We start from the raw sequence: 142,062 nt of genomic DNA on the forward strand, positions 1-142,062 counted from the left end.
GAATAAATTTACATAAATGAATATATTAAAGATGAACTTATATGAATGAATGAAGGTCTTGCAATAGCTCAAGGCTTATAAAAGGCCTTGCACAAAGCAAGGCTGGCCTTTCCCTTGTTGCCTCATCATATGCATGAAATAACAAGCATTGGCGGGAGCCCTCATCCCACAGCTCACACAAGAGGTCAAACAGTCTCCCTCACACTGAGAGCAGTTGCATCGGGCCAGTGTGGGCGCCAATAAATCTCCGGAGGGCCAGAGGCTCATTGGAGACTAGGGGCTCCCTGAGGGCCGCATTGAGATGCTTCAAGGGCCGCAAGTGGCCCCAGGGCCGGGGTTTGGGCACCCCTGGTATAATCCATCCTACAGCCTCAGAAGTCTTGCCTCCACCTATTGCATGTGTAGATCCCCCCACTAAATGTGTAGATTTAAACCAGGGGTGGGCAAACCCCAACCTAGGGGCCATTTGCAGCTCTTGGGGTCCCCCAGTTCAGTCCACAGGGAGCCCCCAGTTGCCAATGAACTTCTGGCCAATCAGAGACTGTCGTGACCGACGGAAGCAAGATGAGGGCCAAGTTAGAGCAAGGCCTTTTATAGTCTCCATGTGTTTTCTGCTTTACCCTGGGCATTATTTTACTCCCCCCCCCCCAACCTTGCCTCTGAACAACTTATGTCTCCATGTGTTTCTGGTTTGGTCTGTATGTTTTCACTGTGCAAGAGGTGTGTGGCAAACAGTTCATAGATTTCATGCGGTTTGATATGCCTGTATTCTAGTTCTCATGTGCTTATAAATGTTCAGTAAAATTCATTCATATAAGTTCTATCTCTAATATATTCATTTATGTAAATTTATTCCAATTTGAAATGTAAACTCTTTTTTCTGGCCCCTGACACAGTGTCAGAGAGATGATGCAGCACTCCTGCCAAAATGTTTGCCCACCCCTGATCTAAACAAAGACCATTTGAAAAATAAACAGGCCGAAAGCATAATGCATACATCTTGCCATAATGCATACATAATGCCAACCGTTGTACAGTCCGTCCTCAAAAGTCATCTAAAACTATCAAGCCAACATAAAGGATGATGTCTGTTTCTTTAGCTTTACATGTTGGGAAGATCAAGAAGAAAAGGGGAGAGATGGCATCCCACAGAGACACATCAACCTGAACCAGATTCTCTTGCTAGCTTATCAACCTGTGATGTTCCTGCAAGAAGGTAAGGATTAAGTTGAATCCTTACCTTCTATTATTACTAACAACCATGTTTTCCATCAGCTGAATGGTCCACACGTTCTAGCTGTCAAAAGGGAGGTTACACGTGCTTTACATTTTTTTTGTCAAAACCATCTTTATTAAAGAAGAGTGTCACAATAGGCTTGAGAACATGTGTGTATGAAACCAGCTCAGATGAAAAGTGCTTTGAATTGAAACCATGATTACTATAAATGCACACGTTGGCCAAATCGGTAACACCTGGCTTCTAACTGCAGAGACCACTGGCCCACAAAGTAACATTCTGAAAGGACACTGGCTGAATAGCAGGTCTGGACTTATATAATGCAGTTTGCCTTATAATTTAAAATCAGAAAATGAGTACAGTAGATTTCAGAGCTACTCAAATATAATTTTCTAATGATTAGCCCCAAAGTATATATTTTTCACTATGGATACTAACAATAGAAATTTAGTTTACATGTTAACATTGCAGTAGTAAATTCCTTACTACTGTCTGTACAACTGATTCATGCAGTCTTCAGTTACATAATTCTGCTTTCTGATTTACACAAAGAAAAATATAAAAAATAGGTTTATTTCTCTTCCACTTTTGAATCAGCTATGACACCCCTCTATTAAGAGCCATATTACAGCAAGTACACGTCACCCTGTAAACTGAAGACTCATTCATTACGTCCATAGACCAGAAAAAAGGTGCAAACGTCTTAGTTTGTTTCTACAAAACAAAAGCAAATACCTGTTACCTACAGAAAGGGGAAGGTCAATCCCTTTGATTTTATTAGAATGGCACAAATGTGAGAAGTTGTACAATAGCACACTGATTGTTTCCAATCTTCTAAAGCCCGAACAACAGTGTTTATGAACAGTGACGTGTGAGTTACCACAGGCAGACAACTCATGCGTTGAGCAATTCATGTTCTTTATCTGTTTTCCCCACGGCATCTGGGTTAGACAAGGGGTCCAGATCAGCAAAGAGGCTAAACCAAGCGGTTAGATCTTTAGATGTACTTGCAGCTTCTGCAAAAAAAGAAACAATACCACCAAGTCAGGATTTTTGCATGACAGCTGTCTAAAACAATACTCATACTAACACAAAAGGCTAGCATGCCATGGATTTAAAACATGGTGTGGAAGAAAGGATAAATTCCATTTCAAAGATATTCCAAGGAGATCTATTTATTGTACTGATAGAAAAAGCAAAGCATAGGAAAGTTCAAGACACTTCTAGAAATATGTACCCCGCTTCTCATCAAGATGGTGTCAAGGTGACTCACAATATAAAAATGAAAACAAAGTACTTCAGGAGAAAAACCCACAGAACTAGCAAATAGATTCCAAGATTTAAATATAGCAGGTTAAAAGGCAACTTAAACGTATCTCAAACACCATTAAAAGCATGAGAGAACAATATGATGCTTAAAAGATACCATTGATGGTGCCTAGCCAACATGCCTGGTAATGAAGCACCATAAATTTGTGTGCCACCACAGAAGAGGTCCTTTCTCCAATAACTTGTAGCTATGGCAAAGTGGTTTTACACAGTTTTAGTTTGTGTACCAGTTGCACGCATCCTTTCCTGAAGAAAGGTGATCTGGCCATTGTCACATATTCCTTCATCATATCCAGGTTAGACCATATTGGGCTGAGTAAATGGCAGCTAGTACAGAATGCTGTGGCCCAGTGGTTCTCACACATTTAGCACCAGCACCCACTTTTTAGAATGAGAATCTGTCAGGACTCACTAGATGTGATGTCATGACCAGAAGTGACATCATCAAGCAGGAAAATTTTTTAACAATCCTAGGCTACAATCCTACCCACACTTACGCAGGAGTAAGTCTCATTAACTATCAAACTTTTCCGAGTGGTGAAGACCAGAAGTTTGTGAGGAGCTCCAGAAGGATCTCTCCAGTCTGGCAGAATGGGCAGCAAAATGGCAGATGCGCTTCAATGTCAGTAAGTGTAAAGTCATGCACATTGGGGCAAAAAATCAAAACTTCACATATAGGCTAATGGGTTCTGAGCTGCCTGTGACAGATCAGGAGAGAGATCTTGGGGTGGTGGTGGACAGGTTGATGAAACTGTCGACCCAATGTGCGGCGGCAGTGAAGAAGGCCAATTCTATGCTTGGGATCATTAGAAAAGGTATTGAGAACAAAATGGCTAATATTATAATGCTGTTGTACAAATCGATGGTAAGGCCACACCTGGAGTATTGTGTCCAGTTCTGGTCGCCACATCTCAAAAAAGACATAGTGGAAATGGAAAAGGTGCAAAAGATAGCGACTAAGATGATTATGGGGCTGGGGCACCTTCCTTATGAGGAAAGGCTATGGTGTTTGGGCCTCTTCAGCCTAGAAAAGAGACGCCTGAGGGGGGACATGATTGAGACATACAAAATTATGCACGGGAAGGAAAGAGTGGATAGAGAGATGTTCTTTACACTCTCACATAACACCAGAACCAGGGGACATCCACTAAAATTGAGTGTCGGGAGAGTTAGAACAGACAAAAGAAAATATTTCTTTACTCAGCGTGTGGTTGGTCTGTGGAACACCTTGCCACAGGATGTGGTGATGGCGTCTGGCCTGAGCGCCTTTAAAAGGGGATTGGACAAGTTTCTGGAGGAAAAATCCATTATGGGCTACAAGCCATGATGTGTATGTACAACCTCCTGATTTTAGAAATGAGTTATGTCAGAATGCCAGATGCAAGGGAGGGCACCAGAATGAGGTCTCTTGTTATCTGGTACGCTCCCTGGGGCGTTTGGTGGGCCGCTGTGAGATACAGGAAGCTAGACTAGATGGGCCTATGGCCTGATTCAGTAGGGCTGTTCTTATCATTGTTAAAAGCATCTTCACCTACTGTAGCTTGCTAGAAGTACAGGTCGGTAACATTTCCCCAAATGCAGTCATATACCATGGGAGCATCAAGTCTAATATATTTAAAAAAATATTGAAATGAATGGGGACCCACCTGAACTTGGCTCATGACCCACCTAGTGGGTCCTGACCCATAGATTGAGAAACACTGCTGTAGCCTAAGTGCTGAGGCCCACTTTACTCCAATAATATTTAATCTGCATTGGCTCCCTGTTCATGAGTACAACTCAGAGTCTAGCCATCACCTTGAAAGCCAGACTCTTTGTTCCCACACACAGCTCTGCTCTGTGCCACACCACCGTATGAAGTATGACTGGTGACTTCGTGGAACAGGATCTCTTGGTTGCAGTGCTCAGACTCAGGAAACCTCCTTCCTATGAAACCCATGTAGCCCCTTCTCTGGTAAACTTAAGGACCTTATTCCACTGACTCTTCTAGTTTCTCACCTTATACTGCCAAGTCTTGTAAGTTCAACTTCTTCCCCCTAACTCAGTGTTATTCAAACTGTGAGGCGCGGCTCTTTAGGGAGGCGCCAGGAATTCAAAGGGGAGGCGCGGGATGTCCTCTCGCTACGAGCCCGTCTTCTGCGCTTTTTTAAAGCAGAAGAAACGGGAGTTGCTCAGCTGCGAGAGTGGCTGCTGCCGCCCCGCCCTCTTCTCCCTCCACTTCAAGGCTGCCGCCTTCTGTGTTCGCTGCATGTTGTTTCCAAAGCTCTTCGACTCCAACCCCCATCTGGCAAGACCAAGCATGCTCATTTTGCAGTCCTTGCCCTTGCTGACCATCAGAAAGAAACCTTCCTTGATCCTTGTCCGGTTGGTTCCTAGTTCCCAGCCTGGGATCGCTTCTCATCAAAGTGAAATCTCTCTTTTCGACCCCCTCCCTCTTTCACTCCCCCCTTTCAATTTCCAAACCTTCCTGCTTCCCCTCCCCAAATAAAACACTTCCCAGGGGTCTTAAAGTTGTTTCCATGCAATTGGCAAAGGGGGGGGGGGGGAGAGAGAGAGAGAAGCACACACTTTACTTGGCCAGGAGCAGAAAAGGGTACTGTTTTTAAAGTGATTTATTAATCTTGTTGTTTGACTGAAGAGGAGAGGCTGTATTTTTAAAGTGATGAATCTTGCTATTTGAAGGGAATACTTATCAGCCATTGATGAAGTGATTGCAGCCCAATCCTATCCACACTTTCCTGGGAGTAAGCCCCATTGACTCTAATGGGACTTACCACAGGATGTGGTGCAGGCGTCTAGCCTAGACGCCTTTAAAAGGGGATTGGACAAGTTTCTGGAGGAAAAATCCATTACGGGGTACAAGCCATGATGTGTATGTGCAACCTCCTGATTTCAGAAATGGGCTATGTCAGAATGACAGATGCAAGGGAGGGCACCAGGATGAGGTCTCTTGTTATCTGGTGTGCTCCCTGGGGCATTTGGTGGGCCGCTGTGAGATACAGGAAGATGGACTAGATGGGCCTATGGCCTGATCCAGTGGGCCTGTTCTTATGTTCTTATATTCTTATGACTTACTTCTGAGTAGACATACATAGGCTTGAGCTGTGCATCTCCTAGTATAGGAGACAAATCAGCTTCCTAACGAACCCCTTATCAGCTCTGATATAATTTCATGGTCTATTTTTGTTTTTTCCACCAGCTGCTGGAAAAATTTAATTTCATTAAATTAATAAAGGGTTCAATCCTATCCAAGGAGAATGGGAGAAATGACTAGTTGGATTGGGGTCCACAGGGGCGTGTGTGTAGGTGTAATGTTGGTCAGACTGGTTGTTCACAAAGTTCATTTGATAAAACAATTCTATTGGTATGCTTACAAAGTTAAAAAAAAAAAAAAGAGTTCTCCTGAACCAGACAAAACCTACCTACTCTAGCATCCTGTCTCCAACAGTAATCAGCAGCTGATCATTTATAAAGCATGTATATTGCTGTGTATTATTGCTGTGTAAACCGCTTTGTGAACTTTTAGTTGAAAAGCGGTATATAAATACTGTTAATAATAATTAGTAGTAGTAGTAGTAGTAGTAGTAGTTTTTAAGATCTGCATTTAATTAATGATATGATTAATATAATTAATATTAATATAGTTAATATTTCTGGCCACTTCCTGTTTAATGAAGTCACTTCCAGCTGTCAGAAACATGATGGGGAGTCATGGCCAACAGCCACGAGGGTCAAGGGAGCCACTGGCCGGAAAAGTTTGAGTACCACTGCCCTAACCAGATTGCTGTTTGACTCTGCAATTCAAATCTTTTATTACGTTTAATTATCTTCACTGAATGTGTATTAAGTGTGTATTTTTCCTTGTTATATAGTGGGCCCTCGGTATCCATGGGGGATCCGTTCTAGGGCCCCCCCCCATGGATACCAAAATCTGTCAGGGAGAGGCTGTGCAGGGCTGCAATTTCTTAAGTGGGGGCTATGCCCAGCCCTCTGGAGGCTATGTAGGGCTCCCCAGCCTCCCAGTCATGACTGGTTTTTCCAGCAAACTGGAAGTGCCTTCTAGTTGCATCTAGGAGGACTTCTGAGAACCTCCAGTCATGTGCTCAGCATCTGCAGATATTCAAATCCACAGATGCTGAGGCTGCAGATAAGGAGGGACCACTGTATGCTGTTTTGGCAGCCTTTGGGCCAACCCTGGTCCACACATTTTAATACACCATACACACTCATGTATAAGTCAGTCTCATGGATAAGGTGAGGGCATGGTTAAAGCCAAAATAAATGGAATTTGCTTTGACCTGTGGACACGTTGAGAGTAAAACTTAGGGGTACATGAAATTCTTTGAATCAGACAATTTTGGGCGCAATCCTAACCAACTTTCCAGCACTGACCTAGCTGCAATGCAGCGCCAAGGTAAGTTAACAAACATGTTCTTGACTGCAGAATCCCCACTGCAGAATGCAGTGCACGCCACATTGGCACAGCTTTGTCAGTGCTGGAAAGTTGGTTAGGATTTCGCCCTTTGTCGGATTTTCCCAAGGCCAGATCCTGAAAAATTGCCTACCAGTAATTGTTACTAGGAACTATACAGTCTACAGCAGAGGTGTCAAACATAAGGCCTGGGGGCCGGATGTGGCCCGAGGAAGCTTTTTATCCAGCCCTCAGGCTCTCAGCTGCTGAGCAGTGCTGAGGTGTTACTGCTAAAAGGCCAGCCCCCATGAAAATTGGGCTCTCCCATATCTTGAAATATGATAAAAATTCACGTTTTCTCTTCTGTCATTTGAAGTTAATGAATTCCTAATTGAGAAAGAGTGTCAATTTTTGGTTATGAGTTGTTTAATGACATCACTTCCTGCCTAATGACATTACTTCTGGGCCCTCAGAAAGTATCATGAATACCATTTGGCCCTCGGCATGAAACGAGTTTGACACCCCTGGTCTACATTTTCCTTGCAGGAAAGATTTTTCAAAGTGCTCTGAGCAATGGGCAGAAGATAAGTGGGTATAGAAGGTTAGCCCTTCTCAACCCCGCCCCTCCCCCACAAGAAAGAGAACAAGGAAAGTAGGTACACAACACACTTCTTCTCCTCTTTTACAGGCCACCCTGTAAAAATGTTTTTCCTCCACCACTTGCGTGGATGAGACGGTGGTGTAGGGAGGAGGGGTTTAGATTCGTTAGGCACTGGGGAACGTTTTGGGACAAGCGGGGCCTGTACAAGAGGGACGGGCTCCATTTGAACCAGAATGGAACCAGACTGCTGGCGCATAACATTAAAAAGGTGGCAGAGCAGCTTTTAAACTGATCCCTGGGGGAAGGCCGACAGGAGCCGAGGGGCATCCGGTTCGGGACTCCTCATCCCTATGGGATGAGGATGGGGAGGTTAGAGAACAACAAGACAAAGGCAGGGTAGGAGAAGAAATTGGGAAAGGTAGGGTGATGGGATGTGATAGACGGTTTGGCACAATGAGAGGATGCGGGGACAAAGGAGCGAATAAGCAGCCCATCCTGGGGCATTCTGTGTATAAATGCTTTTATGCGAATGCCCGAAGTCTACGAGCAAAGGTGGGAGAACTGGAATGTCTGGTGACAAGGGAAAATATTGACATAGTGGGCATAACGGAAACCTGGTGGAATGCGGAGAATCAGTGGGATACTGCAATCCCGGGCTATAAACTCTACAGGAGGGACAGGCAGGGACGTGTTGGAGGTGGGGTGGCCCTTTATGTTAAGGAAGGGATAGAATCCAGCAAAGTAGAGATTGAAGGTGGGTCCGACTCCACCGTAGAATCTCTGTGGGTTAAATTACCAGGCTTGTGCAGCAATGTAATACTGGGGGCGTGCTATCGTCCTCCAGACCAGAAATCTGATGGGGACCTTGAAATGAGGAAACAGATCAGGAAGGTGACAAGGAAGGACAGGGTTGTAATCATGGGGGACTTCAATTATCCTCATATTGACTGGGTCAATTTGTGTTCTGGTCACGATAAGGAAACCGGATTTCTTGACGTGCTAAATGACTGTGGCTTAGATCAGCTAGTCACGGAGCCCACCAGAGGACAGGTGACTCTGGATTTAATTTTGTGCGGTACGCAGGACCTGGTTAGAGATGTAAACGTTACTGAGCCATTGGGGAACAGTGATCATGCTGCGATCCGTTTTGACGTGCACGTTGGGGGAAGAATACCAGGCAAATCTCTAACAAAAACCCTTGACTTCCGACGGGCGGACTTCCCTCAAATGAGGAGGCTGGTTAGAAGGAGGTTGAAAGGGAGGGTAAAAAGAGTCCAATCTCTCCAGATTGCATGGAGGCTGCTTAAAACAACAGTAATAGAGGCCCAGCAGAGGTGTATACCTCAAAGAAAGAAGGGTTCCGCTAAATCCAGGAGAGTGCCCGCATGGCTAACCAGCCAAGTTAGAGAGGCTGTGAAGGGCAAGGAAGCTTCCTTCCGTAAATGGAAGTCTTGCCCTAATGAAGAGAATAAAAAGGAACATAAACTGTGGCAAAAGAAATGTAAGAAGGTGATAGGGGAGGCCAAGCGAGACTATGAGGAACGCATGGCCAGCAACATTAAGGGGAATAATAAAAGCTTCTTCAAATATGTTAGAAGCAGGAAACCCGCCAGAGAAGCGGTTGGCCCTCTGGATGGTGAGGGAGGGAAAGGGGAGATAAAAGGAGACTTAGAGATGGCAGAGAAATTAAATGAGTTCTTTGCATCTGTCTTCACGGCAGAAGACCTCGGGCAGATACCGCTGCCCGAACGGCCCCTCCTGACCGAGGAGTTAAGTCAGATAGAGGTTAAAAGAGAAGATGTTTCAGACCTCATTGATAAATTAAAGATCAATAAGTCACCGGGCCCTGATGGCATCCACCCAAGGGTTATTAAGGAATTGAAGAATGAAGTTGCAGATCTCTTGGCTAAGGTATGCAACTTGTCCCTCAAAACGGCCACGGTGCCAGAAGATTGGAGGATAGCAAATGTCACGCCTATTTTTAAAAAGGGAAAGAGGGGGGACCCGGGAAACTATAGGCCGGTCAGCCTAACATCCATACCGGGTAAGATGGTGGAATGCCTCATCAAAGATAGGATCTCAAAACACATAGACGAACAGGCCTTGCTGAGGGAGAGTCAGCATGGCTTCTGTAAGGGTAAGTCTTGCCTCACGAACCTTATAGAATTCTTTGAAAAGGTCAACAGGCATGTGGATGCGGGAGAACCCGTGGACATTATATATCTGGACTTTCAGAAGGTGTTTGACACGGTCCCTCACCAAAGGCTACTGAAAAAACTCCACAGTCAGGGAATTAGAGGACAGGTCCTCTCGTGGATTGAGAACTGGTTGGAGGCCAGGAAGCAGAGAGTGGGTGTCAATGGGCAATTTTCACAATGGAGAGAGGTGAAAAGCGGTGTCCCCCAAGGATCTGTCCTGGGACCGGTGCTTTTCAACCTCTTCATAAATGACCTGGAGACAGGGTTGAGCAGTGAAGTGGCTAAGTTTGCAGACGACACCAAACTTTTCCGAGTGGTAAAGACCAGAAGTGATTGTGAGGAGCTCCAGAAGGATCTCTCCAGACTGGCAGAATGGGCAGCAAAATGGCAGATGCACTTCAATGTCAGTAAGTGTAAAGTCATGCACATTGGGGCAAAAAATCAAAACTTCACATATAGGCTGATGGGTTCTGAGCTGTCTGTGACAGATCAGGAGCGAGATCTTGGGGTGGTGGTGGACAGGTCGATGAAAGTGTCGACCCAATGTGCGGCGGCAGTGAAGAAGGCCAATTCTATGCTTGGGATCATTAGGAAGGGTATTGAGAACAAAACGGTTAGTATTATAATGCCGTTGTACAAATCGATGGTAAGGCCACACCTGGAGTATTGTGTCCAGTTCTGGTCGCCGCATCTCAAAAAAGACATAGTGGAAATGGAAAAGGTGCAAAAGAGAGCGACTAAGATGATTACGGGGCTGGGGCACCTTCCTTATGAGGAAAGGCTACGGCGTTTGGGCCTCTTCAGCCTAGAAAAGAGACGCTTGAGGGGGGACATGATTGAGACATACAAAATTATGCAGGGGATGGACAGAGTGGATAGGGAGATGCTCTTTACACTCTCACATAATACCAGAACCAGGGGACATCCACTAAAATTGAGTGTTGGGCGGGTTAGGACAGACAAAAGAAAATATTTCTTGACTCAGCGAGTGGTCGGTCTGTGGAACTCCTTGCCACAGGATGTGGTGCTGGCGTCTAGCCTAGACGCCTTTAAAAGGGGATTGGACGAGTTTCTGGAGGAAAAATCCATTATGGGGTACAAGCCATGATGTGTATGCGCAACCTCCTGATTTTAGGAATGGGTTAAGTCAGAATGCCAGATGTAGGGGAGAGCACCAGGATGAGGTCTCTTGTTATCTGGTGTGCTCCCTGGGGCATTTGGTGGGCCGCTGTGAGATACAGGAAGCTGGACTAGATGGGCCTATGGCCTGATCCAGTGGGGCTGTTCTTATGTTCTTATGTTCACTTCTCAGCCAATCCCTCCCCCTGACTAACCAAGCAGCTCCTCTTTGAAGCTAAGGAGTCCTTACTGGCTCTGAGAATGCAAGGCCTTTTTGATAGATTGGGCAGCCCCCATCTGCAGCGCCCCTCATCCTGTTTCTGGTTTTGTTTGGCAGTATAGGGTAAAGCAGACCCTACAGCAGAAGTGGTGGGGTGCCAAGCCTGTTCAGCCTTGCTTTGCTTTTTACTTTTACCCACCATCCAACTCAATGCAGTCACCATATTAACCTGTGTATAAGTTGAGTCAGGTTTTCTGGGTCAATTTTATGCCATAATTTTTTTTTTTTTTTACTTATACATTTCTACAGTAAGCAAAACACTATTCTTTTGAGACTAAGTGAGGGTCCTGGGACCTCCCCTACAGCCGGGTATGTTTGAATTGAGAGAATATCAACTGGAAAGGCGAATCTCGCCCAAACAAAGAAAAGCCCAGTCATATTCCAGAAAGGGTCTGTGACCTGTGACTTTCATAGCTGCAGTGGTGCTGTTCTATCATTATTCAAGTCTCAGCGGCATTAATGTCAACAAACAAACAAAGCATAGGCATTTCAGCACTGATTACGTAAATTACATTCTGATTAAAGTATAATTCCTGAAAGTAAACTGTTCTATGCAAATAGATCTGAAAGGGTACAAGCAACTGGAAAACTGTGAGCCTTAATGACTGTGTCAGTGAAACACACACACACACACACCCCCTCTAAAGAGTAACAGATTTCTCACCTTTCACAGGCGTCTTGTTGATGTTCATATTGAGGCTGCCAGATTTCTGAGCTGTCTGTGGTGCAGGCAAAGGGCTAACGCTGCTGGCTGCCCAACCTAAAATTCAATAACAGAGTTGCAATTATGTCAATCCAGTAACGACTTAATGAGCTCATATCACTCATGGCTGCAATACTTGAAGCAGTTGCTAGAGCTGAACTCTCTCCCTTCCTCACTCCATGCAGGCCACTGCAGTTTATTTTAGGTGCTATTTATCCACGATGGCAAACAGGAGGGCTTTTTTTCGGGTTGCACTCACTGCCTTGCTCTCTTGAGTAAAATCAATCAATTTAACCTACCGAAACAAACAGCACAATGAACAGACAGTTGGCAATTCTGAAAATACTAACAGAGAGCTAACACGAGTCGATCTGCTTAAGGGATGCGGGCATTCTGCTTCCATGCAACTAAGATGGTCAACACCTGCCCCATTTGCCATATGGATGGGCAGGATCTGCCAAACAGTGTCAACCCAATGTGCAGCGGCAGTAAAGAAAGCCAACTCTGTGCTTGGGATCATTAGAAAAGGTATTGAGAACAAAGCAGCTCATATTATAATGCCGTTGTACAAATCGATGGTAAGGCCACACCTGGAGTATTGTGTCCAGTTCTGGTCGCTGCATCTCAAAAAAGACATAGTGGAAAAGGAAAAGGTGCAAAAGAGAGCGACTAAGATGATTATGGGGCTGGGGCACCTTCCTTACGAGGAAAGGCTACGGCGTTTGGGCCTCTTCAGCCTAGAAAAGAGGTGCCTGAGGGGGGACATGATTGAGACATACAAAATTATGCAGGGGATGGACAAAGTGGATAGAGAGATGCTCTTTAGACTCTCACACAACACCAGAAACAGGGGACATCCACTAAAACTGAGTGTGGGGACAGACAAAAGAAAATATTTCTTTACTTAGCGTGTGGTTGGTCTGTGGAACTCCTTGCCACAGGATGTGGTGACGGCATCTGGCCTGGATGCCTTTAAAAGGGGATTGGACAAGTTTCTGGAGGAAAAATCCATTATGGGTTACAAGCCATGATGTGTATGTGCAACCTCCTGATTTTAGAAATGGGCTATGTCAGAATGCCAGATGCAAGGGAGGGCACCAGGATGTAGGTCTCTTGTTATCTGGTGTGCGTGCTCCCTGGGCTCTTTGGTGGGCCGCTGTGAGATACAGGAAGCTGGACTAGATGGGCCTATGGCCTGATCCAGCAGGGCTCTTCTTATGTTCTTATGATGTGTCTTTCAGTCCAATCCTCTCCTAGTGGAATGCCATTGCGGCAGCCTCTCTGTCGATCTGCAGAGTGCTGGTGCAAAGGCTTGAAGGCCGTGCACTGCCAGTGGTGCTGTGCAGATGATCACAGGTGGGTTTCTGCCAGAGGTGACGGTGGACTAGGGCTGGATCACAGTGGCACCAGCATCCAACCCCACTACTATCCAGAGCAGCCTGGTTCCCTGCTGGCACACAGGGTAAGTGGTTGCTGTACTGGTGGCCCTTGTGTACTTGTGTGGGATAGGACTGGGGCTATTAACATATGAAGCTGCCTTACATGAGCCAGGCCATTGATCGATCTAGCCCAGGATTGGCTGTGCTCCCCAAGGCCTTGAAGTACTGCTGCAGCCACTTTCCCAGCCCCTCTACCAAAGATCCTTTTAAGTTGGGGATGGGAACTGGGAGCATCTGAATGCAAATCATGTGTTTGCCACCAACTCTTGGCTTCTGCCCAAAGGAGCCCTCTGCATTCTATTTCCACTACTTACATACAGTGCTGTCAAAGAGAGAAATTTCCCTTTGCAGGAGAAAAATAGACTGTGTCAGCTTTGAAAGGTTTGCTGGCTGCAACCCTATGCCGGTTTGCCACACAGAGCAGCTCATGATATGACTGGATGTGAGATTATCAGCGAGGCATTAAGGAAACCAAGCCTCCTACTCTTCTGCCAGCAACTGTATAAATGTGGAAAGTTGAGACAAACAAACAAAAGCATCACCCTCTCAGCCCCAATTAAATAGAAAAATGGAAGAAGCTTGAATGTTTGTTCTAGTCTGAAAGCACAGTTCCTACATAAGTAAATTAAATAGGATCCCTTTATTATTAACAAAACGTATAGTGGGAGGGGGGGAGGAAAAAGCTAATGCCTTTTTATTAAAGCAGTCTGCACATTGGGAAATGCAGCCAGATGAGTAAAATATTCCACTAAGGAAGCAGCTTAACACATATCACCAGATCATTCTTATATTTCCCCTCAATGAAGCTGAGCTTTCTTTCCCTTCGACAGTAACCATTTATTGAACTATAATAGTACCTGGAGGTCCCAGTCTGGGGATAAATGGGCTCAGGAAAAATTTAATTTTGCAGATGAGAAAAAACATCCATGGAATCAACTTAGTGTCATGTACATGCTTCACTTGGGGGACTCAGGTCTGAAATACAGCCAGCCTGTATTTCAGGCGTCTGCCTGCATGTTCAGCCAATGTGATTAACAGATATGATCAACTGAGTAATGGCTTGGTTGAAGATTAAGGCTGAGATCCTGCAGTTAGACTGTGATCCTGCAGTTAGACAGTTAGACTGTGACATCCCATACAAACAAGTGACATTCAAGCAGTCTACCTGTACTTAGGACTGCAGTGTGGAAAAATTTGATCGATCTGAGCAATAAAAACCAGCCTCATCAGCTTCCTGGCCAGCGTCACAACCCATCTTAACTCTTGTTTTCCATACAGGTTGAGTCATTCTGTTCCCAGAACTCATGAGGATTTTAAAAATCACATTAAAGCAAATCTATTTAAAAAACAATGTCCCTTGCTAGGCACTTTAAAAACAGCCCTGCTGACCTTGTCAAGCAGACAATCTGTTTCTCTTCAGGCGCTTAGAAAGGCTTCACCCTGAGGCAGCAATCTCTCCCTTCACAAGGAGCCGCAGTGTGGAGGAAAGAATGGAGGAGGTGATAATCACTGCCCTTTAGCATTCTTTCACGTGCTCAGGGGGAAGGAGGGGGTTGCTTGCCTTGGAGTGAAGCTGTTCTAAGTGCCTGGAGAGAGAACGATTGATGGATTGTCAGCCAGCTGCCCTCTCCACATTAATGAGGCTATTGTTAAACAACTTTTTTCCTTTAATTTAAAGGGCCCCTCTTATCGCATTGCGATAAAACCGCAGGTGAAAAATCTGTGGATAATTAGGTTATACCTTTGTTTTTCTCAATTTTTCCATATTGATGGAAGCATCTAATATGGTGAATGGAATGGAGAGGCACACAATGGAAAGAATGAGAAAAGAAATTTCAGCAGAAAGATGCTCCTTGGCTACCTGACAAGATTATTTTGGGTGACAGAGTAGGGCAGTTGAATGGTGACAGAATGTGCCAGAAGCTAAGGGCCAAAGTATGAGACAGCACCTCTCTAGACTAGACGGCCCTGCAGCTCCAATGCCTTGAGGTTGGTTTGCTTCTAAGCTACTGACCATGGCAGTGAGCAGCAGCACAATTCTAGAGAGGCCAGTGGAGTGACAAGGCAACAACCAAGGGCCATCAATGCTGTAGGTTCTTTGCAATCAAGGTAACTCCAATGCTCACATGGTGCTCTAATGCAATCAAAATGATGTCGTCTTGGCTGCACTCCCTTTGCATTATTATTGCCTGTGCAACAGAAGCACACAGAGAAACACAGTACTCCTCTAGAGCTTTTTACTGAATCCTCAGTGCATATAGCCAAGTAATGCCCTAGGCAAACCATACTGATAGCAGCACAAGTTTAGGCATTTTTCCATGCATGATCTTATAATTTTTTTTCATTAGTAAGGTGGGAATGAACTTCAAGAGTCTTTTCCCCCACTCTCTCCACACTGCAGTGATGAGATGCTCAGCAGTTACATATCTCCAAGAAGATTTCACAATGTTTCTCAAACTTCCCTTGACAACCATTACCCATGTGTTCTTAGACAGTTAATCTAAACCGGGATATGCACCTGTTTACCCTAATTCCCATCTGCCAAATATTTATTTACAGCAATACCCCCAATAGCACGGGAGATATGTTCTCTGAAAGTTGAGCACTAGTGAAACAGCACTATAGGATACACTAACAGCCCAATCCACAGCTGCAATGCAGCCCAGAGGTAAGGGAACAAATGTTCTCTTATGTTGAGAGGATGCCTCCATGACTGAACACCCCACCACAGAATGCAGCATGTGCCCCGTTGGCACAGCTGCACTGGCGCTGGAAATTTGGTTAGGATTGGGCTGTTAATCTAACAGGCAGGAAACAAGTGCTAATTGGCTCAGAATGAACTGCTCCCATGGGCTAGAAAGGCTCTTAGGCTGGGACAAAGAGTATTGTAACTCAGCACTAACAGAAGCTGTGACATCACAGGTGTGACCATATAATTAGAAGACTGCTTTATTTCACACCTTTCCCACCAATTCAGTTTACAATGCAATTCATCAATAAAAAATAATTCAGCGAAACCAGAGAACAAATGAAAAAGGGGGGATAAGAGCCAATCAATATTCATAACAACAATGCAAAGACCTGACAAAAAAGGCAGGTCTTCAACTGGTGATCCAGCAATAACATTGAGGGTGGTATATTCAGTCTTACAGGGCTGGCGTTCCACATGACAAGGTCAACTAGTAAGAAGGCTCTTGCTCATGGCCACTAACCAGACTTCAGAATATCTTCTGTCTACTTTAGAACATTTCTAAAGCTGTAGTCATACGCACTCCTATATATGTTCCACTAAACTCAATGGGGTTTACTTCTGAGTAGACATGTACAGGACTGCCTTGCATTTTTATTCAGCTTCCATACATTCCAAGCCCTCTGTCAACCTGCTCTGGGTACTCAACCCTTTGATTCCTTTAAAAAATGAGACGGGCCTAATCAGATGCAGCTCAGGCCAACCTATCGGAGCAAAGCCTATTAATTCCTTTAATTTTGAGTACAATGCTTTTGTTAACACAGTTCAAAATGCAGAAACAGCAGTTGTGTTAAAAGCATATACTCAGATTTTACCATTCATAAGCATTTCGGCAGCAAGCTTGTTCTCCCCCATCCCCAGCCAGCTGGGCAAGCCCAGTTTTCTTTTGAATGTTTTAATACAGTATGGCGGCTTTCTTGCCATTTTGATGTCTGTAGCACACGTTTGGTGTGCCAAATGCAATTGTCTCATTCAGTCTCTCAGAGCCTTGTGAAGCAGGACATTAAACACACCCATAGAACAGGCTGAGAGCCCTGGATAAAAGAGCGAGACTTGCCCAAGGCCAATAAGCAAGTTCAGGGCTGAGAAGAGATTTGGGACTTAAGTTTTCCTGGTCCAAAGCCAACACACTACCCTTTTGATAGAACACACTAGCTGGTGCGGTCAGCTCAGCTGTTTTGCAGTTTGTATTGTTTGTCTATGCATGCCAGCACAGTATTGAGAAAGCTTGTTTTTCTTACAAGTTACCAGTAAAAGCTGTGCCCTGTTAAATAATTGAGAGTGTATTATAAATGCAAATAACCACTCATTTGCATGGCTGAAGTGGCAACTGTTTTTCAAAGTTGCCATTCATTGTAATGTAAGTGGCTTGCTTGTAAAGTGCATTAACACAGGGCTTTGCTTGTTAATTGAAAATGTCTTTCTGTTAGGATTATTTTTCAGTGATCCATTGAACGTCTGACTGGCAGAGAACAGTATCCTGCTCTTACATGTGTCACAGCCTTAATCCACAATGCCAGTTAAGCAGAAAAGGGAGCCATGGCAGTCCAGTATCGAACTGGGGACCAAGAAGGGCTGGGTTCAAATCCGTGTCTGATTTTGCACAACCTTCTGCCTCAATTTCTCATCTTACCTGTGAAAAATGGAAGCCTCTGTCATAGGGTTGCTATGAAGCCAAAATAAATATTGTAAAGTAGCCTGAACAGCAGTGCCTTACTTTATGGCACTGCATTTTGCAGCACTTTTCAATTACATTCATTTTTATTACTTTTGGTGCTTGCCTTCCTTTCATGGTGGTGACACGCACATCAGCTGAGTCGGAGCTGAACTGAACAAGTCAACCAGCGTCGTTTTGTTATCTGTGCTCAGTCTGTTCATAGCATTTGTTCCACTTGTGTCTCAGTGTTGTATTCTGGCAAATTTTAAATGTGTCGTTGTATTATTATTGAAATTATTAATTAGGCAAAGTCATCTCCTGAGGCTGCAAGCACAGCATCCCCACTGTTCCTCATGCACCTAACCTGGGTTAAAATTTTATAAGCACTAGAAGTGAAAAAAAACAAAAACCTGTAAAAATTCTCTTTACAGAGATATTCACTTTATGGCAGTGGTCTGGAACCTAACCTATACTAGCTAGGTATGCTTGTACATTGTAGATTGGTATGTTTTAGCATGAGGCCAAAATTGCACATTCCATATAACATTCTCCCTATGTTTGTTTCATACACACACAGGCACACGCACGCACACATGCACACACACTCACACTCTGCTGGAGGTTACACAGAAGAGGTGAGTGCAAAGTTGTGCTTCGCTTTCTCCCCCCCCCACTTTTTCTTGAAAAATTGCTCCCCCACATGCGATTCCCCCCCACAGTGCAAAAGATAAGATCCCTGCATCTTTCTCCTGTGAGGAAACTGCAGCTCAAGGGACGTGATTCTGAGGCTGTTTTCAATTACAGCCTTCAGTGCTGCTTTTTGAAAAAAGAAAACAGCATCAAAGTTACAATGAACTCTGTGTTAACATGTAGTTTGGCCTCAAATCGGCTTCCCACGAGACAGGGTACAGCTCAGCAGCAAGAGCTGTACACAATAGGCAAAAACTCATCTAGCATCTCTGGATAAAATATTTCAGGGGGTAAGGCTGGCAAAGCTCTCTGCCAGGCACCAGTATTAGGCCTGATGGCTCCATAGTCTAGTTCTGTATAAGGAAGTATCCTTAATAATGATATATACTGTTTTGATCACCCAAAATGCCTCACTTACATTATTCCAATCCTCCTTACAAACAGCCAGAGAAACACAGCAGTACCATTTTCTTCTATTGTAAAAATGTGTGTGTGTGTGTGTGGAGTAGAGGGACAGCGGCCTGCAGTGCACAGCAGAAGCAAGATTTAAACTGGAGGCTTCTCAGTTCACAGCTTGTTCTATGGCCCTAAAAGACCATGTGAGGCAACAAACCCAGGCATAATATCACCTGCAGACTTTTGAGAGCTTTCCCCCCTTTCTTCTCTAATTTAAAAACAGGTCCTAGATTTTGAAAGGATGGGTTCTAGCTCGGATTGTGGCTATAGCTTAGGAGAAAGCGGATATCTGGTTAGAATAGGCTGGCCTAGAAATTAGGCTTACTGGTCGCTGTTTTGAGCACTGTTGGGAAGGAGCAATGAGCAGCAACAAGAAGTACACTGCACCTTGCACCTGCCCACTACGCCCTCTAGCCTGCCACCCACCAAGCCACTTCCGTCCTCCAATTCTCTTTCCACTCACTGAGATCGAGTGAGAATCAGCTCAGGGCAGCAGCTGCCCACCTCTTCCTCTAGCACCACTGGAGGAAAGGAAAAAAAAGAGCTGCAGCTGCCTTTTCCTCTTCACCCAGTTGGCTACTTAGGAAAGTAGTGGAGTGGGCAAGGAGGGGTGGCACACAGTGATACAGAGTCTGCCCTTTAACGAGTTCTGGCACCACATTCTTTCTCCAGGAAATGATGGTTGAATCAAATAGGATGAGCAGAGCATATTGGGAGCATGTAGCAGAACTCAAGGTAAGGGGGATGCTCCAGGCTCTGGACTGCTGTACTCTGCCATATGTCTCCTCTCCTTGCCCACGCAGTTGCTTTCCTAAGCACCAAGGTGGGCAAGGTAGCAGTGGTAGCAAGAGCACTAATGTAGCTGAGGGGGGGGGGGTCAGCGGGTACAGGGCCTTGAATGGCATGCCTAGAGGGCATCATCAACTGCCCCCTGCCGCATGAAGGCACCGCTGCACACATATACACTCTTGTGGGCACTCAGAGGCCTGCAGGCGCCCGCTTACACTTTTTTCCACTTGGAAAAAAAGCAACAGAAGTGGGCAGTGTTCAGGGCATCTTACGGTTCCTCTGAGCGGTGCAAGGAGGGGTGCAGTAGAAGGAGAAGTCCTTGCTGTCACAGTACCTTCTCTTGTTGTCCCCCCCATCACAGCCACTCTGAGCGGCTGAATGCTTTTTTTTTCCCCAAGTGGAAAAAAGTGAGCAGCTGCTCAGAGTTGTTCACATTTGCTCTGAGCATACCAGAAGTAACTGCGGTGACATCATCACATCACTGCAACTACTTCCGGGTCAGGCATGAGGGGGCAGCATCTTGAGGCACACCCCCAGGTTCCAGAGGGGCTACATACACCTGTGAATAAGAGTGATAGTGGAGTGCACATCTTAAGTTTCGGTGGACCAATGGGGTACCTAGCTGCATGGGTGGTACTCCACTTGAGCCCCTGGGTAAGACCTTTCTCTCCATGCCATGGCTTCCAATTAAAATCGCCCATTGAAAATGCTAAACTGCTCTGCAAGGGAAAACATAACCACACAGGCAATGTTACGAATCCCCCTCCCCTTGCCTGATCCTTGCCGCACTTTTAAAGAAAATACTCCAGTGCTAGAGTTCACAGATCTCTGCATTGTGCTTCTTTTGCCCCTTAGACAAGGGGCCCCTTTTGCCCCTTAGGATATATCTGTAACAAGCCAGATATATCCTAAAAAAAATTAAAGAACTTCAGCTTATTTAAGCAAACTAGACTGAAAAGTCCATTATATCCCTATCCTCAAGCCTATTAAGCCAAAATACTTTGATTCAAGACACTGAAGTCCCATTGATGACACACTCCTGTCTTAGCCGTGCCCGTCTTGACAAGGTCCCTTTAACAACAGTCTTTTCATTGCTGCTTCCAGCTCTACTATTTTCCTCTACCTGAGAGATGTCAGAGGAGTAATTTTCCCATCAGCAAATGACAAGCAAACCAGCCCACATTAACACCCTGGAGGAGTTAAGAACCCTTCACACACGTCATCCCTTCACTATAAAAATGAGACAATTTTTCCTTTCACCCTTTACGCCTCCCTCCCACAACCACCATCTGCCCAAGAAGCAAGCAGATTAGCATAGAATATTGGCAGTAAGGAGGCTGGGCTGCATATGAAGCACTGAAGCAACCAGTGTGGCAATTTAAGACAGCCGCTTCGTCTTGAGCTCCTTGTAGAGATGAATATCTTTTACAACACAAGTAGCCAGCTGCTTCTTAGAGCGGATAAAAATAAGGAGGACAGTGGGGGAAGGGAATGTGACCCCCACTAATATGAGCAACCTGAGGCACACACTGTGGAAGATATACATGCATACGTCCTCGGAGCAGTGGCATACCTAAGGGCAAGGGCACCTGTGTACCACACATTTCAGAGGTGTCTCAGAGGCCTCCTGAAAGGCACTACCAGTTTTTGGCAAAAACTGGCTTTCAAAGGCTTCTAAGACATCCTATGGGAGGGGGTGTTAAAAAAATTTTGTGCCCTGGACGCCAGATGCCTTAGCTACAATACTGCCCAGGATCCAAAAGGCAGAGAGCATTGCCCAGTTCAGATGATGATAATGGACTATGCACCATTTGCCTCTGAAAGGAAAACACCGCAGGTACCCGCCTATAAGTCAAGGGCAGGTTTTCAGCCAAAAATCATGGAATGTTCCATGACCCCCTCGGATAAGTCCGGAGCTAAAGCCTAGGAAATGGTGCGTGTAAGGAAGAGCTGTAGCTTGCCCTGGAACCTGATTGAAAGAGGGGAAAGAATGTGAGCCAGGCCACTGTTTTTGAAGACATTAACAAGGTGCTTATGTAGTTCAGTGTGCCATTTCCCCCCCCCCCTAAAGCAAAAGAACATTGCATTGAATTGCTTAAAAATAAAGCACTCCAGGTTTGAAACTGAAGAAAAGCATTTGCACTTTTAAAAACTTTCCAAAACAAATGCACACTAATGTAAAGCAAAACAAACAGCTTACCTCAGCACAACACCTTGTCTCCTTTTCTGCCAGACAACTTTTTATACTGTTCATTGTCATTTTAAATGCACTTCTGGGTTTGGAGTTAATGCTACAACGGAGCTCCCTGCCTCCGACAATTGTAAACAAAGCTGCAAGTTTCTAAGCTGTCTATAACCACTCAAAATGTTCCGAAGACACTTCACAGATCCCCCGCAGGCAATTTTTAAAGCTCCTCCGGGCTTCTGTGACATGCCTGAACAGCTCTGACCCCAAGTGACATGCAGAAAAGACGAGGAGACAATCAATGCTTGATTTATTGGTAGAAATTTTTTGCCTTATAGGTAAGTATCTATACGGTAGCTAATCTTTACTAATCTTGAGGTGCTGAACATGAAAATGACAATGAAATCTGTTAACTGGCTCTAGTTTAGAAGATACGCAGTACATTGTGTACATATGTGGTGGGAAAGAAATGGACATTTACCAGTACACATATATGGAACTGTCTGTTGTGGATCTCTCACAAACCATAACCAATTTTGAAATTTCATTGTCATATTCATGTTCAGCACCTTAATAACTTCTCAATAAGAAGTGACTAATTTAATCTTGGGGTCATGGCCTTTGTAAAAACATAGAGTCCAATGTAATCTAAAACATGGTTGAGGATCAGGGATTCTCTGATGTGGCACACCCAATCATTGACCTCCTAAACCACTGCCGCTGCCACCCTCTTCTTCCTGCTTCCCTGCCCTGATCCACAGAGGTTAGGAAGTACAGAGAGCACGAGACTGGAGGAGAGTAAGGTGCAGCCTATTTATCCATGGATTTTTTAATCTGCGGATTTGTCTCAACACAAATGGGGTGGGGGAACCGAAAGTTACACACACCTTTGCCTCCTTTGCCCTGCTCTGGCATCTAGCTCCATTTCCAGGTAGCCCAAAACACTGCAAAAAGTATCTGTCTTGCCCAGGAAGGGAAATAGCCCTGGAGCCCTGGAAGAGGTTCCCTTTGCAAAGGAACAGTAACACTCCTGGAGCCCCTGAACCAGCAAAGAGGCTGAAGAGGGGAAGGGGGGGTGAAAATCTCTGTAGCCAGAACACATGGAGCAAGGTGGAGCTCTCTCTCCCTCTCTTCCTCACTCACACAGGGGCAGGTATGGTAGCAACAGAGGGGATTACTTAAAAAAAAACCCAGGGAATGTTTGCCAAATTCCCCCCCCCTCCACTGAGATGGTGCAGGCAATCACCGACACAAGCAAACCCCCCCCCCCCATGGTGCAGGCTATCACCAACACAAGCAAGCCTTCCCACCAAGCAAAGCATGAGATATAGCCTACAATCCTCTCCACACTTTCTTGGGAGTAAGCCCCATTGACTGGAATGAAGCTTACTTCTGAGTAGAAATGCATAGGACTGGACTCTTAAAAGATCAGCATCCCAACTGTGAAAGAAGCCGGGTCGCTGGCAACGGGGAGGGCTGAGCATGGAGCGGAGGGGCAGGGATTGAGAACAGCTGCCTTAGTTTCCTTCCATCCGGAAGTGTCAGGTTGCAGCATATTTGCGTAACTTTATGGAATTTAGCACAGCGCATTTTTTGTTAATCACGCTGAGTCACGGAATGGAACTAACATGGATAAATAGCCTTCACCTGTACCTCTATCACACTACTACTACTCTCTCATACCACTACTTTTGCTTCTTTCTTCTAATGGATGGGGAGGTGACCTGGAAATGATGGGAAAAGGTGGCAGAAATAGCAGCAGCTTAAGAGAGGATGGTTGGAGATTGCTGGTTTGGACAGCAATTCCTGGTTTAGATGTTCATTAAAATGCCATGCCGAACTTTAAGCACTTGTGCTCAGTTCTTTCTTGTGGTTTAAGAGATCACTTGAATCAGGAATTTGTACATGCACAGGCATACACACATATGTATAATCAATCAATCACAGTAATCAATGTTAGAATGGTAATTTGGCTAAACCTGTTGCCAACCACAGGTGGAAAGGATAAGTTTGCTGAACAACAGGTTTGCTCAAAAGTTTCCAACATTAGCAATAAAACAAATTACCTTGAAGGGAGGACTGTAAATCATTCATATTTTGATCTAAAAGCTGAGAAGGAAGAAAGCCTGAGGAAGAAGACGATGACTGATTGGTCTCCATTTCTCCTACGGAGGAGTTTGTGGCCATGTCAGCAATTGGATCCTCTCCAAAGACAGCTGTCCATTCCCTGCTGAATTCACCATCATCCAAAGATGATGCATTGAGAATTTCATTCAGCAATACCATATCGTCCTTATCAGTAGCTTCAGGTTTCAGTGAGTCTGCGAGTGGGTCCTTTGATGCTGCTGAAAAAGTAGGACCACCAAAAATATAAGTATAAGTAAAAAAAAAAAAGGAAACAAAGTAACAGATCTTATTTAAAGAATGAGATATCCACCAGGATTGATGTAGGAGTAATAAGTTCCATGAATGGGGAGCAGCTGAACTAGGTAACTTTTTAAATGCTCCTTCCACCTCACACATTTTGAGATTCATTTTAGTTTTCTGTCTGGACAGTTAGGACTTCTCACCTCTCAAACTAACCACAATCAATGCCAGAGTTCATGCAACAAAGCTTTGACAGTTGCTGAAATGCAGGCACTTTCACTATGATACTCCCCTTATTTTTGCAAACAAACATCATATGAGGAACTTATAAACAAAAGAACATTTTGACCAATGACATTTCTTGTTATAGCAAGAAAGTTTATGATGGATCACCAAGCAAGCAGAGAGCTTCTTTAATGGATATGCTGCTTCTAGTGGACAGAGCATTTGCTTTATTGGGGCAGGGGGAGAACTCATGCTGCTGGATCAGAGTTCGATGAGATGAAAAAACAAATATATATCTATATATACTGTGACCGTATGTCCATACAGTGGAGGGAATTGGATAAGATGGTCAATGGCAAGCCACAGTGCCTGGCCAGCCACAGTCATGCATGACAGCATTACAGATATCTACCCTAAGCAAAGTAATGGCATCCCCACCAGTGGAGGAACATATCATAAAAGAATACTACTAGATCTAAGGGGAACTACTAACAAGGGGAGTACTCCATTGGGACCACCGCACAGCAAAGCCACCAAGTTACTGAAGCATATCATTTGTCCATCATTTTACTTTCCCCCTCCCTTCTAGGAAAGAGTCTAAATGCAAGTGGGCTTGCATAGTGAAAACACGTAGTGGAAACAGGGAAACAAGGAAGCAGACACTCTATGGGAAGAGATTGTCCAACATTGCCCTGAGAACTTGCTCAACCACAGTGCATCCCTTACCCTTTTTCTCTAGGAAGCATGCCTCCTGCAAGAGCTGCTGGCACGATAGCATGATAGCATGCTGTAGAAGAGCTAACAGCAATGGTTCTAGTTTCCTAGTTGAACCCAATGATCAAGTGTCAGTTAAGTTGAAAGGTAAAAATAGAATGGCAAAAAGTGATGGCATCGTGTCTGCAGTACAGTTCTGAACAGTCTCCAAGAGGGAGTTCTCTTAGGACAAGGTTCAACAGATTAGGGGACTAGGAAATGCACAGCAACTAGACAGTAAAACAAGAACAGTAAAACAAAGATTGAGGCTCCGATTACAATTGACCTCTTGGAGCCCCTATGGAGCCGAGCACCATCTGCCCAAGGAAGGAAGTTGAACCATATTGGAGCAACACTGAGAAATAAAGTATCTTCTACTTCAAACAGATCCATCATCCAATTTCACAGCTTGTAGGTTCACACCAGTTTGCACCTCTGACCTGGCCAATCTTGATTCCACTTCCTCATAAGGAAGCATATTGTAGAAGAGTGAGCCATGTATGGGTCCCCCCTAGGAAATACTGATGCTCTTATCAATAAAATTATGAATTGCACATCTGAAAATGACAACACGATCCTAAAATGGATCCTCGCATTTGCAGTGACAACAGTGTGCCTTTCCTGCCCTACACCCTCTCTTTCAGCATGTGTCACGGAGGGTTGCACATCCAATTTCAATGCAACAGCCCAGGATCCCAACCGGTCTTTTCCTAGTTTTACTGCTCTTTGCGAGTCCAGTTTCATTTTCTGGAGCAAGAAATGCAGTAGGAGGACAGGAGCAAACACTGGAGTCCCAACAAACAGCACAGGGGATTGTGTACAGTCTGGCATATTTTGTCCAGCCAGGCCTGAAAGCACTTCCATCTTGTGCTCTACAGCTGCCCCAACTAATGTAACAGTAGGTATTGTTGGAAGTTTTTGTATTAGGTTTCCTTTCATTGTTGCATCACTGTGCTATCAGTGACTTACAACAAATAAGTGTTAACACACACATTACAGACAGCTTTACTTAGTAAAGCTTCAATTGGGCAGGTGGTCTAGTGTGAACAGGAAATTCACCACTCATGAAACAGCAGAGATCATAAACATTTGCAATGAGCTGGGCATATTGGAAATAAAGTACAGAAATGAAAGAATCTTTTGAAACTCACATCTTTTGAAGGTCACTATACTCACAACAGCAGGTTTTCCTTAAAAGCGACTGTCCTCTGTGAAAAGCTCTCTTTTAAAAGAGCAGAACAACACAGAGTAAAGCAACTGGGGGTGTGAAGGAGGAGAGGCAGGGACAGAGTTGACTTTTAAACAAGCTTATGAGTCAACACTACGGACTATGAACAGAACCACCTCGGGTAAAAGGAGGTAGCAACTTAAAGCTTTTACCAAATAACCACATGGAGACTCAAGATGATCTAAGGCTTGAATTTAGACAGGTTATGTCTTTGAACCTCCCCTACAGTTTGCACACTTGTTCCAGAATGGCCAACTACTTAGAGCCAAATCCTATGCATGTCTACTCAGAAGCAAGTCCCATAGTCAATGGGGCTTACTCCCAGGAAAGTGTGGATAGGATTGTAGCCTTAAAGAGTCAACAGTACTGGGATTGCCACAACCACAACATTTCACCTCTGCCAACTTATTTGGTGGCCTTAGACCAGCCACTCTCTTGTAGCTTCGCACCTGTAAACTTGGGATAATAGTCTAAACCACAGTCTAATCCAATTTTACTTCCTCCCCTGCTGATGCAGCCATGCCAATGGCATGTCGCCAGCATCCTGCATGGGGGTTTTGAGCCCAAGAGGATTCCTTGAGGTAAGAGAACATTTGTTCCCTTGCCCCAGGGGAAGCCTCCACTGCCCCGATGAGTCTACCTTGATCTGCTTCCACTGTCTTGCTGGTACCTTGATCTGCTTCCACTGTCTTGCTGGTACAAGGCTGAGGAGACCTAGGTAGGTGGATCAAGGCCAGGAATGGGGATAGGATATCGGCAAAGCTGCTGCCCCAATAACCACCCCCTTCCTGCCCTTAACATACACCCCTCTGCACCCCAGTCTCTGCCTTCCAACCACCTATGCCCAGTGCCACCTTACCTTGTGCCAGCAGATGATGGCCTGGCCTCCAGCCCATGCGTGTGGCTGCCAGCAATAGAGCTGGTGGCTTCACAGCACTGGCTGGAGGTTCCAGAGCACATGACAATGTTGTGCAACACCCGGCAGAAGCCAGGCACTTCCAAGTAGGGTCCTGCTGGCGCTGTCAGAGGAGGATTTTTGTTGGGCTGGGTTAAAGAAATAGTTCACAGGTGCTATGCATTTTAATAGCATTAAGAATTATTATTTATTTGCAATATGCCAAACGTTCTATGAATTGGGCATTTACAAAAGCATGGATGGATGGATGGATGGAGGTAGGTGGGTGGATGGATGGAATTATTATATATATTTAATTTATAATAATTTGTGTGTGTGTGTGTGTGTGTGTGTATGTGTATGTATATATATTCTCTGGTTCATGATGTTTTGTTTATTACATTCTTATAGTGTCCTTCCTTCCAAGAACTCAGAACCACAAACATGTTCCCCCCCCCCCACATTTTATCTTCACAAACATTTTTTAGAATAGGCCGTGAGAGATAGCAACTGGCCCAAGGTCACCTAGCAAGCCACGTCTGGCATCCTAACCACTACCTCACTCTGCGGTTAGCAGTTCATCACAGCCAGAAAAATCACAATGCAGGGACAGTAAGCCATGGCCAGTCACAGCAAAGTGCATGCCGTGAATAGGTGGCATCACAGATGGCTCACTTCACAGGCGACTCACTTCACAAGGCGACCCACAGTTCTCAAACTAAGAGCAACTGTCTTAGAAAACTCTCTTGTTGACCGCCAAACTACATGACATTCAAGACGACAATGGTATGAAACGCTGCAACTCTGTTGTCAGCTCAAATCCATACAGCACCTCTTATCCTGCCCCCCTGGCCTGAAAATATCGCACAGGGTTTTAATGCTGTAGGCAGAGCCTGCTTCACTTCCAGGAAATTTCACGTCTGGCAGGGAATAATGAAGTGACAACAGATATTAAGAGCATCGACATGCCACCAGTTTTCTGCTATGCTGCAAAGTTACTTTTATCACAATAGGGGAAAAATTTCTGGCCCTAATACATCAAAGAGCAAGCCTACCATATACAGTTATTTTATATTGCCTTTGCTGCATGAAGATGCAAGATACAGTGGTATAAGATATGCAAACTATTTCTCTGAATCCTAAAACTGCAGCTATGTGTAAATACAAGAGCTCCTTACCAAGTGCCAATGTGTTTATTCTTGCCAATAAGCTCATATATTTTGCTGTAATGCTCCCTTCCTTTCTGTTTGCTCTTTGTTTTGGTTAGACATTTCCTTACCATTCCCTTTTCCAACAGAAAATCAATCCTTTATCATAAACCATTCTTGGCTCTCATAATCTTTCAACAAGAGAATATTATTCACCACCACTTTCTCTTGATGTACACCTATGCCAAAGTTGTTTGCAAACTAATAATAAAACATGTTATCTGAATAGTTAACTTTATTTGTCACATTCTTGTGCTGCCGTTTGTCCAAGGAGCTCAGGATGGCATACATAGTTCCATCCCTCTTTTTGTCCTCACAACAACCCTGTGAAGTAGGCGAGGCTAAAAGATAATGAGTGACCCAAAGTCACCTAGGAAGCTTTGTGGCCGAGTAGGGATTTTGAACCTGTCATGTCAAAAAGCTGGAGAGCCAAAGGGTTCCCATACATGGTAAATCTCCAAGAGTGGTGATTGTGCAATAAGTATGAGGGGAACAGCAGAAATACTGAATTACTTCTCTGTGTCACAATCAAACATGGGGCCCTTGGACAGGTACCAGCAACATAGCACAAAGATGGACGTAAGAAATCTCACATTAACCCCCCAAAACTGTCAGCACTAGTTCACTGCCAAACACCCATAAACACACACTTACAAAGGATTACTGAAGTATAGTTGGCAAAGTATGCTTGGTTAAAAGCTCAGTCGAAGAACACCTGCTGCCTATAATCATGGTTGACATCAAGGAAGCTGACAAACTCTATTAGCATCACTAACAGTTCAGAAAGGGATACTTTTCTAACCTGATTATCATATTGAAAGCCCACAGGCAGAGGTGACTGTTCTTTTAGATCCCCATAGCAAGTAATGAACACATTGAAAATAGCTAGCTTTTATTATATAAAGCAGTGTTCTTCAGACTTGGGGTCCGGCCCAAACGGGGTCATGAAGACTTAATTGAGGGGTTGCGGCAATGTACGGGAATGAAAAAGTTTGAAGACCCCTGGACTAGAGCACCACCAGATAAAGAGGGGATGCATCTGGTATACCCTTTCAGGAACCAGGAGATTGTGCCCTAGTCCTGCACAATCCTTCTTAAGTCCAGTGCTAAAATAGCTGTTAAATAGTGTCAGGCTTCATGGTAACTTTTTCTGTTCTCGCTAATAAGAATATTTGGTTACAGTGAACAGTACTAGGAGGGCAGTGCTGGAAGGGCATTATGGGGGCAGGGAGTGGGAGGTTACAGTGGCAGTGGTGGCAGGATAAGGTCCTGGGATGGAGGCAGATCGACAGTGCATTCCCAGTCTCATGATTAATTTATTTATAGGGATTGTGGCATGAAAAAGGTTGAAGACCGCTGATATAAAGATTAAATTATACTATATTTGGTGACTCTGCAAAATTGTTAAAAGCAGTCAGGCAAAAAAATTACATACCATTTTCCTCTGGCTTCAAGTCTAATAAGTCGTCTACAGCTCCTAAAAAGTAAGGAAAACGTATAAAGAATGTAATTGATTGGTTGCCTCTTCTATATATTTAATACTTACAATGATGCAATTATCTTTAGTCTAAGAAACACACCTGAATTCTCTCTGTGGTTGATGTCCTCTCCAAACGTACTCAGGATGTCCTTTGTATCTTCTGCCCAAATATTCACTAGGTCAAATCAAATCCAGAAGAAACATAGCTTTAAATATAGAATGCACATCAAAGTCTGATCACCTGCACTATCAAACTGTCTTACTTAAGCTGAAACCACACCAGACAAGCAATTAACCAGGGGCCTCATAAAACTCTCTAGCAAAAGAAGATTTCATGGTATAATTATCCATGTGATATAATCATCACCACCACCACCACCACAGTATAACATGTTCCACAATTAGAAACACTGTGCCAATAAGCAGTGCTGGCAATAGGTTAAGAACATAAGAACAGCCCCACTGGATCAGGCCATACGCCCATCTAGTCCAGCTTCCTGTATCTCACAGCGGCCCACCAAATGCCCCAGGGAGCACACCAGATAACAAGAGACCTCATCCTGGTGCCCTCCCTTGCATCTGGCATGCTGACATAACCCATTTCTAAAATCAGGAGGTTGCGCATACACATCATGGCTTGTACCCCGTATGGTTGCCCTATATTGGACCCTGATGATATACCCATCCTGCACTAGAGCTATTACTTAACCAACAGCATCTTCAGTTAGAAGATTGCAATTGCTAATACTTGGCATTAGTATCATGCTTTCAGAGTATGCAAAATGCTTCACATTTACTATACTGACATTATCAGTACAAAAACCCTGTAAGATTATTTATAGGCCAATTCAATCTGGAATGGGCTTTTGGGAATAGAGTGTTATGACTGTGGAAGAGTCTTCTGCAGTTGCAAAATGGCTACCGACAGAGTGTGCAATGTTTCCGAGGCCATCTGTAAGTTCACGGCAGAGGCAACACTTTGCAATGCGATGGTTACTGCACCATTGAGCAGTGACCCAACACTTAAATCGAGTCACTACTCAATTTAAATGTGCTAAATCAGTAGTTCTCAAACTTTAGTGTCAGGACCCACTTTTTAGAATGAGAATCTGTCATGACCCACTGGAAGTGATGCCATGATCAGAAGCAATATCATCAAGCAGAAAATTTTTTAACAATCCTAGGCTGCAATCCTATCCACACATACCCAGGAGTAAGCCCCACTGATATCATTGTTAAAAGCATATACATAGTAGCCTGCTAAAAGTACAGATCTGAAAGATTTCCCCAAATGCAGTCACATACCAGTCTAATACATATATTACATATATAATACATATAAATTGTATATTAAAAATAAAATATTGAAATGAATGGGGACCCATCTGAAATTAGCTCATGACTCACCAAGTGGGTCCCAATCCAGAGTTTGAGAAACACTGTTCTAAATAAATAAATCAAGCAGTAGTAGCAGGAAAAAGGATATACAGAGTGAGTGGATACCAATTCATAATAATTTATTTTTATTTAGCTACTAACTAATTTCACATGTTTAGATTTCTAGAGCTGGTGTGAAAATACCCTCAGCAAGACAATGCAATACGAACCAAAGTAGCTTGCAAGAGTTACTTTGGTTTATATTACATTGTCTCATTGAGAATGCTGCAAGTACAAAAATAGATGCACAGTGCAAATATTAAGATAGCTGAGAAATATAAATCACCCTTGGCATCTGAAAGACACAATATAAAATTACCTGAGTTGGCCAATTCCTTGGTGTGGCTTTCATCATCCAATGAAATCAACCTTAAATGGAGAAAAAAAAATGCCAGTTTAATTTTTATGTTGTGGTATATCATAGTGTGGGGGAGGGGAAGAACAATGTTATGGATGTCTTCCTCCCTTTTCAACCTTGTGGGATCCATCCATATATTCTGACATTCCAAGGATACTGGACTTGGGGTTTTCCTAAACAAACTACAGACCAAAATGTGCGAATTGGTGCATTTGATAATACTGGAGGTTGGATCCCTTTCTGCACAAATCCCAGGTCAAATATTAAGTCTTTATGCTCCAGTTATTTAACACCTAATGCGGCACTTACCAAGTGTCATAGCAAAGCAACATCACAAACCACAACAAGCTACAGCAATGAGTGGAAGGGCACTGCTTAGACATGTTGCTCAGAGGAGCAGGGTGGGTTGAAGGGTAGGATGGTTGGTCTCTTTATCTAGGCAGATTTGCCTGAAATCTGAGTTTCTCTGAAACAGGATTGTGCTAAAGAGAGTTTGGGGACTCCGTCCAAGTAAAAAGTCTCTCTATTTCCACCATTACTTTTGTGAATCTGGCAATTACACACAGTTGCAGATTGCTGCTGTTTTACTGTTTGTAAGCCACCTAGATTATTTTCTAGAAAGGCAGGGTAAAAAAAAAATCATAGAATTAAACAAGTAAAATGCTGCATAAATTTCAACTGAACTCAAAACATCTGTAAGTGCCTTCCCTGAGACAGTCCAGATATCGGAGAACTCTTTTTGCTTTTCTTCTGAGCATCAGAGGAGAGATTATTTCATTTTCTGTTTGGAGGAAGAGAGGAACTCCTCTCTCTGACCTTGTGCAAAGTGGCCTGCAGAGCCACTGAATAAGCACAAGGATTGATTACATGGCAAGGGAATGTACTGGCTTGGCAGGGATCACTGCTATACTACACTTGCTGTCACACTATGATCTTATCTGATCAGCTGTCCTTTAGATCTAGAAGGGGAACACTGATTGAAGTGTTTAGAAAGAAACTCTGAAGCAAGACAGAAGGAAGGAAAAACTGAAGAAAAAAAACAAACAGGCTCAGGAACAGTACTGCTTTACTAAATCCATTTATGCATGTGGGAGTAGGGGGAAAAGAGTTCATCCACATTTTGAGCAACTTAATAAGCCAGGTCAAAATAAATGTTGGAATTAGTAAATTTGTTCCTGTTCTTGGTTGGGGCTCCTTATGGCTGTCAGAAGTGTCTTCATTGCTGAAACTAGGAAGAAACTTTGCTACTAAACTAGCTACTAGCTACTAGAAACTAGCTACTAGAAACTAGGAAGAAACATTGCTGAAACTATCTAGGAAGAGGCTCCATGTAGGGACTATGTAGAAGCACTGAGAATTCCTTTTATGCAGCCAGTGGTGTATCATCCCTGGGGCAAAACAGGGTGCATGCCCCGGGTGTCAGCTGGAAGGTAGCATCAGAGCATGCACTCCAATTGCTTTACCAGTCAGCGGAATGATGTTATGATGCTGCGTGGCATTATGGCATTGCTACCCTGGGTGCCAAAAGCCCAGGTTACAGCTCTGTATGCAGCTAATTAAATACTGTTCTCTTGCTCCATACTGCCTTCAGAGGCAGTAAGTTGCTGAATTTGCAGGGGAGCAATGGTGGAAGAGGGGTGCGCTGTCATCTCTTTTTGGTGGGCTTCCCAGAAACAACTGGTTGGTCACTCTGGGAAAGGATGCTCGACCAGATAGGTCTCTGGTCTGATACAGCAGGGATCTTCATACTTTCTTATGCACATGAACAGATCCTGATAAAATTCCACTAGCATCTAAAAAATGACAAATTCAGTGCGGTTGCGAAAATGGCTATCTACAAAAATTAGCATTAGCAACACAGGCAGCTGCCTTATATAGAGTCAGTTCATTGGTCCATTCAGTTCAGGATAGTTGACACTGACAAGCAGAGGTTTCAATAGGAAATTCTATTCTACATGGAGATGATGGGGATTGAACCTGGGATGCAAAACATGAACCTTCTGCATGCAAAACAGGTGCTCTTCCACCAAGGTATAGGCTGGTGTTATCTCTGCCTCCTCCTCCCACAGGGACAGCTCCACTCCTAGGGAATTTGCTATCTCAAGGTACATACCAGACAGTACACCAGACATTCTTTACAGCTTCTTTTATCATGTCTGCCAAGTCGCTAACAATTAGAAACTAGGGGGAATCCGCTCCTGCCCCTAAACTAGACCTGAAACAGAGTGAAGATGGGCAGAACAGCCCTAAAAATGTGCCTTATGTGCCACAGTACATACAGAAAAAAACCCTGTATCGTATTCCTAGCAAGTGGGCAGACATGTTCTGCAGTGCTTAATGTGTAACTGCCAAGCGCCTTCCTCCTATCCCTTTCCCATGGGCAGGGCCACTTACTCCCAATCCCCATATGTCAGTATCCTCAGAGCCACTTATCAGCTTCCTGTGCAGAGTTGTATGGGCCGCAACTCTAAGCTTCTACCCTGTTCTTTCTTAGGGGTCTCTACACGGGCTCACAGTTGGACTCAATATGCTCCTAAGGTAGGTCTCAGAATGACCCCAGTCTGAACCCTAGAGAGCTACTGACAGTACAGACAGTTCTGAGCTAGATGGACCCATGGTCAAACTTTACAGCCTATCTTATTCACTAGGAACACCTCTGTCTTTCTTTGGCAGCATCTCACCCAAGTTGAAAAAACTACTCTTTTGGAGAGGGGAAGATGTATCAGTTCACATAAGCAAGGCGGTTATAAGTTACTGCTGGGGAAGGCTTAGCAAGAAACCTTTAGTGGCTGCACTTCAGACTAGGTCTGTATTATCTACTGCTCAGATTAGAAATATAAACACAATGCCAAAGTTAAACTGAATCTGAAAGCCCAACAGCATTCAAAAATCACCTTATTACAAGATGTATATAACAGAACTTACTGACTCTGCTGCTCATTGGATTTGGTGTTCTCAGACTGCGATACATCCTCCTTTTCTTCACTCTCTGTTAGCTTATTTACGGGTTCTTGTAAGCTCTAGCTCGCCCAACAATCAGATATGAAAAAGAACACACAAAGTCAGAAAAATAAGAACTCTGAGAAAAAAGACTGAGCAGCTTCAAAAAGTGCACAAAACAGATTCAAAAGTGCACAAAACTATTTAGAGTTAATTTGAACAGGAAGCAAAGAGAGTTCCTAGAATAAGAAAAGGCCAGCAGATAAAAATCTACTAACAGAATCAGAATCTACTAACAGAACAGACCTGAACAGAATGAAAATGGGCAGAACAGCCCTAAAAATGTGCCTTGGATGCCGTAGGACATACAGAAAACATCTGTATCCTAATTCTAGCAAGTGAGCAGACATGTTCTGCAATGCTTAGTGTGTACTATGTGTCAAGGACTATGTGTCAAGGACCTGTGGCAGCAGATCTTGTAATATGCTTCTGTAGGTCCAGTTGCAGCAGCACAAAAGCAATGCTGCCATCATGGGCAGCTCAGTTGCTAGTGGGAATGGCCAGCGGCTCCATACACACACCAGACTTGTCTAGATGCACGGCTGGCCCACAAAAGACAGAAGAGGGGATGGATAATGGCAAAAGTGCAAACTGGATCCTATATTCAATTTTTCAGGGTCATCCTCAATAGGTAGAGCTACGGTTCCACAATCAGGACAATCTGACATGAGTCATCATCTATCTTGCCTCTGAAGACAGGGGGACCCAAAAAACAGCCTAGAGAAGAATCTTGGAATGCAATCCCTGAGATTTATATACCATGTATAATGAATTGTTGCTTAGAGGTTTCTTAGCTGCATCACCTCCAAGTGTATTTCATTTTTGATCATTCATTGAAGGAGCTGATCAGGGTATTAAAAGATCTACACTGTTCTTCCAATACGTATTTAAGTTTAGTGTTTCGTTTTCAGCCCATTTAAAGTGAAACTTTTTGGTGTGAGGATGAGAACAGAGATTTAGATTTAATTCTGCTCATTCTTCCTTCTGTATTTTTAGATAAGGGAGGGGAGGTTACCACTCTTCAGAATTAGGTTTGTGGCAGGAGCACTTTAAAATGTTTTATTGTTTTCTCCTGCCACTAAGACATTTTCTTCAAGCACAAGATTAGTAAAGACAATATTTAAAAGTAGTATTTAGCAATCTTATGAAATTGATGGGGTAACACAACAAAATCAAGTGAGGCACAATTGGGCATTCCAACAATATCTACCACAAGAGTTATAATTCCAGTCAGTGTGCCAAGTGGAAAGTATTCCCTCTTATCTAACTTGTGCTTCTCCACAGTGAAACAGGCCGATTCTCTAGTGGAGGCACTGCAAAGTCCTGCCAATAAAATGTTGATCTTTCTTTAGCCGAACACAGATGTTTGTTCTTGTGTTACCTTTTGGCATTTTGAGGCACTAAGTTAACAAACATGCAATTTCATTTTTTCCCATTAAAATATGCTTTTTCCACAAATATTTATATGAATTAGATGCCTAAGAGAAACATTTATTCTCTAGATAGGTAAATTATGGGAACTGACAATGCCAACATTCTTATTAAGGAAATTACCCAGCCAAAGAAGCTTCAGGAAAGTTAATGGTTTTCACCCACAAATAATTTATACATATATGTAAATAGGACAGGAAATTATACATTTTTGTGGACTGGTAATTTTAGTAGCAGGGCTGGCCTTAGGGCGATTTGGGCCAATTGAACCCAATCATGCCCCGTGTCTTGGGGGGAGGAGGAGTGCCCGTAACCACCACCTCACTTTGTAGTGAATGCTTTGGCATGGAAGATTCCAGGCCAAGGCATTCTGAGAACAGCATGGTGAGCAGAGCACTGCTGCTGGATGGCCCTCCTGACTGCCCCTGGTCTGAATGGCCAGAAATTAGACTTTTCAGAAGCATCATTACATCACCACCACCTACTTCTAGGTGCTTTGCTCCAGGATCGCCACAGTCACTCGTCCTGGTCAGTAGGGGCAAAAATGTTTTGCACTGGGACCCACAGCTCCTAAGGTTGGTCTTGTTTAGTGGAATAAATTTCCAAGGGTGCAATTGCCACTTAATCATGTAAATACTTAACTCATGTCCTTCAATGGGCGTTAAAGTGGTCTCCCATCCAAGGGACTAACCTAGACCAGAACTGCTCAGCTTCAGCAACAACTGCTTCCAAATCACATGCTGTTGCAATTACCAACTGATCTTACCAATTCATGCACGTGGAAAAGTTGTACGATGCTCGTCTACCGAAATGATTTTGATAATATCTTTTAAGGAGCCAGCTGTGTAAGAATGGCTAAGATGCCCAAAAATCCTTCTTGGGCAAGAACAGGTCTATCATTTACCTGCTTTATACCAATGTTCCGAAACAGATGAGCATAACAAAGCAAAGACCACTGCTTGCATAGTCCAGATTTTCTCTATTGCTTCAGCTGCAGCAGTGCTCAGCCAAAAAGCTTCAAAATCAAGAGCAGTGTGTACTCAGTGCTCTTGACCTGAAGCCTGCCTGATGTCCTTCACTGTGGAACCAACTTCCATCCACAGTCTAGCTCCAATTCAAAGTCTACTATGTAGTCTGATACACCTCTGTGCATAAGGAGTGACTGACTGCTTATGGCCAGAGTAGAAAATGGACTTCTCCGTGCACCCTGGCATTTCTATCCCCCCCCCCCCACCGCCATTCTTGCATCTATTTTAGACTATGCACTCCTTGGAACAAGGACCTGTCTTTTCTCCCATTATTAAGCACCATGCACACTGATGGCACTGTATAAGTTACAAGAGCTCTAGCTAAGGACCAAATAAGTGCCAGGTTGCAACTGATAATGAGTAGATCTAGCAGTACATTCAGGCTGCAATCCTAACCTCACTTTCCCATTGAACATAATAGGACTTACTTCTGAGTAGACCTGGTTAGGAGTGTACCCTCACTCTCTAACTATCGATGACCATTCCAAAGCAAGAAAACATTCAACAATAAAGATCCATGTCCATTTCTTGTGTTTATCAATGTCATTCCACATACTAGGCAGAAAAGAAAAAGACAGTAATATATTCCTTACCTTCAACATAGTGAATTCATATGGCTGATAGCCTCTGAAACTTTCATGAATAGCTGCCATGGTATGAGATGTTTTTTCCCAAAAATGAAGAAGGGTTGTCTGTAAGGGAAAAACACCTGAATTCAACATTCAGGAGTTAACATATGGGTGATTTTCTACACCATCACACCATTTTTATCCCAAATCTTACCCTTATGGCTTTGAAAAGTTTATTGCTCTGGTACACCAGTATTACTGGTGCACAGGTTACTAAAAGAAACTCTGGGGTTTTTAGATGCTTTCATTTTGGATACCTGGTATGTTGTCAGCACATGAGACAGAAGATTGCATCTGCTTGCTCCAAGAAGATCCACTTTCTGACAGACATCTGTTTTCAGTTTGTCAAAGTTTAGTTTTGTATGGCGGACTTGCGCTTGGACCTATCAATACAAATAATATTTTATACTGTTGTCCTTGAAAGGTAGACTTTGGAAAGAATAAGAGCTCCATAGAAGATCACAGAAAACCTACTCTTAGCATGGCTAGTACATTATAAGGCATTATTTTCATTACTTGTACCACTGTGTTAATAGTATCATTGTTTTATTTTGTTCTTTAGCTTGCCTTTATGAATGTTAGCTGCATTGGGTTGTCTGTGACAAGAAAAAAAAAAGAACAAGCTTTTAAGCCAATAAATATCGATGCCTGTATTCTTAGGTGCCTTTCGGGGAAAAGGCAGAATATAAATCTAATAAATAAATAAAATTTCCAGGGGTAGAATTTCATGAAGGACTGTCAGAGCACCATGTTTACTGTGGGGATACCACAGTTAACCGTTATCTATTTTTATTTTTCAAATTTTTATACCGCCCTTCTTCCAAAGAGCTGAGTTGTGTCTCCTCCTTTTGTCCTCACAACAACCCTGTGAGGTAGGTGAGGCTGAGAGAAAGTGACTGGCCCAAGGTTACCCAGGAAGCTTTAAGGCTGAGAGAGGATTCGAACCTGGATCTTCAAGGTTTAAGTCCACCTCCCAAACCACTACACCACCCTGGTTCTCAACTATTTAATGGTGAATACACCATGGTACCATATTGTGCCACTTAGGTATTTTTTTTGTACCCAAGTTCAAAATTGTGGGAAGTGTGAATCTGCTCTAACTACCATTTATTTAAACAGAACTTAGTTACAAGTAGTCTGGCTTAGCACAGAAATCTTAATATAACAGCAGAGAAAGAAAGCAGTACAAATTATATCTATCTATGTAAGCTGCCTACTTTCATGTCTTCACCCTGTAAGACTACAGAGAATGGAAATTGAGATCTTGCCATTTTAATTTTCAAAATGCAGGGTTTAGCCAAGTGAGAGTGATTAAAAAAAAGAATTTGCCTCATCCATATGCCATGCGTCCCAGGACTTCAGTACTTAGTCAATAGCAACCCCATGCACTTCAAACAGACACGAACTATAGCAGTACTATAGATGCCTTTGTGAAGAATAAAATTAAATCAATGTCCTTCAGTCTACTATTCTCTCATGTTGTACTGCAAAAAAAATCCTCACGTGACAAGCTTAGCCAACCATTATTGTTAAATTGTTAAACTATTATTGTTTAAGAGAAAGAGTTTATTCTATGGCATAACTATTGTCTCTGATTAAGGAAGAACCATTTATAAACAGGAAAGGATGACGAACATTAGCTCTGCTTGACCCAATGCATAATATAAGACCATATGCTTTTTGTGTCAATACTGGTTATTATAATACTTAATGCACTGCTGTGTTACCAACTGCTACATGTTCTCCTCTGCCAAGCCAGGAAAAGATGCCAGTACTTAGCATTATTAAAACGCTGGATTCTGTTTTGTGCTTAGGAGGTTCCCTAAGTTGTACAACTTGCATCCAACTTGTCAAAATAGAACATAAGGCACACAGTTCAGAACAGTACATCAGCAGGAGCCAAAACTGGTTTTTGAAAAGTCTTGCAACTTCAAAAAACAAGAAGCCCTTTACACTTTGAACTGTAATTCACTAAACATTCCCATACAGACGCAATGGTCCCAATCCCCTAACCCAGAGATTTTTCAACCTCTTTCATCTCCTGGCACACAGACAAGGTGCCAAAATTGTCAAGACACACCATTGGTTTTTTAACAACTGACATTCCCCAATGGTCCTACTAATAAATAACCATCTCCCAAGCTCCTGCAGTACACCTACAGACCATGGGCGGAGCACCAGCGTGCCATAACACACTAGTTGAAAACTGCTGCCCTAACCACTATACTTACACAACTATGGGCGCAATCCTAACCCCTTACATCAGTGCTTTCCAGCACTGGCATAGCCAATGGGACATGAGCTGTATCCTGCAGTTGGGTGTCATTCATGGAGGCCTCCTCAAAGTAAGGGAATGTTTGTTCCCTTACCTAGGAGCTGCATTGCCCTTATGTCAGTGCTGGAAAGCACTGACATAAGGGGTTAGCATTGCACCCTAAATAGACATTGGGCATGTTCCCAGAGAGAAGCCCTAGAAAGTAAATATGACCGATTGCAATGAAATATTTTCAAAAGTTCTCTGCCCCCAACTCATCCCCCAATTTTCTGAAGTGTTAATCTATAAAGATTTCCCAGATGTACTTCCACAGATAGCATCTCAGACAATGTCACAGAAGAGAGTGTCTGGGCATCTTCTCTTAGCTTTATTAATGCCTGATCCAAGCACTGTCCTTGTGATCCAACCACTGAATGATAATAGAGGTATTTAGTAATTCATAGCTAATGATGTCATCCTGAGGGGGGGAGGGAGGAGAGAAAGTAACCCATCTGTTGGATCAGGATCTATGCTGGTATACATGAATCCTGCGATAGCTATTGCTATTCCCTTACTGTAAAGGTGAATAGATACTGACTTGTTTGCTAAATATTGAGAGTTTCCAAATGGAAGGTGATGTACTATGACACCCAGCATTAATATTAACTTCATCAATCTTCATCAAGTATTTTTACACCTGGAAGAATTTCACACACACACTTGATGCTCCTTTTCCAATATATACTGGAAAAGTATATATTGCAGTATAACTAACTTTACAGAATTAGGCAAATAAAGAAGGCAAAGAAAAACTCTGCTGTTTCAGAGCAAGGTCTATCTAGACTACATTAAATTTCCCCATAATGACTAAGGAGATGTGTCTTAATCTGGAGGTAGCACATAGGCATCACGGCTAGAAGCCCATGGATGGATTTGTCCTTCATGAATTAGTCTAATCCATAGCCATTACCATATCCTGTGGTAGCAAATTCCACAGATTGATTATGTCCTAGAGTATTATTTCCTTCATCTGCTTCATCGGATGACAACCTAGTTCTATGTTGTGAAAGGGGAAAAAATCTCTCTCTCCCCATTTGATGTAAAATTTTATAAGCATCAACCATGCCCTGCCACTTAGATCCTCCAGCTTCCAGTGTTAACAAAACAGAGCATCACAGCTTAATCTTATGCAAGACTGGGTTGTTGCTATAAAATGGCTGCTGACATAGTGCTCCGTCAGCAGCCATTTTGAGAAAATGCTTATGCTCGGACTTTATAAAGCAGAGGGATAACAAACAGGATACAATATAAAGCGAAACTGGAAAGGAGATAGAATCTTTCTTCTTTCCATAACATGCACAGTTAATGGATCTGCTACAGAACTATGTGACAAACATGAAATGCAGCTGGAAATAGAAAAGAAAAAAGGGATGAGTGGAAGAGTAAACAGAAAGGGAACACAGCTGCTGGACGGATGTTGTTTACAGAAGAAGTTTGCTAAGATTGCCACTCTCGCTTTCAGGCCTTTGTGGAGTGTTGGGATCATACCTAATGTGCTCCATCTGCTTTACTTTTGCTCTATGAATTAATTGCAAACATAGAATGTGGTTTACTTTTCATCTCCTTTCTTCTGCTCAAAACACAAAGAACGACTGAAAAAAAGAAAAAAAAAACATACAGCTGGCTAGGCTAGCAGGCCATTTCTACCCTTGGATCTTAACTGTTTACATCTCTAAATACTGATATTCCCACAACTGAAAGACACATGCAACCTTATGAGGGCAAATGAAAGGAGAGTCTAAATGGAGAGTTTTTAAAATAGTGCATGTCCTTTGCAAACTGCTCATAATCAGGTTACTCCAAAGGACATTGAAACGATTATTGAAAAGGGTATGAGCCTGAAGAAATTTAAGATACATTTATCCCTGAGAAGAGTCAGAGTGAGGCTGGAGTAGATGTAATCTGGGGTGTTAACGCATAGGAAATATTCTGACATGTGCGGCGATGTTGAGAAGCAATTTACTACAAATTACAGAAAAGGTGGAACAAAAACATTCATGTTAACTAAAAATATCAATCTCAACTGGAAAAAAAAGTCTGAAGCCATACTTATTTATTTATACAGGTATTTATATACCGCCTTTCTGTGGTCGTCAGATTTCTCCTCAGACTTTAATCCAAGGCGGTTTACATAGGCAGGCTGTTCTAAACCCCCGTAGGGATTTTTACAATTGAACAGTTCTAGTCTTTCATAGAACTCCTTGTTCCAGCTGGACTCCTTCCCGGTCTGGCCTCTCTCTGGCCCTTCGCCTCCCACACTCCACTTGACGACAACTCCTCTCTGCCACCGAGGGTCAGCTCATCAGTATATCAGCGTGTCGTCAGTTCTCGGGTACTTCCGGTTGTTTCGAACTGGCAGCCTCAGATCTTCAGGCATACGAGGCGGCAGCTCTACCAACTGAGCCACACCTCCTGCCCACTCCTCCTACTTCACAGTCCAGACATGCCATTAGTCCAATTTGTGCACTGGGCATCCAAATATACTTGAAATCCATAAAGTCATAACTCCACCTTGCGTCTGCCCTCACAATATTGAGGGGGGAGGGAGTCTGCTCTTTCCATTGTTCCAATTTGACATAATGAGGGGACAGAGAGAGCATTAAAATGTAAGATTCTGCAGCACAAGAATATTCAGGAAGTAACTGTTACTACAACAGCAATGTCCGTCCATGAAGGCAGAAATTTAATTCCTATTTCACAGTCTGGATAACTTTCCTTTTTTTTTCTTTTTTCTTTTTTAAAAAAAGCATTTGACATATGACCACCAAAAAACTAAGGTCATGATTACACAAATGGTTAATTCAATGTACAGTACCTGAAACCTCCCAATCAAGCAGCTTTACCCATCTGGGGGTATAGCCACCTTTCTCAGTAGAGGGGCTCTCTCTCTCTCTCTCTCTCTCTCTCTCTCTCTCTCTCTGCCACAAAAAAAAGCCTGCACCACCAAGCTTCCTCCTTCAGACTCCCAAACTTCCTATCAAGCAGGTTGCATCTGATACTATTTTTGGAAAAACTAGGAACGTGTGTATATGCAGCCTTGGAGAGGTAGCCAGGAGACCTCAAGATAGGGTGGAGGAGGCTGAATTCTAATTACTAAGTATTAGCCAAAACGTTTAGCTGCCTGGCCAAATGCAGCTGTCATGATCTTGGACCAACTGTGATTTGGACCAAGTGTTCTACCTGTATACTCCACACTCCTCCGAAAAGCAATATCTGTTACTTAAATCACAGTTCTATGCAACAACTGAATTGGGGAAACTGTGGTTAATGCAGTCCACATAATCCAAGATATCAAATCATGGCTTGATCCAGCCAGGTGTGCAAGGTGTGTGCTAGGACAGCACTCATTCCTGATCCAAGTTTGTTGGACCAGGATCTCATGACCTCTGCATTCAACCGTGTTGTGAACAGTGAGGGAATTCAGAAAGGCACTTGGAAGTGGCCAAGCTGAAAGTCACTGGATTCAAGTTCAGGTCTCCACCAACGAGCAGAAGCTTTCACGTCTGAAATATAAGAAAGCAGCCTTTCATTTTACCCTGGCACACTACAGTCAGATCCAGGCCATGTATTTGAGAAAGATTTCCTTTCCCACTTAACAAATTATTCATTGACTGAAAATGCCAAGTATGGAATGTTTCTTTCACACAGGACAGAACAGAAAATCTCTTGCCTAGAATGCAGCTGCTTCATCCAATTCCAGTTTTCTAAGATACCAGTGAAGTAAGAAGACCATCTCAAATGCAGTTCTCCAGAAAGCAGATGAAGGCCAAGGTGCCTATCACTGGTCCATTCCACAGGTTCAGTTACTATTGTTGAACTTTTAAAAGAATTTTTATAAGTCATTAAAAAGACATGAGCGTACTGTGTAAAGAGACCCTTATACAGGGCTTAGTTTTGAAGCCTAATTTGATGTCACTTCCAGCCATGACATCACTTCTGGTGAGTCCTGACAGACTGTCATTCTAAAAAGTGGGTCCAAGTGCTATCGATTTTGAAAACCACTGATATACAGTATTAAATTCCAATGAATTTTGCATGGATCCTAAACTTTCAGAACATCAAGGGTACAATCCTAACTAACTGTTAGGCTGGCGCACCCAGGAGAATCACAAACGTGCCATAAAGCACATTTGTGCCTTCTTGGGAGTAGGCTTGGCTGGCACAGGGACACATGCCTGCCCATGGAGGCTATATCCAGCCTCCGTGCCGATGCTGAAAGGGAAGGTTGCATCGGCCGAACTTGGCTGATGCAGGGGTCTGGGGAGGGCGGGGAGGAGGCGGGAGGAAGGCGTTCTGGGGCAGGGCGGGCACAGGGCATTCCAAGGGATGGGTGGATGGGGAGCAGGAGGCAGGGCTGGAACCTGGCAGTTATGCCAGATCCCAACCCCATTCTCCAAGCAGCGCAGATCGGCTCAAAGCTGCTCCGTTCTCTTCTGACTTGCGCCTCCTCCTGAGGTGGCGCAAGCCCAAGGAGACCCATTGGGGCTGTGGTGGCTTACTCAGGGGTAAGGGGAAGTTTCTCCTTGCTTCCAGCTGAGCCGGCCCCAATTTTGCACTGGATACAATGCAGGCCTCTTGGCCTGCCTGTTCCAGCGCAAGGTAGGATTGCACTAAGACATTCTAGCCTACAGAAAGTCCAGAACAAATGGTCTGAGAGAACAAAAAGAGAGAGCTGTACATTGACTGCCACTTTTAATTCTGTTCATTAATTTAAAAGCATTTCTCCTAGATCATCTCTACAGATCTTTATTTCTTAAAAGTAAAGTGCAGCAGATGAAGGAAATCACTCAAGGGCATTTGTCAGGCTAGAGTTACTACAACATTCTTTAAGCAATTCATCTTAAGATGATGTAATATGTTTCCAGAAGCATGCTTCTATTTTTAAAAAGAGCACCCTTTTCATTATGTATCTGAAGGGCATCTCTATCTTATGTTGCTATGTTGATTTTAACCCATGTAGAACAATGACAGAGTCCTTCTGGACATTTAATATACGAGGGTCGCCCAGAAAGTAATGCACCACATTTTTTTTCTTCAACAATTATTTATTGAACACAATGAAACTTACACACAAGAAAGAATGATGTTTCTTCTACACTCCCTATTTTTCCACGTAATCTCCGTCCAGTTCTATGGCCTTCCTCCAGCGAGACACAAGGGCATGTATGCCCTGTCGGTACCACTCCTTGTTCTGGTCACGAAGCCATTTCTGCACTGTGCGAATCACCTCTTCGTCATCCTCAAAATGTCTTCTGCGAATGGCATCCTTTAATGGCCCAAACAAGTGGAAGTCTGAGGGAGCTAGGTCAGGGCTGTAGGGTGGATGGGGTAACACAGTCCAACCCTGTTTAGTGATGTGTTCCAAAGTCCTCAAACTTGTGTGAGGCCGAGCGTTATCATGTTGAATCAAACATTCACCTGGGTTGTTATGGCGCCGAAGTCGCTGGAAGCGCTTCTTGAGTTTGGTTGATGTCTTCACATAAGCTTCAGAATTAATGGTGCTGTCTCTTGGCATCGCATCAATGAGCATGACACCCTCACAGTCCCAAAACACAGTGATCATGACCTTACCGGTGGAAGCAGTTGCTTTGATTTTTTCTTCTGTGGAGATTGAGGATGCCATTCCATCGACTGTCGTTTTGTTTCGGGATCAAAATGGTGAACCCAGGTTTCATCACCTGTCACAATCCTGGACAAGAACGCTTCCCCCTCATCTTCAAAACGTTTCAGCAACTCAGAAGAAATGTTTTTTCTGAGAGATTTGTGGTCCACCGTAAGACAGCGTGGAACCCATCGTGCACACACTTTTGAGTAATCAAGAGCATGGATGATTGCATCCACACTTCCTTTGCTGATTGACAGCTTCAGCGCCAACTGCCTAGTCATTATGCGTCGGTCCTCGCGAATGAGCACATCAGCAAGCTGCGTCTTGTCAGGTGTGACAGCCGTGGATGGCCGCCCCAAACGCTGCAAATCTTGGAGCTCTGCCGAACCGCCTTCTAATGGCCTCACCCTCTGTGCCCAGCGACTAACCGTACTTCTGTCGACTGCAGATTCTCCATAAACTGTACAGAAACGTTTGTGAATGTTCCCAACAGTTTCTTTCTCCGCAGTGAGAAATTCAATGACACGCTGCTTGTAACGTACATCACTTACAGACGCCATTTCAAAACACTGCTGCAGCTACGCTATCTGTCTGAAGAAACCAAAAATTTGTGTGCACACTCCTGAAAATTCAAATAATGTATATCTAAAGTTTCGCATTCGTACCATTACTGTAGGCTGAGAAAAAAAATGTGGTGCATTACTTTCTGGGCGACCCTCGTATATTAAGTGCTTGCAGACAGATAGTTAGCGATCACACTAGCTACAATGCATTTCGCAACCAGCCCGATTATGGCAATTAAAATTCTGCATACACATACAAACTGCCAAGAAAATTCTTAAAAATCATTCCTGTATTTTAGATATTTATACCCCAGTCGTTCAGCACAAGGATACCTTAGAGCACCTTGCATCAGCATGCTGAATAGTGTGCTGCTAGGGATGCTGGTGGGAAGGCCATAGTCTTCCCACACATGTCACTGGCTCTTAGGTAAGACAATGGGACTGGAACGAAACGGTAGGGGTGGGCTGAATGGGATGGGGAAGGAAATATAACGGGGTGGGGCAACTGCATGAGGGGGTGGATCTGGCACTAATGGTGTGTCCAGGATCCTATCCCCCTTTCCTGCAGCTTCCCTGCTCCCCTTCTTTCCTCATGCTGGTGCTAGTGAAATAGCTAGCACAGGTCCAAGGAGAACCATTGCAGAGCAGGAGGCTTACAGAGGAGTAAGGGGTTTAAAATCCCCTCTTGCCTGTGAAACCTCCCAATCCATCCTGCTGGATACAGCATGCCCACTTTTGGCACAGCTGCACCAATGCAGGGAAGGGGGGGGGAGGAGGACAGAGTTGTGTTGTTAAACAGTATTTGAGTGCTCTTTCTCCATTTTTCTTACAGTCTCACAAACTGGTCAGGTAGAGCCCAGTTACGAATAAATGATCTTTTGCTGTCAAGGGAGTTCAACAGAAAAAAAAAAAATTATGACCAGCAATACTTCCAGAAAGTGTTTCATTATAAATAAGAGGTTACATGGGTTTAAGTCTGCTTACAGCCCAATCCTAATTGATTCCCTGCACAGCAATGCAGAGGCATTAACACAGCTATTGCTGTATCCAGTGGGGCTGTTTTGGCCCTAGAGGCCTCCTTGAGGTAAGGGGACATTTGTTTCTATGCTCCAGGGTAAGCCCAGCAGCCCCTATGGGTCAGCTCGGACCTGAACCAGCTCAATAGCTAGCGCAAATCCGAGTTGATCCATTGCAGGCGGATCAGGCTTAGGAAGGGGGCCAGGATTCAGTGGGTACCACTGCTGCAGAACTCAATCCACCCATCCCCCCAACTGTTGCCTACCTATTCTGCCCCCCCCCCCCCCACTAGCTTATCTGCTCCAGCAGGTAGCGGCAGGCTGGAGATGTGCACGGGAAGGCTCCAACCTTCCTGCTGGCACTTGGGAAGCATGGTACTCAGCGCACTGTGGAGTAGGCTTTATGGCTGCTTTTCAGCCAGCGCGAAGAGCCCATTGGATTGGGTTATTACTTAAACTCAAAGTCTTTCCTTCTCAATCCCAGTGAGCAAATAAGCGGAAAGTATAATTTACTTTGCACATGCTCAAAGGTGCCATTTAATGTATTTCAATGCTCAAGGGCTGAGTTTTGACATGGAAAAAAAGTTGTGGCAGCAAGCATTGGCACATTAGGCCTTGTCAGGGAATCTAAACAGACACTCCTGAGCCACAATTGGGAAAACTGGCTTCTAAAAGGAAATATTGCTTAATAAATCAAGGAAGATGCATTGATTCTGGCCCCAGGATTCTGGCTCCTTAAGAGACTTCACAGCACAAGTCATTGACTTGAAACTCACTCAAGCCTCTCTTAAATTTTCCTGTAACAAAAAGGCACTTTCCATTTATTACCAATACCTTTCCATTTATTCAGAGGATAAGGCAGGATATAAATCGTTTAAATAAATACCGTGTGCTATAAAGTTCTGATCTAAGCAACAAGCAAAGATGCATTTTGTATCTTGAATAAGATTTTGCACATCTTTGCTTTTCAGCTTCTACTAAGTCACAAAATTCTATGCAAGGTACTGAAGCTCCACCTTTTCTAGGCTTTCAAAATTTTGCATGGCATTTTTCAAAGACTTTCCAAGTCTATTTTTACACACTCAAGAAGTAAAAAGCTCAGATTCTTAATACACTGAACTACACACTCCAAACAAAAACTCTACCCTTACACAGAACAGCAGAATACACAGCTCTAAGCATTAAGGTCCTTAAAATGGCATCCACTGTTACAGAGTAAGAGCATTTCATGAGCCTGCTAACAAAATGGCTTGCTGTTGGGAGGTGGGGAGAGAAAGAATGCATTTACAGGTAGAAAAATAAGTCAAAACTCCCCCTTTTGCCCTGTAAATGTGACTGATGGCAGCTCTGTTAGACCGACAAATTCCCATCTGTCAGGATTGCTCAACCAACAGGAAACCTACCAATATGTGTTGATGAAACTCCAAAGCACAGAATGGGGTCAGAAATATCGGAGGTAAAAAGCGCAATGGATTTTCCCCCCTCCCCTGCATGCATTTAAAAACAAAGGGCAGGGGTGGGAGATAATGCACTAATCTGCATCCAGAAATGTGCCTCCCCGGTTTTCTACATCAGTAATAAATTATAATTATAAGGTAGCAAGCATGAAACAAATTGTTATACCAAAAGTCACCCTTCAGTAAATGCTCCTGTTTTAGTTGTCAAGGTACTGTTGAGTTCCTACACTGACTCCTTTATACCTAACACATGCACGGGGGGGGGGGGGAGTGTACAGATGGACAGATCCTTGTTCCATGCAGTTTTTAGAATGAACAAAGGAGTAGAGTGCCTAAATGCATGGAATTTTACCACTGCAAGAAAGAGAAGGAACCACTGGTTCACATTTCTTCTGATAATGGTACAGCAGAAATAAGAAACAAAAATAAACCTAGTTAACCAAAACATCATGAACTGTGAAATGAGTTGCCTACAAATCACACCACATATTGATGTAATGGTCCAATCATTAGTTGCATGTTCCTGATAACTCCTCAGTGGGAGCCTAAGTCCAGTTAGGACTGTATTGATAAGAGATTGGAGATATAGACACTTCTTTGAGACAAAACAGAGAATAGATCATTCCTGATGTGTGCAATTACACTCAAATACCTTTCTGTTTATCAAATTAAAAAACCCAACAGCACAGGAACTATTTGAGCATTTAAAGAATTGCTTGTTGGATAGAAAATAGCTGGTTTGCCATTATGTGCACAGCATACATACATCTTGTAAGTCACTGCAGAAGAGCTGCAAAAATATTCGTGTTGATGTGATAATTCCTAATGAATCATGCCCAGCTGGCACTGAATAGGGTCTTTACTGCATAGAATTCTAGCTTATGAAATTTATTCGCCTGCATCCCCACAAAGTGAACATACATGAAGAAATCCATCCACATCAGTACAGCACATTCAGAACTAGCTTCATATGGTACAGAACCAAAATACAAATAATGCCAACTTTTTTTTATTCCAACTAAATACAATGGTTGGCTGCATTTGAAAACTGAAATTGGTCCACTAAAAACATTCTAATAGAATATACAGTTTCCAATGACAACAAAAATTTTGATTTCATGAAAATGAATTCAGCAGGATTAATTAAATAGCCGATATGGCACTGTAAATGTACAGGTTTTATTTTCCTAGCACATGCAGTCTCCTGAACAAAGGCCTACAGTGCAGTCTCTCTCCTTATGACATAAATCCTAAAATAAATTTGGAAACAGTCAGTAAAGTACTGCCACACAATGGCACAAGCTAGAGTTGCACACCAAAAAAACAAAAGCAATTCCACTGGCCCCTTCAAAAGAGCATAAATCCCAACACAACAGATGTAGTTCTGCTAATTCTCACCAAGCTCCATACAAACGATGATTACATTTCCTTATGAACATTTCAACTCTGAAGCAAGTCAGCTGTTTGCCACTACTGAAAGCCATTCCACGCAAGCATTGGTCTATGGATGAGAGAGAGCTACCAGTTTAAAAACAATAGGATGCCTAGTTGGGTGGATTAACATACAGCTGGTTCTAAAAGCTACATACCAAAGGCAACCCCAGGAGAATCCAAGACTGTAACTGACCAGACGAGGTTCTGAAGGTCAAGAGTTAAAGAGTCTCCAAGTGAGTGAAACATATGGCTGCCTCTTCATGTTTTCAACACACTCATTGACTCACAGCTACAGACCACGGGCATCAAATTACACCCAAATGCCTCCTTATGACTATAACCACAAATCCTCTTACCTTTCTTTCCACACTGCCCCTCCCTGAACAACACATACAGATAACCCATTGTGCTGATGGTCTTGCAGTTTGAACACAGTTTTTCATTCTTCACTCAAAAAATAAAAATTCTTGAAAACCAGTTTTCAAAAGTTCCATTTAAACCTATATGACTTTCTCCCTCTCTTCCAGGAGATATTAACTGAATGGATTTCACATGTCAAACTATTTTCTCGTACGACAGTTATACTTTTTACAAAGCAGACATAAAATTATATCTTCATGACCATCCCTAAAAGTATTTTTACACCCTTAAAAACCTTCCTTTTTAAAAGGTATTTTAATACATACAGTATAATCAATAAGACTTAGGCTTGTATGAAGCAGTTTATTTTCAGAATAAAATATTTTCGTCCCTCCTCCTCTCCCTCATACACACACAGAAAATAAGTGACTGAACTTATATCTGCAAGATTTTTTATTACTAAAATCAACACTACTAACATAAATTATTATGATTTTCAATGCTGGTACTAAATTTCAAATGCCATTAAAGCAAGCATAAAAATATTACTTTAAGTAACTGTACTTGGATGTCCCAACACTGACAAATCTTATCCTTAGGCTGCCACGCTGGCAGAACTACTGTTCTGTGGGCGCTACGTGCCATAAGGCAGTTGTAAAGCACGCGCAGCAGCACACACTACCAGAGTACTGGTGGGAAGGCCACCAATCAATAGATCAGTATTGCTGAGGAAACCAAGAGCTTCCCAACCTCAGAAGTGTTGGTGGGACATATGCCCCGGTTAGGAAGAACCGCCACTGAATCAGTTAGACAGACTGTTTGCTCCAATTGAGCATACTAGGGATCCAGCAGCTTCGACAAACTGAAAGCCAGCTACACAAGTCACTGAGGCTCTAAAAGGCAGACCCCTTCACTGGGTTGCAATGTGGCAATCTTAAACAACGGACAACTAGGAAGGGTTAGGCCAGCTGGGGATAGAGGCAGAATCAAATTTAAAAACAAAAACTATCTAAAGCTAAACCACTATCAAAGGTCCTTAAAGGAATTCTGAAGGATATAATATTATGGTCATCATTCCATTTATAAAATGAAAAACATACATGTTTAGTTTGAGTTACTTAGGAAACTGTTTCTGGCCATTATTTCTTTCAGAGATGGAAATTCTATTCCATAACAGATGAACTGCATTCCTGCCACATGGGAAAGATCGGTTTATGCTTCATTTCACCCACGGTCCTGGCTGCTGGGTTGCAGGCTTCTCAGAGAAATCAAAGCCATGCTCCATTACCATAATCAGGCACTGCCCTCTAGCAGGCTGCGGAAAACCTCATACCTTCCTAAACTTCTCCATCTGTTTGTAAAGATCTGGATCCAGTTCTTGAGACACATCTTTCATCCACAACAGCGCTCCTCGGTATTCGGTCCGACACTGCTCCATTCGGTTGACCGTCAACCATGTATCAGATACAGCTCTGTAGCGAAAGGTCTCTACTTCTTGGTGGAGTCTGCACAAAGGAATGCGCAATGCCAACCTGTGAAAGAACAAACAAACAAAACATGGAAAATGTAGGGGATCTGAAAATAAACTCTGTTTTTCTTACTTGGATCTGTGAATCAAAGAGACACACACAGAGTCACTGGAACAGAAACATCAATATAAAAAACACCACCAAGCAAAACTAGAATGGGAAGAACCTTCAAGGCTCATTTCAGAAGACAACAATATTTTCACAGGTGTGAAAATATTTTCACATCATTTCTGGATGCAATAATCATAACAGTCAATCTACCTGTCTTATTCCAAAATTTTGTGCAGTGAGGCTTGTGGTTCCCCCACCACACTTGCTTTACACTGCTAGAAAAAATTGAACTATGTGTTTTAATATGATGTAGAACAGAATATATTGGGAGGTACAGCCTAATGTATTCTCAGGGATGCATGCTTGAAATTAAGTAATTTTAAACAGTAGGTCAAATTAGTAAGCCAGAGGTTCCCAAACTGGATTGTTGCAATGCCTCAGCCAGGGACGCCCTGTCTCTGCCCCCTTAAGGGGCGGGGTGGGGCGACGGTGAAGGCAGCAGCCGGATCACCATAATCATTTCACTGCCAGACAGTTTTTTGTTGTTTTTTTAAAAAAACATACCTTGGTAGTGTTGGCCTTCTCAGGGTGATGGGAGCTTGGAACCCACAGACCCCCCTGCAGGGTTCCCCAAGCCTCAGAATAGCTAAAAATAGTGATCGCAACCCACTTCTGGTTTTGTGATCAAAATTTTAGCTACTCTTGAGGCCAGCACTGTCAAGAGTGTGTTAAAAAAAACCCTTTTGCATTACTGCCTTTGCCCCGCCCCCAAATGCACCTACAGCTGTTCCCAAACACCCAGAGAATTTGGGAAATGCTGAAGTAAACTTTTTAATTACAAATTAAAAACTTCACTTCCAACTAATAGGGCTGAGAAAAAGAAAAGATTCTGGACTTTGAAAGGCATTGTGTACCAGCTGCTTGCTTCCTGTGCAATCAGTAAGAAGCTATACGATGATTTTTCCTTTTATCTTTTAGCAAAATTTCACAAGTATTTTGGCTTTCAGGGTGAAGGTAACATATATTTCCTTCTAATGGTGCAGTCAACTGAAATTTTTATATCACGCATACCCAATGCACATTCCTCTTAGTACTGAACATTCATAGATGCAAATGTTTCAAAACTTATGCCAAAAAAGACTGCCTGCCTCTCTGTCAGTGACAGGTAATTTGTTAAGTGTTATGTTCCTTCAGACTATTTATCAGGATCCTGAAAAATGGCAATTTCACTGAGGAGTTATAATCTGTAAATGTACATAAAATAGTTAAAAAGAATAGTTAAGATATTTTTGATCCATAAACAGCACTGGTTAATTTGTGCAATATATTGATGCCAGGATGAAGTATATAGCAAGGGTTACTATGTTTCACTTCCTTTCTTCTGCCATCACTCACCTGGAGTTGCAGCCCACTCATGAGATAATTACTCACTATTTAAGTGGAACAGAGCTGGTTTAACCAGAAAAATCAGAGGATTACATCAGCACAGTGCTCTAAATGGTACATGCATGGGTGAGCTAGCCAGCAAGCTGTTGAATTTCTCAGCTATCCAAGTTTAGTAATGGTGTACATCAGGGTTGTCATTTCATACAGCAGGCCAAACAGCATTCAAGATGCCTGCTGAGGACCGAAAGTGATGTCATTAGGAAGAAAGTGATGTCATTAAACAGGTAAAAACCAGAAATAAGCACTCGTGTAGGAACTCACTGGCTGCAAATGACAGAAAATACACAAATCTTGATCATATTTCAAGATATGGAAGAGTTCAATTATCATGCTGGCTGACACCTCAGCATTGCTCAGGGGACATCCACTAAACCAGGGGACATCCACTAAAATTGAGTGTTGGGAGAGTTAGAACACACAAAAGAAAATATTTCTTTACTCAGCGTGTGGTCGGTCTGTGGAACTCCTTGCCACAGGATGTGGTGATGGCGTCTAACCTGGACGCCTTTAAAAGGGGATTGGACAAGTTTCTGGAGGAAAAATCCATTACGGGGTACAAGCCATGATGTGTATGCGCAACCTCCTGATTTTAGAAATGGGTTATGTCAGAATGCCAGATGCAAGGGAGGGCACCAGGATGAGGTCTCTTGTTATCTGGTGTGCTCCTTGGGGCATTTGGTGGGCCGCTGTGAGATACAGGAAGCTGGACTAGATGGGCCTATGGCCTGATCCAGTGGGGCTGTTCTTATGTTCTCAGGAGCTGAGAGCCCAAGGGCCAGATAAAATGCTTCTGCAGGCCGCATCTGGCCCACGAGCCTTATGTTTGACACTCCTGGTGTACAGCATCTTCCTAAACACCAGGAAGCATAAAATACTCTTCCTTGATTGATGCCTTTCCACTCAAATTTTGCTGGCCCATATTTGATTTATTGTAGACACAGAATGTATACAAGATAAGACTAGGACTGCTGTGCGCTTTATAGTTAACTAGTACGAACAGTTTCCACCAGCCATTTCTTCAAAGAAGCCCTATTGCTCTACTACACGAATGGAAGATATATGCCGCAAAGATGGAAGTTTTCAACTCAGTGACGTACAAATATCAGAATTTCACAGGGTTGGATCCAGAGTAGCACAGAAGGAATTCTGCTTATATCAAGGTGCTTTCCTGGCTCCTCCCTCCCTCTGTAACTCTTCGAATTCAGTTGTGAAGGTCAAGGGAGCTTTAAAAACAGGGTAGGAAGGAACTACTCCACATACAAGTTCTGAATAGCAACGCTTATCCAGTCCAACATACCTTTGTTGAGAAGAAAAGCAGAGGGCCTTTCCTGTAGCTTGCATCATTTTGCCTGCTCTAGTTTTATCCTGAGAACCTTGGGATCGGAGAAATTTCCCCAGTTCATTTTCTTCCTGAGACAGAACTAACACACAAAAACAATGTTAAAACACAGAGAGGGGTGTGTGTTTGTGTGTGTTTTTAATGCTTTAGGCTACAATCCTATTGACACTTACCTTAGAGTAAGTCTCATTGTCTATAATGCGACTTACTTCTGAGTAGACATGGCGTAGGATTGGGTTCATAATTTTGTAATTTGGGCAACAACTCACATTGCTTGCAAGAAAAAAAAAAGATTGAACAGAATAACCTTCCACGCCTGCCTACAATTTCTAATTAACCTTCATGCATCTCTTGCACTTACAAAACACAAGATCAGATTCACTTCAGCACACCTCTTCATGGGCTCAGTGTAATGTAACTAGAACTGCAAAATGACCTCCACGCTGAAAAGGCAACAGGAGAATGTACTACTTCTTGCATGAACAGAGGTATTCGCTTGGAGGGATCAAATGAAGTAGACGATTGTGACCTGACGACAATACTTAGAATTTCCCTTGATTGTTTTAGACTCTCTTTCAATTGCTGGAGCCCCATGCTCAAGTGATAGAAGATCACTTGGCTCCTGTAAACTGTATGCTGATTTAAAACAGCTTAGGTACTTTCTCCTTGAATTTAATTCCCTCTGTATAAATATTTGCATAAGAATTTTTTTTTTTTTTGCTGGAAAATTAAATTGCTTTTAAATTAGGGATAAAAAAATTGAAAGCACAGGAGGTCAAAGCAGGGCATAAAATTCCCCTTGCTCTGATATCATTTATCTCGTTACATGTTTGGTCCACATTTCCCTCAAGAAACTCAGAGCAACGTGCACACTTGATCCCTTCCCATTTTATATTCACAGCAACCGAAAGAGATGGGATGATCGTGGGGTGAAAAGGGAGCTGCATGAAGCCAACCCCAGCTTTAAAAATACTTACAACAAATCCTTTTTTGATAGAGTTCAATTGCTTTAAGTAAATCCATACATGTCCTCTGAATTGAATGGAACAGCTGAAACGAAACATTCAGGATTCAGTTAGATTTTTCAAACACAGAAGATGCAACAAAACACACAATTTCATAATGTAACATCTTATTAAACTGTAGTGATCATTTTCTTTTCAAGCAATATATTGCTTCCCAAACCATATCTGCTTTCCTTGCAGTGTAGCTAGGAAATCATTTTCCAAATTTGTAGATCGCACGTGCAACAATGCCAAACTCCACATTATGCCGTTAAAAAAGTCAATTTCAAAAGATCAGACCAACTTCAAAGCATGTCTTTCCAGAAGTAACAGCCTGTGGCACGTTGCTCATATTCTAAAGAAACAAGTGCACAATCCTAATGTGCCAGTATTTTTAATGCCAATAAAGGTTTACGGATGATGATGATGTGCCGGTATCCTACACAGGCTGGGAGCTGCTGGAGGTCACCCAGGGGTAAAGGGATATTTCCCCCCTTACTCTGTGTAACACCCCAGCCTGTACTATGGGGCTATTCAGATCTGCACCACCTATTTAGCTGGCGCAAATCTGAGGAGTCCACATAAGGCTGCCCAGCTCCAGAATGGGGTTAGAAGTCAGCGTGTACTGCTGTCGCCTATCCCACGCCCCCCGAACCCAATCCTCCCCACATTCCCCCAGCCCAGAAATGCCCATTCCCCACCTGGAGTGCCCTGCCGCCATCGTCTCCTTTCCTCAGCTGGCGCATTCCCTACCTTTCTTGGGCAGCGCAGGGATTGGCTCTGGTGTGGCAGGCTGCTCGGACTTCTGCATCGGCCCAGCCAACTTCCAAACTGGCTCAAACATGCTGAACAGCATGTTTGAGCCAGTGCAGGGGGAGTCAGTGCAGGGGACCTGCGTTGGCGCATGTCATCTTTTGGATTGGGCAGCCCAAGAGTTAACTTATATGCCCTCTACCACTGAACTCCAGCTATAAAGTACAGCTTGGTGGCTGTTCTGTGCCAGGAATATGACAGCAGAGCTTTTAAGAGATGTCATTAAGGTCACAGGCTGAAGGTAAATAGGTAAAATGTCATTCTCGTACTGAAACTAGGCCAAGTAACAAATATCCAAACTACCCAAGCTTTCAGAGAAAAAATACATTTTGGTTTCGTTTTTTAATTTATCAGCAATTAAATGGTTACAAGAAGAGTTTGTTTCATTGAGAAAGGACAAAAAGGTTCTCTGTTATCTCTGCTAGTTCTATGACAACCACCAGGCTACTGTAAATTCTGTTGTTCCGCTGGCGCAAATATGCATTAAAACCAATTATCAACTCTTTTAAGCGTTTTTAAAAAGGAGGGGAAATACTGACAGGGCATCAGCACTGACTCAACCACAAAGGTTAATGACAAAGAACATGCACACACGCAAGGCTGCAACCTTGGTATGCATGCTGAACTGGGTTATTTACAGGGTAGTGCTGTTCATGAAACCAATCAAGGCCGCTGTCTTACACAGTGGATAGATGGAACACCCATCTTTGTTTGCCTGCCTCCATTGTTCTTCGTCTCACACCCTCTGGTTTCAAAAAGGAAGAGAAGAAAGGAAAGCATGGAGGAGAGACTAGGGGTGAGCAAGAGCATCTCTAACCACTTGTCTCTCCTCCACATCCCCCTTCTTCTCTTCCTTTTAAAATGGGGAAGGGTGGGGGATAAAGCACCACCACCACTGCAATGGGATAAAGGGGAGAAATCGTTTGATGTGCTGCCTCAGGTACCAGCAGGTCTTGAGGCGGCCCTGCTGATTTATTATTGATTTGCTCCACTTGAATACTGCCTTCAAGAACTCAAGGTGGCATTTTATCTCCACAAATTTGTCAGGTAAGGAAGCAGGTGTGGGTGTTTGCATGTGCATGTACCTTTCCCCCTTCCATTTTCTGAGAAACTGCTATGTGAGATAGTCCCCCAACTTTTGGGGTGGATTCAAGGGAAGGTGGGGTTGAACAGCCCTTGCGTGCTTTTATGGCTTTACAGACTGTGGTCAAATAAGTTTTCAGATTCCATCCGCTATAAAAGGAGAGGTCCAGATGGACAGGCATAAATACATACTTACCTCCAGTTTTGCATCCAAATCCGCATCGGAGGCTACCACATGCTCATCTTCCTTTTTCCCTGTGACTTTGATAAGAGTTTGCTTTGTTTTCCAGTACTTCTGTTGCATTTTATTGACCACAGACTTTTCTTGGCCTTGGGCATATCGATCATAAAATTCCCTTGAATAACTGCTAGGGAGCAAAAAAAAAAAGTCATTTCAGAGATAAATACTATATTAATCATCAGATTAATAAGCTTTGATTCAACATCTATGCTGATATCTACCATTCTTGAATTTAGGGTTGTACAGTTTTATTATTATTATTATTAACAACAGTATTTATATACCGCTTTTCAACTCAAAGTTCACAAAGCGGTTTACAGAGAAAAATCAAATAACTAAATGGCTCATTTAGTTTTGCATGGCTACAGTTTTGCACTAATGGCTACAGTTTTGCATCTATACGAATTCCTCCAGCCCCATCTTCCTAGATGCTACTACTACTATCCTGACTTTTTGGCTTGCCCACACTTAAGGGTTTGGGGCTGAATTCTTCTGCAGTCCAAGCATCACATCATAAATGTGTGTCAGGTTTGGGAAAGATTGTGGCATGAATTCATTAGTGCTATAGAGTCACATTAAGGAACACACTGTTTACTTACTATTTGTGCCCATCCATCTTTCTTTATTTTCTTCCAATTCTAAGAATTAAAGAAAAACACATTATTAATATGGTTACTCAGCCCAGGCTTTTGGGATAGGAGTGGGACTGAATCATGATGCCACACACATGTCTTTTCCTGCAAAAGAACTGCAAAAGGAAGAGAAACTCCCAGACACAACACACCCAGATATGTATATTAGAGATGAGATTTTCTGCGCATTCAGATAAACATTTTATTATCAGAAGACCTAATGTTATTTTATCAAGTTTAACCAAAAATATTACTTTTCCTCACAGTGGACAATATTGTACCAATTTATTATTGTCCCCTGGGAGCTGGGGATAAGAGTAGGCCCTAAGTTTGGTGGTACTTGTCATAAGAGGCAACTGAACAGCCACCGGGTAGATGGGACTCGTCAGCCTGGGAAGGCAGCTCATCTGAGAGAAGGAAAACTCTGATCCCAAACCTCCACTGCCTTGTGGCTACATCCAGTTTTGGAGAAGGCTTCAGGAATCAACCTCGAGGCAAAATCCGGAGCCGGAGTCCCTGAGGCAGTTCATGGCTGAACACAGTCACGTTCTGGCAACTCCTGCAACGCCGCTGGAACCAACTGTATTGGCTTCTGCCTTTCCATTGGAACATTTCAGCAACGTGGAGAGGGGGGATTTGCTGCATGGGAAACAGTCTATCCTCCATATCTACTTTACCCAGGCTTCGCATACTGGAAAAGACACTCTGTTCCAGAACCACCATTCAGAGTGCAATACCATAGTCTTCCGAGACTGAAGGATGCCAACAAAAGGACTGAGGGCGCAATCCAAACTGCACCCTGCTATAAGGCACTTCTGCACCACCGTGGGAGGAGGTTGGCCAGGGAAGGTGGAATGGGGCTGTTCTGGGCTGGGGGGAGGGCGGGCAGTGGACCAGTGTGCGGGCCAGGCCTGGGAGGGGGGTGGTGCCAAATCTGGCACTTAGGCCAGATCCTAACTCCCCTCCTAGGCAGTCCAGCCCACCACTTTAGGTGGCACAGATCCAAGTAGTCTCATTCAGGCTGCTGCTGTGTGACATGGGGTGAGGGGAAGTGATTCCCCTCTCGCAAAACGGAAGTGCTTTGCACCCGCTTTCAGTGAAAGTTCCAAGCCTCGGGGAGAGCTGTGCAGGGCTCCCCGCACCTCCTGCTGCAGCCCTGCCTTCTAAAAGTAAGTCACAAGCACCCCCCCTCGCTCCCCTTAGCAGTGCGATCCTGGGGATCGCTTTCCTACCTCTCCCCTTCCCCCGCCCCTTAAAGGGACAGGGGAACCTTTACACAAACTGGTGGGTCACGACCCACCAGTTTAAGAACCACTGCCTTAGAGGATAATGGGGCCATCATTGTTGAGGAAACAAGTCTGCTATCTATTCTGTTTAAGATAGGGCAGGTCCACTGTGGCCACCAACTTGGATTAGAAACAGGGAGAGGGATGGATATGTATATTTGGCCATTATAGCACCCCCTGCCCGCATTGGCTGAGTTGCCCCAAGCCCCACATCCTTCTAGGTGTGGCCTTGCCGAAAAGCACACAGGCCCGCAAATCGAATTTGTATGGCATGAATTTGCAAGTACAGATGCGTTTTACACTATGCACTTTAGTGTACACCTAGGAAAATGATGTGTAAAGCATGCCTGAAATTACAAGCTTAAAGAAATTAACTTCTTCAACTTCTCCCCCTCCCACAGTATTTTCAAAATATTTCCATTTTGCAACAACTATTTATTTCTGCACTAGACATATGCTAAAACATATGCTGGCAATTTCTCACACCCTTACTGAATCCAAAAGGTCACGAATGGATTTGACATTCTTCTCAGTACACATTATTGCAGAATCAGCACTGAATCTTCTGCAGTGGTAGATGAGATCACTACATTACCACCATGGCAGCATTAAACTGCTTGCACAGGTGGCCTTCAGCTGACAGCTTGAAATACACAAATGAGAGGGCAGGCTATCAATCTAGTGACGAAAGCAGAGAAGGGTAGAATACACAAGCTATATGCTGATATAGTTTATGTAACTGGCACTCAAAGCACTGTAAATTTCACTGTAAACACACAGAAAATACTGTACAGTAAAAAGAACAGTGCCTCCCTTTCGTCTTAGTGATGTCTCTGATCCTTGCAAGAAAAAAATTGAACTCTGTTCACTACCATAAAAAAAGAGTTGCTAGATCATGTTACAAGTCTGAAGTGCGATGTACATACTCATATTACAAAGCGGTGATTTTTGGCCTTTTTCATCTCATGGCACACTGACAAGGAACTAAAATTGTCAAAGCACACCATCAGTTTTTTGACAACTGACAAGGCACATCAAGCTGTTAGTGGGAGGGCTCACATCCCCTAATGGCCCCACTAATAATTGGCCCCCAAACTCCCACAGCATACCTGTGGACCATTCATGGCACATCAGTGTACCATAGCACGGTGGTTAAAAATGCCTGTTACAGAGCCATAATCTCTCATACATGTGGAATAGGCAACACGGAATTTCAGCATTACCCTGAAACATTACTGGGAATTTATGCAAGCCATTTGGTTACCAAAACTCTCCAAAATATGAGTGTGACGCTGTGTAATTAGGAATTAAACCAGTGGTTGTCAAACTTTTTGGCACCGGGACACACTTTTTAGAACGGCAATCTGTCAGGACTCCCTGGAAGTGACATCATTAACCTGAAAGTGATGTCATGGTTGGAAGTGTCACCATCAATTTAGGCTTCAAACCTAAGCCGAGATAAGTATGCTATTATTTTGCATGCTGTTATTTTGCGCAGTTCAGAATTCAATCATTCCAGCTCAGAAGTCAAAGCAGACAACAGAGCTGGATCCTTCTCCAACCAGCATCCCATCTTCCCACCTATTCAGGGCAAAGCACCATGCTTCTCTTTCACTAGGAGCCCACCCTGCCCAGAAGCTCGATACCATGTATTTTGTGTTCTGTATTTTCAATGGCAGCTGAGCTAGGATCCACCTGAAATTGGCTCATGGCCCACCTAGCGGTTCTGACCCACAGTTTGAGAAATGCTGAATTAAACAGTGTGATAGTGCTCCAATTTCAGCAAGTTGAGACATACCCCTTCATTTAAGAGAAACTGTACAACCTCATTAAGTCTAGATTAAAATTTGAAGACCTAAAATGCTGATTATATACCACGAGCACATTGTTGTAACACTTCACTTGCTGGTAGAAAAGGGAGGAAAAGCACACACAACTTTGGCCTACAACTTTCATTTGAGATATTGTGACATATTCTTATGAAGCAAAAGTATAAACTCAGGGAGATTTAACACCAGCCCAATCCAGACTTCACAAGAAACCATGGTTTAATCCTGGTTCATTTCAGCATTCCCAAACGTTGGGGCTTGTGCAAGTTCCCCCTTCCTTTTGCATACAATGGGGGAAAGGTTTCTCCTCCAATCCTGATTTAACATAAACCAGTATTTCCCATGATATTCAAGCTTAGTAAAATCCAGATGATTCAAATCAGACTTTGAGAAAAAACCAGACTATTAAAGTAGAATATAATCAACTCTGGTTAGAACAGAAATTGCTGGATTTGCACATTATGGGAAAGCCAAGTTTTAAACCAGGATCAGAAATAGAAACTTTCTTCACTTTGTAGGGAGGTGGGAAGAAGAGTATATCATGTCAGGGATGCCATATGGGAGGGACCATAATTAAAACATGGTTTTGTGTGATGTCTGAACCAAACAATGGTTTGCAAATCAGAAGCCAGCCTTGTGAACACATTATCTCTTGTCTCAAGCTATTTTCTGCCTTCCTTACTAATCTAGTGCCATCTTACATGAATGCCCAAATAAACCAGTTTCCCTTTTAATCATGGTCTGCAAACCCAGTTCTAACCACAAATACTCTCCGATTCACAAGGGAACCATCATTTTTACTGGCACATACCATAGCACAATAATGAGTAAGGAAAAATTGAGACAGAAAAATTGCTTTGAAGAAGAAAGGAAGGAGGTGGAAATAGGACAGAGCACTGGAAACATGCCCTAATTTGCAGAAGCCAGAAATACATCTACACCCAACCCTATCTGGAATCACATTCATAAAAGCATTCTAAAAAAATGTCAAAAGAAAGAAAATTACCTTTTTGACTTTTAGCTTTACAAAACATCTACTTTGGAAAAACATTTATACATGAAAGCAGTTTTTCAACAAATTTCTAAATGGTTCAAAAGATAATGTGTTGAATATTTAAGTACCATTATTCTGATCTGTTTGTACAGTAGTCAATTACAGTACAAAGATTTCATCTCATTTGTCATCTTTGCATTAACATACATTTCCACTGCAATAGTGGAACTACCTCAACAAGAAATGAAAGTATGTGAAAGACTGCCAAGAACTGAGTCTGATTCATTTTAACATGCTTTAAGGCCCAATCCTATCTAAACCCACCCCTGAGGATGCAGCCATGCCACCGGAATGCATCCTGCGGAGAGGGAGGGGGGCAGTCATGGAGGCCTCCTCAAGGTAAGGGAACCTTGTTCTCTTGCCTTGGGCTAAGCCTTCACTGCCCCAATGGGGGTCTACTTAGACCTATACTAGCACAAATTTGAAGATCTAACCAATACAACCTACTCCCCATGAGCAGCTGGTAGAGATGAATAGATATAAGGATTTTACATTTTGTCTTGCTATGAATACCTATTTCCAATTTTGTGTTAGCTATGTCGCTAATATGATGCTATAGTTGCAAGTGGAAAACCAGTGCTTACCTCACTTGCACCTGGGCAGGTACCCTTTGGCTACTGTACTCTATGAGGCAGGTATGCCCATGGAGGTGTTTTTTGCAAATGTGTAAAGCATGAACATGAAACACATTTGCTTGAACAGCCACATGCATGCACCTAGGAGCCCCAATCTCCCAGGCACACGAGTGCTAAAAATGGCATAGATGATGCAATTTTACACCTTTGCCGTGGGGAATAACAACAACAACAACTGGTATTTATATACTGGCTTTCTTGGTCATTGGAAATGCTCCTTTACTTTAATACAGGGTGGTTCACATAGGCAGGCTATCTCTAAACCCCCAAAGTTTTGTTGTTGTTGTTGTTGTTGTTTTTTACAATGAACAAAGAAGTTCTGTCTTTCAAGAACAGATTAACTTTTTATTAGAGAATGTTTCAGTTTCACGAGCAGAAAACAACTGGATAGCAAATATAAGATCCCAGAACACGGCTACATACAGTGAGAGAGTATCGTCAGTCACAAACACAGAGCATTCAAGTCTGGTATGTAGGTCCGTTCCAGGGGGTTACAGGGGGTAAGTTGGAAGTCCATAAGCCACTATATTCAAGGCTAGAGCGAGATGCACCCACTCCCGCCTTGCACATGGCCAGCAGTGCCAGGCCAGGCTTCTTCCGCTGAGGGCAGCCTCCGGTCGAGGGTCCTGGATCCAGGGAGTCCTCCGTGGGTGGCCTCCACGGTTGTCACTGGCGTGTCTGGCTTCTGGGTGGGTTGTTCACACGTTGCAATAGTGAGGCACAGATCAGCATAAGGTGACATACAAAGTAGTAAGCAATTAGTTAAAGGGAGAAAGAGAGTAATATAGAAAGGTGGAGTATGTCAGTCCTTTTGACAGCATGTGCAGGTGCAGAGTTGCTCAGGTGCATTCCAGATGGATCTTTTCAGTCTGGTAATCTTTCTAGCCCCATTGCCTCCCACGCTGACACAGCTGCAGCTGACTTATCTCTCAGCTCAACTTGGTGATCTTGAACTGGCGACCTTAATGGTGGTACTAACCTCTAGACTAGACCTCCTGCCATTAGTGAGCTTTACTGTAACACAGCTGCATACACAGCTACGCTGTAAAGCAGTGGTTCTCAAACATTGAGGGAGCTTTACTCCCTCAGTAAGACTTTGCAGGGGAGGGGCAAGGGCAGCGACACGATCCCCAAGATCACGTTGCTAAGGTGGGCGCTTTCCACTTACTTTTAAGTAGGTACGGCTGCAGCAGGCTGCAGGAGTTGCAGGGAGCCCTCTGCAGCGCTTCTCGAGGCTTGGAAAGTTCAGTAGAAGTGGGCACAAAGCACCTCCTGCAAAATGAAAGTGTCTTGCGCCCCTTTTACTGAAGGGGAGCGCTGTGGTGGGCTCCCCGCACCTCCTGTAGCCCTACCTACTTAAAAGTAAGTGAAAGCACACCACTTCACCCCCCCATAGGGACGCAATCCTGGGGGTCGCTTCTCCCCTTCCCCAGCTCCTTAAAGGAAGAGGGGAACCTTTACACATACTGGTGGGTCACAACCCCATCAGTTTGAGAACCACTACTGTAAAGTGTAGAGCAACCCTTTACTACACCAAGTACTAAAACTGTTATTGCGTTTATATTTCTTTTAAAAAAGAGCAGCCATCTAGATCAGAAATGCAATGTGTGCATGCATGCACGGTACGCATGTTAAACCTTTCCATCCCACACTGGTCCTGACAAAAAGTTTGTGGTCCTGACAAAAATTGCCCCCTTTACACTATGTGCCCTTGGAGGGGAACTGCTATTGGGCTACTACATTTTCTGAAAAGTGAGTTGTGACTAAACTAGCTGTGGCCTGCAACATTTGCTACATGGGCCCCTCTGTGAACCCAGGAGATTCTCTGTTCCCTTCTCTTTGTAATCAATATGTATCCAAGGCCTGTTCTCAATCTCAGTCCCTCTCTGGGTAAACACTATCCTGGGAGCCCAAGTACCTGGGAGGTGAAGTATCATCTGAATAGATCATAGACCCCAACAGCCTCATCCTATGAACATCTGCTCAAGAAGCAAATACCAAGGAGGAGCCAATCCTATCCAACTTCCCAGCAGAATGCAGCTGCAAAGTAAGGGAACAAATGTTGATCTTGAGGAGGCCTTTGTGAGGAGGCCTTTGTGACCCCACTGCAGGATGCAACACATGTCAACTGATACAGCTGAATCAGAGCTTGAAATTTGGATAGGATTGGGCTGTGAGTTACACAGGACATTTCTGAGTAAGAATGAAGAGGAATTGGGCTTCAGTCCTACCCACACTTACCTGGAGTTAGCTCCACTGACTATAATGAGACTTATTTCTGGGTAGACATGAATGGGATGGGCTCACAGTCTCATACTGTGCAATTTTACCCATTTTTACTTAGAAGCAAGCCCTAATCTGGCCAGTGAGTTTTAATCCCCAACAAGTACGTTTCGATTGCAGCTTTAGATAATAATAATAACAATAACTAGTTATTTATATACCGCCTTTCTGGTCATCGGATTACTCCTCTGACTTTATTCAAGGCGGTTTACATAGGCAGGCGTTTCTAAATCCCTCAAGGGGATTTTTACAAACATAGAGGTTCTCTCTTTCAAGAACCAACAACATTTCAGAATGGATCTTCCTGGTTTTGGTCTCACTTCTGGCCTCCAGCTCTCCCATGCAGGCTGACAAGCAGCTCCATCTCCCACATGGAGGGCAGCCAAGACGCTTCTTGCTCACACCAAGAGCAGGTGGAATCACTCAGCTGGGCTTGTCAGCTGCTTCAAGGTCTCGCCATTCTCAGCCGTTCAGGGAGCTGCCGGTGTCCTCGAACCGGCGATTTTCTGATGTTACCTTTGGGCTAACGGAGGCTCTACTCTCTAGACCAGACCTCCTGCGCAGATAACTCCTCCTCCAGATAACCAACACAACTCCCAAATAGTCCACTTCCTCCAATTGCACAGTGAATCAGGACTATGAGGTGTTAATTTTGTACAAGTGACAGAGGCAGATTTGGGTTTTGCAGACACAGTTACCTTGTTGCTTATGAAACAAGAGTCCTTAATTGTGACTGGAATACATTTTGGCTTGTCATTAGCATAGGATTTGTTTGCTTCTTGTAAGTTACCAAACCCTATCACCTAGGCAACTAAAAAAAAAGCTCTTGCTCTGCTACTATCTTATAATTTTCCATTAGAGCAGCTGTTTGAGAAGCTCCAGCTTTCACAAGAAAAAAAAATCTAGCTAGCCAGGAAGCTAACATTCAAACAAAGTGAATTTGGAAGCTGCTTGTCAATGCAAAGTTTTCAGGAAAAGGTAGTGTACTTTTTCCTGCGGCAATGAACAGGACTTACATTTCAAGCCACACAGTCCATAATTCTGATGAGGTCTATTGCTGGTTTCTTGAGCCTCTCACTCAGGGATTATATTTAATGTTTTTCATTATAATCTTTTCCATAGTAAAAAGAGAGACAGAAAGAAAACTTGACACCAATAATGGCATATTAGAATTGCATATTTTATGTAAACATGAAAACAAAACAAACTCAATTTATGAAAAAGGCTCATTATGTTGGTTTGTAAAACTGGGATAGCTGATAATGCAAGGCATTTAGCTGAAAGGAGGAAGAAAGTCTGGCTGTCTCTGACTCTCAACTATTTTTTCAGTTTCTCTTTAGCTATCTCATTTCTGGCCAATCTCAAACGTTAACGCATGCACTTTAAAAATTACGAATAAATCTAATGTTGTTCCCCAAATATGCTTTTTAAAAAAGCTGTTGACAAGATAGCTATAGTTGAATATTTCTGCAATTTCCTTACAAAATGGTTAATTCCCCTCTCCAGTACTACAGAACTAAATACCATAACCACTACTACACTAACACAATGCCTGGTCATAAACAATATGGGCCAATGATTATCTACTCAGAAATAAGTGTCAGTTATTACTCCCAAGTAATTGTGTATTGGATTGCAGCTATAGTTATATAATTCTGTTCCACCCTATATCTCAGTTGTGATTACAGTCGTGCACCGTTATCCATGGGGGTTCTATTCTGGAACTCCCCCCCCCCCCCCCGGATAGCTGAAACCATGGATATGGGCAAATGCCCATTCCTGTGGTGCGGACCCTCCGGAGATGAGGGGAGCCCAGCTTCTGAGCTCAGCAGAGACCGCGGACATCCATTCACAGCCTCGGCTGGGTTCAGACTCAGCTTGGCAGCAAAAAAAATGTGACTTCTGGTTTCATGGAGAAATCGGAAGCGACATTTTACTTCCTTAAAAGGAATTGTGAGGCCGGTGGAAGCCCTGGAGGAGGTGGGCAGGGTGTGTGTGGAGGGGGGCCACGGATCCAATGTGCAGATAACTGGATCTGCAGATACAGCCCTCCCCCCGTATATTCAATAACCCATCATTTGTATGGCAAATTATTTGCTACTGCTTTAATGATTAGAAATATTTATTTATTTTTTTTAATTTATTGTTTGATTAATTTCAGTTCTGCTTAGCTCTTAAAACACTTCCTTGGTTCTAAAAGAGATTTTAACAGCTTCACAAAGCAAGCAAACAACTCACTATGCTATCAATAGAACCAGGTCTCTTTTAAAACCAAAATATAACCAGGAACATCATGTCCCTAAATAATGTTATTCAGTGACAGATTTTTATTATTATTCAATTTAGAACAGAACCAAATGGAATGAATTACAAGGCTGTCATTGCTTCCTCAGATTATTCAATTAAACCTGTTTTGCACCAGGAACGCTCACACACAAGACTGTGTTAGAATCAGCAACTTAACCCAATCCACAAGGTGCTACATATTCCAAATGTACTTACTGGATAAAGTACCTAAGCTACTTTATTTATGCTAAGGCCACAATCCTATATGCTTTTACCAGGGAGTAAGTTCCATTAAACTCAATAAGAATTAGGGCCGAATCCTATCCAACTTTCCAGCACTGATGCAGCCATGCCAATGGGGATAAGACTGGGCCCTTAGTTTTAAGAAGCTATGCACAGGATGGTGTTGCAATAGTCCTAAACTCATTATTTTGAGCCTATAATAACGCTGAATAGAGATTATGTAAAAATTTATATTTAGACCTTTAGCATTGTTCAATGGACTTAAAAATAGTTTATACACCATTCACATATACCATGTTTAACAGCGATCTAAAGAACTGCTTTAGGCACTGCTTGTATGAACCTTCCTGCTACTGTGCCTGATCAGTGGCACTCTCCTGAGTTTTAAACAGGAGTCTTTACCGAGCCCTACCTGCAGATGCTAGAGATTAAATCAGGGAATCTTGTGTGTGTACACACAACATATGCTCAACCAGTGTACCACCACCCTCCTTTTGCACTGTGCAAAGTTCCCCCCCCCTTTTCTCTTTGAACTTCACAAACTGCTTGAGTGTGCAATCCAAACTGAGCACTCAGCCGGTGCAAGTCCACTGCACTGGCCCAAGAGTGTCACAAACATGCCACAAAGCACGTCTGCAACTACTCTCAAGCTGGCTAGGCCAGCGCTAGGGCATACATCAGCCTGCCAGCATCGGATCCAGGAGAGGGCAAGTTCGTGTCGGTCTCCCTTGGCTGGTGCAGGGGGGAGGGAGAGGGTGGTGGGAGAGTTGATCAGAGGCAGGGAGGGGATGTTTCTGGGCGGGAGGAGGGGGGAGTTTCTGGGGGGGGGAACAGTGGGAAGATCAGGCCTGGGAGGGAGTGGGACCTGCCATGGCACTTCAGGCAGAATCCTAACCCCTCTCCCTGGCCAACCCAGTGTTACACTGGGCTGCTTGGATTTGCACCAGCGATTTCACTGGCACAGATCCTGGTAGTCCCATAGGGTTGGCTGGGCATTACTCAGGGTAATCTTCGCTCACAACAGGAGAGGAAACTGAGCGCTTTCCACATGCGCTGCCTCCGACGCATCCTCGGCATCACCTGGCAGGACAAAGTTCCAAACAACACAGTCCTGGAACGTGCTGGAATCCCTAGCATGTATTCACTGCTGAAACAGAGACGCCTGCGTTGGCTTGGTCATGTCGTGAGAATGGATGATGGCCGGATCCCAAAGGATCTCCTCTATGGAGAACTCGTGCAAGGAAAGCGCCCTACAGGTAGACCACAGCTGCGATACAAGGACATCTGCAAGAGGGATCTGAAGGCCTTAGGGATGGACCTCAACAAGTGGGAAACCCTGGCCTCTGAGCGGCCCGCTTGGAGGCAGGCTGTGCAGCATGGCCTTTCCCAGTTTGAAGAGACACTTTGCCAACAGTCTGAGGCTAAGAGGCAAAGAAGGAAGGCCCATAGCCAGGGAGACAGACCAGGGACAGACTGCACTTGCTCCCGGTGTGGAAGGGATTGTCACTCCCGGATTGGCCTTTTCAGCCACACTAGACGCTGTGCCAGAACCACCTTTCAGAGCGCAATACCATAGCCTTTCGAGACTGAAGGTTGCCAATACTCAGGGTAAGGGGACAAATATCCCCTTACTCTGAGTTGCACTCCAGCCATCACCTAACTTGTGCTGGATTCAGGGCAGGCCTTTTGGCCTGCCTGTTCTAGCACAAGTTAGGACTGGACTGCCTGACTCCTTTTCATTTAAAAAGGGGTTTGCTATGCTGTATTTGGGGGCAGTGGGGTGCTATGCTGTTCATGGGATATCAAACATCTTCTGAGTGTGTATATAACTAGTTTCACTGCTAGGTGGCTCCTGTTCCTGATGTTTGGAAATCCAACCCTAGGAGCATCAGGCATGTTTAGGTCACTGGACTAAGCAGTAAACAAAGTTCATGTACCCATAATTAAACATCCATCCAGTAAAAAGGCCTTTGTAATGCTTTGTGAAGATTAACTGCAGGGGTAGTATGATACTACACATTGCAGCATATGGGGTCAAGGACACTTCTCTGCGCACCTCTGCAATGGCAAACATCCAGTCTAGTATTTTTGCTTGCACAGGTTCATTCCAGCATTTCCTTCTCACTGACTTATAATTTAACACCTGACTTGGGCATCCCACACATATTCAGGTTAGGGTCTGGAGCACTGCTGAAAACCGGATATAACTGAAAAGTGCAATCTAGTCAATTTTTTGCTTGCAAATGCAATATGGTCACTGAAAAAGTATCAGTCTCAAATGAATGCAAAAGCCTAAACACCACAATAGACTAAACAAAAAGATGGCACTGAGTTGATCAAAGAGAAAAAACAGCATGTGGTCAGTTGTGCAAACATGACAAAATAGGTCAAAAGAATAGAACATGTGCTGATGTATGACTTCCGATTATAGCTGATATGTGTCAAAGGAGTGGACCGTCAAAAAGCAGGGGATACCTGTAAAACCAACAGGGTGTGCCCAATAGCATACTCAGTCTTTATTTACAAATGTGCATGAAATTTATTTCTAGCTAGTCTACCAGATTAACTGTTGTTCATCTCTATATCACGAAACGAATTAGAGCCCAATCCCATGCATGTCTCTTCAAAAGTAAGTCCCATTATAGTCAATGGGGCTTACTTCCAGGAAAGTGTGGACAGGATTGCAGCCTAATTTAACCATGCACACTTATGATGTGGTAATTTCTCTCCATCATTTTCCCCTCCATACTTCCACTTTCAAGTATATCCTTTCCTTACCCCAGCACCTTACTGGAGAAACACTACTACGTAAGTGATTCAAATTGCCCCCAGTTTCCACCATCATAAAGACTATTGCACAACAATTCAATGTCAGGAGCAGCTTGGAAAGGGGTGGGAAGCAAATTTGGCTAGATTGAGTAAGGAGGAAAACCACAGGCAGTTGGAGGCTAAATGGCTAACCAAAGGGGTAAGGCAGAGCAAGGAAGAGGAACAAAAACAGATGGCTTCAGAGATGCAGAGCACCAGAGAAGACACAGCTCAAGTATCTCCAAACACGGCCTGTTGGCAGGTTGATCAAACAACTTCTTCCTGCATTGCCTTCAGGGAGCATGGGGTCAAACAATATCATGCAGGGTCAATTCCGTCTAAAGTTCCTGGGCAATCTCCATCCCACTGACCTGACTCAATCAGACCTGTGAAGTTGCTGCACCAAGTGACTTCAGACCATGTCTAGGGACTTATACATTCTACCAGCTACAACTTAGCCAGGTCCAATGCCAATTACCCTGTTCCCTGGGGCGATGCAAGGATCTTGGACCCCTGCATGTATGTGATGTCTCCCTTGGTGCAGGCCCTCTGGTCTCCTGCTTACCTGGTAGCTCCGCCTCCTTCCCAATTTCAGAGGATGAAAAAAGAATTGCTGTCATTCTGGCTTGCTCCCAGGGGCTCCCTAATAGAGAGGGCTACTGCTTGGGAGCAGACCTGATAGGTGGGGGGGGGGGGGGAGAAAGAGGGAAAAATAAGTGCATGCAACTTGACACAGGTACTTCCTTCTCTCTCTTCCTCTCCCCACCAGCCAATTGGGCTTGCTCCCAGGCAGCAGCCTTGCCATTATCACAGGAACTGTGCGCAAGCAAGCCAAGGGGCTGCCAAGCAAGTTGAAGTAACTCAGAGTTACATATACAGATAAGAAAAAAGACTCACCACGCTACTTTACACTTCCTTATTACTAGTCTGTACGCTGCTGCAATTCACACAGCAGCTTCTGGCAGGGCCAGGATTATTCCTAGGTAGGCATGGGCTATTGCCTTATGCCCAATAAAGCCTCACTTATAGCACAGTCTCTGCACTTAACCCTCCCCTCACTCCTGAACTGCTTCATCAAAACCCACAAACTATCTCCATTTATATCCTGCATTTTAAACCCAGTTTATCAACAACTGGTGCAGGGGCTCAATCACTCTTCATTTTGTAGAGTGCTTGGCTTACAGTTTGCACTAAACAATTTTCAAAGCAGCAAAGTCATGGCAAATTCTTACACAACCTATTAGCCAATCTTTTCCATAGAAAGAGGAAGCATGAACAGAACTGTTTCTCCCAGTTCCACATCCATGAATACTCTGCTATACTTTGATTAAATGTTTGAATAAGTAGCTACTTGGATGCCTTCTATAACTGTGCTCCAGTTAAAAATATCACCCAAATGCTTAATCTTGTATGGGGTGTGTGTGTAATGCATCCTTGTGGTATTTAGTTCCACAGGTACACATTCAGGCACAGAAATCAGCATGTAACCCAGACTGAATAGTTCTATCATGCAAAAATGAAAGATTAATATGTATCTGGATAATACATGTGTGCACTTTATACAGAGGAAGTCAAGCTGTGTGCCTTAAGATCTTTCAGCACATTTCTACAATGGTAAGTCGCACCAATCAATGAAATGTTATTTAAGCATGTTTGCCTAGAACTGTGTCATACCCATATCATACCCTGTGTAGAGTAGTGGAGTCCTTGCCCATATATGGTGCTTATTATACCAGTGAGTTCCATGGCTGAGCAGAGATTTAAAACTAACAATCGTTCCACACTACATATATTGCTTTTAACATGACACATCTGGATGTCTTCATAACGTTAAAACGATAACCCATACCAAGCTCTAGAGATGGACAAGCTCAAACTTTAAACAAGCAGAGACATTTCTTGAATCTACTGATTACTTTAGTCCAAACCTATTTCGTTCAATACAAGTGTACAGGATATGCAAAAAACTTATGGAACTGTAGTCAAGCACCAAGACAAATAAATTCACAACCTGGTTTTCCACTCTTGGTCAGAAAAGGTTCTCAGTGGGATCCCAACACAACAGTATCTCTGTGAAGCATGCATCATGAGAGTCTTCCAGTCAATTTTGTGCACCTATTTCACACAATCTCCGTGCACAGTCCCTGACAGAAGGGAGCAAAGAGGAGATGGGTCCTTTATGAACCAGTGCGGTCTCTTAAAAATAAGGATACATAGTAAGGCCCAGAATGGTGTGTAGTACATTCAGAATTCAATCTCACTGGACAATTAATAGGACTTAAGAGTTAACTTCCAGCAGGATCATGCCTCAAATGTGATAGAGGAATGGAAGAATTATGACTTCCTTAATTTTATGTCTATGAAGAAACATTCCCAGTCCCTACCCCCATCACAATGGATTACTTGACTGAGAAAGGATGACCATCTTCAAAGGAAAAATTAACAATTCTTTGGGGCCCCCCCAGACCCAAAGGACACTCCTATATACATATGCTGCTCAATACAAGAGGCTTGTGTTATAATGAATCCCAACTAAGAGTCAAGTTACATATGCAGAAATGTCATATGCTAACATTCTTCCATGGACTGTATCAGTTCAAGCATGTGTCTGTCAACCAGCATTCTGAATGTTTCCTCATATAAATAATTCCCTGAATGTGAAGATGTCCAATTTTCTAAGTATTAAATGTAGAAAATAAAAGAAAAGCACACAAATGTACATTCAATCCTGTGATTCCCCCCCCCACTTGAATTCTGAAGTGGTACAGTCCAGAAAGGGTTGCAGTTATTATCATACATCTGAACATATATTCACAGGTTGTTGGTGAAAAACCAGAAACTGTAAGTCATTCAGCACATAACAACTTAAAATTAGTAGACCTACTGTGTTCATTGGGACTTACTTCCAGGAAAGCACATACAGAATTGCAACCTTATACCACAATCTTGTGCATGTCTACTCAGAGTTCAGTCAGGTTGCCTCAGTATGCTACTCTTTCCACATACCACTATAGAGTGCTTATGACCTGAATTATTTACAATTTTTGGTTTATTTTTTCTCCCAACAACCTTTGCAGCAAGTATCCGCTCTTCTCATTTTACAAAGATGGTGCTATGCAAAGAATAAATTTTTCAAATGCAGATGAGGCTTTTCAGATGAAGCTGAAAAAGGCCCTTGAACTCAAGTCTCCCTTGCAGCAATCAACATGGACTGCATGCTTTCCATTTCACATTCTACCCACCAGTTTCACAGATCTCTATTTCCCTGAGGATCTAGAGTAGGGGTGCCCAAACCCCGGCCCTGGGGCCACTTGCGGCCCTTGAGGACTCCCAATGCGGCCCTCAGGGAGCCCCCAGTCTCCAATGGCCCTTGGGAGACTTGCTGGAGCCCGCACTGGCTCGACGCAACTGCTTTCAGTGTGAGGGCAACTGTTTGACCTCTCATGTGAGCTGTGGAATGAGGGCTCCCTCCACTGCTTGCTGTTTCATGTCTGTGATGCAGTAGTGGCAGCAGAGGAAAGGCCAGCCTTGCTTTCTGCAAGGCCTTTTATAGGCCTTGAGCTATTGCAAGACCATTCATTCATATAAGTTCATGTTTAATATATTCACTTATGTAAACTTATGTAAATTTATTCAAATTTTAAATGTAAATTAATTCTCCCCCCCTTCCCGGTCCCTGACACAGTGTCACAGAGATGATGTGACCCTCCTGCCAAAAACTTTGGACACCCCTGATCTAAAGAGTTCAAATGTGACTTGGGCAACAGCATAGCATACAACTGAGCCCACTGTAGGCCTATAAGGATGGAATGACATCAACAGAGAAGGCTTTCTGTTCCATTACCTTCACATCAGCTTACTTCCTCCAGGAGGGGCATGAGCTATTGTACTCCAAAGACATCCCACTAGAAAGTAAACAATTTTCAATTTACGATCACTTTTTGTAGTTTGATTCATTGCTGATAAAAGTCACCCCACTACAATCCAACTCAGATGCCAAACCAAAATGCCACTAAGATTGGTTTAATTGTGTTTCCCTCCCACAGGTGGACAGAGCTTTTTTTGAAAAAGCTTGGCCTTATCAAACCCAAGCTGAAACCCCCACACGTTTATGAGGCTCACACAGAATGGCTTTCAGCAAGTCACCATCTCACAGAGCAGCTTGAGAACAAATATCACGCCTGAATATTCACGTTTATTAAAGAAAAAACTTTCTACATACAGAAACTATCAACAAACCACTTTACTGGGCTGACAAGAAAAGTCCCTGCCCTGAGGAGCTTACAATCTAGAAGCTGACACAATGGAGGAAGCAAGCCAGTGGGTAAGCATGTGCGATCGTTTGAGGAACAAGTTGCTACAGTATGGAAAGTGTGGGAAAGCCTGAAGCGTGGTGTCAAACACAAGTTTTAAGAACAGACTTGGAAGAAGGAAACATCAGACAGGTGTTCCAGAAGGCAATTCCAAGCAACAGGGGCAGCAACTATACAAATTAATGTCCAGTAGTGCCCATTAGTGCTCTTCTTAAAATGAAGAAGGGAAAGATGGGAAGCAGTCTCAGTCCTATCCCTTCAGTCCTTATAGTCAACCTATTGCTCTTTCTGGGCCAGGAATGCATCACATGAACTTACAGACCATCAAAAGTCATCCACAGAAGTCATCAGATATTTTTCCACCATCAGAGCTGCAACCCATCAGCCCAGTTCATGTCTAGCAAGACTGTGGGCACCATTCAAATCTAGGTTTCATGGCAATGATGGAGCGCTTGCTCTAGTCCTGTGTTTCTCCATGTTTGTCTTCCGCTGCACATGGTCCATCTAATCAAAGTACCGCTGGAAGTAACTGACGATGACATCATAGCCAGTTACTTCTTGGTCTGGAGGCCAGATGCAAACTGACAAACACCAGTAAGAGGCTCAGGAACTTTTTTGAGTGCAGAAAAGTATGCTTTGTAGCTTCGCCTGCCAAGCCAAGCCTGCTACTGCTGTTTGTTGGGTCATGTTCCTGGTCTCGTTGCTAGGCAGCTGGGGTTCAGGGGTCCCGCGAGTACCACCAGACACCACCTCAAGTACAGGGTGACCAGATACAATGGAGGACAGAGTGACTATACCTTTAACCATTGTACAGAACTGGGGTCTCCAAACTTTTAGGCCAGAGGGCCGCATCAAATAACCAGCATGGTGTCAAGGGCCAGAAAAACAAATTTTAAATATAAAATTTAAATAAATACATTAGAGATGGAATGAATGAATGAATGAATGGGCTCAAAGTTCCAGGATTTCTCCAAGCACCAACACACAACAGAAATAAAGTACACACTCAAACGGACTCCCATTCGCTCACCCCTCAAGCAGCTTACTTACATGGAGTAAACACACACTTTAAAAAATTAAACATCAATAAAATTAAAAAAAAAGAGACTTACACGGAGTAAAAATCTCAGAACCAGCATATCACAGGAAACACCCGGAGCATGTTCTGAGTGCAAGGGAGGCCTCCTCAACACACAGGAAGCCTTCCGAGGTCTTCAGAGGGTCCAAAAAATCCCATCCTGTTTTTTTTTAAAAAAAAAAAATCAGGATGTTTTTAGGAATTCTGGGGGCTGGGGAGGCTGTGTATGGCTTCCCCAGCCCTCAGAACACCCCTACCCATTGTATTCAGTGGAGAAGGCCAGAGGCCCACAGGGGATCAAGAGGCTTGCGGAGCGCTGCATCTGGCCCTCAGGCCAGGGTCTGGAGACCCCTGGTATAGAAGAAGGTTTGGCAGGTGCAGCTCAACATGGGAGGGTTTCAAAAGCTGCACCTGCCAAAATGTCCTCTTTTATACAATGGTTATAGGTACTATAACCTCCTTATATATAGTTATATATACTATAACTATAATCTAGGTACTCTGTCCTCCATTGGATCTGCTGCCCCTACTCCAGTGTTTCCCAAACTGAGGGTTGGGACCCACTAGGTGGGTCCCCATTCATTTCAGGTGGGTCCCCATTCATTTCAGTCTTTTATTTTTAATATATTTTTAATATATTAGACTTGATGATACCATGGTATGTGATTGCATTTGGGGAAATGTTACAGACCAGTACTTTTAACAAGCTACTATGTATATTCTTTTAACAATGACAGTAAATGGGACTTACTCCTGGGTCAGTGTGGGTAGGATTGAAGCCTAGGATGGTTACAAATTCTTCTGCTTGATGATGTCACTTCCAGTCATGACATCACTTCTGGTGGGTCCTATCAGATTCTCATTCTTAAAAAAGTGGGTCCCGGTGCTAAAGGAATGAGAACTACTGCCTCAATCAAGTACCACTGGTGGTAGCTGTACCACTGGTTAAGAACCACTACTGTAGTCTAAAACCATGAGGGGACTTTGATGGCCTGTGAGCAGCAGCAGGAGGAGCCGTGATAATGATCAACAGCCCAATCCTATCCACTCTTTCCTAGGAGTAAGCCCCACTGAAACTCATGGGACTTACTTCTGAGTAGAGATGCACAGAATTGGGCTCTAAGGCCGTGATTTTCAACCTTTTTCAACTTACGGCACACGGACACAGCACTACAATTGTCAAGGCACACCATTGGGTTTGGACACTTGACAAGGCACACCATGATGGGGCTCACATCCCCCCATTGGCCCGACTAACCAATGACCTTCCCCCCCATTCCTGCAGCACACCTGTGGGCCACTCGTGGCACGCCCTGGCCCAGTGGTTGAAAATGGCTGGATTAAGGAAAGCAAGCAGCAAAATGATGGCATTAAAAGGGGGGAGGGGAAAAAATACACCTGCTGGTGTCATCTGTGCTAGAGGGAGGAGAGAGGCAAGGGGGGGGAGAGAAAGGGATGCCATTTAGGGACAGGGACATGGGCAGGGGACAGTCCACGGATGCGCCTCGCCTCTGCAGAAGGCGACGTGGCGCGCCTCGACCCACCTCCTCCTCTTCCTGGGGCTCGGCGCTTCCCTGGCCGGCCAGGTGGCTCCCCCGCCTCTCCCAGCCCCGCCCGCCCGCCCCGCCCTGCAGCACCCCGGGGCCGGCTGCCCGCCGGAGAACCTGCTCTTCCAGCCCGGGGAGAGGAGGGCCGCGCACAAAAACGCACCGCGCGCGCGAAGGTGACACCGTCTCCACCTGCCGCTCCTCAGCGAGGTCCCCCCATGGCACCTGGGCGCCCGCGTGTGTCCACCCCGGGCACCTGCCTGCCCGCCCGCGACGCCTCCCCCACCCCCTTCCCCACACCTCACCTGGACCGTCACCGCCGCGGCCTCGGGGACTCCAGCGCCGCCAGCGTCACAATGCCTCCGCCCGGCAGCAGAACGGCCCCGAGCGGGGCGGAGCCTCCGTGGCCACCTCCGTCCTTGCCGCCTCCTCCTCCTCCGCAGCCGCTGACCTTCCCCTCCTGGCTGGCCTCAGCAGCAGGGAGCAGCCCTGCCCACAGCCCGCTTCCTGCTATTGTCTGGCTGCAGAGGATGCAGCAGCCTGGAGACGTCCCTGCCTCCCCGCAGAGATCAGGAAAGAGGCCACATTCTTACATGGGGGGGGGGGGCTACCCATCCTATGCATGTCTACTCAGAAGTAAATCCATTAGAGTCGATGGGGCTTACTCCCAGGTAATGATTGCAGGTAAGGATGGGGCTTACTCCCAGGTGTGGCTAGGATTGCAGCTTTAGGGCCCAATCCTAGCCAGTTTTCCAGTGCAGCTGTCCCAATGGTGTGTGCGTTGCATCCAGTGGTGGGGAGGCAGTCACAGAGGCCTCCCCAGGGTATGGGGACATTTGGGCTGCAATCCCACCATAAGAACAGCCCCACTTGATCAGGCCATAGGCCCTCCAAATGCCCCTGGGAGCACACCAGATAACAAGAGACCTCATCCTGGTGCCCTCCCTTGCATCTGTCATTCTGACATAGCCCATTTCTGAAATCAGGAGGTTGCACATACACATCATGGCTTGTACCCCATAATGGATTTTTCCTCCAGAAACTTGTCCAATCCCCTTTTAAAGGCGTCCAGGCCAGACGCCATCACCACATCCTGCGGCAAGGAATTCCACAGACCAACCACATGCTGAATAAAGAAATATTTTCTTTTGTCTTTTCTAACTCTCCCAACACTCAATTTTAGTGAATGTCCCCTGGTTCTGGTGTTATGTGAGAGTGTAAAGAGCATCTCTCTATCCACTCTGTCCATCCCCTGCATAATTTTGTATGTCTCAATCATGTCCCCCCTCAGGCACCTCTTTTCTAGCCTGAAGAGGCCATAACCTTTCCTCAAAAGGAAGGTACCCCAGCCCAGCAATTATCTTAGTCGCTCTCTTTTGCACCTTTTCCATCTCCACTATTTCTTTTTTGAGATGTAGCGACCAGAACTGGACACAATACTCCAGGTGTGGCCTTAGCATCGATTTGTACAACGGCATTATAATATTAGCCGTTTTGTTCTCAATACCTTTTCTAATGATCCCAAGCATAGAATTGGCCTTCTTCACTGCCGCCGCACATTGGGTCGACAGTTTCATCGACCTGTCCACCACCACCCCAAGATCTCTCTCCTGATCTGTCACAGACAGCTCAGAACCCATCAGCCTATATGTAAAGTCTTGATTTTTTGCCCCAATGTGCATGACCTTACACTTACTTACATTGAAACACATCTGCCATTTTGCTGCCCATTCTGCCAGTCTGGAGAGATCCTTCTGGAGCTTCTCACAATCACTTCTGGTCTTCACCACTCAGAAAAATTTGGTGTTGTCTGCAAACTTTGCCACCTCACTGCTCAACCCTATCTCCAGGTCATTTATGAAGAGGTTGAAAAGCACTGGTTCCAGGACAGATCCTTGGGGCACACCGCTTTTCACTTCTCTCCATTGTGAAAATTGCCCATTGACATCCACTCTCTGTTTCCTGGTCTTCATCCAGTTCTCAATCCATGAGAGGACCTGTCCTCTAATTCCCTGACTGTGGAGTTTTTTTAGTAGCCTTTGGTGAGGGACCGTGTTGAACGCCTTCTGAAAGTCCAGATATATAATGTCTATGGGTTCTGCCGCATCCACATGCCTGTTGACCTTTTCAAAGAATTCCATAAGGTTCGTGAGGCAAGACTTACCCTTACAGAAGCCATGCTGATTCTTCCTCAGCAAGGCCTGTTGGTCTATGTCCATGCTTACCTGGTAGCAAGTCCTACGGACTATAATGGGAGTTTTGTCTGAGAAGGTATGCATAGGATTGGGCTGTTGCTCCCTTACATCAAGGCTGCATTGGTGCTGAAAAGTGGCATAGGATTGGGCACTTAGACTGCTGCACAAAAGGAAAAAAAAAAAGCAAAAAAAAGGTGAGGTGTTTCCTTTCCTTGCAGGTGAATGCCTCCTGAATTTGGCTTCACTGCCAGTTCACCTGTAGAGGTGTTTGTTTGTTTGTTTGTTTATAGCTGCTTTGGGGCTCTTCAGTCTCCTGGGGGGGACGGGGACATGATTCAGGGCCCAGTCCTATCCAATTTTCCAGTGCCAGGGCAGTCATGCCAATGAGAAGTGTACTGCATCCTGTGGTGGGGAGGCAGTCACAGAGGCCTCCTGAAGGTATGGGAACATCCCTCGGGGCTGCATTGCAGCTGCACCAGTGCTGGAAAGTTGGATAGGATTGGGCCCTGAGACACATAAAATGATGCAGGGGATGGGATGTTCTTTTCCGGCAGCAGCTCCTCGGGAAGACAGGACTTGCGTCCCCTTCCCCCATGTAAAGCGAGTAGCCCTGCAATGGGGCTACTTGATTCACGGCCAACCTAAAGGGCAGCAAGCACAACACAGAGGATTTGGTGGAGCAAAGCGCCACTGGTCCTGCCTCCCCCTCCCCGGAACGCCTCCTCTCTGCCTTCTCCCAGCCTCCCCCCTCCCCGGAACGCCTCCTCTCTGCCTTCTCTCTGCCTTCTCCCAGCCTCCCCCCTCCCCGGAACGCCTCCTCTCTGCCTTCTCCCAGCCTTCCCCCTCCCTGGAACGCCTCCTGCCCACCCTCTCCACCCACCTCCCACTTCCCGGGAACGCCTCCTCCCCACCTCCCCCACTTACCTCTCCACTGCTTGGCGGTCCATGCGACCACCCAGTGGCGGAGCTCCAGTGGCCGCCCAGCAGTAGCCCAGTGCCGGCCAGCGCTGGGCTACCACCAACGCTAGGGCCCACAAATGTGTCTCACAGCATGTTTGCAACAGTGCATGCTGGTGGTAAGCTGGCACACACCGTTCAGTATTGGGCTTTGAGAGAGTTAGGACAGACAAAAGAAAAACAGGATTTACCCAGTGTGTAATTAGTCTGTGGAACTCTTTGCCACAGGATGTGGTGATGACATCTGACCTGAATGCCTTTAAAAGACAATTGGACAGATTTCTGGAGGGAAAGTCCATTACTGGTTACAAGTTGTGATGGGTATGGGCAACCTCCTGGTTTTAGAAGTAGGCTACCTCAGAATGCCAGATGCAAGGGAGGGCACCAGGATGGGACTTGAACATACTGCCAGGTGTTACTAGCTACCACATTCATTTTGGTCGAGCTGTTTCTTTGGGCCCATCCAGCTGAGCTCAGGCATTTTCCATGCCTGCTTGCTGTACTTTTCTCTATCTCCATTCCTATTTTGTTTAATTCCTTTTAGATTTTTTATAAACCGAGTATATTTTTACTCCTTGCCTGCCTAGTACGTGTTCATGGGTAATTCAGTAGATTGTCCCATGTGATTGCTCACGGACATACTACAATTGGATTTTTAACAAATTAAAAAAACGACCCAGGTTCTGTATGCTTCTCCTGGGAATGGTGGTGTTTCCTAGATAGACCCCTCCTGCCTGGTCTCTTTAGTTTGGGATAATGGCAGCAGGCATATCTACCAGTTTCTCCCCTGCCCTGTTCAACTACTGACTAGGGAGAAAAAAGAGAAAACGGCTGGAAAGAATGCATAGAGGGCTAACCACTATTACTCCCCGGTGTGGCCACTGCTGGCTCTCCTCCCTGCCACCTGTGTACTCAAGTCATGACTAAATCCCACCGAAATTAGTAGAGATTAAGTTATGACTAACTTGTGCACAGAAAGGAAGGCAATTAAGAGACAATATTAGAACAGTGAAAAATGGTTGGCAACCTTCAGTCTCAAAAGACTATGGTATAAGCCTACAACACCCAGTATTCCCAGGCGGTCTCCCATCCAAGTACTAACCAGGCCTGATCCTGCTTAGCTTCCAAGATCAGATGAGACTGGGCATGTGCAGGGTAACAGTTGCTGCATCCTTGATAATGCCCACATCTCAAAATCTCTACTGCTTTCATGATGCAGCAAAAGCATTTGACAGGATAGCATGGGAATATCTTTTTTAGAATTATGGAAAGCTTTAATAGTCATTATAAATTGCAAAACTTAATTCGTATTTATTCTTAATTCAAAACTTAATATATACATCACTGGAAGCATTAAACCTTAGTTAATCGACATTTGTCCTCAGTTTATCTGAAACGAGGAACTAAACAGGTCCTGTTGCATGAGCAATATGGACATAAGAGGGTGCATATGCTATAACTGACAGCCCAATCATATGCATGTCTACTCAGAAATAAGTCCCATTAGAGTCAAAGGGGCTTACTCCCAGGAAAGTTTGGATAGGATTGGGTTGTGAGACAACTAAGCTTTCCTTGATTGTGTCTGTTAATTTAATTCTCATAAATTGGTTAGACATCAAATATTTTGCTTTCTATCACTGTTTTAAATCTTAAATGTTGGCTGGATTTTTATTATCTTGCTTTATGTTAAATCTTATGCTTTGGTTGGATTTAAAAGACTAATATTTGGTGTCAGCTTAAATCTTACATCTTGACTGGATTTATATGACTTGGCTTTCTGTTAATTTAAATCTCAGTTCAGTTGAACATATAAGATTTTGTTTCTTGTTAATGCTATTCTTACATCTTGTTTCAGTTTATAATCGGGATTTTGCAGATCTCACATTTTTTGTCGGATTTATACAAATTTGATTTTTGTTTTGTTGATAATGGTAACTAACTTTAAATGGACTTCTCAGATTTTACTCTTTGTCAGATAGCTTTATATTTATGCTGGACTTATGAGGTTCTGATCATAAAGTTGTTAGTAACTGACATTTTATTTTGATTGGACCTATCATATTGTGATTTGATTTGTAAGGCTTTCCACCAATTGTAAATAAAATTTCAATAAATATATGTATTTTTTTCAACAAGCATTTATTTGGGTTTTTGCCAGAACACAGAACTTTCAACTGAAAATATCCTGTATTGCACACCTCTTAACTTCATGACTTGGAATTTTTTTTATCCTGGCATTTTGATTGCAGTTTAATTGCGCAGTTTTTAACTGGAAAGGCAGGGTGTACTTTTTTTTTAAATTGCAAATATTTTAAGAATGATTTCCTGTCTGTTGTGTTTTACCTGATGATATTTAGCATAATGGATCACTTGCACAATATTCACAGTATTTTAATTCCCACATTCTTTCCTACCTTTGTACTGTGTTATGTGCTTTGTGCTCAGTTCAACTTCCTTTCTGTTTGTCCATCATTGATATGCTGTCTCCTTATTCATTTACCAGCATATGCAGTACCAAATGAATGGTGAACTTCTCTGAATTTGAATAACAAGAATAAAGCATCTGCAGTAAGCATCTGGTGTGTGTCCTATAAAAAAAAAAATCAACTCTCATAAGCTAGGATTATTTCTTTCACCAAAATGGAACTGTTTAGTAGGTGTACAGGAGCTGGTGTGGGGGTGGATCTGTGTGGATTCTCAGTGTTAAGAACAAAATCTGCCAGTTAGCCACCCATTTGGAATGCTAATTTGTTCATTTATTGCATAAATAAAATGTAAAACAGCACATACTTTAATTATACCCTGGACATTATTAAAAAACACAACTTTGCTTATCCAGATGTATTCTTAGCCCAAAATACATTTTATGACCGTTTTCGATTAATGTGAGTGTGTTCCTGTTCTTTTCTTTTAAATGCACTTTAATAACTCAACAGTCTTTATTAATACCTGTACTGCTCTTACTGACAGCTTGTGCCCAGGCTTCAACTCAGCTTCATCTTGGTCTTGCAGGTGGGGAGTGAACTCATTTGTATGCTATTGTTCCTCCAAGAATCTCATGTAGTTATCCTGACGTATTATTACAGAACCCTGTGAAGTGGCTTAGGTTGAAAGGTAGTGACTTGTCCAATTTTTTTTGAAAAATACATTCAGTTATACAAAATCAGTAATAACACATTACAGTATATATTAATACCCCAGTGCATTCAGTAAGTTATCCTCCAGTTTGACCATGCAGAATCTATAAGATTGCAGATAATCTTTCTGTTGATTTTCTACTACTGGAAAAAAATTGATTAGACACTTCATATCCCTTATTCTACCATCCCTAATGTTAATTTCAATGCTAACTATAGACTCGTATTTATTCTCTCAAAGTATAATTGGAAGGAAATTTTTTTCCCTCTAGTATAGAACTATGAGACACTTTGCTATGGTTGGATATTAACTCACAGCCCAATCCTAACCTGCTCTGGAACAGGCAGGTCAACTGGCCTGCACTGTATCTAGTGCAGGTTTGGAGGTGGACCTGGTGCAACTGTTACCCCAAGTAAAGCCCCAGCCACCTCAGTGGGGCTACTCGAATTTGCATCAGCTAAATTCCTGGCACAGATCCAAGCAGCTCGGTGTAAGGCCTGGCTAGTCAGGTGGGGAGTTAGGATCCAGCCTTTGTGCACCCCCCTCCCGGGCCTGATTCACCCACCTAAGCCCCGTGCCAGCCTCCCCAGGCCAGAGCTTCCTTACTCTCTATGCCCTTGGATCTGGTGGAAGCAGGCAGGTGCACGTCCTTCTGCTGCCGTGGCCTACTCCCAAGTCATTGCAGATGTGACTTACAGTAGGGCCTCTGAGAGGAATTTTATCAGGGGGTACAAAGTTTCTTTTGGGCCCCTTTGCAAAGGGGGAGGGGTGAAACAGAACAGGGGAGGGTGGTGATGAGTGAGCAAAATAGGGGCAGGGAGGGGCAAAACAGGGTGAGGGGAGGGTAGAGACAGCTGGAAAAGTCTTTGGAGCCCAGGTCTACCCACCCATGTGGCATCAGTAGTGTCCCCAGCATCTCCGGTCATGGTAGTGTCCCCAGCAGATAGGAAAATGTCAGACCCCAGGAAATTTCTGGGCCCCCTCCTTTGGCCCCTTTACCCCCCTCTCCTAGGCCCTGACTTAGAGCACGTTTGCAACAATCCTGGGCCGGCATAAGGAACTTGTGCTGACCCAGTGGGATCTTAGGATTGCTGGGTTTCCTAAGTTTTCCTAAGTAATGCCTAATTTTTTTAAATATTCCAGAATTCTCTCTCCAACTGAGGGCTGGCTCCACCTTACAATTCATTAGTGACCTGATCATTTAAGTCCTTGATTTTGGTAAAACTACCATGGAGTAGGGAGATCTAGAGCAAAACTGATACAGTTGCCCTTGCCCATAGTGTGGTTTCAGAGGCTCTCCCCCCCCCCCCACAATTTATAGTAATAAAAAAGTCCATTGAACTTTTGTACTGCTATAAATAGTGCAGCCTTTCCCCAGCAATCTCAGTAGGAATGATGACAAGGGACAAAGTATTAAAGCCCCCAATATTCCTGCCATAATTTGCCTAATTCAGGGGTATCCAAATCCTGGCCCAGGGGCCAAATGCAGCCTGCGGCGAGCCTCTATCTGGTCGATGGCCAGCCTCTGGCCCGCTTGACTGAACACAATAGGAGCCGTGCTCCATTTGCATCTGAAGGGTGTTTTTCCTGGTTTTCCCAAAAAACTGGAAGTAACTTTTTGTGCCCTCTGAAGGCCTTAGAAGGCTTTCTGAGGGTCAGGAAGGCCTCCATTTGGGTGTCAATTTGAGTATGTGCTTTATTTTGTGGGTTTGTACTTGGAGAAATCCTGAAAATTTAAGCCCATTTATTCATTCAAGTTCCATCTGTAATGTATTTATGTAAATTTTATATTGTAATTTTTTCCCCCCAGCCCTCAGCACCATGCCAGATATTTGATGCGGCCCTCTGGCGGAAAAGTTTGGAGACCCCTGGCCTAATTGGTAATCATAATCCAGATGCACTTGGGCATCATTGAAATCTATGGGATGTGACTTCTTAGTGCACAAGCCAATCCATTTCAGTAAGACTTTTGGGCATACTGTACTTAACATTCTCTGTTTTGAGCTCAGCATTGCCATAATGGTTTTTTTCTTTTTCTCCTAAAAAAGTATTTCACTTGTCATCTATATAATGGACACCAATTGAGCCTTTTGACAATTCTCCGCAGAGTAGTAAGAGGCGTACTTTTTTTTTCTTTTGGGGAAATTTGACACCAATTTTGTTCACTGCCAAGGCTTCCAGGCAAAATGACACAGTTCTGTGGGAAAACTGCAAGGTGTGTTTGAAAGTATAGTATAAAATAAATATACTTGAGATCCGTCACCACCTTCCCTTTGAGCGCTTGACTTTGCCAGCTTTGGTTTTGCATGTCTGGAAATAAAGTTTGCACTCAGTGAACTTCCCTCTGCCTTTTATTTGAAAGAATTGCATACGGTACACTTGTAGCATTACAAGGACCAGTAACCTAAAAGTATCAACAAAAAGCAAAGGGGAATCAGGAATAATCCTTTATGATAACACCCCTTGTGGCAGTGGTTCCCGAATTATGAACTGTGGCTCCCCAAGGAGCCAGGGAAACCAGCTGGAGGAGCTGTGGAATCTTCACGAAAAACCCACTGCCCTATACAATTATAGGATTGCAGCCCTAATGGGGAGCTATGGCCAATGGTCCAGTAGGTCACGAGAGCCACCAAACGGAAAAATTTGAGAAACACTGCCTTATGACCAAAATGTACATTAAAGGATAAAATATTCTGTTTGCCTTACTTGGAGTAAGGCTGCTAAAGCCACCTTCAACACAGTGGTGGTCATCCTGGTTTTGAGAGTGGAGTTGAGGCAGCTTCTGAATTTCCGTTGGAGGTGGGTGTGGATGTGGTCAGTGACTGCAGCTAAATCTGCTGCTGTTTGATTGTGTCTGCATATAATGAAGTGAAGACAGTTTAAAAAGAGGAAGAAAAGGTAAGCTGTATTAGAATGCAGGCATAAAACTGAATGGCATGTTTGAAAGAGCTAGATCTTTGAGCAACTCTGTCTCTCCCCTGCAGATTCTCCATAATCCATTGAGCCTCATGGTTCTTCAGAGTTCTGTCCTCCTTCAAGAAATTAACTTGAAGGGTTAACATCTGTTGCATGAATATCCATTTGAACTGTTCCTACAGTCAATAGGATTTGTGCAGGATGATCTCTTACGCTTGCCTGTGAGAGAGGGGATGAGATTCATGCAAAGCCATTGACACATAGGGTTTACTTTACGTGTTGCTCACCTCTGCTTTGCAAGGGGGCATGAGATAAAACAATTTAAAAGTATGGGCTCTGTAATGGTTTCTGTCCAAAGGTGATTGCCCTTCCTCATCTGTAGGCAACCTTCAGTCTCGAAAGACTATGGTATCGCGCTCTGAATGGTGGTTCTGGAACAGCGTCTAGTGTGGCTGAAAAGGCCAATTCAGGAGTGACAATCCCTTCCACACTGGGAGCAAGTGCAGTCTGTCCCTGGTCTGTCTTCCTGGCTATGGGCCTTCCTTCTTTGCCTCTTAGCCTCAGACTGTTGGCCAAGTGTCTCTTCAAACTGGGAAAGGCCATGCTGCACAGCCCGCCTCCAAGCAGGCCGCTCAGAGGCCAGGGTTTCCCACCTGTTGAGGTCCATTCCTAAGGCCTTCAGATCCCTCTTGCAGATGTCCTTGTATCCTCATCACACTGACAAAATTATGACAAATTAAAGATCAATAAGTCACCGGGCCCAGGTGGCATCCACGCCACTGTGAGATACAGGAAGCTGGACTAGATAAACCTTTGCTTGATCCAGCAGGGCTCTTCTAATGTTCTTAACTGGTCATACGGTAAATAAGTCATAAGGGATAGGGTGAAATGCAGTAAGGCTGCAAGCATCAATTGGTTTAGTCGTAGTTGGCTAAAGACATATTCCACTTGTATGGGTGTTTTTTTATTTGATTTTTTTTTGCACAAGAGAACTGCAAGGTGGGTTGTGTCCTTAATTTGCATTGGTGGGGGAAAACTTCAATTGATGTGGCTGTAAGTTAAGTCAAAAAAGTTACAGCATTTATTTTTTTTTTAGCCCTGTCTAGGTTTTGATTTGTTACAGTAATAGGAAATTAAAAATAAAATGTTAAAAAAGACATCTCCTTTACCTTAACATGGTTCTCAAATGAGTAAACGGGAATGGGAACAGGCCAACAAGCCCCTCCCCATGACAACTATGGTGCATGTCCAGTATCCCAGATCATAGAATCTCTCTTATAGTGTTTGTAACAGGAGACAAGTACTATGAAGAATGTGAAGCCAGATCGGAATGAAACACCTTGAATGTAGTCGTTCTTGAAAGAAAGAATCTTCTTTGAAATTGTAAAAATCCCTATTTAATAGGGATTTAATAAAGCCTGCCTATGTAAACCGCCTTGAATAAAGACCAAGAAAGGCGGTATATAAATACCTGTTATTATTATTATTATTACTATATATATGCAGGGCAATATTTTGGGAGTATGTTGATACAGGGTCAGGGCTTGCTGGTTCAGTCTTGCTGCTCCACCGCTGCTCAGGATTCACATAAAGATTACGGTCTTATAAAGGGCTAATAAGCAATAGGTTTTATTTATTAGTTGTCTTCCCATTCTTTCAATACCTTCAAATACTGAGTTTTAATTATTTACAGATACAAAAATTGTAATTAAAATAATGTGCAATTTATTATGAATGGGTTTAAAGGTACATGATTAACTTAAAATGTTTGAATAGTCTGATGGTTATAACATGTACTATAACATGGGCAGGAGGTCTGGTCTAGAGGGTAGAGCCTCCATCTGCCTGAAGATAACATCCACAAGGTCGCCAGTTCGAGGCCACCGGCACCGTGCGACCTTGAAGCAGCTGACAAGCTGAAGCCGAGCTATTCCATCTGCTCTGAGCGTGGGAGGATGGAGGCCAGAATGTGAAGCCAGATCGGAATGAAACACCTGAATGTAGTGGTTCTTGAAAGAAAGAACCTTCTTTCAATTGTAAAAATCCCTATTTAATAAGGGATTTAAATAAGCCTGCCTATGTAAACTGCCTTGAATAAAGTCTTGAATAAAGACCAAGAAAGGCAGTATATAAATACCTGTTGTTGTTGTTGTTGTTGTTATTATTACTATGCTGCGACTATGTGTGTCACTTTGGCAGGTTCTCTTGCACCTTCCTATACAGTTATGTGGTAGGTTGTTAAACATCTATTCAGGATGTTTAACATCTATTCTTTTATCTGCTGGCAGCTGCACCCTCTGCCCTACTGAGGAGCAGCACTTGTTTAAAGATGAAAAACTATGTTTTGTCTGCAGAGAAGTACCAATTGGTGTGGAAAATAGTCTTTTCAGCCCCACTTCCAGGGTACAAGTATTGCTTGTTATCTCAGGCTCTTTTGCTGAATTGAGAGAAGTGACTGAAATGTTATCTGAATTAAGAAAAACGGTAGTTTTTTACAGCATGGATCAATCTGCTAAATAACCGTAAGGACAATTTTTCTCTTGTAAAGTGCAGGGGCAATGCAGATACCCCTACTCTAGTAAGGATGGTTTCCTGTGCTGTGTGAGATATTTACTGATGACTTCTTAGAGTTTAGATTTTTGGATTCTCCTGACATAAGCTCGTGTAGTCCATCTGGGCTTTAAAAATTTTTTTTTTCTAGAATACTAATAATGCTATAAAGCATTATAAAGCTATAAACCTTATAATATTAATAAGATACATAGGAACATATAGGACATTTCTGCATGTCCTTTCCCATCTCTTTTGAGATGAAATACTTAAGAGAGGAAATACTTAAAAGAGATGAAGACATGATGCTATGCAGAAGATACATTTGCGATTTGCAGAGAAATGACCAGTTCTTTAAGGAGTTAACCGTGGTACCAAAGGTACAGCATTTGTTAGCAAAGGTATTGATGGGATTAACATGTGAGATATTAAGTGGTGCCAACACAGTGAGTTTCCTCATCAGGGTTACCGAAGTGGCCTCAAGGTCTAATCCTATCCAACTTTCCAGCTCTAGTGCAGCTGCAATGCAGCCCCAAGGTAAGGAAACAAATGTTCCCTTACCTTGAGGAGACCTCTGTGACTGCCTGATCACCACAGGATGCAGTGCATGCCCCTTTGATACGGCTACACCAGCACTGGAAAATTGGATAGGATTGAGCCCTTAGTCCAGGATCCAGACTAGAAGGTAAATGGTCATTTCTGCAATTATCCAGGGATCCCTAAAGTCACGTTGCAACAATGTGTTGGGCAGTGCAATCCTAACTCTTGCTGGAACAGGCAGGCCAGTGGGTCTGCGCTGTATCCAGTGCAAGTTTGGGTCTGTCTGTGGCTCAGCCAGGGGCAAGGGTAAACTTTCCCCCTTACCGCAGGGAGAGCTGCAGCAGCCCCAATGAGTCTACTTGGATCTGTGCCACCTCAGGAGATGGCACAGAGCCAAGCAGAACGGAGTGGCCTGGAGCTGCTTTGTGCTGCCCAGGGCTAGGATCTGGCATAACTACTAGGTCCTGGTCCCACTCCCCGCCCGCCCACAGGAACGTCCACCGCCCACCCTCCCCTGCCCTGAAATTCCTCCCTCTCACCTCCCCCCCACCCCATGCCCCCCAGATCCCTGCATCCATGGGCCAATGCACCTTCACGCACTTGTGCAGCTTACTCACATGAATGTGCAAAAGTGTTTTATGGCACGTTTGCTCCCCTCCTGATGCAAAAGACTTGCGCCAGTCCAGGGTGCAGCTAGGATTGCTAGGATTTTTTAATGAAGAAGTTGTACTGCTGTTTAGGGTGATGTGTAAAGGACTGCCTTCACCTGTATAACTCTGCCTCTCTCCTTTGGCCCATCTGAGGGTTCCGCCACATACTTCTCTGTAATAGTGCCCTGAATGTAGAACTCTTTGTCCAGAGAGAGATGTCTTACCTTCATTGTTTTACCCATTTGGCAAAGACATTTTTGTTTAGGGAAGCATTTGCCTTGCCTTATGTTTGATTTTATTAAGAAAAATGTTAATTGGTGTATTTGCTGGTTGGATTGTATGATTATTTGCTTTCTCCATAGTCTTTAGGATTAATGTTTATTTCTGCTGCTCCATAGTTCTGTTTATTTTATGGCGTGTTACAGTCATACTCCCCACACACAAGTCAACAAGGCCCCCTGATGTCTGCATTTGGAACTTCACTTGTTTGGAAAGACAATGCAGTCATTGAAATAATGCAGATGAGATAGCACTGAAACTCTGCTTGCAGTTTTTGTTCTGATCATGTGCCCTGATGCTTATGTTGCAAGAAAAATGATTCATGAGTGTTGGCCAGCCCTAGCAATCTGTTGAGTGGAGTACTTAACCTGTGAATATTGGGTGGGTGATGCTATTTGCATCTGTTGACTAAGGGAGGGTTGCTTAGTCAGTACCACAGTTTCCCTATATTACAGAAAGAGCTGTGAGATAGGTGAGGCAGAGAGATAGTGACTGGCTCAAGGTCACCCAGGAAGCTTCATGGCTGAGTGGGATTTGAACTTGGTTCTTCCAGGTCTAGGTCCAACTCCAGAACCACTATCAGTGGTTCTCGCAGTTTTAGCACCAGGACCCACTTTTTAGAATGAGAATCTGTTGGGACCCACTGGAAGTGATGTCATGACAGGAAGTGACATCATCAAGCAGGGAAATTTTTAACAATTCTAGGTTGCAATCCTACCCACACTTACCCAGGAGTAAAAAGCATAAACATGGTAGCCTGTTCAAAGTACAGATCTGTCACACTTCCCCAAATGCAGTCACCTACCATGGTAGCATCAAGTCTAATATATTAAAAATAAAATATTGAAATGAATGGGGACCCACCTGAAATTGGCTCCCGACCCACCTAGTGGGTCCCGACCCACAGTTTGAGAAACACTGCACTACATCATCAATACACAAACCTGTTGGCTTGCACCAAAGCTTTCTTTGATATACAGATGGATTGGGAGCTACATGGATTGGATAAAGAGTAAGATGGATTGCATAAAGATGGATTGGATAAAGAGTACTACAGATGGATTGGATGAAGAGTAAGGCTGCAATCCTACTTCGCACAAGGAAAATCCCATTGAAATCAGTGGGATTAATTTCTGAATAAGCATGTGTAGGATTATGCTGCAAAAGTGTCATTTTTAAAAAAAACTTGCTTTTTGATACCACACAACCAATCACAGCACTCCAATCTCTCCCCAACCTGACAGGTCACCAAAACACACAACTACCCCTCAACAAAAAAATCCCAGAGAAACCACACAGTAAGAAATGTCATAGATGTATAAATTCCCTGGCTGGAGTTCATATACCCTGATGGTATGCTATATTTGGCTGCAGTGTTAGTTAGAATCATAACTTCTATTGCTTCAGGTTTGGGAAGAGATGAGATGGGTGATAGTCTTCTGGAGCGCACCACTAACTTACACCATCTCTTTTGCCAGTGTAGCATTATGCTGATGTTGGAGTTGGGACTGACTCCTATATTAGCATATGCATATGCCCTCTTTCTCCATGTCCCCAACTCTCTCCAGATCTCCCGATTGCCATGGCAGTCCTGCTAATGCAAGGGTATTGCTAAGCTCATATAATTTTGCATGCTAGCTTAAGTGCACTATGCGCCAAAAGGACTTTATGAGCTTTATCATGCCCTGCAGAATTACTTCAAGATCTGGCTTGCTCTGTTAAATTATTAGATCTCCTAAATGTTCTCTGTAATTATAATTGGTAACTTGCCTGTGATTATAGAGGACTTATATTACAAGCACACAGAAAAAAAATTGTTATTTCTCAATACCCCTCATATTTCCATCTTTGGTGTTTTCAATTAAGACTTAATACTCTGCGGCTATATTTTTCTTCCCTTTATGGTATTCATTACGGGGCTTTATAATTTCCAGACTCCGTCCACTGCAAATAATTATATTAGATCAATATAGTGATGTTCAGTGGATCGTATTACACAGTTCATCGGAAAAGACTACAAATATATATTTTTTTCATAAGGTCTGCATTAGCCAACCCAGTGACCAGAAGTGGGTTGATGATCTAAGGCTTTTATTTTTAGTGCCTGAAATTTCCACTGAGGACACCTTTGAGAGCGCTGGTTGCTGAAGGAACATTAAGCTGCAGCGAATGACTGCACTGAATGTAGGAGTAGGACACAGTTAAGGTTTTTTAAATTTGCTTTTCAAAAGAGCTGGACTGAAGCAGAGTCTTGTTTGCCAGAGAACTTGCTTACATCCATTAAGTTGCTGGACAAAGAATGTTCAGGCAATGCTTTCACACCTTTCAGTTTAACAAACCCTTAGCACTTGCTTCTTTCCATTTCACTGAGATCTTTAAGCACTGAAAATGTGTGCAAGGGGAAGAATTAAAGGTAGTAGCAGACCCTTATTAAACCCTTCTTACTGGCTGTTTAGCAGCTGCTTGACTGTTCAATTCAATCCTAGCTGCTTCTTGCTGCCACCTAGTGGCACCTGACAAAATCACATTGAATTGCTTCCACTAAATTGGGTCCAGCTGAAGTATTGTAACCTATGGATAATGCGGGCCATCTAGAATTAGAAAAGATTAATTAGAGATTTATTATTTATATTTGTGTTTTGCTGCTTTTGCAGTCAGCTGCAGGCGATCCATTCTCTGCCCTTTCTGGTGGTCCATGGGGGACTGCTCGCTCAGCAAGATGCTGGAAGTGATCAAAAGCTTTTTTTTTTCTTCTCTGAGACCTTGCAGACCACTTCTCAGGACTACCTGTGATCCCTGGACCATGGGTTGGGAGCCAGTGCTTTAAAGTATGTATGCATAAATTAGCACTGCAAATCCCTGTTCAAATGTTACTTCTGTCATTACCTAGGTAAATCACTGTGGATGAGCTCCTGTTACTCAACTCTCTCCCTGTGTAGGCAAAGTTGGTGTTGGCTAGGTTGAGCACTGACCAAGGGCCCATGCCCATCAGAGGACCCACTTGCTTGGAATGAACTTCTCTGTATGGGCGATGTGAATCGATTAAAAGATTTGCTCCATTGCTGTACTCAGCATGCCAGTCTACAAATGGGAGCACCCACCACTCCAATGCCCCGTATTATTGCAGAGCCTCTAAGGCAGTGATTGCCAACCTTTTTTGTTTCACAGCACACTGGCAAAGTACTAAAATTTTCAAGGCACACCATCAGGTTTTTAACAATTGACAAGGCACACCATGCCACCAATGGGGGCTCACATCCCCCAATGGCCCTACGAATAAATGACTCTCTCCCAAACTCCCACGGCACACCTGGGGACCATTCACGGCACACCAGTGTACCATGGCACAGTGGTTGAAAATGGCTGCTCTAGGGGATGATTGTTTGGCCAGTGAGGAGGGATGAACTGAGGAGTGTGCTGCCAGCTGTTGTCCACTGCTGCCCATCCCCACCACCCATAGGTTTATGGGGGCACAAAGGCCCAGTGAACCATGGGGGAGCAGTGCAGGACTTTGCCCTAGGCTAGGACCTTCAGCAGTCTAGCTGTCCCCATGTATAATATGAGGTTAAGAATACTGACCTGCCTTATATGGGTTGCAAAGGTGATGGCAAACCTACGCAAGGCCCAGGATGAGCTGATGTTTTGAAAATGTGTTTAATGTTGACTCACACTCTTAAATTATTGATCACTACTCTTCTCATGTCTGAATGTTTGACTGAACAATAGTGACACAGAAGAAGAACCAAACAGCCTATGTCAAACATTGTGTTTGGCCGGTAGACACCTTCCCGTTACCCTCCCCCTCTCACATTCAGAGAGCAAGAAAGACTGGGGTGTGCGTATGCACGTGTGTGTTAGGCTTGTTCATTTGTTCACTACATACTCTACTTATAGAATCAGAGTTTGAAGGGACCTACAAGGTCTTCTAGTCCAACCCCCCCCATCTGTAGCAGGAAATCCTCCTAAAGGTGCTTCAGCAGGTGCTTGTCTGCATGCTTCTCTGCATGAAGATTTCCAGTGAAGGAGAGTCCACCATCTTCCTCAGCAATCTAGTCCACTGCCAAACTGACATTACCATCAGGAACTTTTTCCTGATATCCAATTGGAATCTCTTCTCTTGCCGTTTGTGCCCATTGGATCTAGTTCTACATTCAGAGGCACTTGAGAACAAATTTGTCCCTTCTTCCTTAGCCCTTCAGGTATCTGGAGAGCGCTATCATATCCCCTCTTAGGCTTCTCTTCTCCAGGCTGAACATACCAACTTCTCTCAACCTTTCTTCATAGGGCTTCTCCTCCAGACCTCTGATCATCCTTGTCGCTCTCTTCTGAACCCGCTCCAGTTTGGTTGCATCTTTCTTAAAGTGAGGTGCCCAGAATTGGACACAGGTATGATCACCAGAAATAGAAGAGGACAGGAAAGGTGAGCAGATTCATCTTTTTTCACCCTGGCATGATACAGCTGGTCAAAAATCTCCTTTCTGCACAAGCAGTTAGGCAGTAATCTTATATTAACAGTTATTATTAACATTATTTATATACCGCTTTGCAATATAAAGTTCACAAAGCGGTTTACAAACAAACAACTGGCTTATACACATTTACTTGAGAGTTAGTCCTACTGAATGCAAAAAGGCTAACTTTTAAGTACAGGCATGGATTGCATTGCATTAAGTACAGACATAGGATTACATTGTTAAATACACAGAGTTTATCCTCCTTTGCATTGAGTCAGAGTGTAGCAATGCATCATCAGTTCACACCCAGAAGCTTCCTTCCCCAAAGGCTGCAGAAAAGATCCTGTTTCAGCTTTCTCAACCAAAAGCAAGGCAAAACTACATCTCCCAAAATCCTCTGGATCTAGGAGGTGGGGAACTACAAGTCCCTTCCTGCCTTGGGTTTCAGAGCCTTTCTCTTGCTCCAGTTGTCTGATTGGAGGAGGTGGGGGGTGGCTGGCTGGCTGGAGAGATAAGAGCTTAGTTAGGGAGTCTTTGTGCTGCTACCTCCAAACACTGGCAGGGACGTGCCCTTTCCCTGTCTTGCAGAGTGTCCTTTGGAAGCAGAGCCTGCAGGGGCATCTGAATGCTGCAGAATGGGCAGAGATGGTTGGTCTCTGCAAGATCCAGGAGTAAAGGGTGGCATTTCTCCTTGTCTTCGTTTGTCTTGAGTTTCCTTTGCAGATTGCACTGGGGTGGGCGAGAAGGGAGAGGGCTTTGATTTGGGTCTCTGTGCTGCAGCTCAGGTGGGAAGGGAGAGGTCTGATACCCTAACCCCAGCAGTGGAGGCAGCTTTCCTTTTGGGAAACTGTTTAGAAACTGCTGCAAAAGTGACCTGAAACACAGAAAGCTGGTGGTTGGTTGGCTGGCTGGCTGGCATGTAGCTAGGTGGGTGGGTAGGTAGGTAGGTAGGTATAAGTCTTGCCACCTTCAAATAGCATGGCTGGTTAAAGAATGTTAAAAGAAACTGTTTCAAACAGTTCACTCACAGATCTCGCAGATTAAGGGTAAAAGAAGCAGCAATTGTTTAAGAGGTGCTCAGGAGGTGAGTAGGGGTGCTGCAGAGGGCCCAATTCAGGGTTTTGCTTGGGAATCCCCAGCAACCTGATGCCAGCACTGAACTCTGTTTGTGCTCATTTATAATTGTGGCAATATATAGGATTAATGTTCAGATATCTTGCTCCCAAGTCAGGTGAGCAGTCTGGACCACTATCCAGGTGTGATCTAAACCCAGCTGGGATTAAGGAAGTTTTTGGTATTGTGTTCCTAGCAATACCAGCCAGTCATTGGATGCTAATATACATTTGACTGGGGAGGGTAGACTAAGGGTGATGTGTGACTCAGAGCCCTAGACAGGATGGACTATGAGACAGACTGTTTCCTAGGCCAACCTCAATGTACATAAAGTGCTTCCATTTAGGGAGTAAATAAGAGGGGGTTCCTCAAGGGAGGAGTGCTTGTCCATGGCAGCGATATTTATTTTCCAGATTTTTATATCATCCTTCCTCCAAGGAACTCAGGGTGGTGTACATGGTTCCTTCCCTTCTTTTGTCCTCCCGACAACCCTGTGAGGCAGGTGAGACTGAGAGTGAGTTACTAGCCCAAGGTCATCCAGGAAGCTTCATCGCCAAGTCCAACTCCCTAACCACTGCACCGTCTTAAGATATATTTCTCCTATTTTGAAAGCTGTTATAAAATACAGTTCTTCTACTTTAAAACTACCTATGTCAATTTAGGGGAGCCATTACCTTTGGAAAAATACTTATTGACTGACAAGACAGCCCTGCTAATTAGGAAGTAAGTCCTATGATCTCAACAGGACCTACTCCTTGATAAGTGTGTTTAAAGTTGCATCCTAAAGGGGTGAAACCTAGTCAGTGGACTGCTATTTGTATGCAGCAACAGTGACATCTGGAGGCTGTTTGTATTAATCTCACAATCCAGCCCTGTATATAGAACATACTGTATACTGTACATGCTTTTGTAAAACCTCTGTGAGCTTAAACTTTGCAAATAAACATTGATGCAACAATTATGATTACTTGATTTTTTTACCCCTCCCCTTTGATTATGTAATTACACAAGTCTTATTAAATCAGATTCCTGCAGTTTTTTTACAGAGCAAAATAGAAAAGCAACACATTTCCATATATCACATGGAAATAGAGAATTATCTTTTTTAAAAAGGTCTCATTTTTTATCCTCTGTCTCCCTGTCACAGTGATGTTATCCCTCCTTACCTCTGTTATAATGGGATATTGTGTTAGTTCCATTGAAAAGTACTTGTGAGTGTATTCAAGGCTATAGATGTGGTTGGTGCCCTTTGGCTGGAAAGGCTATTGCACACCTGCTATATTGCCAATGGCTGAGGATACTTTCTGTTCAGAAAGTAATACTGGTCTCCAGGTTCTCTCTGCTCAAGGTGCTCAAGGTCCGTTCTTTCACAACGCCACATTTCCATGGTCCTCACAACTAAAGTACTTAAATAGCTCTCCCTGTGCTATTTCAAGTGGCAAGACTCTTGCTCAGTCTTGTTTTAACTATGCTTGTTTTGACAGCAGAAGACCTTTTCTCCTTGGAGTCCTGGTGTGGTGGAAGAGAAAGGAAGTAGGGCAGAATGGTCGCAGAGCCTAGTGACAGTGGCGTCACTGGGGGGGTGCGGGCTGCACCGGGTGATGTGCACAGGCCGTGTGACACCATTACTCACCACAAAAAATCTTGATATTTTTGAATAATACCATTATGTAATATATCAATCAATGTGTAATTTCATGCAAAATGTAATGAAACAAACACCGTTGACATATATCTATTCTATCAAAAGTTATGGTAAAAAACCAGTGGGGGTGGGTGATGGTACATCACCACACCCATTGCCTGGGGCATTGCACTGCCCACTGCATGGGAGGAGATCCATCATAGGTGATGTGTTGGCCACTTGTACCAGGTGATGCAAACCCTAGTGACACCACTGCCTAGTGATTAGCAGCAACCCATTCCCCCAAGCTCTCTCCTCTTCCTATTGGTCAGCTTAGAGTTTTTTTGAGATTGGACTGGTAGTCTCTTCATTGGCACTACCCAAGACTAGAAAGCCTGAGAAGAAAGAGGTGCTTTCTTCTTACTTCTTACTTACTTGCCCGATCTTGTCTGATCTTGGAAGCTAAGCAGGGTCAGGCCTGGTTAGTACTTGGATGGGAGACTGCCTGGGAATACCGGGTGCTGTAGGCTTATACCATAGTCTTTCGAGACTGAAGGTTGCCAACCAACTTCTACCAGAGTAAGAAAGAGCCCCTATATATCTGATGTGTCCCTTTGGAAAACAAACAGTAGCAGAACATAATGTTTATCAAAGGGCTGAAGGCACAAAATAATCTTGAGAGGGGTTGTGCAAAAGGATCAAAGCAAAGCATGTATCTTGGCATATTGTGGGGTGGTTGGCCAACACCAGCAAGATGGTGAAAATGCAAGCTGCATTTGGTTAGGGGAGATGTATGACTTCATATATAAAATCTCTTTTCTATTCTAGGCTGTTCAAGCAGGGGATTGCAAGTGGTACCAAAGAGCACTGTAGTATACAGTGTACTGTCTCTATGCACAATCACCGGGGTGGTGGTGGTGCATTATTGTGGGCCAACTCCAGGTTTCAGGGGATCTTTAACAAACTGTCCTCCATGGGCTCCTCTCCTATCTTGATAGGTCCTAAGATAGTTACTCCACCACCACCACATAAAGGCTATGGGCACAGACCTTAAGGTGGCCAGCAGCTGTCCTGAGATGCTTACTCCTGGTACCAGCCTTGACTTGCTCACAGTGAGATCAGTCCAAAGAGAGGCAGGGGACATGTTGGGCTGGGAAAAGAGAGGTGGCATCCTAGCATTTGCTGCTGCTGCTGCTGAAATCCACCCTCCTGTGTGTTATCACTGTGTTGTTGGTTTCTTGGGATGCTTTCACTGGTGAACCTGCTGCTATGATTCTTCATGTTTTTTAATTTAATTTTATTTTTTGCTTTAGCTCTTTTCAAGTAGTACTTTGTTGTGAGCTACCTTGAGTGCCTCCCTCATAGGAGGGGGAAGTGCACATATAAATCTTAAAACTAAAAAATTCTTTACATGGTTGTTTCAGTAGCAACCATGTGTGTGCTTGTGTTTTTTTACCGTGTGAAGTTCTGCCTTTAATTTACCAGAAGTCTCACTGATTAGAGCAGGGCTTTCCAAACTCTGGCCCAGGGGCCAGATCCGGGGTTTGGACTAACCTGTCTGACCCATGAGCAGATGGGTTCTGCCGAGTCACTGCATGACTTTCACTGAGATAGGAGGACTGGGATGCTCTGGGCAGTCGCATCTACCCAGACGTCCTGTTGTGCAGCCTTCTGGGATGCTGGGTGACAGATGCAAGTGCCCAGAGTGTCCCTGTCCCAAGATCTCGGTGAAAGTCAACTGGCAGTAAGGTCCAGTCTGAATGGGGGACTATTTTGTAACACAGGGGTTGCAAGTTTGGTGATCACTGGATTAGAGAATCATTATCTCTTCGGGCCAATCTAGAGGAGATGAGTGATTCAATCTTTCCTTCTGTGCTATTTTCCTAAATAGCACCCACTGGAGAAAATGTATGTCTAGTGCTATAGACTTAGGGCGCAATCCTAACCCCTTATGTCAGTGCTTTCTAGCACTGACATAAGGGCAATGCAACTCTGAGCTAAGGGAACAAAATTCCCTTACTTTGAGGAGGCCTCTGTGAGTGACACCCAACTGCAGGATGCAACCAACGTCCCACTGGCACCACTATGCCAGTGTTGGAAAGCACTGACATAAGGGGTTAGGATTGTGCCCTTAATCATATTCCCCCTCCCCCGCACCTATGACTGCATTTAAAAAGAACAGGAATGACATTAAAAGGAACAGGAGTTTTATTCACAGATTTCCCAACATTGTGTCTAGTTTGGCTCTCAGTTCCCCATATGTGAAATGGGGATTATATATGTGACCAAAGTCACAAAATATGAGAACAAGATTATGATACTGTACATACTTTAGACACAAATAAAGTCTACTTTAGACAGGCTAAATGACGGGTTAGGACAGACAAAAGAAAATATTTCTTTACTCAGCGTGTGGTCGGTCTGTGGAACTCCTTGCCGCAGGATGTGGTGGCCTGGATGCCTTTAAAAGGAGATTGGACAAGTTTCTGGAGGAAAAATCCATTATGGGGTACAAGCCATGATGTGTCTGCGCAACCTCCTGATTTTAGAAATGGGCTATGTCAGAATGCCAGATGCAAGGGAGGGCACCAGGATGAGGTCTCTTGTTATCTGGGGTGCTCCCTGGGGCATTTGGTGGGCCACTGTGAGAAGCTGGACTGGATAGGCCTATGGCCTGATCCAGTGGGGCTGTTCTTATGTTCTTATGCTTGCTTTGAGGGAGGAGCAAAAGACAGTATCTGAATATATGAAATTATCTTGTAATGAGTCAAACCATTAAGCTCAGTTCTGGCTATGCTGACTGAGAGTAGCTCTCTGGGTTTTCAGAAAGGAGTTTCCCCCCCCCAGCTATAATTGCAAGGGACCAAGCTTGCCCCCACCCCCCCATGCAAAGAAGGTGTACCTCCACTGAGCCACAGACCCTCCTCAATTTTGCAAGGTTGTAGCCCTGATAATAGTACATCTCTTAAAGCTGTTGCACTTGACGCATGAAAAGAAAAGAAAAATGTGGGGTGGGTGTTCTGTGGATTTTCATAACCACAGAAGCAATTACTTTGCTGCTCAGTTCTTGTTTATTGTTAATAGATGTAGTCCTCCAAATTGCAAAGGGAGGCTTTAAGGGGGGAAAAACCCACCCTTCCCCACGCCTGATGACAAGAACAATTCCTTCAAATAGATGATAAAGGGACGTGCACACTTAGCTAAATATAGAAACTAAAAGATCATTAGAAGACTTTGTTTTATTTCTGCTACACCAAAGGGGAGGGACAGTTCTCGAGGGAGCCTGCTGGTTCCTGAGCTCATCAAAACTCATTCCACTCAGAGACCCTCCCCGGAGGCCCCGGCTCTAGCAATAAGAATTAGGAGCTTTGATTGAACTAGTTCATTGCTTTATTCTTCATTAGCCGTTTATGGTAAATAGTTTCAAGCTCCTTCAGCATCCCAGGGCTGTCCATGTCTGTAGTCTTAGGTTTTCGGTAAGACGCTTCCCCCAGATTCAACACATGGCTCACATCCTCGGTTCCTAGAGAGAGAGAGGATTATCTTTCACAGCAGACAACCCAAAAGTAGCTTTGCAAGATGAAGTCATCGTTACCAGTTTTGCTGTGCTCGTAGGACTTGGACACACAAGAAGCTTAAGGCAGGATAGCCATCTTTTATTAGAGAATAAAGTCAAAGGCTTATATGTTTGAATATGCATCTGTTACATTTGCATCCAAGTTGCAGTTGCATCCAATTGCATTTAAACTACGCATTTCCTTAAAGCTGCAATCCAAGTCACACTTACTTGGGAGGAAGTCCCACTGAACTCAATGTGGCTTCTGGAGTAGATGTGTATAAGCATGCACTGTAAGCCCATCATTAGGGATTGATGGGCTTGATTCTTCCTAAGTAGTGTATCCTAAGAAATTTACTATTCCTACATCCCACTGATATTAATGGGACAAGTTGAAAAGTGGTGTATAATTATTCTTAATAGTAATATACAGTAACAGAATAATGAATTTGTCTCATTGTTTACACTAGGGTTTAGTCAGAATTCACTTTCTTAGGATACAACTGTAAGTAAATAACAACCTGATTGCCCCTGCCCCCATGGATCAAAACCATAGCTTGGGGGCACTGTTCCCTATAAGGGGCATGGCCACGCTGCTCTAAGTTGAGCTCCATGCAGAATGCAACTCAAAAACATGGAAGTTTGGCAGCGATGCATGATGTCTTCATTAAGCATCCAGAAGGGGTCCACACACCAGTTTGAACCCCTTACAGGAAACATTACTTGGGGAGGGAGGCTTTAAGCTACAGTCCCAATCCAAAGAAAGCCTTTCATGCTTTCTCTTTTCTCTAGGAAGCGAATTGCCACTGGAATCAATGGAAGCTCTTCTTCTGGGGGAAAATAGCACTGTGAGAGGGGGAAAGGGGCTACAATGAGGTCCAAGCCCCTCTTTCTTCCACTATGGTTCCAATTCACAGGGATTCCCCAATCTGGCTGCTGTTTACTTGGGAAAGTAAGGTGGACAAAGTGAACTTACTAGCAGCTTTCTCCATCATAGTATACAGCTTCGCCAATGCGGGCTGCACTGCTTGCTATGGGAGGAATTGGGAGGGTTGCTATGATTGGGAGGCTTGGGAAAGGGAAAATAATTTCCCTTACCTCCCTGTAATCCTCTGATCATGAATGGGTCTCCTCAGGCCTGCACCAACTTTTCAGCTGGCATAGGTCCAAGGAGACAAAAGGGGCATGGTGGCTTGCTCCAGAGGGATTGCATCCAGCGCAAGTTGCTTGTGTTGGGTGCCACCCTCTTCCACCCCCAAGATGCCTCCTGCTTGGTTCTGCCTCTGCCCCAGACTCACCATTGTCAGCAGGCACTCCTTTCTGCTGTTGCGCACTGGGCCTCCATGGCCTCTCTGTTGGTGGTCAGGAGGTGCATTGCTATGCATGCTGCCTGATCTCCATTTAAGCTGCCTGGAAAGTGCGTTCTACTGCCAGAACACTAGTTCCGGTGGTGGACCGTGAAGATCGGATTGGGCCATTACTCACCTTGCAGAGTTGTTGTAGACTTCCTTGCACCTTGAGACTTCCACCAGGACAATACATGTGAAGCACTTTGCACATTCAGAAAGAGCCAAACAAATGTTACAAATTATACACAGAAATAATGATACATTATACAACTTCTGTGTATTGGTGTAAATGTAATTGGTTTAATTTAATTGGTTCTTGCTATTGCTTATTACTGATTTCTCATGCAAAATCAAGCGCTCAAAATCCAGATTTTATTTCACTCTCTCTCTCTCTCTCTCTTTCAGTAATCGATTTGATGGCTGCTTAACCTTCTGTTAACCCACTCCATTAAAATTCTTCAGACACACAGTAGCAATGTTCATAATCTCCAGTTCATTATCTTAATTAGATCTGTCCCATATTGTCCCACTGTTCATTCTCATTAGTCTAAAGGTGATCAACCTCCCAAAGGAAAAGGAGCTGAAGGTACCGAGTTCTATTGTGGCTGGGCTGTTCTCATCTGTTTTTGGGATCTTTCAGGTGTAATAATGATACAGAGACCGGCACATTTAATTAAAAGTTGCTTTCAAATGATGTGAATGCTCATTTTGGAAAATGAAGGCAAAATGAATTTGGGGATGTGAAAATGTCTGTAATGGCCCACAAATCTGAACTGTACTGGGCACCCTATTAAAAAAAAATAAATGACACATTAAATATGATGTGAAAATGAAGGTCCCTGAACCCAGAAATATTTGATAATACCTTGCCTTGGTGTAGAACGTTTCTTTCGGTAGCAACCAACGTTTTATCTCCAGGTGACAAAGCATTATCATTTTATTTCTTTATTACCTTTTCATCCTATCCTTTCTCCTAGGCAGCATGTCGGGTTTCCCACACCTTTATCCTCATGATTCCCCGTGAGATGGTGCTGATGCCAGGTTGCTGTGGGCTTGGGGGCAAACACCTACATTGAACCCCTACGCCTCTAGCAAATTGGCAGCAGGCCTTCCATTTTCCCATCCATGAGATGGGGAAGAATCTTTGGTGATGGCTGCTGCCTCCTTCTCCTGCCCTTCCCACAGATGGATGGGAGTGTTCTCTAGGGGTCCCATAGTGCCAAAGGCTCCCTGCGGGATGTTCCCACTTCTAGATGGGGATGCGGGGATTAATAGGAGAGTGACAGCCCAGTCCTAAACTTCCCGTCACCTGCTGGAGCAGCAGCGCAAAAATCCAGCAGAAGCCAGGATAGTCTCCTTGGGGGAAGGGGACTTTCCTTGGGGGAAACCCAATGGAGCATCTCAAGTCTGCACTGTCTAATCTGCTGATCCCAATTCCGGTCCACCCCAAAACTACTTACCACCGGTTGGCGCTGCTAGAATGCTGGTCAGCACTCCATGCGACGTGGAGGCTCAGCACCAACTGGCACTTGTACTGGTGTTACGTGAAAATCCCCTTTTTCCTTCTTCCTTTTGTAATTTTTATATCTGGTTATAGATTTTGGGTGTAGGCAAGACCTCAACCTACAGGCCACAGCCAAGTCAAGTCACAAGCGCATGGCTACAGATCACCTAGTTCTATAGGGACAAGCAAATGTCTCCTATTCTCCTAAATGTCCCCTAAAAATGTGTATTGTTTTAACCTAATCACTGTGCCTCCTGATCCAATCACTGCATATGCAAACACCATAAGGGGGGAAGACTTTAGCAGCAAAGTCTAAGTACCTAGCCTCCACCTATTGTTAACTAAATCACAGCCATTAAGCTACATCCTGACTCCAAAGTCCAGTAGCAACAGGAAGCAAGCTACCCCCCCCTCCCCCAGGGTCAGCCTTTGCTGATAGCTGATTTCTGGACCCTTCCACTGTTTTACATACTCCACGTGTACCACTGTGTGTACTGAGCATGCGCATCCAGGAGGCCACATCCAGGTCATTTCAGGTCAGCCACAACCCTTTAAGAGAAAGCTCTGGCCACATGGCCTCTCTCTCTGGCTGCCCCCCAAGGCACAGGTCCTCCATAGGACTCTTCCACCCTCTCCCCCCAACTGCTTCCCAGGACAGGTAACTATATCTTGCGTCTGGAATCTTTTCCCTTCTATCCTACCTATTTCTCCCATTCTCCCCCATCTTAGTTAGTAACTGGGTTATGCAGACCAGGGACCCCTAAAATCCTTCCCTACAACCTATCCTTTTCTGATACACCTTCTCGGACGCACCAAATACACGGCACATGCAACCACCATAAAGCTAGGTACACTAGACACAAGTACTAGAAACCTATACTTATCAATTCTCCATGTGCATTATGTTTACCTATGTGTTTTGTAATAAAAATATAATCGTTGATTGAAAGTTATCTTTCTCCCAGTCTCCTCTTTAAGCTAAACAAGGAATTTCTTTGCATTACGCTGTCTTGTTATCTAGCCTGCGATCCTGAGGTTTCCAAAAGGGTAATATAATAATTCTCCTTAAAACATAACAACCCTTTTTGGTAACACTGGCTCAGCCAGTGGCCCCTCCCCTCTCGGTCTCATGGATGTGCCTTATGACATGTTTGCAACACTCAATTCCGGTGCTGGAGCTCCATGCTGGCTTGGGTCTCTCAGGATTGGGCCCTGGGTCTCTCTGCTGATTTGCTCCATTGCTGCCACTGGTACTGGGGGGAAGTCAAGGGGCTGACCCAGTCAGATGGGCCCAATGATGACAGTGGCCCTTCAGTCAGTGCCTGAGCTAGCTGACCCTTGGTACCATAGCATAGAAGATGACTGGCTGAAGGCGAACTTTCACCCAGTGAACTTTATGGCCAAGTGGGAATTAATTCCCAAATCCCCCTTAGGTGGAAATAGGATCTTGGGTGGATATGACTTTGAGTCTATTTTAATAAAGGTGATAGACTACATTTTTAAAAAAATAGTAGATACAGGTTTCTGAAATAATAGGTGTGAAGATGCTTCCCCCCCCCTATAATTTTACCCTTCATAAAGAATAATCCTTGTAGCCCAGTCCTATTGAACCTTCTCTGCTGCCAGAACTGGTGTTCTGGTAGCAGAGCCTGCCTTACAGCGGTCATATAAACCACTATGGCAGCATGCAAGGCCCACTGCATGCTGGAAGACAGAGGAGTGCCTGCCACCAATGGTGGGTTGGCGGCTGGGGCAGAGCGGGATGGGGGAAGATGAAATGGGACAGAACAGGGGAAGAGCAGGAGTTGTGCCAGGAGGCGGAAGGTGGTGGCCCCTGGCGCAGACAATTTGTACCAGATGCTGTCCCCTTCCTTGCTTTCTGACGTGACCCCTTTCTCTCCTCAGACTTGTGCCACCTAAAGAGCTGGTGCAGGTCTGAGGAGACCCATTGGCAAGCAGGAGGCTTACAGGGAGGAAAGGGAAAATATGTTCCTTTACCTCTTCCACGCCTCCTGACTCTCCCCCCTCCCCCATCCCAGCAAGATGCAGTGCAAGCCTTTTTGGTGTAGCTGCATTGGCGAGGGTGGGAGGGTGAAGAATGGATTGGATTGGGCTGTTTGATTATGAAGGGCTCATGGACTTGTATTTGGGCCAAATATATTCTCAGGAGGTTTTTCCTCCTCCAAAGCAGATATTATGGGAAGAGAGTAATGTGATTAGAGGACTTGTTCTGGGAGGAAAAAATCCTTCCATTGGCTTTTTATACTTGCATTATAACATTTCTGCATGGACCAGATTGCCCATTGCCTGATAGTTAACCTCAAGTGTATAATTAAATAAGCTGAAAGAAGAAGAATGCTTGAGATAGTGCATTCTGTTTGTTGTTCCCCCATGAAGAAGCTTTTCCATTTCAATCTGAATCTGGTGATGGGGGTGAGTGTGTCTCTATTTCCCCTTTGCCAAGTGGAAATTGCAGGGTTAAGGAGTGCCGAGATGTGTCCCTTTAAAGACTATGTTCACTGTCTTTCCATTCATAGCTAAGAAAAGAATGACATTGAGCAGCTGGACGATGACGTTTGTTTTTGGCAGCAGCCGTCAATGAAAAAAGGCACATGGACACTCTAGATATCAGGAATCCTGCCTGATCTTGTCACTCTTGCTCTGTGACTCCTGTAATATGCTGCATCCCATCCACAGAAATGGACAGGTAACCCTTGGACCTTGGTGCAACCTCACCATTGACCCATAGACTCTCCTTTATCTTTCATTATTCATCTAGTGTGTTGTCAAATTGACATCTCAAGTAGCAGATCCATCATTTTCCTCCTTGTGGGATGTGTGTGTGTGTGCATGATAATTTATTTTCAGCATGCTCTTGCCCTGTTGTTATTAAATTATCCCCTTAATAAAAGTTTGTTTGTTACCCCTTTAACCCTCACCTCCCTGTTTATTCCCCACTGAACTGCTGTGCTGTGCCATTGGCCACTGCACAGGGTTCCAGCACATAAGATAAATTTCCTCTGGGTGCACATGTTTATGTGTTTAAAAGCACACCCAGCCAATTTGCTGCTTGAGATGACAGCCTCAGTTGTCCTTGTTGATGGGCTGCCCATGTACAATGAGGTGGGCAATGGAGTATGACATGTTGGGTAATCACCATCACCAATCATCAGTTTTGTTCCGAATAGACAGACCCATGAAATTCAGTTTAACCGGGAGTTCAGGGGCAAGTTTAAGGTTCCACCTAGGTTAGTAGTTTCCAAACTTTGGGTCCATGTGGGACATGACCCAATGGTTTGCGAAACGGACGGGGCCGATTAGACTAGGTGCATCAAGGGTTAAACAAGCAGCTTCACTGCTGCCCAATCACCATTACAGCCACAGAGGCCTGAGCAGTTAGTAAAGAGAAACATTTTTTCAGGTGGGTCCTGATGCTAAAACGTTTGGAAACCACTGTTCTAGGTAGAATCTTGATTGAACTGGCAGTAGGGCTTACCTGGATCCATCTGCTCCTAGACTAGTTCCCAGACTCTTGCCTCACATATGTGGATACTTTTACTGTGTCACATGTGTCTTTGAAGTCATTGACCTGCAAGTATCTGTGCAGTTGCAATGCAGCCCACCAACCACCATGGACACAGAAACTGGATCTGCAAAAATGTTCCTGCTATATCTCTTGATATAAATATTATGGAAACAATTGTTTCTTTTGTAGCTTCACCAGTGTCTGTATCAAATTTGCTCTGGGCTCTGAGGTAAGAGATGGAGAAGAATCAGGTGAAAAATTTCTCAGGGACCTGTTGTCTGGGAGTCGGCGCGTTGACGATATGAGGCCTTCATCTTCCAAAAGAGTATGGTCCCTTTATGATGAAGATGAGGCTGGAGGTCTCATGAACCAATGATCACGCTGTTTGACTTTGACCAACTTTGTGTAAATGACAGAAGAGCAAATGTATCAACTTTTTTGCCTTATTTGCAATTATCTGTTTAAAGGCCAAAAAAAAAAAAAAAAAGTGCACCCATTGACACAAGCTCTTTAAAGATATTTTTAGAAAAGAGTGTGTTCGTCATGCAAGAAAAATATTAAGATGGATAGAATGCAAAGACGAACACTAAATGTCAGTCTCTGGTCTATAATGAAAACGGGCTGCATTTGGATTATTTCCTGTCCTCAGGTCTCATTATAGTCATTTTCCCAATGAATACATGCATAGTATGCCATTTCCTTTTCTCATTACCATCTTTGTCATGGAAAAGAGGCTATCAGAATTTTAATGACTCCGTTATTTAAGCCATTTCTGTATTCTTTATATTTTGAACAACCTTCTCTGTTTCACTTCTTCCCCATAGGTTATTAATGTTGAGAATGGGAATTGCCATCAAATTGCTGAACAATGAAAAGGCCAAAGTAGCACGATTGCCATTATCTCTGCAACAAAGATTAGAACAAGAGCGAGAAGAGGACCTGAATGAATTCAGCAGTCCCCAAGGCAAATGACACATATTATAATGACTAGATGGGAAGTCCGTGGAAAGTGAAATGGAAAGACTTCCAAAGCTTCTCTCTCGTGGAGAGTTACTCCTTTTCATTCTCTTGTGGTGTTCATACCAAGCGAGAATCTGGCCTTGTTTTCAGTGAGCCCATGTCATCTATGACCCTGTCTGGAAAATATGGGCAATGTGATCAAATCATCTAGCTTTGTTTGCTTGCCATTGTTTGGCCATCTTGAATGGGGAATGCAGTTTAGCGATGTGGTTAACTTTTCAGCCAAGCTTATCTCAACTAGCAAATCTGGTGGCGTCATGAGCTGCTGCCCTTTGTCGTGCAGGGCTGTTGAGTGCTACCTGAGAGAAAAAGTTAGTGTTTGTTTGGGCCTTTCTGTCTCAGCCATTGAGATAACTGTCAATGGGTTAGATCCCAACCGTTGTCAAACTGTAGATAGAGAAAACCCATGTGCCGATTCGGATAAAAAGATTCCTGGCAAATAGGTAGGCTCTATAGTTTTTGTGTCCATTTTCCATTCTTTCATTGAGGAAGAAGCACACAGAATTGTGGAAAGCAAAATATCAAAAGTTCTCATTTTATAGAATGATGAGAAATAACTAGATTTTTTGTTCTTCTAAAGACTTTCTCATTTTAGAAGCTAGTGGTCAGGCAAAGCAAGGGGAAGAACATTGGATTATTTTTTCTCTCTCTTCTGATTTTCTTCTGTGATTTCTCCTCCTCTCCTCTCTTTTTTCCTCTTCTTTTTGGTGGCTAAAGTTGTTTCGTATTTTATACTTGAATTTCATGGAATTTATCTGCAGGACAGTGGAAATGGGAGTCTTTGTGCTCTTGCTGTAGACAAAAGACTCGTACTGAAGCATTGGAATGATTAGTGTCCCCCCCCCCCAATTCTTCACTGGACTGAGGACCATTTGACTTTATCAACTTTTGAAAGTACAGTTTGTGAAAGACAACTTTGTACGTTGTACTTTTTGACAAGACCATATTATGGTCTGGGTTGTATGTGTTAATTCTGGAGGGATTCATGCTCTGCTTTGCACTGGGCAGCAGGGAGAACTGAAGCTGATGGCTTCACTTGAGCACTATAGCCAAAGACACCCCAGCTGCCAGAGGTGCAAAGGTGAGCACTGGGTGGTGTTCTGGGTTGGGGAGAAGTTGGGGAAGGGGAGAATGGGAGGAGAGACTGGCCTGGGAGGGAGGTGGAACTCATGGAGGCCTCCTCTGCCCGATCCTATGCTGTGTTGGTCTTGGAAGTCCGACATGGGGTTCTTCAAGCCTGTGCCGCAATTTAGCGGGGGCTGGGGACTTACTGTACTCAGGGTAAGGTGGCACATGTGTCCTTCTCCTGAGGAGACCTCTAGCAGCTTCCCCGGCCCTGCAGAATACAGCAACGTCCATTTCGGCACCACTGTACCCTGCAGTGCTGGGACGTATAGAACTGAGCTGTAGATGGTCAGAGAAGGCATATTTATGTGCATGTTTTGTTTGACCTGGTCAGATCTTTGGTTCATCTCAGTATTGTCTACACAGACTGGTCACAATTCTCTAGGGTTTCAGGTAGGAATTTTTCTCTGCTGTGCCTTCAAATGACTGGGTTTGAAGTTGGGATCTTCTGTATGCAAAGCAGGTGCCCTTCTATTGAGCTATGGTCCCATTTCTGTAGGTGTAACAAGCTGTTATATTGTACGCCACATTGCTGAATTGCAACTCATGTGTTTTTGGAAACCTGCTAACAGCACAGCATCCAAACGACTGGCATGTGAATCTTCACAACAGCTCCACCCCTGTGCTCTGGAGGCCATTTTGGGATACAGAGCCACTCATAAGAACATAAGAACAGCCCCACTGGATCAGGCCATAGGCCTGTCTAGTCCAGTTTCCTGTATCTCACAGCGGCCCACCAAATGCCCCAGAGAGCACACCAGATAACAAGAGACTTCATTCTGGCACCCTCCCTTGCAGCTGGCATTCTGACATAGCCCATTTCTAAAATCAGGAGGTTGCACATACAAATAATGGCTTGTAACCTGTAATGGATTTTTCCTCCAGAAACTTGCCCAATCCCCTTTTAAAGGCATCCGGGCCAGATGCCATCACCACATCCTGCGGCAAGGAGTTCCACAGACTGACCACACGCTGAGTAAAGAAATATTTTCTTTTGTCTGTCCTAACTCTCCCAACACTCAATTTTAGTGGATGTCCCCTGGTTTTGGTGTTATGTGAGAGTGTAAAGAGCATCTCTCTATCCACTTTATCCTTCCCATGCATAATTTTGTATGTGTCAATCATGTCCCCCCTCAGGCATCCCCTTTCTAGGTTGAAGAGGCCCAAACGCTGTAGCCTTTCCTCATAAGGAAGGTGCCCAGTAATCATCTTAGTTGCTCTCTTTTGCACCTTTTCCATTTCCGCTATATCCTTTTTGAGATGTGGCGACCAGAACTGGACGCAATACTCCAGGTGTGGCCTTACCATTGATTTGTACAACGGCATTATAATATTAGCTGTTTGTTCTCAATACCTTTTCTAATGATCCCAAGCATAGAATTGGACTTCTTCACTGCTGCCACACATTGGTTTGACACTTTCATCGACTTGTCCACCACCAACCCAAGATCTCTCTCCTGATCTGTCACAGACAGCTCAGAACCATCAACCTATATGTGAAGTTTTGATTTTTTGCACCAATGTGCATGACCTTACACTTACTTACATTGAAACGCATTTGCCATTTTGCTGCCCATTCTGCCAATCTGGAGAGATCCTGCTGGAGCTCCTCACAAACACTTCTGGTCTTCACCACTCAGAAAAGTTTGGTGTTGTCTGCAAACTTTGCCACCTTACTGCTCACCCCTGTCTCCAGGTCATTTATGAAGAGGTTGAAAAGCACCAGTCCCAGGACAGTTCCTTGGGGCACACCGCTTTTCACCTCTCTCCATTGTGAAAATTGCCCATTGACACCCACTCTCTGTTTCCTGCTCTTCAACCAGCTCATGTTCCCATCGGTGAGTCAGCAATTCAGGGTGTTACATTACTAGTAGTGATACTAAGAAGAACAAGTGATTGGCGCATCTGCACTGCCCACTGCAATGGAAAATCCTGAAGCTGCTTGTTTAACCCTTGATGCACCTAGTCTAATCGGCCCCGTCCGTTTCACAAACCATCATAAATTTTTGAACACATGGCGTACTGGGTAACATTTGCTGGAACTTGCTTTCAAATCATGAATCAGCTCAACTCTGGCAATAGCCCGAGACCTTTAATATCATGGTATAGATCTGAAAAAAGGAGAATGGTGAGATTAATAGTGACATTAAAAAGAAACCTACCTTTTATAATCCAAATGTATGTGCAGAGTTTAATTAGTATAATAATTTTTCTCAGTTCAAGCCATCCCTGGAGTTGCTTTAATATTAAGTCAAAAATTAATTGGAGTGTATTGTTTCCTGGAGAAACCAGCATTCCCAATTCTCTTTGCAGGCACTATTTCTTCGTATTAGCTCTTCAATATTGTCTTGATCGCCTTCTGAAATGCCAAATCATAAAGTTCTTAATACCAAATGAGTCTGCTGAAGTCTGATGAACTGAAACAAGAACATGCTATTTCTTTTTATTGCTACGTGGGAGTTTCTACAGTTCTTATTAAAAGAGTTGGAAAGTGAGTAGAAAATCAATGCGTCTAAATATGAAAAGGATAACTAAAAAAAATTGTCCTAATGAAGCGCCATTTATCATTTCCATCCTTTATTTTCCCTGGAACGGAATCATAATTCAGTTATCTATTTGGGGTTGCACTTTAGAACGTGTACTCTTCTTGATGGCAATAATAATCAAAATAGATAAATTTTAATTGATGCAATCAATTAAATAACTTCGCCTGTTACAGTCTCTCTATTTGTCATCAGAGTATAATGGCACAATATAATTTATTAGAACGTGAATAAACATTCATTTTTGTGTCTGAGACTTATGTTCAGTTTTAAGTACTGCTCATTTTATCATGAAAATAATATCTGTGAGGATTTCTATGTATTTTCTTTTTTCCGGTTGTGTAAGTTCAGTATTAAAAGAGATGCCTAAAGCCATATTGAGGCTATCAGGGCTGCCCTACTATGAAGCAAGCCAGTTCAGGTAGTGAGTTAGGGAGCATTTGTCACACATTTAAATGAACTTGTTAAGGATTCTCACATGTGTGTACTGTATAGACAGAAGCAAATGGAAACCCTTAATGTCACATTTGGACAGGAAGTTACAATTTCATAGAAAATGAAGGAAAGGGGAGAACTTTGAAAAAAGTCAGCGCGGTGTGTGCTTTTAATAGAAAGAGAAAAGGGGAAGGAAGAGTGTGCCATTTATTATTATGATTAAGAATACAGGTTTGGTATCCCTTATCCAGAATTCCGAAATACAGAACATTCTTGAGTGCCAACATGTCTTTTTCTTTTTTACTTTTTTACCTAAAGAAATAAAACCACAAACCTTGTTTCAAGCACAAACCTTGCACAAAATTATTAAAAATATTGGATAAAATTACCTTCAGGCGATGTGTATGAGGGGTATATGAAACATATGTTAATTTTGTGTTTAGACTAGGACCCTGTCCCCAAGAACTCTCATTATGTAAATGCAAGTATTCCAAAATAAGGAAAAATCCAATAACCAAAATGCTTCTGGTCCCAAGCACTTAAGGGAGGTCCAACCTGTATTTATATACCACTTTTCATCAAGAGTAGTTTACAAAGCGGTTTACATAGTAAAACAAATCATTTGGTGCTTTGCTGCAGGCAGCCAACATATCTTGGATGGGCACTGTTGTTATTTATTCATATATGTAGCACCATCCATGTGCATGGTGCTTTATACAGAGTAATTTGCACTTGCATAATAAATAGTTAGTAGGTGCAAGCTGCTTTCTTCATCCCTCCTTCTTGGACCCTCCAAGCTCTCTCAAGGTATCATGGTTGGCAACCTTCAGTCTCGGAAGACTATGCTATAAGCCTACAGCACCCGGTATTCCCAGGCGGTCTCCCATCCAAGTACTAACCAGGCCTGGCCCTGCTTAGCTTCTGAGATCAGACGAGAGATCAGACATGTGCAGGGTAACAGTTGCTGCAGAAGATCAGGGGACCTGCTCCCAGTTCCCACCCTCAACGTTCAAGCATCCCCGCCTCTCCCTGCACCACATTCCTTGCTGCTGCTGGCATGCCCCGACCCTCAGCAACAGCTTTTCAGGAAACTGAGGAACTTCAGGGGGAAGGGATGGTTTTGGGTAGGTGACATACTCATGCATCTTGCGTAAGGATAAGCTGTAGATGCTAACCATAAAGGGAAAACACAATCTGAAAGAGACACGGGAGAAATGAATGAGGTGAAGAAAATTCAGGGAATGATCAGGGAAGCATATGCAATTATTTATTGTGGAGGACATATCACCCTGAAGTGTTTATCATGTAGACTAACCAAAAGACTCAAGGGCACAGGGCCATAGCTCAGTCGCAGAACACATGCATTGTATATAGAAGGTTCCAGGCTCCGTCACCAGCATCTCTAGGTAGAATAGATGAAAATTCCTATATGGAGAGCTTCTGTTGGTCAGCATTGACAATACTGAGTTAGTGGAACAATAGCCTGACTCAGCATAAGGCATCTTCATACATATGTACATGACTATTTCCCAAAGGAACACTGAGGCTCTGTTGACAATTAATTATAGCTAACATATCCTTTTGGGGCCCAATCCTATCTTGGGTGGACCTGCACAATTCAGGACCACTGACGCAGGGGCTGCTGCTTTCTGCGGTCTGGCTGGGAACCAGGCTAGCCCAGCGAGGTAAGCAAGAAGAATTTTACCTACCTCTTTGGGCACAACATTGTCCTCTATGGGCCTACTCAGATCTTTGCCAGCCAGTGGCATTGCTAGGAGGGTGCAGGCCACACCAGGAAATGTACACGGGGGTGGGTGGGTGGGTGACACCACTGCTGGCCAAAAAAGTTCAAAATCTTGGTATTTTGGATAATACCATCATTTTTATATCATTCGATGCATAATTTCATGCAGAATGCAATCAACAAACTGCGGTGAAATACCTCTATTAAAGGTTACAGCCAAAACTATGGTGCATCACCGTGCCCATCGCTTAGGGCCGTGTTTCTTAAACTGTGGGTTGAGACCCACTAGGGTTGAGCATGTGTTTGCCTCAAGATAACATTTGAAGGTCACCAGTTCGAGGCCACCGGCACCGTGAATGGCGAGACCTTGAAGCAACTGTCAAGCGCAGTCGAGTTATTCCACCTGCTCTTGGAGAGATGAAGGAGCTGCTTGTCAGCCTGCGTGGGAGGAATCTGGAGGCCAGAAAGTGATAACAGACCATAAAAGATCCATCTGAAATGTTGTGGTTCTTGAAAGATAGAACCTTTCTTCAACTGTGTAAAAATCCCTACGGGGATTTAGAACAGCCTGCCATGTAAACCGCCTTGAATTAAAGTCTGAGGAGAAATCTGACGACCAAGAAAGGCGGTATATAAATGCCTGTATTATTATTATTTTAACAAGCTACTTTGCATATTCTTTGAACTATGATAGTCAATGGGACTTACTCCTGGGTAAGTGTGGGTAGGATTGCAGCTGAGGATTGTTAAAAATTTTCCTGCTTGATGATGTCACTTCCAGTCCTGACATCACTTCCGGTGGGCCCTGACAGATTCTCATTCTAAAAAGTGGGTCCCAGTGCTAAATGTGTGAGAACCACTGGCTTAGGGCATTGCCACACCCACTTCATGGGAGGAGGTCCATTGGAGGGTGACGCACTGGCCTCCTGCATCGGGTGAGACAAACCCTAGCGATGCCCCTGATGCCAGCTCTTTTGCCAGTATAGATCTGTTAGGCTGTATCTGGGCAGGGATGGGGGTATAGAAATCAGCATCTGCTGCTAACACTGAGATCTACCCTTTCCAACTCTGTTCTGTCTGTGACTTGGCTCAATCCCTGCCTCAGTCCACCCCCCACTGCCACCATAATGGTGCTGATGCCCAATCTGTGTGGTACTACTGCCTTCAGGCCTTTGCACTGGTGGCAGTGCTCTACAGACCAATGTAAAGGGTGCTGTGATGGGAGATGGCACAGTATGCTGGTGGACCTTGGGATCTGCCTATGTACCACGTGGATCGGATTGGGCCATAAGTGTGGGAAAAGGAGAGGGTTTTGACATATAGACATTGAGATAAAGCAGGAGATAACGTTGATTCTTTGCTGTATAGTATCTTATCCTTATATAGCATCTCCCATCTCCATAAATCGCAAGGATTTATCTTTTCCATTTTGCTCTTTTCTCTCCTCCAGATCCATTCGTGGATCATGAAGAAGGAAATGCAAGTGCTTTTTCTGACTCGCTTTCAAAAGAATTAAAAATAGAAGCAGAAGGCTAAGTTTAAATAAGTGCCTCCTTTAATAAAGCATTCCATGTGCCAAAATAGAAAGACTGGAGGGCTTGTTTTCATGGAAATGTTCAAGAAGTGATTTCAGGAACAATATAGAAGGAGTGATGAGATTATTAATGAGTTAGATTCACACAGCTGGGTCTGAAAAGGAGACTCAAATGCTTTCCATTTTAAAATGATGTCTCTATGTATGTTTGCTTGGGAAGGGACTTCTTTGGGAAGAAATTTTGGTTTGCTGGATGTTCTCATTTAATTCCTTGAAGCCCACCTGCTACTTGAACATCAAGGTCTTATGCGGGTTTGTACATTGGATCAAAACTTGAATAACAGAAATGTCTTTCCTTTTTGCTATGTAACTACTTTGAGAAGTTTTTCTTAAATTGAAAAGTGATATATAAATACTCTAAGGTTGTGATCCTATATACACTTTCCTGAGAGTAAGCCCCATGGAACACAATGGGACTTGTTTCTAAGTAGTCATGCATAGGATTGTGCTGTAATACGAGTAATTGTAAAGTGACCAAAACATAGTAAGCCCAATCCTATGTTTGTCTACTCAGAAGTAAGTTCCATTACAGTCAATGAAGCTTACTCCCAGGAAAGTGTGGGTAGGATTGCAGCCTAAGGGCCCAATCCTATCCAGCTTTCCAGCACTGGTGCAACCTCAATGCAGCCCCGAGGTAAGGGAATAAATGTTCCCATACCTTGAGGATTTGTGACTGCCTCTCTATCACAGGAAGCTGTGCATACCCCATTGGCACAGCAGCACCGGCATTGGAAAATTGGATAGGATTGGGCCCAAAGTAAGTAAATAACAGCCCAATCCTGAGCTCCCCATTGCACTGGGACTGCTGTGGCACCGAAACGACTTCCGTGGCATCCTGTGTGCATCAGAGCTGCCACCGATGGCTCCTCGGGGGAAAAGGACTTTCGTCTCCTTCCCCTGGTTAAGGCAAGTAGCCCCTCAGGTCGCCATAGAGTCAAGAGCCTCCATGTTGGGCTGCCAGCCCAACACAAAGGCTCTGGATGCAGAGGAGCAGAGTTCCTTTGGTCCCACCTTCCTCCCAATCCACTCCCTCCCCTGGCATGCCTCCCTCCTACACCCCCACCTACAACTCCGCCACTCTGTGGTTTCGGTGACCGCCGAGTGGTGGAGCACCTGTGATCCACCAGTTCTAGCCCAGTGCTGGCGGCACTGAACTAGCACTGGTGCTGGATCAGCACTGAGGGCCACAAATGTGTTTTATAGCATGTTTGCAACACTCACTGCCAGCAGAACGCTGGCAGTGCGAGGTCAGGATTGGGCTCTAAGCAAGCAAGCAATCTAATAAATAAATAAATAAATAAATAAATAAATAAATAAATAAATAAATAATAAAAAAAATGTATTTTAATGAACTTGCAGCCTTGATCAGCCCAAGAAATTTGTGTGGGGAAATTGTGGGTTATTCACATGTTACATTGTACGCATTACATACACATGTATAGGCGTCTATATGCTTGTACATATATTTGTGTGAATTATTGTGTGTTCATTTCAAAATAAACACATTTGCTTAAAAATGTAGAGTACAGATCATATGTAGTGGGGTACATGCATCAAATGTAACATGTGAATAACTATGCAGAAATCATAATGCCACCAAATGTTCATTCAGTTATAGGTCAATAATCATGTGTAGAGTACACCATACTCAAACTGCATGCGTGGAAGGTATGAACGTAATGCGTGAATGGCAAATGTTAATTATTTAACCCCCTTCCTGTCTTCTCTTATCACTTGGTGCAAAACTGTTAAATAGTGCAGCAGAACAAAAGAGATATTGCAATTAAACCGAGAAGTTTTCCCAGCATAGGAGACTGATGGGGAAATGCAGAAGACAGTTTTCTTTTAAAGTATAGGAAAGCAACGATAGAAAACTAGCAATCTGAGGAACCAAGGAAGAAAAACACGTAATCAGACTAATGAGCGTTCTCAGAAGAGGTATGTTTGGTCAGAGAATGGATTATGATTATCAGTGCATAGACATAGATTTGGACCTGTGATTGGATTACATGCTGGGCCATGTTTTGCCAGCACAGCAACTCAGTGATGAGTGTGATTGACAAATTTTGCCAGACGTTCATGATATTTGGTCAGTATTCTGTACCTGTCTATTTCACACTGTTTTGTGTGATGTTTGCAACCAATCAAGAGTTGTGCAAAAGTGACACAAAGTCTTTTTATTGACCATGCCAGGTTATAACTCCTATCTCTCTCCTTCCCATCACATGCCGAGTTCATAACATTGAACTGAGTCTTAAAGTTATACCAAGGGTATAAGCAAAGCAGTGATTAAAGTAAGGAGGGTAGGAAAAACACCCAATAACATTTATGTGCATTTGATAACTTTTTTAAAAACGGCATCAGGAGGGCTATGAGAAAATCTGCATTTGGTTGAGAAAGGTCACAGCTATCTCATTCCCCATCTCATTCCTTCCCAAACAGTTCTCTTTGATGTTGCAGTTCAAGCATATCACATCAGGCTCTTGTGACATACAGCCAAATGGGAGAAGCCAAAAAGTCAGCGCATCTATTGATTCTGAAAGCCTTGGCAGATCCCAGGAATCCATATTTAACGCTCAGCATTGCAGCATACTTCTCAGGGCAGTGTTGCTCAGAAGTGGATGGGCAAGAGAACAAAGAGCCCGCCTGGCGCCAAACACTAACAAGGTTCTTCAGCCAAATATACATCACCTTTTACTTGTTACTGAATGACAGCAACAACAACCAGATGAGCGGGGAAACTTGTTAGAAAGAATACTCCGGCCATGAATCTTTTCCTTCCAAATTTCCCATTGCAAAGGGGAAAAGGAAGTTTGTTGTGAAAGAGAAGGTAGTCAGCCATCTGCCAAAGAAGCAGATGTCTAAGCACCAACAGATGCCACCACAAAGAGCTGAGGACAGCAATCAAGAAGGAACAGGAACACAACCACCGAGTTGGAAACATCCTGTATTTCTAGAGGGTCATTCACAGCTTGGTTTCAGACCAGAATCCTTGAATATAAAGGATCAGGATGTGATCAAATACCAATCCAGTCTAACTTGCTTACAGGATTTCATTCCATAAGTCAGCAACTGATCGAAATAATTTATGTAAATTCAAATGCCAACTGTAAACAGTGCCATGAATGTGGTAGATCCACTGTGCAGAGATCAGAAGCATCTCAGGGACAGGGCCTTCTTCATGAACCCGGCAAGGACCATTTATGTCTGTAAGTCAAAGTACATATACAGTGTCTGCATATTCTTTCCCATTTTTACACTGTCTCCTTTTCATTCCATTTCCTTTGTTGTCTGCATTTTTTAGACAATTTGAGGTAAGCCTATTTGAGGTAAGGCCATTTACTCACTGTGTGTCAAGAGCCATTGACAAAAATAGTGCTATACAAACCAACAAACCGAGAAATATATAAAATAGAGGGGGGTATCTGTATCTTGCAAAAGCATCAACAAAAAAACACTTAGGGCACAATCCTAACCCCTTATGTAAGTGCTTTACAGCAATGCGGCTCTGAGGTAAGGGAACAAACATTCCTTTCCTTTGAGGAGGCCTCCGTGAATGACCCCCAACTGCAGGATGCAGCACACATCCCATTGGCACAGCTATGCCAGTGCTAGAAAGCACTGACAGAAGGGGTTAGGATTTCGCCCTTAGGCTGTAATCCTAACCACACTTTCCTGAGAGTAAGCCCCATTGAACAAAATAGAACTTACTTCTGAGTAGACTATTGTGCCCTTAGAGATTCTAATGATTGGGAACAGCAGTGGACCTCCCCGGCCCCATGCCCGGGGCAAGGGTCCACGATGGTGCCCCCCGTGGGCTATCACTACTGCCCCCACACAAAAATTCACCCCTCTACTCACCTGAGGCTCATGGAGCCTTGTGCGACCCAGGAACGCGTCAGGAAAATCTCTCTGAGAGAGGCTTCTATGGGACGCTAGCAACTTGCGTCTGGGGCTTTTGCCTCATCGGACCTTTTGGTAGGTCCGCAACTGATTGGGAACCACTCCCAAGGCCTATCCAACGTTCCAGTGCTGCTGCAGCCACGACACTGCTCTGACGTAATGGAACAAACATTCCCTTACTTTGAGGAGGCCTCTGTGATCCCCCCCCCACTGCAGGATGTAGTGCATGCCACATTGGCCCAGTTGCAGCAGCACTGGAAGGTTGGATAGGATTGGGTCCCTAGAGGGCCGTTCCCCTCTCTACATTTTTCTCTTTTCCTAACAAGTTTTTTTCATGGCAACATATTTGGCTGTGTTCCCACAGACAGCAGATGAAGTGGTCAGTGATACTGTTTCTCAACAGCAGTCTATCAGGATATATGTGGGGGCTTGCAATATTAGAGGGGCAGCCCAATCATAACTAACTTCCCGTGCTGTGATGCAGCAGCGCCGAAATGGCCTCTGCTGTATCCAGCATGGGAAGAAAGGCTGCTAGAGGGCACTCTGAGACTCTAGACATTTGACCCCTTGCCCTAGCACAAGCCCCAGAAGACTCAATGGCGCTACTCGGGCTCGCACCAGCAAAATCACTGGCACAAGTCCAAGCGGCCTCATGTTGGGAATTGGGCTTGGGAGGGAGAATAGAATAGGGCGGTAGCCCCTGCCACCATTCCTGCCCACCTTGGGCCTGATCTGCCTTCCACCGCCACCACCACCATTTGGACCCCCCCTTTCCCCCTGTAGCCCAGTGGGAGCTTACCTCCTCTGTCAGGTGCTCCAGTAGGATCTGGTGCTGGCAGGCTGATGCAGGCCTTTACCCCGGCACCAGCAGCATGTGCGCTATTATAACCTAGCTAGCTAAACATGTAAACACTCAGGCCTAGTTCTCACATACAGCTGAAGGAGTAAACCTGAGTCTGTATTTACCACTTCAGACTGCATGTGATCCAATTCTTTTCCATGCGTTCCAGCACGTTTGTGACAATGTGCGCTTGGCCAGTTAGGATTGTGCTCTGAATCTCCTTACAAAAGCATTTCCGTTACACAGGCTGTAGATGTTTCTGGAAGAAGAGTTCTACTCCAATATTTTCTCTGGCTTGCTCATTTTCTATATGTAAGTTTTTGTGTGTGTACGTATTGTTTTAAATAAGGAAAAGTACTGAATCACATGCAGTCTGAAATGGTAAATCCAGACTCAGGTTTATTCTATATGTGAGAACTAGGCCTGAGTGTTTACATGTTCAGCCAGTTAGGTTATTGCAGCCGAATTAGCTTTGCAAGGACCACCTGTGACACCGACTAGAAGATAATAAACAAAACCCAACAATCGTGGTACAGAACATCAGCATGCAGTTTAAAGTGCACACTGTACTCACGTACAGGTCATGCTCAGAAGCAAACAAGCCACTTATAGGCATATTAAAATGATTTTGCTTTGCAAACACCAGAGGAAAGACAGTCACAGTCTGAGTATTGTTCCGTCTTTCACAAACCAAAATAAATTCTATTTTCTGTTTATTTGATGAGCGTTCACAGTCCGTCAAAAGTCTGTAGAGAAGCCGAGTCCACAGATTCTCAGAGGTAACAAAGTGGAATGTACAGTCATGGTGTGCCTCCTATTGATAGAACTTCACATTCCTCGTATTTAGATTAACCTTAAGTTGCTCAGGAAGCCAGAAGTGTGAAGCCCACTATGGGGAAAATGCAACAGCTACCATGCATTCAGTCAACGCATTTGTGTTGACAATCAGTTTAGACCGAAAACTCAGCGGCAACATTCTAACAACAACTTTAACTCTTTTTTTAAGACCTAAAATTACAAGTAATATGTAGCATTATAAACCAACCACAACAGGCACAGGAGCAGCTTACAGCCCAATCCTTACAGCCAGTTCTGCCAGTGTTAACTGTTTTACAGCAGTCATGGAAAGCTCTCTGACACTGAGCGGAAACATGCGCTACTGAAGCATCAGTGAGAAGGCTGCAGCTGTGTCAAAAAGTGGCGGCCCTGTCAGGACCCACCAAGGCAGGTAAGTTGGCAGGGGAGGTGGGACAAAGTAGAGGTAGGTGGAATGGGCAGGGAGAAGGTGGAATGGGGAGACAATGGGGTGGGGAATGTACGGATTGGCCTCAGAAAGAGGTGTGTTCAGTGACAGCAGTGGTCACCAAATCCTAGCCTTTTTCTGACCCAATCCCACAGCTTGGGTCCACATGAACCTATGCCAGCAATTTTGCTAGTGCAGATCCAAGTAGACCTGTTCATACTGTGGAGGCTTACCCCCAGGTAAGGGAATGAATGTTCCCTTGCCCAGAGAAGACCTCTGTGACTGTCCCCCCCCCCCAGGTTTCAGCGGTAGCCATTTTGGTGTAGCCGCATTGATGGTGGTGAGAGCAGGGCCTCTGAGAGGAATTTTATCAGGGGGTACAAAGTTTCTTTTGGGCCCCTTCTCAAAGAGGGAGGGGGCAATGGCGGCAGGCAGAATGGGGAGGGACAAAATAGGTCAGGGGGAGGATGCTGACAGCCAGAATAATCTTTGGAACCCAGGTCTACCAGGCTTCTTGATGCGGAGCCCAGGTCTACCTGGCCATGCGCCATTGGCAGCTAGATAAAGTAATATGGAAAACCAAACACACTCCTGAGTCTTCCTAAAATCTTTGAAATATGGAAAATATATTGCAGAAAAGTAGCATCTTCATATTTGAGTTATATATATTTCATATATTGGGCAGACGCGTGTGGCCTCTGGGAACCAAGTGCCTCGGGAACTAAGTGCCAGGTAAGGCACAAGAGTTTAGCATCTGGGCGAGGAGAAGGCAAGGAGACCTCTGAGTTTTGGAGAAGGAGAGGAGGAGGAGCAGGAGGAGGAGGTAAGTGTACTCATTCTAACACTTTGTCTTTCTAACTCCCTGTCTTCTAACCTTAACCTTACCTTTAAAGCAACCTTAAATCAAAATTGAAAGTTAGCACCTAAGGGAGGTACATAGGGCTACTCTGAGCAGGAGCAGAGTCCTACTCGTGAGTAAGAGCCCAAGGGTCAGGCATTTAAATCAAAGTTGAAAGTTAGCTGCACCTAAGGTAGCACTTAATCGAAGGAAGGGAGGAGGATAAAGTGGAAAGCAGGTTTTTTCTACTTGTTTAAATTAAACCTATACTTAACCCAGGTTAAATCTAATCTAAGTTAGAACATAACCTAAACAGGTCAGTAAATTGGGACACAGGATCTAGAGAGCAATAAATAATTAAACAAACCCAAATAAAAACTAGCTTGAGGTTACAAAAACAGTCCAGCCTAAGAGAACAGAACTAGGAGGGAAAGGACCTAGGAAGGGCCAATTCCCAACCCATTAAGAGCCCCATTAGGCTAATCCAAGCAGTCCATTCAGGAGCCTGCAGAGTAGGTCACGCCCATCAGCAGCCATTTGCCTTCCTGAGCTTTTGTAAACTCACCTGGGAAGGCCAGCCCCCTTTCAATCAGGAAGGAAGGAGGGGGGAGGAGCCAGTCAGGAGTATAAAGCTCAGCAGGCCATCGCGTGAGGCTCTCTGCAGACGCGTGTGGCCTCTGGGAACCCAGTGCCTCGGGAACTAAGTGCCAGGTAAGGCACAAGAGTTTAGCATCTGGGCGAGTTCAGCAGCAGGGCGAGGAGGCCAGGGCCCCAGACACTGCCCTTCCTCTTCCCTTGAGAAGAGGGCTGCTATCCAGTGTACGGTTTTTAAAAGGACCCCTAAATAAAACAACAACAACAACAAAAAAGCTATGCAGTCAGACAGCCAGCAGCAGGGTGGGGGCTATCCAGTGTTCTGCATCGAGTGCCACATGTATGATTATATGCCTCTGGGGCATAAGTCATGGGTGTGTCCTCGATGCAAGGAGCTCCAGGCTCTCAGGGAACGCGTCCGCTCCCTTGAAGCCTTGGTGGCCGACCTGGAGAAGCGCAGGCAGCCAGAGGAGGACCGTGGAGAGACTTCCGGGGATGATCAGGCTTCGTCCCAACCTCAGGCGTGCAGCTCCTCGGCTGCCCGGGTGGGAAGTCTCGGGACTGGAGGACATCATCCTGGAGAGGAGGGAAACAATCCCCTAGGGGGGATCCCTTCTCCAGGGGATGGGCCCGTATCCGAGCGCACTCGGGATACTCCTCGGCGGGAGGGGGGTCGGGGGCTTCTTGTAGTGGGGGATTCGATTATTAGAAACATAGAGAGGGGGGTTTGCGACGGATGTGAGGACCGCATGGTGACTTGCCTGCCTGGTGCGAAGGTTGCGGACGTCACTTCTCGTCTAGACAGGCTGGTAGACAGTGCTGGGGGAGAGGTAGCAGCTGTGGTGCATGTCGGCACCAACGATGTGGGCAAGTGTAGCTGGGAGGTCCTGGAGGCCAAATTTAGGCTTTTAGGCAGGAAGCTGAAAGCCAGGACCTCAAAGGTAGCGTTCTCTGAAGTGCTACCTGTTCCACGCGCAGGGCCAGCTAGGCAGGCGGAGATCAGAGGTCTCAATGCGTGGATGAGACGGTGGTGTAGGGAGGAGGGGTTTAGATTCGTTAGGCACTGGGGAACGTTTTGGGACAAGCGGGGCCTGTACAAGAGGGACGGGCTCCATTTGAACCAGAATGGAACCAGACTGCTGGCACATAACATTAAAAAGGTGGCAGAGCAGCTTTTAAACTGATCCCTGGGGGAAGGCCGACAGGAGCCGAGGGGCATCCGGTTCGGGACTCCTCATCCCTATGGGATGAGGATGGGGAGGTTAGAGAACAACAAGACAAAGGCAGGGTAGGAGAAGAAATTGGGAAAGGTAGGGTGATGGGATGTGATAGACGGTTTGGCACAATGAGAGGATGCGGGGACAAAGGAGCGAATAAGCAGCCCATCCTGGGGCATTCCGTGTATAAATGCTTTTATGCGAATGCCCAAAGTCTACGAGCAAAGGTGGGAGAACTGGAATGTCTGGTGACAAGGGAAAATATTGACATAGTGGGCATAACGGAAACCTGGTGGAATGCGGAGAATCAGTGGGATACCGCAATCCCGGGCTATAAACTCTACAGGAGGGACAGGCAGGGGCGTGTTGGAGGTGGGGTGGCCCTTTATGTTAAGGAAGGGATAGAATCCAGCAAAGTAGAGATTGAAGGTGGGTCCGACTCCACCGTAGAATCTCTGTGGGTTAAATTACCAGGCTTGTGCAGCGATGTAATACTGGGGGCGTGCTATCGTCCTCCAGACCAGAAATCGGATGGGGACCTTGAAATGAGGAAACAGATCAGGGAGGTGACAAGGAGGGACAGGGTTGTAATCATGGGGGACTTCAATTATCCTCATATTGACTGGGTCAATTTGTGTTCTGGTCACGATAAGGAAACCGGATTTCTTGACGTGCTAAATGACTGTGGCTTAGATCAGCTAGTCACGGAGCCCACCAGAGGACAGGTGACTCTGGATTTAATTTTGTGCGGTACGCAGGACCTGGTTAGAGATGTAAACGTTACTGAGCCATTGGGGAACAGTGATCATGCTGCGATCCGTTTTGACGTGCACGTTGGGGGAAGAATACCAGGCAAATCTCTAACAAAAACCCTTGACTTCCGACGGGCGGACTTCCCTCAAATGAGGAGGCTGGTTAGAAGGAGGTTGAAAGGGAGGGTAAAAAGAGTCCAGTCTCTCCAGAGTGCATGGAGGCTGCTTAAAACAACAGTAATAGAGGCCCAGCAGAGGTGTATACCGCAAAGAAAGAAGGGTTCCACTAAATCCAGGAGAGTGCCCGCATGGCTAACCAGCCAAGTTAGAGAGGCTGTGAAGGGCAAGGAAGCTTCCTTCCGTAAATGGAAGTCTTGCCCTAATGAAGAGAATAAAAAGGAACATAAACTGTGGCAAAAGAAATGTAAGAAGGTGATAGGGGAGGCCAAGCGAGACTATGAGGAACGCATGGCCAGCAACATTAAGGGGAATAATAAAAGCTTCTTCAAATATATTAGAAGCAGGAAACCCGCCAGAGAAGCGGTTGGCCCTCTGGATGGTGAGGGAGGGAAAGGGGAGATAAAAGGAGACTTAGAGATGGCAGAGAAATTAAATGAGTTCTTTGCATCTGTCTTCACGGCAGAAGACCTCGGGCAGATACCGCTGCCCGAACGGCCCCTCCTGACCGAGGAGTTAAGTCAGATAGAGGTTAAAAGAGAAGATGTTTCAGACCTCATTGATAAATTAAAGATCAATAAGTCACCGGGCCCTGATGGCATACACCCAAGGGTTATTAAGGAATTGAAGAATGAAGTTGCAGATCTCTTGACTAAGGTATGCAACTTGTCCCTCAAAACGGCCACAGTGCCAGAAGATTGGAGGATAGCAAATGTCATGCCTATTTTTAAAAAGGGAAAGAGGGGGGACCCGGGAAACTATAGGCCGGTCAGCCTAACATCCATACCGGGTAAGATGGTGGAATGCCTCATCAAAGATAGGATCTCAAAACACATAGACGAACAGGCCTTGCTGAGGGAGAGTCAGCATGGCTTCTGTAAGGGTAAGTCTTGCCTCACAAACCTTATAGAATTCTTTGAAAAGGTCAACAGGCATGTGGATGCGGGAGAACCCGTGGACATTATATATCTGGACTTTCAGAAGGCGTTTGACACGGTCCCTCACCAAAGGCTACTGAAAAAACTCCACAGTCAGGGAATTAGAGGACAGGTCCTCTCGTGGATTGAGAACTGGTTGGAGGCCAGGAAGCAGAGAGTGGGTGTCAATGGGCAATTTTCACAATGGAGAGAGGTGAAAAGCGGTGTGCCCCAAGGATCTGTCCTGGGACCGGTGCTTTTCAACCTCTTCATAAATGACCTGGAGACAGGGTTGAGCAGTGAAGTGGCTAAGTTTGCAGACGACACCAAACTTTTCCGAGTGGTAAAGACCAGAAGTGATTGTGAGGAGCTCCAGAAGGATCTCTCCAGACTGGCAGAATGGGCAGCAAAATGGCAGATGCGCTTCAATGTCAGTAAGTGTAAAGTCATGCACATTGGGGCAAAAAATCAAAACTTTAGATATAGGCTGATGGGTTCTGAGCTGTCTGTGACAGATCAGGAGAGAGATCTTGGGGTGGTGGTGGACAGGTCGATGAAAGTGTCGACCCAATGTGCGGCGGCAGTGAAGAAGGCCAATTCTATGCTTGGGATCATTAGGAAAGGTATTGAGAACAAAACGGTTAGTATTATAATGCCGTTGTACAAATCGATGGTAAGGCCACACCTGGAGTATTGTGTCCAGTTCTGGTCGCCGCATCTCAAAAAAGACATAGTGGAAATGGAAAAGGTGCAAAGGAGAGCGACTAAGATGATTACGGGGCTGGGGCACCTTCCTTATGAGGAAAGGCTACGGCGTTTGGGCCTCTTCAGCCTAGAAAAGAGACGCTTGAGGGGGGACATGATTGAGACATACAAAATTATGCAGGGGATGGACAGAGTGGATAGGGAGATGCTCTTTACACTCTCACATAATACCAGAACCAGGGGACATCCACTAAAATTGAGTGTTGGGCGGGTTAGGACAGACAAAAGAAAATATTTCTTTACTTAGCGCGTGGTCGGTCTGTGGAACTCCTTGCCACAGGATGTGGTGCTGGCGTCTAGCCTAGACGCCTTTAAAAGGGGATTGGACGAGTTTCTGGAGGAAAAATCCATTATGGGGTACAAGCCATGATGTGTATGCGCAACCTCCTGATTTTAGGAATGGGTTAAGTCAGAATGCCAGATGTAGGGGAGAGCACCAGGATGAGGTCTCTTGTTATCTGGTGTGCTCCCTGGGGCATTTGGTGGGCCGCTGTGAGATACAGGAAGCTGGACTAGATGGGCCTATGGCCTGATCCAGTGGGGCTGTTCTTATGTTCTTATGTTCACAGTAGAATGGACAGTGTGCTGTGTGCATCAGAATGAACTTCTGCAGCAGCTGTAGCCCTGCAGTTGGGTCCCTGAGCTCCTTCGTGGTTATCGAATCCACAAGCCAAAGAGCTACTATAGCAGACCAGTTTCCTCCCAGATTTGACACAGTGTTAAGGAGGGTCATGGATGCATTCCTGGGATCGGTGTGTATGGCTTGCAGCAGTAGTTGCCACTACATGCCTTGGTTGTGCCCCTCGTGCAGAGTGTGAGTTCAGGTGAAATAGGAAAATGTAAGATCCCAGGAACTTTCTGGGCCTCCTCCTGGGACTCCTGGGCCCCCTTTCTGACCCTGGACCTGGGTACAAATTACCCCCTTTACCCCCCTCTCCTAGGCCCTGGGTGGGAGAACCATAGGATTGGGATGTTAGTCCATCACTGAATAAATCCAGAGCTAGATGTGATGAGGGATGAAGTGCAGAGTTCTTTGGCTTCCTGTCTCCTGTCCCATTTTAGGCTCACGATCTTTTCATACTCCTTTTTCTTGTGACTAAACAGAAAGAAAAGATGCTTCATTTGCTGCTAAAATCAGGGTGCTGATTTTAAGAGTTGCCAGTAGAGGTTTATTCCTGTTGCACAAAAATATCCCTGAGGCACTTCAGCTGAAACTTCAGCTGAATGGCTAGCAACTGCATTCCTTGGAAATAACTGATAGAAAAGTGGTCTAATTGGATCTGATGAGTGATTTTGGGAAACCAAGTACCTGATCTGGTAGAGATAAACCGAGTCTGTACACATACATGTAGATTCTGACATATAATTTAATTTAAACTAGAAATTAAATAAAAAGGAATAGGCTCTCATTCCTAATGGGAACATTCTAGTTTTCATTGTTAACATAGCTGAAGGGGTGTTCCTAAGCAGCCCTCAAACAGACTTTAAGCAGTGGTTTAGCTACAGGGGGGCAGTGCGGTAAATATTGTAGGCACTGCAACTCACCGGGTAAGTGGCCTCTCCCACCCGCTGTCAGAGCCATTGCGGATTGCAACAGCAGCATGCAGGAGATGCTGTTAGGATTGGCGAGTGCCTGCACATTGCTTTTGCTGCCTGGAATGGATCCGAAGGTGAGTGAGATGGGCCGCTTATGTGGCACGTTGCAGCGCCTGCAGTACTTACTGTTTGGCCCCCCTTGCTACACTACTGTGTCTGGTTTAGTGATATTTCTGTTTGCTGCTACCAGTAACCCAATCCTGAGCTGCCAGGCGTCCAGGGCTGCAGCGGCATCAAAGTGGCTGCCACTGCATCCTTTGGGTGTTGGGCAGCCATTGGCAGCTCCTGACATCTCCTCAGGGAAAGGGGACATTTGTTCGCTTCTCCCGAGTAAGGGAAGCAGTCCCACAACAGGGCTACTTGACTCTGCACCGGCTATTTAACTGGTGCAGAGTAAAGCATTCTGTGTGGGGCTGGGAGGCCCCACATGGGGCTCTGGATCTGGTGGAGCTGAACACTGGTCCCTCCCCCTCATGCCCCTGCTCCACCTTCCCCCACTCTCCCCCATCCCAGAATGCCTTTGCCCATGCCCCCATTCACCTCTCTGCTGTTGGAGTTGATGCAACTCCATCTGCTGTCCAGAAGGGGTCAAGCAATGGCCCAGTAACTCTGACCTTTCTACCTGTTCTCTCTGTGATCCTTGTGGGGTGTGGCCCTAACCCTTTATCCTCCTCTGAGCACTTCCTCTTGTCCTCTGACCACCAACCTGTTAAGATGGCGCACACCAGGGTTCTGATGCCCAGGCCATCTTGAGCACAAGGCATGCAGGGCAAGGCAGCTCCAGGGCCTTGCTATCTCTAAGTAATAGCTGAACCTCTGATCCTAATCAGATGCTGTCAATATACACTCAATGGAACTGTAAGTAAATAACTTCTTTTTGCAACTTTAACAAGCCATTGCCTCTTTGTCTTTTTTATTGATTAGCAGTCAGCAGGAAGAAGGGGGGTTCCCTGGGATGATATCCAAAGGGGGGGGGGTCCGCTACTTAAGCTACTCTGCTTCCCCCCAAAGAGGAAATTATTTTTAATTTCCTCCAACATCTGCCACCTGGTGCTTGCCTGGACCTCTAGGTAGCAGATGCCTATCCTTTGCCTGGCACGGGCTCAGTACAGCCTCATGTGCTCCGGCCCGGTGGTGTTGCAAGTGTACCTTACAGCACTTTCACAACATTGCGTGCTGCTGCTGAGCCATGCAAACTGGTCTGGATTGGGCCCTAAGTCCTTTTTACTGTGTCATGGAAGTTAACAGGGGAGTAGTGGAAATGGAATCTTTGTCCTCTTATGGTAGCTAAAATACGTATTAAAATATTGGAAGGATAAGTGCTCTCTTACTACAGTCAATGGGTTGAACACCTTTTGACTATCAACTTTTGAACAAATGGTTTACAGACGACAACTACAAACAGATATTTGGAAGCACAGTAGAAAAAATAAAATAAATCAAAACTAGTGGTGCTGGTGTGCAAGTACTGTAATGTCCATTTTATTCTTTGCTTTCCCCCAGTTCAATGTTTTAACCTTAAATTTATAGTGCTTCGCTTTGAAAAATGGAAGTTGTAAATTACGAACTCTTTCACAGACAGCAGCGGATTATGGTAAGAAGAAGGTTATTTTTCTAAACTCGTTCCTATGCTTACATGGAAAATCTCACTTTCTCTTCCAAGAAGATCTTTTCTTCTTGGACCAAAGACTTTGGCATGGGATAGTCCTTGTGTCCTACACTTTTTATACTCAAGAGCTGATAGCCAAGCGCCTACGATGGACTTTGTCTTTGTTCCAGACCAGACACTCTATTTCTCCTTGGTAACAGCTAGCCTAATGGACCCTTATTATAGTATATCTCTCTCATTGGAAACGATGCCAGTGCTCCTTCAGAATTGGCCAAGAGCTGTGCTGAATCAATGAGACAGCTGGCACCCTCCCCGGAGACTGAATGCTTTACCTTTTGATTCATGCAGTCGCCGCTAGCAGAGATCCAGGATGCCACAAGTGATTTCTCTTAGAGGCAGGTGAGAACAAAAGAGCTTTGTAAAGCCAATTCAATAGGAGCTGGAGAAATGGTGCTCTATTGATTACAAAAATACATACTCAGTCCAGAAGCATTTTCTCTGTAATTGATTTCTGTGCGACGTAGAGCTGAGAATCCTAACAAATACCATACCAGGATGGCTCTACATATATATGGGCGTATGTGTAGGATCTCAGCAGTAGCACCTTACAGCAGGCTTTCAGGTTTCTTACTGAACAAAAAATTTGTCCAGGTTATATACTCAGCCTCAGAGATGATAAATGAAGGGATTTGTATTTGCTAGTACCTCTTGCTTTATAAATTCCAGACAGTCTGTTCCATGTTCGTCTGTCTCAGCAAACACAACAAAGAGTCATGTGGCATCTTTCAGACTATCACATGGTGGCATAAGCTTTCATGGGCCTCAGCCCACTGTGTTGGATGCATGAAGTGCTCTCCTCTGTTGGCAGACCTCGATATAGATATATGGAGAGATTATCTGTCTGTTTGCATTTGCCTGAGATTTTCCATGAGGTGGATGGATTTCAGACAGCTAAATCCAGAGTCTTTCATGGTGACAAAGTCCAGAGGGGTTAGCCATAAATCTGTTGCAGCAAAAATTACTCCTCTGGAGAGGATCACTAGAGGAGGCACCAGATTTAGCCAGATGAAATGGAAAGCTATCAACCTTGTGAAGAAACACACAGATGGCCCCCATCCTGCACTATAGTTTGCCTACATCAGGCAAACTATACAGTCTGTATAAGGAAACCAGTTTGTATAAGTACATCTGTACAAGGAAGATGTAGGTGAAATCATCATTTGTCAATGTGCTAAAATCAAACCAAACTGAAAATTTAAAGGGGATCTTGAATGTGCTTCCAAATAACCATTTGTTATCTATGATGACCTATTTCAACTCACTTTTGATGGATCAGGATAAGGTAGGTTGTAATTTAGGCATGTGGTCAGAGCATCTGTTAACTGTATATTGCTCTGGGACATGTGTATTAAAATGCACATGCTTGGGGTCTCCAAACCAGAACAATTATAGTCTTTTTGTGGGTGATGTGAGTGAGTCCCAAATTGACTCATGAGATCTTCACCCCTTCAGAGTATAAAACCTTTCCAGGAACTTCCCTTCTCCTAGTTTCCTTATCAGCTTTCCCTGTTGACCAACTTCTTGGGCAAGAAGCGACAATGGAATTTCAATGTGAGAGATGGCAGATGTTCAGTACCTGATAAATGGGTTAATTATTGCAAGTATCGAAACAGAGATGAGGATGTGGTGATACTGGACTTTGTGTTGGTGAGGGTGGCCTGGGGCCAGGAGTATGCCCAAGCTCCATGCTCTCCTGACATAGATTTAGTGGCCAAAATTAGTAGGAGGGTTCTGTAATATATCCACATAGCAAATATTTCTGAAAATCTCATGTATGGTGTTTTCACTATGTGCAAAATAGCCAAGTGAAAGAAATGACCCATTCACAAGAAGTGATGGGGGAAGGTCCATTATAGCCTTCTAATTTGCCAAGAGCATTTGCCTTCGATGTGGCATACAAGACATAAAAGGCAACTAGTCCAATCCCCACTATTGAACAGCTCAATACTATACTCCAGATATGCCAGTATCTCTCTGTATACACTGGTTCAATGACAGTCCTGCCAGTGTAGACGTCCACCAACTGATGGATGCACCACAAAAACTGGTGGAATGCTGGAAAAATGCTGTCCCAATATAGCGCCAACATCATTCAAAGCAGTCTTTAGTCTGCTCCCTTTGAGTGAATGCTGGGGACTCCAGTCATTACTACTGCGGGGCAATACTCATCAGAACCCCTTTTGTTTTTCAAGATTGCACCATTGCTGCAAGAGTCTGAACAGTAGTTATCTGCAACTTATCTTAGCTCCACACACACAGAGGAGAAGGAAGATAATGTTCCAAGTCACCTTGCTCTCACCTTCTCCCCTCCCAACAGAGCACAGTAGCATGATATCAATATGCCCAGCTCCCAATATGGAAATATCCCAAGATGCCCAGTTCACCCACAAGGCTCTCCTCTGACCAAAAGCTATTCCTCTCAGAGAACAAGCTGGCTGTAGTATGGGCCTCCAAGGGTGGACAGAAAAGTCATAAAGGGCAATCAACAAATGAGGATGAAAAGGTTAGGGTAAAAAGGGACGAGTTAGAGTACCAGACCTCCTGTAATGGATATCTCTGTAAACAAATTGCCCATGCGTATCAAATTGCCCTCCTCAAGATGTTGATCTGATAACAATGCCAAATGTTGTTTGTGTGCCTGCCTGTATGTTACTTTTCCCATGAATGTTTTCCTCTTTGTGTGCTCTTGTCCCCCCTCCCCTATCTAAAAGACCCTATAAAACCTGCATCATTGTAATCCCTCGGGGTCCTCCACGTGTGTGTGTGTGTGGGGGTCCCGTTTGCAAACGAGTAAACGTTAGAAGTCCTTTGAATTCCCCTGTCATCTGTTGTTTGCCGCTCCAAAATCCAAAGAACTGTGTGTGTGTTCTTGCGGGATCAAGCATGTACACTATGGTGGCACCTCTTTCCCTCTCAAGCACTGAGTATGTATCTCAAGCCAGAACAGGTGTGACTGATGTTGTTGTCTATTCCTTGCTACTCTTGATTGTGTTTCTCCTTGCCCCACGCAGGCTGCTGTCCCACAGGTGACACCTATTGCCTGCCTGCTTCACAGTCACTAGTGTGAGCCCAGCAGCTGTTTGGCAAGGTTGCTGGTCTACTTGTTCCAGTCAGGCCTCTGTGGCTTTTGCAAACTCCATGGCAGACAGCAAACCAACCGATGCAGCCTGGCTGGCCCTAATGCAATTCCCGTGTGCACTGCAGAGGCCCGATGAAGCAATCCTGAATGGATCCAGCAGCAGCACCTAGCAAGCACTAAAGAGACAAGGATACAACACAAAGAAATATGGCTGGATCATGCTTGACTAAAAAGACCAGACATAAGAGAAGGTGGATGAGGGCAACAAATAAATACTTGCTGCCTCTTGGTTATGTTTGTCTTTTCCCTGGAAGGAAGCCTGAGTGGCTGTCAAAACAAACTCTTTTTTATCCCTACATCTTGTGCAGGCAAGATTTATACAGCAGCTTGCATTGGGCCTGGCAACTTCTGGAGTTGGGAGGCTGGGTTGGTTTCCCCCTTCTTTGCATGAGTCAGAGAGAATGTCCATGTAGTGTGAAGGTGAGGTGTAGCAAAGCAATTACTCAGTGTTGTTGAATGGAGAGGCAATTACGGTCACCAACCAGCGTAAATATGTCAGGGCAAACATTATCCGATGGGCTGTGGGAGACGGAAAACAGGGTATCTCTTCTCAGGACACTGAAGTTTGACGTTTTGGTCTAGTGTATAATTTTCTTATGGCAAAGGTTCCTGCTGCTGTCCCAGCAAGACTACTTTTGACTCACCTAATCCTTTAATATGCATCCAGGGAAAGACTTTTAACATATAAAAGATGCTCAGCAGAAGTTATGAAAAAAACTCTGTTTGTGCCTTTCCTGGGAATTAAATTGAAAGTGCAAAAATTGCCCTGTTGGTGATTAGCCAGTCCTTGTAAAATGGATTTTCAGAGCTTTTATTACCTCCTTTATCTAACCTATTTCTTAAATTATGCACTTGGCCATGACCTTTCCTGTAAATGGATAACATCGAGGTGCACCGATTTACTGTTGGTGTTTGTTTCTGATTTGGGTTGTGTAGGCTGTGCACAACAGAAGTGTTAAAAGGAAGCTGTCACAGGGCCCAATCCTATCCAACTTGCCAGTGCTGATGCAGCTGCAATGCAGCCCTGAGGTAAGGGAACAAATGATCCCTTACATTGAGGAGACCTCTGTGACTGACCCACCCCTGTAGATTGCAGCAGATGCCTCAATAGCGTGGCTACATCAGTGCTGGAAGGTTGGATAGGATTGGGCCCACAATGTCGCACTATGGGATGGGCTACCAGCTTTGTTTAAACGTGCCTTTACTAGGAAACTAATTGCCATGACTTTTGGGATCAAGGCTCCCAAATTTTCCCACCCTCTGGGCAGAACTGTGAGCAAGCAACAACTACAGGTTAGCTAAGACTTTGCTTTCACAGGGCCAGCTCATTCTTGAGGCTAGGTAGAGTGACCAATGCAATGACGAGCAATGTAGGGCACCAAAGCTCCCTTTCCCCAACCGCTGGAAGTCTAATTTAGCCAGCTCCTCTTCCAGCTCCTGAAATTTCACTAGGCATTGAAGCATATCTTTAAAACCATAATGGCTAGAGACTTGCTTTTAAAATAGAAGCTGAGCTGTTTAACCCATTTCTGCCCAGCCCACAGGTGTACCCATTTGTTCCCTGTTGCGTATACAAAACGTTGGGCAGAAATGGCTTAAGGAAGCTGACGTCTGTGCCCCATGCCATATTCTGTGCTTTTTCTCTGTTCCTATGAACTTATGGCATGTACACAGATTTGCTTATGGAGATCCTCACCACCATCTCCAGTAAGCTTTAGTTTAATTCATCTCTTGAAGAGCTACACATTCCCTTTCCAAATGTTGTGACATCTTCTTGCGGAAGCTGGTTGCTGTGTCTTTGCGCAAGTCTGGATCTTCCAGAGCTATTTCTTCCTTTGTTTTCCCTCCCACCCACGTCTTCTTCTGTGATGTCACTCGCACCCATCTTTGGTATCATCTCATTTCTTATCAATTGATATCCAGTGGTACAACAAGTGTTTTCATTTTCAGCTGTCTGCTGCTGCAGCTCTTTCATTACACAGCATACCTTTTCGAAGGTGTCCGTCACTGCTTCTCATCCAAGGCCCAGGGATTAATTTATGTATAGCCTATGTCCTAAGCCACATCTTGCTACCTGCTCACTTTTTCCATTTCCACTTTTCCTTTGCCAGGACTCTGTCTAGTTCCATCTCACTGTTCCCACTTCATTTGAAATGCTTCTTTGTTGCGTTCCTATTTGTTTGCATTTGATAACTGCTCTCTCGTGCCTCTGTGGACACTATTCAGAGTTTCCTGGCAGAGTTGAACAAACAGGGTTGGTGGCAGGCACTGAATGAGAAAAAGATGATATCCTTTACTGGATCAACACAGTCATTGAAATGCAGGAAGCAAGCACTGGAAGTTAGATGAATCTCCATTTTTATCAATGGAAAAAGAAACCTTAGGGCTGATCTGTGATCACCTATCAACCAAATGCAGAACAGTCATTTATTGTGTCCTGGCAGGGGTGGCATTAGTGGTCAGCTAGGTAGGGCCCTGATTGAATGCCAATGCCCATCAGAAGACTCATTTGGCTATGCTAACCCCATAAGCTTCAGCACAGGAGCTAATGGCAATTCCCAATATGCCATGGGGGGACGACGACAACGACAGTGCAGGGCATTATCTCCAGGGTCTCTAGCATCCTGGCACCAGCACTATGTCCTGGATATTCCTCAAGACCAACAGGTAGGAAATAAATATGTATAATACTAGCTAATGGATGAACATCATACATTTTCTTTGGGGCCCTTTTAAAAATTTTTTTAGCAACTTCAGTTGAATTGAACATGTGACCTCTTTTCCTCATATGAAAACAATCTGATCTCAGTTTTTTTTAATGCCCAGCATTCAGAAGACCTGTGAGGGCTCTGTGTAGAAACCTGCTTCCTATAATAATAAAACTCAATGCAACTGAAACTGACCGTATTTCATGGTCAGTTTAATCACGGATGATTTCCCCCTACAATGAGAATTAAGATTTCAGTACATAAAACATACAAAGCAAACAAACTCCCAGCAACCCTGGCTTCCCCTTTTCTGAAATGAACACCATTTAGATTATTTTGGTTGTGTGTGTGAACCATTCACTATTTAATCTTCACAACTTTGTTTTTCATAAGATAAATACTGAGAACTTGCCATTGCTCTATACTTTAACTCATATGTCAAAGGCAGATATTCAGACCAAGAGACAAACGAGATGTCTTTGGAATTTCTGATGTTTTCTTTCTTTTACTAAAGCCAGCTATGGCTCCCCCCATTTGGTATGGGGAAGTGGTTTGGGGATAGGAGAGATTCAACCCAAGCCATTCCCCATTTTTCAATTTCTTGATGCCAGTTATGCCCTCCCAAGTTGGTCATGGAGTAGAAAACAAACCAGCACTTGTATTGCAGCTGTATGTTTTGTCATGTCCGCGATTGGGATCTGGCCGGTGACACAGAAGAAGTAACATGGGAGAAGGCTAGAACCCCTTCCCCCTGTACAATTAAATAGTTGGATCTAAATTATTCCCCAATGGAGAGAACCCAGGAGTACCAGTTATGGGTCTCCTATGTCGTGCATACTTTGGTCCGAAGAATCAGTACAACATATCAAATGTATCTGTTGCCGAGGACAGTTACTTGGGGGTAATTGTGCCAATACGTCAATCTATAGGACTGAATTCCAAATGCCAAGAATGTTATCATGAAGCCGTATTTTATAAAGTGCCTTCTTAGTGCTCCACTCAGCCTGTACACATGGCAGCTTTTTTTTTTCCCCAGTGGGCCAAAGACGCTTTGGAGAGGGGTGCCTCCTTAAAACTCCTCTGCTTGCCTATCTTGCTCCTGTATCCCTCCACAGTGGATCGTCTCATCCATGCTTTGCATTAGCAATTTTCCGCTCGACTGCTCCTCCGCTATAAAACAAGCTTGAAGATTTAGCGATCTCGCAGCCCTGTTGAGTAACAGCACTTCAATTTCAATTTTTTTTTTTTTGCAAAAATTGGCACCTCTCCTGACTTGCCAGAGCTGCAGCCCCTTGCCACTCAGACTTCAGAAGCATCCAGAGCGAAGCAGGAAGGAAATCTGGGCAAAGAGCAGCGTCAGCCATTCCAGCAACAGCAGTTCGGCTTCTTTTATTCCCTCCTCTATCTCTTCCCTGCACCATGGATTGATTCTGTAACACAGTTCTAATTGCCAAAGCACCTGCAATATGAAGAGGGGGAGAGCGCTTTCCCGTTCCAGTGGGGTTATATTTAGGGAGCACACACATATCAACCGAGCGCAGTCATTTAGAAAGCTCAGCTTCACTCACATTGAGCGTTGCCTTCCACAGCTGAGGTCATGCCTTGTGGTTGCAAAGGCAGTTATAGCTAGAAATGGGCAGAACATCCAGTTCTGCCCTTGTTAAGTTTCAGTAGAACTGGATTGAACTTCTGCTCTGCAGGCCAGGATTGGTTTCTAGGTGTCCAAGTTCTGCTGGTAGACCCAAAGATTCCATGACTCTAGAGGCATCCTCAACATAATAGACCTTAAAACGCATGTGCACAGAGTATCCTCTGATGGTGTGACACAGTGACATAAGCCAACGCTCATTCAAGGAGTACATGCACGGTGTGATGACATTGCCATTGTATCAGTGCAGGAGGCGTCTATTCAAGCTTTGCAGAACCTTGACAGAAGGTGCCAGATTCTGCTAAGAACTGAGCAGGGCTGTCTTATTAATGAGGCCATGGGAAGCAGCTGTCTTGAGTGATGGATTGACAGGGACAGTAGGGGAGGATGCCCCCTGCACACCTGCCACCTCTGTCATTTACTTCTGCTGGTCTTCATTTGCTTCCTGCCATAGCCTCTTCTTCTTACTACTGAGCTATTTTTAAAAAGCAAGGTGAGTGCGTAGGGAGATAGAGTGGTGTCCCAGAGTGGGAGGTGCTCTAGGCCACCATTCTGTCTTCCCACATAGTACCTCCTCTGCCTCAGTCTTCCTGCTTTTTAAAAATAGATCAGTCATAGGAGGAGGCAGTGGCAGGGGGAAGGGAAGGGGAGTGTGAGTGAAAGAAAGGGGAGGTGACAGCTCACCTTAGGTCAGGTGTGCTGGTGGTGGGAGGTTTGAGCAAATCTGTAGCATAGCTAGAGGGGGGTCACTGTGCACCATGCAAGTGATCCCCCCTTCTGAGCCATTCTGGGTGACTAGAGCAAAATGCAGGATACACCTGTTTTCCTCTAGCTGCCTGGAATGTCTTCGAAGGGAGGAGCCACTTGCCTGGCACGTTCATGCACCCGCAAAACCTAGCGCTGTGACCCCCATCTAGCTATGCTACTGCCTGAGCTACTGACATATAGCAGTGGAACTGACTGCCTAATATATTTTTCAGTTATTTTATTCTGCTTTAATTTATTCTTTGTGATTTTAGGATGGATTTTTGTGTGTGTGTTGCTATAAACCTCTCCAAATCATGCTGGAAAAAATAGAATATGCATATTTTAAAACAAGTAGATAAAGAAATAGTTGCAAACAGCAATTTATGTCAGCATAGCTTAAGCTAATAGCATTTCAAGCCTGGACTGAATGTGTACTAACTTGGAAAACTAGGTTCTTGCTTTTCAAAATCTTTTCACAGATTCAGACCATAATCAGAAGTAGATTTATACGAGAAAAGCATTGATATCAACACATGTGTAGCGCAGGTGGCATGTTACATGGAACTTTGTGGTGCACAGGTTCATTGCCCATGGAAATGGAAATTGCCCTGTTGGTTGCTGGGTAGGTGATGACAAACCAGAATTTCAGGAATGCTTCCCAGACACAACTGGGAGTCATGGACAAAAACAGGAAGTCACTTCCAGACCCAGTCACTTCCTGGAGGCATTCAGAGGCATGGGGAGTATCTGTGGTAGATTACATCCATGGATACCAAACCTGCGGATAAGTACCCACGGTACTCAGGTTCGAACCTTGGACCTTATGCAGGCAAAGCATGTACTCCACCACTGAGCTCTATAACCCCTCCCTGAGGGCTCAGAGTTAAAGTCCATTCATCTATTAGCTTACTTTTCAAGGGACCAGTCCCTTGGATTGTCCCTCTTCCTGCATAATTTCCATCAAGCTGATTCCTCACTCTTTTCTTGTTTCCATTCGACCCAGTTCCAAAAATGTGGTGCCGTCACAACAGTTTAAAACAGATAGTGCATCAGAAATCAAGTATATTAAAATAACATGGAACTGATGACATGACTGTCCCTCATCCTACACCAGTCATGCATTTGAAAAGCTTTTCCCAGGCCACACCATTTGAATGCCAGGAAGACAGATTGTACTGTACCACGCAAGTCTGTGCTGTAGTATTCTGTAGCGACACTAGATGGCACTAGAGGATTATAATCATGTCCTTCAATTAAGTAGGGCCTTATAAATCCCATCATTGTCAAAGTTAAAATAAAAAAGGACTTTTATATTAAAAGATGCAAACCATGAAAATTGGTCATTTCTCTTTCTTCAGATGTGGCTTCACTGCTTCATTTTTTTTTAAATAATGTGCTGTCAAGAAAGAGACTTAATGCAGTACAGAATGCTTTCATGTCTTTGTTTTAAATGTAACACTTGATTGTTACTTACCTAAGCAAACTTGTATTAGATTAACAGCTTTCCTTCATGTTCTTGCTGGATGCCTGTCTAGTGTTTTTCACTTGGATGCTGGACTTGAACATGGGGAAAAACAGGTTCAAATCTCTGTTGGGCTATGACACTCAAAAAACTTTAGGCAAGTCTCTAGCAGGGATGTGCCAGAGTCACAAGTCTAAGCCCCCTGACTGGAGTCAACTTGTGAGTCATAACAGGTGGCCATCGCACCACATCCTGAGCTGTTGTAGAGTCATTTTTGACTGAAATCACAGATTACAAGAAACAAAGTTATGGCACAAGTCAGGCATGACCCCCAAAAAGGAAGCAATAAGAACATAAGAACGTAAGAACAGCCCCGCTAGATCAGGCCATAGGCCCATCTAGTCCAGCTTCCTGTATCTCACAGCGGCCCACCAAATGCCCCAGGGAGCACACCAGATAACAAGAGACCTGCATCCTGGTGCCCTCCCTTGCATCTGACATAGCCCATTTCTAAAATCAGGAGGTTGCACATGCACATCATGTCTTGTAACCTGTAATGGATTTTTCTCCAGAAATTTGTCTAATCCCCTTTTAAAGGCATCTAGGCCAGTTGCCATCACCACATCCTGTTGCAAGGAGTTCCACAGACCACAGGCATAGAAGCAAGCACACACACACAGAGTTGCAGGCACACACAAAAACACATATTTTCATGATTCAAGTTCCCATCACTGGTCTCTGGCTCTCAGATCTACCTACCTCACAGGGTTGTTGTGATGCAAAGCCTCTACTTTGGGATAGAGGTGTGAGATACAAATAAATGACTGTCTATATTGAATATAAAATATTGGCATTTAAAGTTGAGATTAGATCTTCTGTTTGGATAAATTGGAAAAGGGTCCT

General features: G+C 44.2%; 1 protein-coding gene and 2 pseudogenes across 7 annotated transcripts; all 3 read right to left on the reverse strand.

The window, feature by feature from the left end:
* Nucleotides 1-1,328: 1,328 nt before the first annotated feature.
* On the reverse strand, nt 1,329-78,561 carry ICA1 (islet cell autoantigen 1). 7 transcript variants are annotated; one of them, XM_066627863.1, is made up of 17 exons: nt 78,437-78,561; nt 76,619-76,744; nt 75,038-75,098; nt 58,737-58,775; nt 58,093-58,264; nt 55,974-56,046; nt 54,955-55,078; nt 51,965-52,163; nt 38,140-38,265; nt 37,847-37,945; nt 34,720-34,814; nt 31,756-31,805; nt 30,100-30,174; nt 29,955-29,996; nt 23,910-24,188; nt 11,840-11,935; nt 1,329-2,253 (listed from the first exon to the last, which is right to left on the reverse strand). In XM_066627863.1, the coding sequence occupies exons 4-17, from the start codon at nt 58,751-58,753 to the stop codon at nt 2,132-2,134; spliced, it is 1,569 nt and encodes a 522-aa protein (XP_066483960.1). In that variant the 5' UTR covers nt 58,754-58,775; nt 75,038-75,098; nt 76,619-76,744; nt 78,437-78,561; the 3' UTR covers nt 1,329-2,131. The 7 variants fall into 7 exon arrangements, with proteins under 7 accessions (XP_066483960.1, XP_066483963.1, XP_066483959.1 ...); XM_066627866.1 differs by lacking the exon at nt 76,619-76,744 and having other exon boundaries at nt 58,093-58,261; XM_066627862.1 differs by lacking the exon at nt 76,619-76,744.
* Nucleotides 78,562-82,336: 3,775 nt separating this feature from the next.
* LOC136654618 (5S ribosomal RNA) lies at nt 82,337-82,453 on the reverse strand (annotated as a pseudogene).
* Nucleotides 82,454-114,455: 32,002 nt separating this feature from the next.
* LOC136654991 (5S ribosomal RNA) lies at nt 114,456-114,577 on the reverse strand (annotated as a pseudogene).
* Nucleotides 114,578-142,062: the final 27,485 nt, after the last annotated feature.

Source organism: Tiliqua scincoides, chromosome 5, assembly GCF_035046505.1.
Source record: "Tiliqua scincoides isolate rTilSci1 chromosome 5, rTilSci1.hap2, whole genome shotgun sequence".
Classification (NCBI taxonomy): Eukaryota; Metazoa; Chordata; class Lepidosauria; order Squamata; family Scincidae; genus Tiliqua; species Tiliqua scincoides.

Coding starts and splice junctions, on each gene's coding strand:
- ICA1 (XM_066627860.1), bottom strand. Junction 55,079..55,973: donor CTATCAAAAAAGGATTTGTT/GTAAGTATTTTT, acceptor TTTGTGTGTTAG/TTCTGTCTCAGGAAGAAAAT. Junction 38,266..51,964: donor AGATGGAGAAGTTTAGGAAG/GTATGAGGTTTT, acceptor TTGTATTGATAG/GTCCAAGCGCAAGTCCGCCA.